Source organism: Corythoichthys intestinalis, chromosome 11, assembly GCF_030265065.1.
Source record: "Corythoichthys intestinalis isolate RoL2023-P3 chromosome 11, ASM3026506v1, whole genome shotgun sequence".
In the NCBI taxonomy this organism is placed as follows: Eukaryota; Metazoa; Chordata; class Actinopteri; order Syngnathiformes; family Syngnathidae; genus Corythoichthys; species Corythoichthys intestinalis.
This window is the reverse complement of record NC_080405.1, coordinates 12629139-12773317: the sequence shown is the minus strand read 5'-3', so window position 1 is coordinate 12773317 and position 144179 is coordinate 12629139. Positions and strand designations below refer to the sequence as shown.

Sequence of the window (144179 nt, the reverse complement as noted above, 5' to 3'; positions counted from 1 at the left end):
TTGCATGCTCTCTCGGTGCCTGCGTGGGTTTTCTCTGGCTACTCTGGTTTTCTCCCACATCTCAAAAAGTGCACGGTAGGCTGATTGAACACTCCAAATCAGGGGTCCACAAACATTTTCCTGTGAGGGCCACATAACTTTTCCCTTCTCTGATGAGGGGCCGGGGTCAGTTTGTAACAGAAAAAGTGTGACGATTGCAGGAGTGTCTAAATGTAAAAATTTATTGTTTTTCAGAAAGCCACAGTCAAATAACCCTTTCTGGATTCTTCACGCAACAAAAGTAAATAAAATAATTAAAAAAAAATAATAATAATAATAATAATATAATATAATATAATATAATAATAACACTATTAATTAAATAGATAATAACTAGGGCTGTCAAACGATTAAAATTTTTAATCAAATTAATCACAGCTTAAAAATTAATTATTCGTAATTAATCGTAATTAATCGCAATTCAAACCATCTCTAAAATATGCCATATTTTTCTGTAAATTAATGGTGGAATGGAAAGATAAGACACAAGACGGATATATACATACAACATACTGTACATAAGTACTGTATTTGTTTATTGTAACAATAAATCCACAAATGGCATCATTAACATTCTTTCTTTTAAAGTGATACACGGATAGAAAGACTTGTAGTTCTCAAAAGATAAATGTTATGGTTACAAATTATAGTAATTTTATATTAAAATCCCTCTTCATGTTTTCATTTTAATAAAATTTGTAAAATTTTAAATCAAAAGTAGAGTTAATATAATAATAAGAATATAAAAAACAATAATAAGAATAGAGTGACCAAAGTCTGAGTACGTTTTACGTGCATTTTGCATAGCTATTTTGATATGGAATGCCAGTTCATTTTGCATTGTTGTTTAACTGTGTAAGAATAGGGCCTCAATACTATAGACTGAAGTGCTTTTCTTTTTGTGAACATTATTTTTTTTGAGAGATAGGAATATTATTTGTGTTGTGCTTTCACTAAACAATACTTATGTTTGTTGTGAAGGAGTTGCTGAAGCTTATGCGGTCCAAAGAACGCCTGTGTGCACTCGCCTTTATAAAATATATATATCTTTACATATCTTACCCAAAATACAACAAGAGAGACATAATTGCCACTAAAAGAAAGAAAACTTACCGAAATATGTGTGGAGCACAAATAGCAATTTGCATTGCATTGTGCATACAGCATAAACATCTCACAACTACTAATTCTCCCACGTTTAGAAGAAATCACATTAGTATGGAACGGTGCTGCCCCCAAGCGGCTGGTGGCATTCACTTCACTCTTAATGTCCATAAACGGCCTCATTGTAATCTGTTTGAGGCAATGTGCGAGCGGGTCATACAGTGCATGCGTTAATTGCGTCAAATATTTTAACGTGATTAATTAAAAAAGTTAATTAACGCCCGTTAACGCGAGAATTTTGACAGCCCTAATAATAACCAAATAACCCTCTCTGGGTTCTTCACAGAAAAAGCCAGAAAATAAATAACACAAGTAAATATATATATATATATATATATATATAAATAAATAAATAAATGTTCAGAGGGCCGGACCAAATGTGGAGGCGGGCCATATCCGGCCCGCGGGCCGTAGCTTGGGGACCCCTGCTCCAAATTGTCTGTAGGCATGAGTATGTGTGAATGGTTGTTTGTCTAATTTTTATCATCCTAATTCATTTTTAAAATGTTTTAATTTATTGAACAGAAATATTAAAAATGTGTATAATCTACAAGAAACACAGAATACAGTGGTATCTCTACATACGAACACAACCCCACAGTCTTAATAATGTTAATGGACTGAAGTGGAAAAAAAGTAATTACAGTTTGGGGAATGTAAGGATCGATCATTTAATTTGGAATATAGGATAAGTTTCCACAACAAAGTCCAGTGTGGTACTGTCCTGACTCAGTCTTGTTGCATGAACTGATGAAGTCTGCTTGGATGACAAGTGAAACGTCTTCCGTCACCACAACAGAACAATGATTGTGTAATTGATTACATTTACTCCGTTACATTTACTTGAGTAACTTTTTAAGAATTTGTACATTGGATAGTTTTACCACGCAGTACTTTTTACCTGAGTAGATTTTCGAAGAAGAAACATTACTCTTACTCCGTTACTTTGGGCTACACTACAGTCGTTACAATTTCCCCTTTTTATTTGACATATCAACTTTATTTATGCCAGGAATGCCGATAGTAGTTGTCAATGTTATGAACGGCAAGCCGTCAATGTGGATCCAAAACACAGACCAGGAGATCAGTAGAGTAAATGTTTGTATTTAATAAGTACAACAAAGGGAGCACGCTAACAAACGCGAGTTTAACAAGAACAACTAAGAGAGCACGCTAACAAACGCGAGTTTAACAAGAACAACTAAGAGAGCACGCTAACAAACGCGAGTTTAACAAGAACAACTAAGAGAGCACGTTAACAAACGCGAGTTTAACAAGTGCAACCAAGAGAGCACGCTAGAATGCATGAATATAACAGAGTACAAGAATCTAACTACAATGCCCAAAAGAGCACTAACGTAAAGATGACCAAACCAAAATACAACCGTAGAACGTCGGGAAACTCGAAGGCTGACGATGAACACACAGGCGGTAAGCAAGGCAAGTAGCAAGCAATAATCCGACACTTGCAGATGGTGACAGGCTTCCTTAAATATTGAGCCTTCCTAATGCAGCACAGGTGTGTCACGTTACCCCGCCCAGCTGGCTCAATCAGGTGCTGAATACAGAAAAATGAACTGAGAATACAAACAATCATGACAGAACCCCCCCCTCAACGGACGCCCCCTGGCGGACCACCTGGTTTCGTGGGGTGAAGGGAGTGGAAATCCCGCAGCAGCGACGGATCGAGGATCCAGGAGCGGGGGACCCATTGGCGTTCCTCTGGGCCATAACCTTCCCAATCGACCAGGTACTGCACCCCTCTACCCCGCCTCCTAGAATCAAGAATTGTACGCACCGTATACACCGGCCCACCGTCGACAACACGAGGAGCAGGAGGAGGCACTGGCGGAGGGTTCAAGGGACAGGTGGAGACCGGTTTCAGCAGGGAGACATGGAAAACAGGGTGGATCTTCATGGAGCATGGAAGTTTCAGTCTGACAGAGACCGGATTCACCACAGCGTCCACAGCGAACGGACCGATGTATCTAGGGCTCAGCTTCCTAGAAGTTCCAGCAAGGTGTAAATCCCGCGCTGATAGCCAGACCATCTGGCCCGGACGATAGACCGGAGCAGGCCTTCGGCGGCGGTCAGCAATCCGACGGTTGCGGGCTGCTGTGCGGACCAGTGCTGCCCTTGCGTCCCTCCAGACTTTATGGGCCCTCCGCAAGTGGACCTGGACAGACGGCACAACCACCTCGGCTTCCTGCGACGGGAACAACGGAGGCTGGAACCCGTATGCGGTCATGAATGGTGACCTCCCAGTTGCCGAGCAAACCAGGGTGTTGTGGGCATACTCCACCCAAGGTAGGTGTGATGACCAGGAGGCCGGATGCAGTTGGCACACACAGCGAAGGGCCGCCTCCAGTTCTTGATTGACGCGTTCCGTCTGCCCATTTGACTGCGGGTGGTAACCAGAAGACCGGCTGGATGTGGCCCCCAAGGCCTTGCAGAATGCCCCCCAAACACGTGAGATGAATTGTGGCCCTCTATCTGACACAAGGTCACTTGGAATGCCGTGAGTCCGAAATACATGAGTCACTAACAGGTCAGCAGTCTCTAGAGCTGAGGGCAATTTGGGGAGCGCGACAAAGTGCGCCATCTTGGAGAACCGATCCACCACAGTCAAGATGACAGAATGGCCCCTGGATCGTGGGAGACCAGTGATGAAGTCCAGCGCAACATGGGACCAGGGGCGAGACGGAACAGGCAGTGGGTGCAGCAATCCCGCAGGTGGACGATGAGCTGCCTTGCCTCGAGCGCAGACGTTGCAAGCAGAGACATAGTCCGTGACGTCCTTGCGCATGCCCGGCCACCAAAACCTCTGTGAAACTAGAAAAAACGTGCGGGACACGCCCGGGTGGCAGGCAAACTTTGAAGCGTGGCCCCACTTTAGCACTCCTGCGCGCTGTGCATCTGGGACAAACAATTTGCCAGCGGGGCAGCCTCCCGGCACCCTTACACCCCGCAAAGCCTCCTCCACAAGACGTTCGACCTCCCACCGCAGTGCACCAACAATCAGGTTGTCTGGTACCACCGGCTCCTCCGAAGGTCCCTCCTCCAATGGTTCATAGAGTCTCGACAGGGCGTCGGGCTTCCCGTTCTTCGACCCTGGACGGTAAGTAATCACAAAATTAAAGCGGGTCAGGAACAACGCCCAACGGGCCTGGCGGGAGTTGAGGCGCTTGGCAGCTCGAAGGTACTCCAAGTTTTTGTGGTCAGTGAGAATCTGGAACGGCTCTTCAGTTCCCTCCAACCAGTGCCTCCATTCTTGCAATGCCTGCACGATAGCGAGCAGCTCCCGATTGCCGACATCATAATTCGCTTCCGCCGGACTGAGGCGGCGGGAGTAGTATGCGCACGGGTGCAGTCTCTGGTCGACCGTAGACCTCTGGGACAGGATGGCCCCCACTCCGGAACTCGATGCGTCAACCTCGACCACAAAAGGAAGAGCAGAATCAGCGTGGACTAGGACAGGCGAACTTGTAAATGCCCGTTTTAAGCCTAAAAATGCAGCCTCTGCCGTCGGAGACCATGCAAAGGGCCGTTTGTTAGAAGTCAATCTAGTGAGTGGCTCGGCTCTCATACTGTAATTGCGAATAAAACGTCTGTAAAAGTTGGCGAACCCGAGAAACCTTTGTAAATGCTTACGTGACGTGGGAGTCGGCCACTCTGCCACCGCCTGGATCTTAGCAGGATCAGGCCTGAGCTTTCCTTTTTCCACAATAAAACCCAGGAACTGTATCGACCCACGGTGAAACTCGCACTTCTCGGCCTTGACAAATAATCTGTTCTCGAGAAGTCTTTGTAGAACCATGCGGACATGTTGGCGATGTTCCTGCTCGTTTCTTGAGAAAATTAAAATGTCATCCAAATATACAAAACAAAAAATGTTTAACATGTCACGCAATACATCATTTATGAGAGACTGGAATACGGCAGGTGCGTTTGTGAGACCGAAAGGCATGACAAGATACTCAAAATGCCCGAGCTGGGTTTTAAAGGCGGTTTTCCACTCATCACCCTCACGAATCCTGACCAAGTGGTAAGCACTGCGCAAATCTAATTTTGTGAATATGGTGGCTGATTTTAATGGAGCGAAAGCCGAATCCAACAACGGCAGCGGGTATTTATTTTTAATAGTAATCTCGTTGAGACCCTGGTAGTCGATGCACGGCCTAAGACCCCCATCTTTTTTGCCGACGAAGAAAAACCCCGCCCCCAAAGGGGAAGATGAAGGACGAATGAGGCCAGCAGCCAAGGAAGAGGAGATGTATTCCCTCATTGCCTCCTGCTCCGGTTTAGAGATTTTGTACAGTCTAGAGCTGGGTAGCGGGGCGTTAGGCAACAATTCAATTGCACAGTCGTAAGGACGGTGTGGTGGTAGAGTCTTAGCACGCTCTTCGCTAAAAACTTGTTGGAGGTCATGATATTCAACAGGAACGTTCACCAAATTAACCGGCTCGGTGGCCGTCTGCGCTTGAGTGGGAAGTAAACATGCAGAATGTAAGCAGTGCGCATAACAAAACGTACTCCATGTTACTATTTGTGTTTTGGTCCAGTCAATATTAGGGTTATGCACCTTTAACCAGGAAAGCCCCAGCACAACGGGGGCCGATTTACATGGCATAACCAGAAAACTGCGGACCTCAAAATGATTCCCTGACAGCTTAGTTTTAAGTGGCGGCGTAACAAACGTCACGTCCGCCAGGGGTCGCCCATCGAGATCTAAAACCCTTTTGGGCCTAGCGAGCTTTATTAATGGACATTTAAGTGCTTCGACAACACTCCGATCCATAAAACAATCGTCCGCCCCTGAATCAATCAGAGCAGTAATCCCAATATTTACCCCACCATGCGACATTTCCCCCTGTAACTGCAATCTCGTAATACCCCGGGGGGTTATTCGTTCTTTTAACTCCTCGCGAGGCGACTCACTTGATGGAACATTGTCATGCCCGAACTCCGTACCCCCTCGGGGAAGGGGAACCACAGGAAGAGCAGAACCAGGTCGGCGCGAGGTGATCGCGTCACAAGCGGTGAGACGGTGTCCCGGCAAGCCACAGTACAGACACACACCTGCTCTCATCCGTCTCCGTCGCTCCGCCGCAGAGAGACGCCCACCGCCGATTCGCATGGACTCCTCCCTCATCGAGCCAGGACTCCGTGACGGCGCCCGGACGACCGGCGAGCCAACGAAGCCGTCTGCACCGATGGCAGTCGGGCAGCTTCTCGGCGACGGCCACGGACATCCCTGGCGCTCCACGGCCCGTTCCCTCTCGCGTTCTTTCAGCCGACCATCCAGAGAGACGGACAAGGAAATCAGCTCCTCCAGACTCGAAGGCGTGTCCCGGGAAGCCAGCTCATCCTTGATCTCAGAAGACAGCCCGCGTCGAAAAATTCCACACAGCGCTGCGTCACCAAAACCACACTCCGCCGCCAAAATGCGGAACTGAATGGAATAGTCAGCCGCGGTCAGATCACCCTGAAAAAAATCCAGCAGGCGGCTGGCTGCCTCCTTGCCCCTAACCGGATGATCAAAAACTCTCACGAATTCCGTCTCGAAAGTTTCAAATGACTCACGAATCGCTGACCTTGTGTTGCTTACCGCCATGGCCCATGTAGCAGCTTTACCGGTGAGTAGACTCATTACGTATGCTACACGGGATCTGTCATTAGCAAACGTGTATGGCTGCTGATCAAAGATGAGGGAGCACTGGTGTAAAAATTGTCGGCATGCGCCAGGTTCGCCTTCGTAACGATGAGGGTGTGGCAACATAGGCTCCCGAAAAGATGCCGGCGGGTTGGATTGTTCCGACGCCGCGACCACATTAACGGTACCACCAGCTTGTACAGGGGATGTCATGTCTTCGATCCTTGTAGTTAAAGAACTGATCATCTCCACTAATTCGCGTAGCGATTGCTCATGTTGACTGATCATGCGGCCGTGACCAGCCAGAGCATAGCAAAACCCCTCCAAGTCTGTGGGATCCATGTGGTCGGATTATTCTGTTATGAACGGCAAGCCGTCAATGTGGATCCAAAACACAGACCAGGAGATCAGTAGAGTAAATGTTTGTATTTAATAAGTACAACAAAGGGAGCACGCTAACAAACGCGAGTTTAACAAGAACAACTAAGAGAGCACGCTAACAAACGCGAGTTTAACAAGAACAACTAAGAGAGCACGCTAACAAACGCGAGTTTAACAAGAACAACTAAGAGAGCACGTTAACAAACGCGAGTTTAACAAGTGCAACCAAGAGAGCACGCTAGAATGCATGAATATAACAGAGTACAAGAATCTAACTACAATGCCCAAAAGAGCACTAACGTAAAGATGACCAAACCAAAATACAACCGTAGAACGTCGGGAAACTCGAAGGCTGACGATGAACACACAGGCGGTAAGCAAGGCAAGTAGCAAGCAATAATCCGACACTTGCAGATGGTGACAGGCTTCCTTAAATATTGAGCCTTCCTAATGCAGCACAGGTGTGTCACGTTACCCCGCCCAGCTGGCTCAATCAGGTGCTGAATACAGAAAAATGAACTGAGAATACAAACAATCATGACAGTCAATTTCACCATTTAGACGTCGCAACAATGAACACATGACTCCGATCAGTTGTAACAATGTTTTATTATTTATATATATATATATATATATATATATATATATATATATATATATATATATATATATATATATATATATATATATATATATATATATATATATATATATGTACACAGTGGTACCGCTACATACAAAGTTGATTCGTTCCAGGAACTTGTTTGTAAGTCGAAATGGTCGTATGTCGAGCATGAGTTTCCCATAAGAATACATTATAATTCCATTAATTCATTGCCCAAAAACCTACGCTAAATCTTTAATAAATACTGCTGTTACTATTGCAAATAGCAATTATAAAGAGAAAAACAAATAAATTATGAACAAACATACAAAAATAAAAATAATATAATAATAGTAATTATAATAATAATAGCTGTAATAATGTAACGAATCAGGTTCTAATATGGCAGACTTTTTTTTCCGTACCTGAACGCACCGTGGGACTGTTGTGACAGTGAGCAAGAGAGCAAGGTTCTATTTTACACTCTGTTTTGATGCTGTCGTTAACAGCAGCGGACACTAGGCGGGTAGTGTTGCACAAGTTGATGAAATAAATAATTAGTTAATCAAGTCTGCCAAATTGGAATTGATGCAGCAATTAGGTCAGCAAAGAGTGAGAGAGGCAGCAATGGAGCTGTACATTAGCCTAAATGCCTAGCTTGGCTTTAAGGGAGGAGTCGGGCTTGACCACAGTCATTAAAATATATGGGAAAATAGAATAGGCCGGAGATTGCTCGGTTTTCTTTCTGTGCGCCAAATGAGTAGTATTTCAATATTGCTTACTTGACCAAGAGTCAGGGAAAATTGAAAATGTGTGAGTGTCATGCTCACACAGTAGGTTTATGCAAGCGTCCTACTACCAATCCATATAAACTTAGAATATAACACTAAAAAATGATTATTTATGTCTGTTATGTGTGTCCTCTTTTTGGAAATCAAAATATGATCACCCTAGAATGACGTTGCACCAGCATGTGTCATTTGTTTTGATGCTTCTGCGCATGCGTGTCAGTTTTCTCAGCGCGTGTTGAACTGCGAGTGAGTGCACATTGCATGGGTAATACATGAACAAGCTCAATGGAAAAAAAATAGTCTGAACACGCACGCCAAAAAACAGATATGAAGAATAATTGGAATTGTGGATCAAGACCGGCGATCTAAACCGACAGTGGTATGAAATTTATCAGAACCTTTTGGAATTTCTCACATTTCTGCATAAAATCACTGTCAAATATGATCTGATCTTTGTCAAAATCACACAGATGTAAAAACAGTGTCTGCTTGACTAAAACCACCCAAACATTTATAGGTTTTCATATTTTAATGAGGATAGCATGCAAACAATGACAGAAGGGGGTAGAAGGGGAGTAAGTGAACCCTCTGCCTAAGGAGACTTAAAGATCAATTGAAACCAATTTTTTACCATTTTAAGTCAGGTGTGTGCCCAATCACTGATGAGTGGTTTCAATCTGCCCTGCCCACTATAAAACACACACCGGGTAAGAATTGTCTTGATGAGAAGCACTGTCTGATGTGCATCATGGTTCGGTCAAAAGAGCTGTCTGAAGACATGCGATCAAGGATTATTGATTTGTATAAAGCTGGGAAACGATACAAAACCATCTCTAAAAGTCTGAATGTTCATCAATCGACAGTCAGAGGAGTTGTCTACAATGGAGAGAGTTTGGCACTGTTGCTTCTCTCCCAAGGAGTAGCCATCCACCAAAGATGACGCCAAGAGTTTAGCGCAGAATACTAAGGTAAAAAAGAACTCTAGAGTGTCTGCTAAAGACTTACAGAAATCAATGACACAGTCCAATGTCTCTGTGCACACATCAATTATGTGTAAAACAATGTCCAAGAATGGTGTTCATGGGAGGACTCCAACATTGTTGCCCGTTTAATGTTCGCAAAAAGGCCTTTTGACACGCCACAGAAGTTTTGGAAAATATTTTGTGAACTGATGAAACCAAAGTTGATTTGTTTGGGAGTAACACACAACATCATGTGTGGAGGAAAAATGAAACAGCTCACCAACATCAACACCTCATCCCTATCGTGAAGCATGGTGGAGCATCATGATTTGGGGCATGTTTTGCTGCCTCAGGGCCTGGAGAACTTGCAATCATTAATGGAAGAATGAATTCAAAAGTTTATCAGGATGTTTTGCAGGAAATCCTGAGGCCGTTTGTCAGACAGTTGAAGCTAAAAATAGGATGGATGCTACAACAAGACAATGATCCAAAACACAGAAGTAAATCAACTTCAGAATGGTTTCAGAAGAACAAAATATACGTTTTAGAGTGGCCAAGCCAAAGTCCAGACTTGAACCCCATTGAGATGCTGTGGCATGACCTAAAGACAGCGATTCATGCCAGACATCCCAGGAATCTGACTGAACTACAGCAGTTTTGTTGAGAAGAATGGGCGATGATTAGTCCTGATCGATGTGCTAGACTGATCTGCAGCTACAGGAAGAGTCTGGTTTAAGTTATTGCTGCCAAAAAAAAAGGGGGGGGGGCACCACAAAATATTAAATGTGATTTTTCACTTACTTATTCTTCCCCCATCTGTCATTGTTTGCATATTATCCTCATTAAATATGAAAACCTGTAAATGTTTGGGTGGTTTTAGTTAAAGCAGACACTGTTTTTTTATCTGTGTGATGCAGAAATGTGAGAAAGGTTGATATACTTTTTGATATACTTTTTTTATCCAACTGTAGATTAAGTTGGCATGGGCTAAACCCAGGGATATGTAACATATTGTAAGCGGGTCATTCATATACAGTAAGTCTTTTTAATTTTAATGACATGTAAATGAGAGGTAAGGACTGCAGTTAGCCAGTATGGGGACAACTGTCCTTACTCATCGTCCAATTTATGTTTCGGCCATTTGATAAATGTAACATCAAAGTCATGTCCTCTGATTAAGGGGACACCGTGTGTGAAGGGGATACTGAGAAATCTAAAGCAAGGAAGTAAAGGACGATAGGAAAGTTAAAACTCAGTTGTTGTTTTTTTTTTTTTTTTTTTTTTTTTTTTTCCTGATTACTTACTGTCCTTAGTAAATATTTGGAAGATGATTTTTACCCCATTCATATTAGTCAAAACAGTTATTCCCAACCAGTGCCCAATGGAAAAATATTAAGCTGTAACATATCATCAGGTGTTCCACAGAACACTTTAATACCCGAACGGGCGACTGGTGTGGAGGTTCGGGCAGACCAGCCGTGACAGGAGCAGGTGAGAGGGCTGTGGCAACTGGCAAGCTGATAGAAGGAGACGCAAGGAGGAGGCAGACAACACGTAACATGAATGAGCAATTACAAATGGTCAAATGGATGCCGTTTTATCAGGAAATAGGAGAGTGGTTCATGCCGATTGCACCTCATAAGCCTCAGCTCCTCTTTTATAATGAATTCTGATTCACAAAACATGCATGTCAGAGTGAAATATAATTGGCCTCTATTAAAATATCTTAAATACATGTAATACATGTTGGAACATTTTTACACATTTTTTAGTGTCTGAGGCGCAATATTGCCACTATGACAACAATGAGTCACATTACTCAATGGCGCAACGTACATATATTGTGACAACTTGCCCTGTTTTTGCTCCAGACAACAAAACTAGCTTGAAAGCAGCCGCGGGCTCAAATCAACAACTGGCCTTTTCCTACCTGCATTTAAATAGTAGACACGCAAAACAATCCCATTTTATTTTACTTGAAATCTGACCCCTCAACCCTCCCTGAACTGTAATGGAATACAAATTTTATTGTATCCTGATTATGTAATTCTGCCAAGACACACAAATTGTAGTATTCTAATAAAAACAAAATAAAATGCTATAGGCCTATTCTTAAGTAACTATATTTTTAATGTAAATGTTGACCACAAATCGATGACACACAACACCTCACCCGTCTCCACTGAAACACAGGTACACTTTGTAGATGATCGGCTCTTGTGTCATTTTAGGGTGAATACGTGCTCAGAACCTCACCCGCAGTGCGGCTGACGCATGTAAGTGCATGTGTGTAAAAGAATGAATGAAAGAATATGGGTGCATCAGTTGTCATGAAAAAGCATGAACTTTGCGGGTAATTTCCCAGAAGCCTTACAGCAATCGTAATCTTTTGCATTAATGAATTCATGTAATAGACGGTTGCTCGAAGAATCTCAATAAGCAAATCACATATTTCTTAGAACAATGATAACGGAGAAAACACTCCTAAGTGCAGACACTTTTTCGAAGAATTTGACGTCAAATACTGCCAAGCTCTATCAACCAAGATGTCAGAAGGCCAGAAAAGGCTGCTGTCTGATGAATTTAGGGCATTGGGGTACATTAAAATGGCAAATTATGTCCCTTAAATGATATGTTTTTTCCTGAAATTAGGTATTGGATGCTACAGTTTGCGCAAAGCTGACCATCAGACTTAAGCCTGAGTTATATTCCTGCATTGCAGTGACGGTGAAGTGATTACGGCGTCAATGAGCATTCGATAGTTCTGCGGTGAGGGAACGCGTTGCTCTGTAGTTCACCGCCAAGTCACTAGAGGGGTGTGGCGTTATGTTTGTACGGTTTTGGGACATGCTTGTTAACTTCTGCTAGTCTAGTTTAACGGAGAAAAAAATAAACAATGCCAAATGGAACGCTCGAATGTAAATCTTCTGCTCATCAACACTGAATAAATGTTGATCATATAAATGTTGAGGGGTAGGCGACGCAGAAGACGGTTTCGAAGCGGTCTGGCTGACTTTTGATGCTGCACAGAGAGTTCTAGACTCAGGTGGAGACAGCTAGCTGTGGCGGCTAGCTTCAAACTGCCGTCGAGCACTGCGTCCAAAGTCTGCAAAGCCCTCCAGCCCATTTTCTTTGCCGTGTCCTACAACCAGCCAGTGGGAAGTCATTGCAGATTTCTGGCGTCTATGGAACTTCCCAAACTGCGTTGGGAGCCTTGATTTTAACGTTATCATAAAAAGTACCGAGGCACTGATATATCGTGTGTGAACTGTCTGTTATTGAAAATTAAAGATCAAAACAACTCTTTTGACACCAAACCTGTGCTTTATTCTTCATATACTTGAAGTGTGACACGTAAATAAGTCACAGACTCACAGTAAACATATGTACACAATAAATAATGAAGTGCACCAACCAAAAATAGTACATAAAGTGATAAAAAGTTTTGGCCGACTGGATCACTGCTTCGTGTGGCCACTCGATTCCGAACACACACGTCTCAGTGGTTCTTCCATTTTTATTTTTTTTCAATCGCTGACCTTGCCATTTGGCAATCATAATAATGTCTTGACGAGACTTGCTTTTCGATTATACTCCCGTCGGCTTGGTCCATTTTTGCGTGTAGAAAAATAATGTTTTATAATGGCGGTGATTTCGGAAACAATAGTCTGAGCGAACCAATCACAGTCCATTTCCACCACGTCATATGCGTTGAAGTGACACTAGGCTGACGCTAGGGTTTGAAAAATCAATAGGACCGCGTCAGGCTACGGCGCAGGGTCGTAAATCGGGTCTTCCTTGACGGCACAGGTCTGACGCGGAAGTATAACTCGGCCTTTAGTGTCTTCACTGCTAGAAAAATAAGCAGAAGCGACCAAAATTAATTTGGGGACAAAGCGTTTAAAATACTTACTGTACTGTACATACTCATATTACACGCTGTTACATATTAATAATCATAGCCAAATATTGTTTATATTTGTGCACAGTGTTAGCAAAGTTAGCAGGCACTTGGCGTACAGCACGTAAACGCTGAATATAATAGCGTTACTTTAAAATAATATTCCTCAAGTAGTAGTAAAAGTAGTCATCCAAAAAATGTACTCAAGTACAAGTAAAATAGTATCCAGTGAAAAGACTACTCAAGTAATGAGTAACATGCGAGTAACTGCTTTTTTTCTTCTTCTAACAATGATATTGAATGATAATGATTTTTTTTTCTCAGCACAAACGTATCTATATGAACTGTTGTTGTAATGATACTTTATAATAAGCATTACAGAAATACAAACAAATAAATACTTTTTTTTTTTTTTTTTTTTTTTTTTTTAATTACTGAATTCCGGCAAGAAGAAAAAAAAAAAGACAGAAATTGAACACTATTCGTCCAAAGAGCATGAGTGCCCTCTAGTGGAGAAAATAGTTCCTAGCTTGAATAGTGAATAATTCCTTCATAGTTACTCTTCATAGTTCATAGTTAAATAAAAAGGATCATATCCCATTATATAGGATTTTACGTTGCTTAGAGCTACTCTTGGTATCGCTGGCAAAAAAATAAATAAATCTAATAAGAGTAATAAATAAAGAGGAAACATGTAACGACTCTTGTCTTGCCTAAAGTAGACTCTTGTGTAGCCCAAAGTAGCGGAGTAAGAGTAGTGTTTTTTCTTCACAAATCTACTCAAGTGAAAGTAAAAAGTATAGCTCAGTCAAATTCTAAGAAGTACGACTCTTAGAAGTAAATTTTTCTGAAAAAGTTACTCAAGTAAATGTAACGGAGTACATGTAACCCGTTACTACCCACCTCTGCTTTCTGGTACAGCTAAAAGCTGAACATTTTGGTGTATTGATACAGCCATCTCTTTTTCTTTGTCATTTTTCCGAGTGAAGTACGTGTATGAAACGATTATACACTACATTACTGTAGCACAGCTACAAAGCAGCAGACTGTAATCAGCAGATAGCCCCACCAAAGTATGGCAAGCTAGACTAACCTACAACAACATAGGTAGGACAAAGTACACAACATTCTCCTTTCATACATTATTTTTGACTGAGCAAAATCAGTGTGTATTCTAATATAGAAGTGATGACATGTACAGTGGGGCAAAGTATATAGTCAACCACTAATTGTGCAAGTTCTCCCACTTGAAAATATTAGAGAGGCCTGTAATTGTCAACATGGGTAAACCTCAACCATGAGAGACAGAATGTGAAAAAAAAAAAACAGAAAATCACATTGTTTGATTTTTAAATAATTCATTTGCAAATCATGGTGCAAAATAAGTATTTGGTCAATACCAAAAGTTAATCTCAATACTTTGTTATGTACCCTTTGTTGGCAATAACGGAGGCCTGTAACTCTTCACAAGCTTTTTACACACTGTTGCTGGTATTTTGGCCCATTCCTCCATGCGATCTCCTCTTGAGCACTGATGTTTTGGGGCTGTCGTTGGCCAACACGGACTTTCAACTCTCTCCACTCCAGGGCCTTGAAATGCTTCTCACGAAGCCACTCCTTTGTTGCCCTGGCTGTGTGTTTGGGATCATTGTCATGCTGAAAGACCCAGCCACGTCTCATCTTCATTGCCCTTGCTGATGGAAGGAGATTTTCACTCAAAATCTCTCGATACATGGCCCCATTCTTTCCTTTACAAAGATCAGTCGTCCTGGTCCCTTTGCAGAAAAACAGCCCCAAAGCATGATGTTTCCACCCCCATGCTTCACAGTGGGTATGGTGTTCTTCAGATGCAATTCAGTATTGTTTGTCCTCCAAACACGAGAACCTGTGTTTCTACCAAAAAGTTCTATTTTGGTTTCATCTGACCATAACACATTCTCCCAGTCCTCTTCTGGATCATCCAAATGCTCTCTAACGAACCGCAGACGGGCCTGGACATGTACTGGCTTCAGCAGGGGGACACGTCTGGCAGTGCAGGATTTGAGTCCCTGGCGGAGCTGTGGGACAGCTACTGTGGTCCCAGCTCTCTGTAGGTCATTCACTCGGTCCCCCCATGAGGTTCTGGGATTTTTGCTCACCGTTCTTGTTATCATTTTGATGCCACGGGGTGAGATCTTGCATGGAGCCCCAGATCGAGGGAGATTATCAGTGGTCTTGTATGTCTTCCATTTTCTAATAATTGCTCCCACAGTTGATTTCTTTACACCAATCGTTTTACCTATTGCAGATTCAGTCTTCGCAGCCTGGTGCAGGTCTACAATTTTGTCTCTGGTGTCCTTCGACAGCTCTTTGGTCTAGGCCAAAGTGGAGTTTGGAGTGTGACTGAATGAGGTTGTGGACAGGTGTCTTTCATACAGATGCAGGTAACGAGTGGAGCCTCGTTAGAACTCGTTAGACCAAGTTAGAAGTTAGACCTCTTTGACAGCCAGAAAATATTGCTTATTTGTAGGTGATCAAATACTTATTTTCCACTCTAATTTGGAAATAAATTCTTTAAAAATCAAACAATGTTTTTTTTTTTTTTTTTCCCACATTCTGTCTCGCATGGTTGAGGTTTGCCCATGTTGACAATTACAGGCCTCTCTAATCTTTTCAAGTAGGAGAACTTGCACAATTGGTGGTTGACTAAATACTTATTTGCCTCACTGTATGTAAACAACATTGCCATCACGACATTTTTTTTATGTTTAGCCTTGGAAATGTTGGCTGCATCTAATGTAACGAGCAATGGCAGACGATCTGAAATACTTGCATTTGATGGGCCAAAACAATTTTGTCATGTAAAAATACCAGCTCATGGGAATTTTGCCTACTTCCTGGAAATGTTGGCCTTTATTGACATTTTTCTCTACTATTTCACAGAGGAAAAATGAAATAATGTTATTCTTAAACATGATTCTTTGTTTTGGGATGCACTTCATAAAACAATTACAATTCATTTAACTCTATATCGAGGAAAGGTCAAAGCCAGCATTACTTGATCACCGTCCATTGATTTACTTACACACACACACCTACAAATACACACCACAACACTAACTATAGAGTGCTGGCAACTCAACATTGTGCATCGGGTAGACTAGACAGTAGATAGCACATTCTCAAGGAATGAAAAGCAGGTAATTAGCAGAGAAAATTTTATGATAATGTAGTGAGAAAAAAATAACTTTAACTCTTCAGCACAGAAAGGGAAATATAAATAAGATGATTCCTAAACTTAAGCTTAAGTGGAGAAGTGTTTCATTTGAAATCAAGGAGTTTAGACTGGAAAACAGATGGTGGGATGGTTTGACAGTTGGAAACAAGTGATGTGATTTAAGAAAATACTAAGGGAATGAAAACAATTTGGAGTTAATTTAATATACTGAAGATACATTTAACCACAGTGCGCATATGCCATCTATACAAAGAAGACACAATAAAGCAATTCTATTTAGGATGTTTTAAAATTTAGGCTCCTTTTCCTATGTATGGATATTAACAGACAGATTGGTAATGGTCCAACATTGAGCAAACAAGCTGGAGCCAACACCTGTGAAAAGGCTGTGTTAAGCAATTGTCCAAATGTGCTTTGTGTGCACGTTTTAGTCCTGGCAAGCTCAAACAATGAAATGGAAAGCATCCAAACAGAGATGTGCTAATTTTGCTCCCTATCCACTTGTTTCAGAACAGTAGTTCACTTTACATATACTAATGGAAAATTGAGTGCCATTGTCACAGTGGCAAGCTGTAACTGCTTTAGGAGACAGAAGGGTGTCTCACATTAGTTCCATCTGTTTTAGCCTCAGTGATGGCCAACTCACTAGTGGGATATTTTAGACTTTACTTTATGTTTGCATCTTCACTTGCTATGAGCATCAATTAAAACTGAACAAATTACTGCTAAGCTATGTGGAGGAGTGGTTGATTGCTTGCCATTATTGACAATCCTTCTCCTCCTCCACATGACACTCCAGGATCCATAATGAGATGTATCAGAGCTGTAGTGTCATTTACAGCATATGACATTGATAACCCCAAATCAGCTATTGATTATTGAACATGTAGATTTGATGATTTACAGCAGTGGCGGAACAAACCTGTTTAGGTTGAGGAAGACCGGGGCCCTCGGGGTGGGATGGAGGGGGGGGGCAATGTACATACAGGATTTTTAGCCCCTCACCCACCCAAGTCCCCTTTACGCCTGCAAACTGTGCCCCCTAGAGGCATGAACTATGTACATATCCATCACGTTAAACATGAAGCTCAAATTAACTAATCATGAAGTCCAATGAAATGTCTGCACACCTCTGAAACAGAGGTCTGCAGAGGCTCTTTGTGATAACTTGCTTAATAAGGCATCCTCAGTCACAGACGCAGAGTACAGTCCACTGGTCATTAGGTTGGCAGGTTTACGGACTGAAAAAACAAAGAAAACTGACTTGTTTTTTCCCAAAATCTAAAAACACTTCAAATAATCAGCGGACGACATGCGTGCATGGAGTCATCTATATCAGTGGTCTCCAACCCGGTCCTCAAAGACCAACTGTGGGTGCAGGATTTCATTCCAACCAAACAAATGAAAACACTTTTTCACCAATCTGGTGTTTTACAAGTGCAATCAGTTGATTGCAGTCAAGTGCTGCTTGTTTTAGCAGAAGCCTCACTGGTTCAGCTATCTGTGCTTGATCAACAGGAAACAAAAACCACGACCCACAGCGGGCCTTTGAGGACCGGGTTGGACACCAATGATCTAAATGGACCATGGCTCAAAGACGATGCCTGCCCAAGTGGGGGTGGTACAGTTCCATACGACAGCTGAAACTCACCCACAATTGAAACTGCAATTTGGCTAATTGGCAGGCATCAATGTCAATGGACCTATCGCAAAACCACGCCCCCAAATCAGAAAACTTGGACACTAACCGTCGGGTTGCTTAGGAATGTACGGTGTGGTTATGACTTAAAGTATTTTTAACCAACTTTAATAGTGTAAAAACCCAATGGTTAAAGGCTGTGTGTAGGGAACCTGTAATTCCGACACCAGGTACCCTGAAAGATTGAGGGGAGGATTTTTTTGTGTGCCTTTTTCAAAGACTAAAAGAAACCTCACCCAATGCAAGCTATGGATAAGGCTGTGTTGTCGACCACATAGACAAGTGAACATCAAGACAATAACCACAGACTTATGTTTGCTCAAAAGTAAATTAATGATCACTTTGTAAAAAGAAATAATATTTGATAGCATGTATTAGAAACGTAGATTTAACTACTGTATTAATGCTATTTTGCAAACATTTGACTGCCAACATGTTTACTAGCCTGTCACTACACAAATAGAATAATGTATAACTAATGTAAGCTGTCAAATCCCCAGCACTGGAAATCCAAAGTAAAAACCACAAACTTTCTATCATAGACTTCACTATCAGTTGACAAGACAGCTCCCCACAAACATTGCGCCATGCCTTCCCGTAGAGGCTGACTCAGGCAGAGCTAAGTTTCACTGGGTTTCACTGTGATAAACTCAAACACATGCTGCGTTCAAACGCCGGATTTAGGTGGAAACAGGACGAATATTTAACGATTACAAGTAGTTAAGTGATTGGATTCAAGTTAATTAATATATAAAAGAGACCCATGCATGCACTTTCAACTTAAAAAGCTCTTTGTTTTGTGACGGCCGCCACATTGGACTACCCAATAACGTAATTTTAGCTCGAAATTTTTTCGTAAAATGAATGATAACTGCCCGTTTTCATGTAATCATTTCTTTACAAGAATTTTCAATTTAAAAAGCTCATCGTTTTGTGAGGGCCGCCATGTTGTATTCATACACAATAGTATTTACATTCAAATGATCAGGTAATTTTTGGCCAACTGCCCATTTTTTGGGGCAAAAAAGTAATTTAGACATTCAACGTCTACACTAACTATTATGTGCTATCGTCAGCTGGATGTATTTCCGGTTGACATCACGTGGGGGGGCCTGTTTACCAGGGAAAGAAGGTGTGGGGGGGACTATAAGCTAAGTGATTGGGAGGGGTAGAGTGTACACAAATCAGCACTGTGATCTAGAACCCAGTAATCGTGTGAATCCCTTGTGAGTGTAAGCCCGTTGGCAACTGACCAGGAACCCCCACCCGAGTGTGCCCGATCACAACCAGCCGCACGCGAGCCCAACCAAACACGCGACAGAGTAAAATTAAGATGATTCTGCATGCTCTCCCAAGTATTCATTTTCTGATGTGAAAATTGAGTGACTAATTGGCTGTTGAAAAGTAAATAAAAAAGACAAGTTGCTATTTTGGGCAAAAACTTGTATGATATGTTAAATATTGCTATTGATCATGAAAATATCAGTGGTTATCTCTGCGATTTGGTGATTTTTGTGCATCTGGCGTAAAATTTGAGAATTTTATAGCCATTTTAAGCTTTGTTGTACTTGTACAAAAAAATAATTAATCGGGATTTTATTAGGGAACGACTTAGAATTTTTTTATCTCGCTGCTCATGGAGACTCATATATGCCTAAGGGAGATGCCTTTTTTGGTTTTAGGTTGCTATCGGCTCTACCACCTACGGATTGGCCCCGAGCCCCGTCAACTGATAGTGAAGTCTATGTTTCTATAAAGAACGGAATATGTACTTACGTTTCGTCTTGGATGCAGACGAAGGAAAATTCTATCATGTGGCTTCGGTCAACTTGACTACACGCCACTCTCTCACCTTTGGTCTTAAGCATTTATTTACGCCTTATTCATATGGCTCATGTACAGTATGTTTATAATGTACAGTTGTGGTCAAAAGTTTACATACACTTGTGAAGAACATAATGTCATGGCTCTCTTGAGTTTCCAGTTATTACTACAACTCTGATTTTTCTCCGATAGAGTGATTGGAACAGATACTTCTTTGTCACAAAAAACATTCATGAAGTTTTGTTCTTTTATGAGTTTATTATGGGTTAACAGAAAAAGTGATCAAATCTGCTGGGTCAAAAATATACATACAGCAACACATACATTCAGCATGGATCTGAAAAAGCGAATCATTGACTTGAACAAGTCAGGGAAGTCACTTGGAGCCATTTCAAAGCAGCTGCAGGTCCCAAGAGCAACAGTGCAAACAATTGTTTGTAAGTATAAAGTGCATGGCACTGTTTTGTCACTGCCACGATCAGGAAGAAAATGCAAGCTATCACCTGCTGCTGAGAGAAAATTGGTCAGGAGGGTGAAGATTCAAACGATAATTACCAAAAAGCAGATCTGCCAAGAATTAGAAGCTGCTGGAACACAGGTGTCAGTGTCCACAGTCAAGCGTGTTTTGCATCTCTATGGACTGAGAGGCTGTCGTGCAAGAAGGAAGCCCTTGCTCCAAAAGCGGCACCTTAAGGCTCGACTGAAGTTTGCTGCTGATCACATGGACAAAGATAAGACCTTCTGGAGGAAAGTTCTGTGGTCAGACGAAGCAAAAATCGAGCTATTTGGCCACAATGCCCAGCAATATGTTTGGAGGAGAAAAGGTGAGGCCTTTAACCCCAAGTGCACCATGCCTACCGTCAAGCACGGTGGTGGTAGTATTATGCTGTGGGGCTGTTTTGCTTCCAATGGAACTGGTGCTTTACAGAGAGTAAATGGGATAACGAAGAAGAAGGATTACCTTCAAATTCTTCAAGATAACCTAAAGTCATCAGCCTGACGATTGGGTCTTGGGCGCAGTTGGGTGTTCCAACAGGACAATGACCCCAAACACACATCAAAAGTGGTAATGGAATGGCTAAATCAGGCTAAATTTAAGGTTTTCGAATGGCCTTCCCAAAGTCCTGACTTAAACCCCATTGAGAACTTGTGGACAATGCTGAAGAAACAGGTCCATGTCAGAAAGCCATCAAATTTAACTGAACTGCACCAATTCTGTCAAGAGGAGTGGTCAAAGATTCAACCAGAAGCTTGTGGATGGCTACCAAAAGCGCCTAATTGAAGTGAAAATGGCCAAGGCAGATGTTACCAAGTATTAGCGCTGCTGTATGTATATTTTTGACCCAGCAGATTTGATCACTTTTTTCTGTTCACCCATCATAAAGTCATAAAAGAACAAAACTTCATGAATGTTTTTTATGACAAAGAAGTATCTGTTCCAATCACTCTATCAGAGAAAAATCAGAGTTGTAGAAATAACTGGAAACTCATGAGAGCCATGACATTATTTTCTTCACAAGTGTATGTAAACTTTTGACCCCAACTGTAAGTTGTTTATTTAGCACCTCTGGATAATATTGAGAATCCAACTTTACGTAAAACCTGGCTTATTCATCGTCACAAAAGCTTCAGGAGAAAAATCTAACAGAACACATGACATTACTTAGTAGATGACAGTAAAGCTATATATACACCTAGATAAGCTAGATAAAAAAATTAACTAAATAAACCATTGCCAGCTGTAGGGTTTACCCCACTTCCCTACCAATGTGCGCTTGAATAGCCTCCAGCATATAAGTGATCCAGGTGAGGAAAAGCAGCACAGTAAATTGAGTGGATGGATTGATTTTGCTTCATTTACACCTTTATTTATATCTGTGGATAAGCAATTGATACAAGGATTCTTCGCCTTTTGGCGCCTGTCAGCATTCATAACAAAATTACATGTCTGTTTCCTTTACAAATCTAAATCCATGAGGGTGTTGCCAGCTTGAGTATAAAACATATATTATTAAATGACATGATTACATTTATTCCTCACTCTTTCCCTCACTTGGTATTCTTAAAGCTACTTCAGTCAAGGAAATCTTACAGACAAATAATGTATGTCACGCCGTAAAATGCTGATCCCAGATAAAACTGTGGATAACTGATTTTTCCTTTGTATTGAATTGATTATGCGTAGGAATTCAGTCGCCTAATTTGAGACAGATATTCAGGGACTGTATATATTCCTTGTTTTGTTTAGTTAGTTGCTTTCGCATGTTTGCTAGTAGCCATTGTTCTTAATCCATAAAAGTAGGCAAGTAACCACTAATGCGGTTGTTCTTGTCATCAGCTGTTTTTTATTCATGTTACATCGGCCTAGATAACAGATCATTTATCTTTAGTTATAAAATTTGGTCCTGCGTTTTACTTTGTGTGCCTGTCTCTTTCCCTTTGTGCCTGTCTGCTCGTCATTTCTTTTTCTCCAATGGGTCCCGTCAGTTCTACTCCCCTTCTCCAGCCTCTTCTTTCATCCAGGGGTTTGTTGTCTCGTCAGTCTGTAAATATTTAATTTCCAGGTTTCTTGTACTTTGTTGCTGATCATTGATGCACAGTATGCCACATGCCCAGTCACCGTGTATGGTTGTGTGTCAGCCCCTTGTGTGTCACAACATTGTTTGTTGCATTTGGACTAGATTATGCTATTTGATCTTTTGTTTGCCTTTCACACACATTTTTTTTACTTTCGTGCGACACTTGCCTTCTGTCTGTACTCAACAAAGACAAACACTCCAACACCAAATGATCAGAGCAAACCAAGACCCTGGGGAAAGCACATTACGTCAGCTCAAACACCATCGCGTCATTTGCTGCCACTGTAAGATTCACGACCAAGCAATACCTCTTCTACAGTCAGATCTCTTGTTCTGTTCAGTTTCTCTCATTTTTTTGGAAAGCAATTCAGTTCCCTAATTGACATTGTGCTACACTGAGATTTTGTTGTTCTTGTTTTCTAATGTGCGTTAATATCATCACTTTTGTTTTTTGTGTTTTTTTAAATATTTCGTTTGTCTAAAACACATATGTAACTGTGTGTAATTGTTTAGTACTCAGAAATTTGAATTGGATGTCTATTCAAGTTTCTTCGCTTCCAAGTCTCCAGGTTATCCAGACCTGAATCCCTGCAGCTGCATTGCACATATAACACACAAAATAGCGGCCCCCTACCATCATCAAACTATTACAATGATTTGAGTTTTTTTAATGGTAGAATATTAACTAAGATCGTACTGCCAGGCACTTGGAATTTGTGCTCCCTGAATCCATGTGACCCGATTAATTTAGGCTATTCACTGTACCATGCTGAACGTCCAGGGATAAAACTTTTAATATTTAGCATGTTTTTTTTTACAGGTAGACAATCTTACAAGGATCATCACATTGAATGTTGATGATAATCCGTGAAGTTATTATGTTGTTGCTGTCGCTGTTTTTAATCATACTGTACGCAAGTAAGCAGTGGAAATGTTTTTTGTGTGTGTATGTTTGTTTTTTTTGTTTGTTTGTTTGTTTGGTTTTCTCCAAACATAGTTGGGGAGCTAGATCGATTTAGGAATTTAGTCATTTGGGAGGACATTGTGTATGTACATATGGACATTTTCTTCAGATGCCTTCAGATGCCTTCTGTTGGAGCATTCTGGGCATACCTTACCAGGCTTTAGAATAAAATGTTGAAACACTGGAGGGACCAGTGTCCCTTAGCTGGCCTGGGAATGCCTCAAACCCCTTTAAGATTTATATTCAGGAAAATTCCCATGTAAGGAGACACGAGATTTAGCAGTATCATGGCTTTCACACATAGGGAAATGTCACGGGCATAAACCGGGTTATATGTGTGAAAGTGGTTGGATTTATCCCGGGTTGGCGTCTCGGTGCTCTTTGTGCGTGGAGGGCGGCTGGAGCAATTTTGTAACCCAGACATTACGTCACATTCTGTTGGTCAGATCGTGTTTTGTTACAAAGGCAGTGGTGGAAGCGTTCCCAGCGTTGTGCATTCAGCCAATTCAAGCTCATAAAGGCTGTATGCAAGCCCAGACGATCCAAGAGAAGGGTGCCGAGATATTAACTTGCTGGGCGCCATTAGACACCTTGTACTTTCGAATTTCATGCATTTGCTAGCTTGTTCTTCTGCCACCCTTGTTTTGAAATCCCGGGAATCAAACGCGCGCTTTCACACATGCCTCGTCCCGAGAATATAATACTAAGACGCGACCCGTTAAATGTCCGCATAATCTCCGTGTCAGTCGACCTGGGAAATTGCTTTCACACACAAGGGCTGCCTGTATAAATCACAGATTTTAACGGTGTTCAGGTACATGTTAAAGGGGCTTTAGTGTGTAACCCCAGTAAGACTGGGGGAGGGGACCTGTTAAATCTGGTGTTTTCTGCTTACTGTTTTTACATTATTAACTGGACTATATTTTTTGTACTGCTCGACTGTTTGTACTTTTGCTTACTATATTACAGTGGTCCTCAACCTTTTTTCTGCCACAGACCAGTTTGATGTTAGTTGATAATGTTTTCATGGACTGCCCTTTATGGTGTGGTAGATAAATACATCCATATTAAATGATACGACCTGTTGTGTATTTTTCTGAAGCATGTTGGTGTTTGTTGAAGACTCTCCAACTGGTCCCCAAGGAGGGTGATGCAGAAATGAAAAGAAAGTACACGATTGTGCTGGTTGAACAAGTGGAAGCTTTATTTGCACCGATATCTCCTGTCTTCTAATAAAACAGCTGTACTTCTCAAGGGAGTCCGGAGGAGAAGAGAGTGCGTCACCCACCCAATTTAACTTATACGAGGGGCATTCAAAAAGTAATGCACTCAAGTGCATTGCTCGTACAGGATTTTACCAATCTTGTTTATAATTGGCACAAACATGATAGGACACACCTTTTTGCGATGTTTATATGTGTTTTTCTTATTATCTGATTTTTAAAGCTTAAACTAGCTTCCAAAATGGCTGGCCATCTTGAAGCTCGTCAGAAACAAAGAGCTGTAATCGAATTCCTTGTTGCAGAGGGAGAAACCCCTCTGAGGATTCACAACCGGCTGGGAAATGTCTACAAGGATGATACCGTAGACTACTGTACTGTAAAAAGATGGGTACAGCGATTTAAAAACAGTACTGAAGACCATGAAGAGGTGGGTAAAGCCAGCATAGCCGATAAGCCCCTTCGTGGTCGTCCATTCACCTCTGACGAGCTTTAAGAGGAGCAGCCATTTTGGAAGCTAGTTTAAGCTTTAAAAATCTAAAAATAAGAAAAACACATATAACAATCGCAAAAAGGTGTGTCCTATCATATTTGTCCCTTACTTTTTGAATGCCCCTCATATAATCCTTTTAGTGTCTTTGTTCTGGAAACCTGGCCAACAGAACAGAGGGTGGAACCCACATCCCAAGAGGTGAGGGTGCCCCTGCTGTGCAGCCTCAGAGCGCCACCGGCTGGCTGCCCCTGCAGTGTCTCTATTCGTGAAGTTTTTTTCAAATATACGTATGTAAAGAAAATTAAGCTTGTTTTAACAACTTACTAAAGATGTGCAATACTAATTGCCAAATAACGCTCTTCAGATACCACATATGGTGACAGACCAACAAATAAGCCGTGATGTATTTTTTTGGGATTGTCAGCGTGATTGGTTGTCTATATTTGCCTTGTGATTGGCTGACAAACAGTTAGGGTGTACCCTACCTCTGTGACATAGTTAGCTGGGATAGGCTCCAGTACCTCCATGACCCATGTAAGGATAAGAGGCTTATAAGATGAATGGATGGTATATTGTTGTTAAAGATGAATACAACATCACATACCCACAGGTGGATTCCAAGGAGAATGGCCCTTCCTCATTACGCAATTGTGAACTCCCCACAATTGCCTCCAAGACGTCCATTTACAATGTAGGCGTGGTCGGGCAATGCACAGCCAATACCGCAACCTAGGCCCCAAACTAGGTGGGAGGTAAACATATGCTTTTAAGTAAATGGCAGATGTAGAGGAAAGTCTTAGGGTGAGATTTAGCTATTGATATTAAAGGTAGCCGCTCGAATTTCCAAGGTACCCCAGAGTACTGGAGCCTTATTAGAGAATGCTCTCAAACATGTGGATACCTTTTTTGCTCTCGGGGTCATCAAGAGACACGCATCTAGCGAACGTCAGTTTCAAGAGGGAATGATTAATAAAATTCATATTTTTTAATTGCTGAACCTGCGTGTGGAAGTTGGGATGATTGGACTATAAATGTTTGTTTTGTTCATGCCACTGCACTGCAATTTCAAAGTAGGTGCAACACCTTCTCACTGTGTTGTTCTGATTTTTTTTCTTTTTCTCCAAGAAAGAAGGTTAAAAATTCAACTATGGTGTAAAAGTGTTTATCACCAAATTTAACACTACCGCTGTTCTGAAATCCCTTCTACACGGCGAGACGTCTACACAATACTCAGTGCACTTGCGCAATCATTTGCACACATTCACACATCAGTATTTTTGTTTTTATTATTATGTCATTTCCCTCTCATACTTTTAACCATTCTGTTTTCTTGAGGTAGCTTTAAAGCAGTGTTGATCTGTTGACCATATTAGTCACGTAGCGTATTTAAATAGTCCTTATTTGATATAACTACATTTATTTTCTTAAGGCATTTTTCAGTACATTCTGCCTGTGTGCATCTAAACAAAACAAGATGAAAGCAATCAGTAGTACTTTGGGTGTCAAATTCACCTCTTGTAGGACGTTTCGCCGATGTAGCAAACCTATTAAGTCTCCCGATTTGGTTGGGAATTTCCCGATTATTTACAAATTTTGCCGCCTCCCGATTTACCAGTAAAATCTCACGATTCCCTCCCCTCAAAAAATTACTGTATTTCTCAACTTAATCTGTCAATTTTTTGGGCGAAGATTATTTTCACAAACCGTAAAAATTGTGTCTGAGAGTGAAAGATCTGCTCGCGAGACATGCATGCTCCCACGTGACTTCATTTATTGCGGAAGTAGCAGACGAGCAAGATGGCTGATGAGAAGCAATGCAAAAAGAAGAGAAAATCAAAATATCAAGCAGCTTGGCAAAGTAAAGTAAAAGAGAGAGGAGTGACATTTGCTTTTTGCTCACTGAGCTGTGTACATATATTGGTTAGTAGTGGAGGAAAAAAACGATGTGACGTAGCACGCAAAAACATCACAGCACATGGATAGTACAAGAGTTCGGTCAGCAAATAAAAGTATTGTAGGTAAGTACCAGCTTCCGATCAGATCTGTCAAATGAAACTGTCTGTGCTCTACTGGCCACAAAGTTCAACAAAGAACGTGACTGTTATAATTAAAAAATTTCTTGTGAGTTGGCTCAGAAGGCAAAGACAGCCACATGGAACTACTAGTATGTTAAAGAACATGACAAGTTAGAAAGATGTAAGATTATATAAGAACGACTATGTTAAAGAACGTAACTAGTAAGAAAGATTATGTAAGAACGATTGTGATACATGATTAAAAAACTTTTTTAATCATTTACCGTTCTCATTGTATTCTTATGAAGGTTCAATACACAATAAAATGTAAAATTAGATTCCGATATGCATGTTTTATCTTTGTCGCGCACACAAAGTCGGGTGCGGAAAAAAAATCTCCTTATTTTGACTTTCCACAACTTGATGGGTATGATGTAGGACATATTGGCAGAAACCCCGGTCCATAACTACTTTTCGTGTGAAAGTAGGGTTTAATTTCTAGTAAGAAGATAAACATCACATATTTCTACTACAGTACTGCTATTACTGGTACCCTTTGTGGTATCATCTCAAAAAACAAAAAAAGCAATAACAGTGAATGCTTAAGAAATTTGCCAGAAAAGTTTTGAGATTTATGGAATAAGGCTTTCAAACTACGTATTTGAGTTCCATGATTTGAGTTATTTACTTTGGAGCCACAGTGGATACCAGTTTGTGCCATATTCTGCTTGCGTTGCACATATTTTAGTCCTGAAAGAACTTTTCAAGAACAGTAATAAATGCATTTCATGAATAAATTTTACTTTTCCTTTCTTCATTACTTCTGTCACATTTTCTGATTATTACTTCCATTTGTCATTATTCCCCTTTCATCTGAAAAATTGTCTTGCATGTGGCAATGGAGCATGCCTTCACAGAGATAACTATATTGAAGTAATACTTTATGAAACAAGTCAGTAAAAATTAAAAAACCTAAAAAGTAGTGATGTAAAGTCACAAGTGCATTTTATTATGTAGCTGCAGGGCTGAGTTACACAAAGTCAGATTTCTTAAATGATGGTGTTTATTAATTCAGTGGCACCATCCTTTTCTTTTTCATGCATCTATCCACAGCTACCTTTTACCACAGGGGTCTCCAAACAACGGCCCGCGGGCCCTCCACATTTGGTCCGGCCCCCTGAACAATACCAGAGAGCATTTTGATTCTTTTTTTTTTTTTTTTCCAATAGTGTTATTTATTTCCTGGCTTTTTTCTGTGAAGAACCCAGAGAGAGTTATTTCGTTATTATCTATTTAATTAATACTTTTATTATATTATATTATATTATATTATATTATATTATATTATATTATATTATATTATATTATATTATATTATATTATATTATCCATCCATCCATTATCTTCCGCTTGCTGCGGTGTCGGGTCGCGGGGGCAGCAGCTTTAACAGGGAAGCCCAGACTTCCTTCTCCCCAGCCACTTCAAACAGCTCCTCCGGCGGAATCCCAAGGCATTCCCAGGCCAGCCGAGAGACATAGTCTCTCTAGCGTGTCCTGGGTCATCTCCGGGGCCTCCCGCCGGTGGAACATGCCCGGAACACCTCACCGGGGAAGCGTCCAGGAGGCATATATCATATCATATCATATCATATCATATCATATCATATCATATCATCATATCATATCATATCATATCATATCATATCATATCATATCATATCATATCATATCATATCATATCATATCAACTTTTGTTCCATGAAGAATCCAGAAAGGGTTATTTGATTGTGGCTTTCTGAAAAACAATACATTTTTACATTTAGGCACTCCTGCAATCGTCACACTTTTCCTGTTACAAACTGACCCCAGCCCCTCAACAGAGAAGGGAAAAGTTATGTGGCCCTCATAGGAAAAAGTTTGGGGACCCCTGTTTTACCACATTGGATTGTGTTGACTGTGTCAGTATATTTTTGTCATTTCATTGGTTTCTTCAGTTCCCCACTTTCCCTTGACTTTTTAGCTGATTTGTTGATGACGATGGGCTTTTTACGTAGAACCATTCCAAAGGCTGTCATTTATAAAGGAGGAGTAAAATTATGCCTTAAAGGACACTTGGTTAAGAATAGTACAATGTATGCACATGTATTGCTGTTAAATAGCCAACAGGGATACTTAGCTATTCAGTAATTCTGAGTCACTTTGAGTGATTAAAGTCCATTGAAAAAAATACATGGATAGACTTATACTATGACACAACTTGCCTCAGGACCCCCACCACCATTCCTCTTCTGCACACACATTCCGATGGTTGAATGAACCAACAGTATTGTGCAATGGCAAGTAGAGGTCGAGTAAATTACTAATTTCATCCCGATACGGTATTGATTTTTTTTTTTTGTCTTTTGTTTGTTTTAGAGCTGAAACGAATACTCGAGCAACTCGAGTAACTCGAGTTTAAAAACTTACTGCAGCCGACAGCCGCTACAAACGACGCTGACGTTGCTAAATACTAGCCCGCACAATGATACGTTGGTAGCAGGTAGCGTCTGATGAGTCTCATAGAGATCACATGTATGTTGAACTAGATGCGAAATGACAGACTCGGCTGCGTCTGGGCAGCGTTAGTAAACGGCGGCCATCTTAAAGCAGTAGAGCTCTAAGCGCTAATAAAGAGCGCTAAGCGCTAATAAATAAGATGAACGTTACTGTCATTAGCTCACGTAACGTTAGCCCTGCGGAGGGCTAGGTTTCTATTAATTATGACCACTGTCGATGCGTGGCTAACGTGTCTTACATACAGGCTTTAACATAACATAGCGATGTGGAGTGATGAGGGTGTAAAATAAAAACTCAATAATGCTAACCATCAATTTTAGCTCAGTAGTCATTGCTGGATAAAACACCAAGTAGCACTGGTTCCTAATGTGCTCCAATACAGCCTGTATCATACATTTATTTTGAACACTGCAAAAACTCAAAATCCTATCAGGACTTACAGTTTAGACTAACTTAAAACTTAACTACAACTTAAAAATGGCTTGACACAAATAGAAATTCAATTGCACGTGGGAAAAAATCCTAACTTTTAAGTGATGTGTGTTATCAAGCAAAACGGCATTTTTAGGTATATATGTTTTTTTAATAAAATCTAAAGGTTTTTTGAGTGAAAGCAGTGAATTAGTCTTTTTTTTTATTCTAGTTACATCTGAGATGCAATTGTTGGCTGTTTTCAACAATGTACATCGAAAATAAATACAATGATTGACTGAAAATGGTTCAAGATTAGATGAAATGTCTTTTTTTCTCATGTATATTTATAATTGCTCTTCACCTAAAAATATATTTGTTTTATCTGATTGCTCGATTAATCGATAGAATTTTCAGTCGATTACTCGATTACTAAAATATTCGATAGCTGCAGCCCTAGTTTGTTAACTTTTTTTATTAACCTGTCATCTTCAGATTCTTAGACATGGAGAATGGGAATTTGAATATATTTATAGGCTGAACAGTTTTATTTTGCCGCATGGGAGTTTGGTGTTTTCTCACTGTGGTCGTTTATATTTTCTTGTTTATTCAGAGAAAGCAAATGGACAGAACAGGGCTTGGGGGGGACAGAGAGAAAGGAAAAACACAGTAGAAGAGAGGGAATAGTGATTAAAAAAAAACATCATTAAATATATATGCTACCTGAAACAAGTAGTGTTGTTTTCTCTATGTCTACTCTTACGTTGTAAATGAAGGGAATGAAGAGAGGAGATAGGTCAGATGAAAGTGTGATTCTAACCCGTTTGTGTTAATCATGTGGAGAATAAAGAGTGCTGCGCGAGAGCCGACGGGCAAGCTCGACATGCCGCACGGTCATAGCCAATGGAGCACTGTCCGCCTCCCAGGACTCAAGGGTGGTCCCGTGGCCCCTCTGAGTCACCCCCAACCAACCTTTGGGAATTGGGCGATGGAGCGCAATCCGCACCCCCGACGTCGAACATACCCTACTTGGGGACTCCCAAGGCCCGGAGTGGGACAGAGCACAACTACGAAGAGCAAGAAACACCCACCTGCTCAGCAAAGGGCAGCCGGGGCCCATGCAGGACACTGGGACAGAGTTAAAAATATGGGAGAAAGAGAAAAAGAGGAGGCCACCATTGGATGGTCGGTGGGCAGGAACTCTTTAACTTCATGTAGAAAATAATGCTTTCTCTTAGCTCAGTGGTTCTTAACTGGGGTTCGGTGAGTAAGCCCCAGGGGTTTGGTGAAAGTTAAGAAACGCAGAGCCCTATTTTGTACGCTGACTAAATCTAGGCAATGTGGCGATTTAGACCAGGTTTTGGACTGGTTTGCCCTCAATTTATGTTTTTTATTCAATTTCTTTAAAAGGCTAGCCCGCTGATTGGAGGTGAAATTGGTTTGTTCAGTGGAAGGTTGACTGGCACTTAGTATGAGGAAGTATAACAGACCTACAGACAGCGTAGATAATTTAAAAAAAAAAAAAAAAGTGTAATTTTCGCCAAGAAAATAGTATGCAATAAGATGCAAGGATGCGACAATAAAATGAGAATGTAGACATGAAAACAAAAGAAAGGAAGTGTAAAATGAAATGAGTTTAATTTCATTTACCAACGTGAAAATGAAAAGACAAAGGTAAAATTATTTGTAGTAAATTACAAATCTGGAAGAAATTTGAACAGGAATTCACTAAGATGTTAGCTTGCTAGGTTTTGAATTTGTAGAAATTCCAAAGGGTTCGGTGAATGCACCTGTAAACCTCGTGGGGTTCTGTACCTTTAACAAGGTTAAGAAACATTGTCTTAACTCCTTAATCTCTGCTTGCAGAATTCCTAAAGCCAGCGACAGTTTTCTGTCAATTAAGACCAAACAGACACTTTGAAACTCTCGTGAGTTGATGTTGTTCGAGTCAACAGAGCCTTTTTTTCCTCTTTGCTTGGAGTTTGCCAAAATGGCTGGATGTGTTCCTAGTCATTCCCTCAATGTGTGTAAATAAAACAAAAAAAGAAGTACGAAGTTACAGAGAAAAAAGTGGGGTGGATCAATGTCTTTCCGGCAGAATAGTTTGTGTCACGACCAGAAGTGGGTAGAGTAGCCAAACATTTTACTCAAGTAAGAGTAGCGTTACTTCAAAATAATATTACAAAAGTAAAAGCAGTTGTCCAAAAAAATGTACTCAAGTAAAAGTAAACAAGTATTTGGTGAAAATAATACTCAAGTAATGAGTAACATTGTGATTAACTGGTTATATTTTTGTTGGATTTTTTTTTTTTTTTTTTTTAAACATTGGTATTTTTTATACCATAGAGTAGCTTTTTCAATTTTGTTGTTTGCTCGGCTTGCAATGACAATAAAGGAATTGAATTGATCTTTTTCTGAGCAACAAAATTATCTATATGACCTGCTGTTATGATACTGTACAATAACCCATTACATAACCAAATTAAGCTAAAGAAATACACACAAAAAAAAACAAAACAAAAAAACGACGGGAGCAAAAAATTAATTACACGAATGAAGCATTATCCGTCCAGAGAGCATGAGTGCCCTCTGGTGGGGAAGATAGTTCCTAGTTTGAATAGTGAATTCTTCCTTCATAATTACTATTTTGAAATTAAAACGATCATATCTCCGGTTTTCTGTAGTCAATCGGTGCCAATTAAAAACTAGTTGAGAGGTTAAAATCTGCGCTTTAGAGTCATGATGAGACCAGCACTCTATATTAAATACTTCTTTTTTTTTGTTGTTTTTTTTTTTTTTGTTTTAATGGCTTGAAGACAGTCAGCAAAGGTGTTTTACCCATCTTAACAATTCAATATGATTGAAGTGTCCACCTTAAAAAAAAAATCACCATCATACCCGACAATGACCTTACTCGTAGTTTAATCTTTGAAGTGTATGAATGGCTAAACCACCCAAGACTTTTGTAACACATCTCCACCAATCTAAGAAGAGGAAAATGACAAGATTGCTCTGAGAAAGCGGACAGCTGAGAATCTAAAATTCGAACATAAAACCTTAATACCGTGCCTGTGAAATGCCCTTCCAGAGAGCCTGTGGGTGTCCCAGTCTGTTTTTTTTTTTTTTTTTTTTTTTTTTTTTTTTTTTTTTTTTTTTTTTTTTTTTTTTTTTTTTAAAGGAGAGCAATTCAATATACATTTTAATCTTTAAATTATATCTTGGTTCATCATGCTTTGTTGAGCTGATTTGTCTGTTTTAACTATTTTTAATTATCTAACTAACTATCTAGTGCCATTATGTTATTGCACTTTGAGATCTGTCTGTAATATAATTGCTTTTATCATAAAATAATTGATTAATTTTATTATTACTAATGATGATAACATGTTTTTGCAGGAGGCAGCACTAGATGATTACAATGACATCCATAGCTTCGCTTACATTTGTAGGGACAGGATAGTTCCAGTTGATTTAGAACAACAGATCATCAGTCAACAACTGGCACATAGCCATGATTCACACAGCCAGCCACAAATCAGGATTTGGTCATATTTATCTTGCATCCATCTTTACTTTAAACTGCAGACATCCGTAAAGTGTATGCTTTAACAAAAGGAATGATGTTTCAGTAAACAGTGAAGGCAAGTTTAAGGCAGTTATGTTGTTTTCTTACATCTTTTTGTTTATAGCATCGCCAGCACATACTATAATTCAGCTGCTGTCAATAACCTTGCAACCCACACCGATGGGTCAAGTAGAAAGCGCTGACAACAGATCCAATCAGGTCACTGCAAATGAACTGAGCAACAAATCATATTTGTCAGATATGTGCACAAAGCCAAAATGACTGACAGCCATTCATACATAAATCCAATTTAGTATTTTTAGGTAATCAAACAAACATTTTCAGTCCATGGTAGAATAAGAAAGAAACAAAAATCTTTCTCAAAATGTACACTCAGAGGCAACCAAAATGAGTCTTAAACATTCACGACTGTCCCATTTTGATGTGAAGAAACTGATCACTATGCCACAACACTGCTGAGTGTCAGTGGTACGAAATTATTTGAGATTATTTGAACAATTCACAGATAAAGTCACACAAATCTGGATATTTACATTCATTGCCCAATGACTGTTTATCTCTAACAACAGTGAATTCAGTGCAGACTCTTTTGAACACATTATGGATGAAATAAACTGAGCAAAAAAGCATATTTACAAGCTACAGTCATGTTAAAAAATTAGGACACCCTATGGAAGCCTGTGTGTTTTCTAACATATTTGGTCATATGGATATTTACCGTATCGTGCCGTTACAACTTAAAAACGAGAAACCCCACAGGCCGAATAGCTAGCTTATCGAGCTATATCTAGCTTTACTGTTAGCTACTTAGTACCGGCAATATAAATTTTAACAATCTTGAGAGATTCAAGTAATAAAACTACCGGTAAACAATAAAAACTGATTTATTTTTTATTTTTTATTTTTATAAGTTTCTGTATAATATAATTTTCAACAAACGCAATTTCTGTTGAGGAATAAATTAGGACACCACCACATTCACTCCCACTTAAAATGGTTAAAATCACACACAGGATTATCACATCAGGTGCACATGATAAGAACATTATTAGTGTTTTGAAGGAGGCTTGCCTTGTTTCAACCTCACATTTAGTTTGGTGTGCCCCTGACTGTTGAAGTGAGAAAAAACACCATGGTGAGATCAAAGGAGCAGTCTGAGGCCTTTAGAAAGAAGACTGTAGACCCTTATGAGGCTGGTAAGAGATTTTAAAAGATCTCAAAAGAATATAAAATCAGCTATTCCACTGTCCGGAAAATAGTCTACAAGTGGAGGACATTCAAAACAACTGCCAACATGCCCAGGTCTTGCAATCCAAGCAAGTTCACCCCGAGAGCAGACCGCAAGATGCTAAAAGAAGTCTCCAAAAACCAGTGTTGTTAATAACGGCGTTAGAATATAACGGCGTTACTAACGGCATTATTTTCTTCAGTAGTGAGTTGGCTAATTAATTACTTTTCTTGGCAACGCCATTACCGTTACTGAGGCGGGAAAGGCGTGCGTTACTATGCGTTACTATGTTGGTTGACTGATGCCAGAAAAGTCTGAGAAAGACGGACTCACAGAGATGAGAGAGCAGAGCAGGTGCAAGGAGGAGGCAAGGGCGTGTGACGCCGCTGCAAACGCGATGCTACTATGCTAGGTGGCTCCAATAATACCTGACTGTAGCCGATAGCCTACAAACTACGGCCACATGATGCTTTAGTAGATATCACATCTATACAGAGCTAGACGCCAATGACAGACACAGCAGCATTAGCAACATGTACTGTGGGGCAAATAAGTATTTAGTCAACAACTAATTGTGCAAGTTCTCCCACTTGAAAATATTAGAGAGGCCTGTAATTGTCAACATGGGTAAACCTCAACCATGAGAGAGACAGAATGAGGAAAAAAAAAAACTGAAAATCACATTGTTTGATTTTTAAAGAATTTATTAGCAAATCATGGTGAAAAATAAGTATTTGGTCAATACCAAAAGTTAATTTCAATACTTTGTTATAACGGAGGCCAAACGTTTTCTGTAACTCTTCACAAGCTTTTCACACACTGTTGCTGGTATTTTGGCGCATTCCTCCATGCAGATCTGCTCTAGAGCAATGATTTTTTGGGGGCTGTCGTTGGGCAACACGGACTTTCAACTCCCTCCACAGATCTGGAGGCTAGGCCACTCCAGGACCTTGAAATACTTCTTATGAAGCCACTCCTTTGTTGCCCTGGCTTTGTGTTTGGGATCATTGTCATGCTGAAAGACCCAGCCACGTCTCATCTTCAATGCCCTTGCTGATGGAAGTAGATTTTCACTCAAAATCTCTCGATAAATGGCCCCATTCATTCATTCCTTTACACAGATCAGTCGTCCTGGTCGCTTTGCTGAAAAAAACAGCCCCAAAGCATGATGTTTCCACCCCCATGGTTCACTTGTATGTCTTCCATTTTCTAATAATTGCTCCCACAGTTGATTTGTTTACACCAAGCGTTTTACCTATTGCAGATTCATTCTTCCCAGCCAGGTGCAGGTCTACAATTTTGTCTCTGGTGTCCTTCGACAGCTCTTTGGGCTTGGCCATAGTGGAGTTTGGCGTGTGACTGACTGACTGACTGACATTGTGGACACATGTCTTTTATACCGATAATGAGTTAAAACAGGTGCCATTAATACAGGTAACGAGTGGAGCCTCGTTAGACCTCGTTAGAAGAAGTTAGACCTCTTTGACAGCCAGAAATCTTGCTTGTTTGTAGGTGACCAAATATTTATATTTATTTTCCACTCTAATTTGGAAATAAATTCTTTAAAAATCAAACAATGTGATTTTCTTTTTTTTTTTTTTTTTTTTTTTCCACATTCTGTCTCTCATGGTTGAGGTTTACCCATGTTGACAATTACAGGCCTCTCTAATCTTTTCAAGTAGGAGAACTTGCACAATTGGTGGTTGACTAAATACTTACCTGCCCAATTGTATAATAAAGAACTAGATGCGTTAGTAAACAGCCGCCATCTTAAAGCAGTAGACTTCTCAGGAAGGCTCTGTTGCAGAGAACCTTCCTAGTGAATCTAAGTAACTTTTTTATCTAAAATGCTCCTAAATTGGCAAAACTTAAATCTATCTTTAAATGATGAAACAGTTTTAAAAGTTAAACATGTCGAAAATAGACGGTTGATTCACAACATAAAATGACGTCCACACTTAGCAAAGGTTACTATCTAGTTATAGCAATATCCACAATACCCCTGTGTCTAGTTAAGTTTAGGGTAAATAATTGGGCTAGGGCCAATTGTCCCAAAAACCCTTTAAACTTCATATTGTGTGACCTGTGTTTATTTTTTTATTATTATTTTTTTTTTAATGAAAATTATCACCAGTTACTTTGCCAAGTAACTAATTATTCTTATATTCAGGTGACTGAGTTACTGACACAATTACTATTTGGGAGAGGTAATTTGAAACTGTAATTAACTACTTTTTTAAAGTAAGATTAACAACACTGCCAAAAACCCTGAAATGTCATCTTGGGACCTACGGCAGGCTCTTGCTACTGTTGATGTGAAAGTGCATGCCTCTACTATTGGAAAGAGACTTCACAGGTTTAACCTTTATTTGAGGTGTGCAAGGAGGAAACCTTTGCACTCCAAGAATAACATGAAGGCCAAACTGAAGTTTGCCAGAGTCAATGTATACAAAGACCAGGACTTCTGGAATAATGTAATTTGGACAGATGAATTAAACATTTGAATTATTTGGACACCAGAACAGAGAGCATGTTTGGTGTAAACCCAATACAGCATTCCAGGAAAGGAAGCACATACCAACTATGAAGCATAGAGGTGGAAGTGTAATGGTTTGGGGATGATTTGCTATAGCAGGAATTGGCTAGCTCACCATCATAGAATCCACCATATTTATGTCGTGCATCAGAGGGTGCTTGAGGAACATGTGAGATCATCTGTGAAAAAATTAAAGCTGAAGCAAAGCAGGACCCTGCAAAATGACATACCCAAAACATACCAGTAAATCCACCAAGGAGTGGCTGAAAAGAAATGGAGAGTACTGGAATGGCCGAGTCAAGGCCTAGATCTTAATCCCATTGTGATGCTGTGGGGTGACTTGAAACGGGCTGTACATGCAAGAAACCCCTCAAACATCTCAAAGCTGAAAAAGAGGAGTGAAATGGAGGAGTGAAACTTTCTTCAGACCAATGTCAGAGACTGGTATTTTGGTATAAAAAGCGTCTCACTAAAGTTATTTTAGCCAAAAGGGGTAACACTAGTTATTAGGTGGCAGAGTGCCCTAACTTTTTCCTCAGTTAGAATATGCATTATTGTTGATATATTTGGTTTAATGAGTAATGCATTATTGTTAATATATTTGGTTTAATGGGTAAAACAATATAAATTTTTGTTGTTTACCTGCAATTAAATCACTTTCTTTTCCAGAGATAATGAAAAACAAGATCAGACATTGATACGTGAGCATTTCTTGATAAAGAACTGAATATTTATTGGGGTGCCCTAATTTTTTCACATGAATATGTGTACAAACTCAACATAACTGACAGCATAGAGACAATTTTTAGGCAATTATTGTGAACATTGTGGATCCGTTCATTTTCTATCCTATCCTATCCTATCCTCACGAGAGTCGTGGGGAGTCTATCTCAGCTGACTTTGGATGAGAGATCGCTAGTCCAGCTAATTAGTGTCCAATTGTCAAGGGAATCTCTCTCTCTCTCTCTCTCTCTCTCTCTCTCTCTCTCTCTCTCTCTCTCTCTCTCTCTCTCTCTCTCTCTCTCTCTCTCTCTCTCTCTCTCTCTCTCTCTCTCTCTATATATATATATATATATATATATATAATTGACCTGGCTGTCAGTACAACACTGATTTAGGTCTTCAGAATCTTATGGCCCATAAGATTCTGCTAAGGACAAAATGTGTGTTGTGAGGCCCTCAAGGCGTTGGCAAAGCTTTGGCATTTGTTGCTCACACAAACACTGCAAATTTCTTAAAATAGAGGAGAGTGGATGGGGTGGTGAAAGGGGGTCGATGAGTGTTGAACCGAGTCTGATCGATTCTGTTTGCTTTTTTTCACCCTATTCCTCCTCCGTCTCTGCCTCCACTTTCCTTCTTCCAGTACATTGTAATGTCTTTCTTCTCTCCCACTCTTTAATTGATTCTTCTCTCTTTACAGTCTCCTGTTACAGGATGTGTCTACTGGTCAAGCTCCTTCAACACTGAGACAAACCTAAAATTGGAGGCAGAGAGAAACCTGATCTAAGCAGTTGCATACAGTAGAAGCAGGGCCTAATTTGTACCGATACTTCTATGGAGCTATTCATTGTATTCAGTGTTTTTTGTTGCCGCATGTTAATAAAGCCAGTGAAACAAACAGTCACTCTTTTCCTTCTGTGCAGTCTCACAATGGCATTAAAATACTATGCTGTTATATTCTATGCAGTGTTGCTGTCTGCGTGAGCTTTTGTTCACTTAAAGTAAAGAGTAAAGACACCCATCTCAGGGCAGGTTCTGCACAATTCCGATTTTTCGTCATATCGTTTTTTTTTTTTGGCGTGCCCCTGCAGACTGCCGTTTTCCATTGAGCCGGTTAAAGTATTACACATGCGCACTAATTCACGTGCTAGGCAAACTGACCACATGCTCCGAAGCATCATAACAAATGACTACACGTGCTGACTGTACGTCTTTATAGGGTGATCATATTTTGATTTCCAAAATATAGAACACAAATAACACTAATCCCTGTTTAGTCCTATATTCAAAGTTATTATGGATTGAAAGAATGCATGCACGCACTGTGTGTGCATGACGCTCACACATAAAGTGGGGGGGGGGGAGTATTTGATACACTGCCGATTTTACTGGTTTTCCCACTTGCAAGCCATGTAGAGGTCTGTAATTTGTATCATAAGTTCTCTTCAACTGTGAGGGACGGAATCTAATACAAAAATCCAGAAAATCACATTGTATAATTTTTAAATAATACATTTGTATTTAACTGCATGAACTAAGTATTTGATACATTACCAACTAGTAAATATTTCGGCTCTTAGTTCTTTTTTAAGAACCCCTCCTGTTCTCCACTCATTACCGGAAGTAACTGCACCTGTTTGAACTTGTTACCTGTATAAAAGACACCTTCACTTGCTCAAACAAACAAACTCCAACCTCTCCACAATGGCCAAGACCAAAGAGCTATGTAAGGACATCAGGGATAAAATAACAGACCTGCACAAGGCTGGGATGGGCTACAGGAAAATAAGCAAGCAGCTTGGTGAGAAGGTAACAACTGTTGGAGCGATTATTAGAAAATGGAAGAAGTTCAAGTTGACGGTCAATCTGCCTCGTTCTGGGGCTCCATGCAGGATCTCACCTCGTGGGGCATCACTGATCATGAGGAAGGTGAGGGATCAGCCCAGAACTACATGGCAGGACCTGGTCAATGACCTGAAGAGAGCTGGAACCACAGTCTCGAAGAAAACCATCGGAAACACATTACGCCGTCATGGATTAAAATCCTACAGCGCACGCAAGGTCCCGCTGCTGAAGCCAGTGCATGTCCAGACACGTCTGTCAAGTTTGCCACTGACCATCTGGATGGTCCAGATGAGCAATGGGATAAGGTCATGTGGTCGGATGAGACCAAAATTTAACTTTTTGATCTAAACTCGGCTCGTCGTGTTTGGAGGAAAAAGAAGGATGAGTACAACCCCAAGGACAACATCCCAACCGTGAAACATGGAGGAGGAAACATCATTTTTTGGGGCTGCTTCTCTGCCAAGGGTACAGGACGACTGCACCGTATTGAGGGGAGGATGGATGGGGCTATGTATCGCCAGATCTTGGCTGACAACCTCCTTCCTTCAGTGAGAGCCCTGAAGATGGACCGTGGCTGGGTCTTCCAGCATGACAACGACCCAAAGCACACAGCCAAGGCAACTAAAGAGTGGGTCCGTAAGAAGTATCTTAAGGTCCTGGAGTGGCCTAGCCAGTCACCAGATCTGAACCCGATAGAAAATCTATGGAGGGAGCTGAAAGTCTGTGTTGCCCGGCAGCAGCCCCGAAACCTGAAGGCTCTGGAGAAGATCTGCATGGAGTAGTGGGCCAAAATCCCTGCTGCAGTGTGTGCAAACCTTGTCAAGGACTACAGGAAACGTTTGGTATCTGTAATAGCAAACAAAGGTTTCTGTACCAAATATTAAGTTCGAATTTTGTGATTTATCAAATACTTATTTCATGCAATTAAATGCAAATTTATTATTTAAAAATCATACAACGTGATCTTTTTTTTTTTTTTTTTGTATTAGATTCCGTCCCTCACAGTTGAAGAGAACTTATGATACAAATAACAGACCTCTACATGCTTTGCAAGTGGGAAAACCAGCAAAATCGGCAGTGTATCAAATACTTGTTCTCCCCACTGTAGGGTAATTTTGCCAAGACTTTGCCCTTTAAGCAATATTGAAATATTGCTCATTTAGCGCACAGAAAGAAAACCGAGCATTCTCAGGCTTATCCTTTTTTTCCCCCTATTTTATTTTTTCAATGACTGTGTTCAAGCCCTCCTCCTTTCCAAAAGCTGAGTTCAAGCTAGGGGCTAACACTAATGCACTAATCCATCGCTGATGCCTCCTTGCCTCTCTTGCTCTTTGCTGACGTAATTGCTGGATGAATTCCGATTTGGGAGACTTTAAGTTCAGCCCGCAGCCACATTCTTAAAAAATGTAGCCCAGATCAGATTTTAACCACATATGAAAGTGACCTAAATCGCATTTGAAATGGTCCAGTTCTTTGCAACTTGTCCCATTTAGACCATCGAGTTAATGCCTCACTCGAGTCAGAAAAGCATGAAAAAATCGGATTTGACCTTAACTCTTGCGGTCTGAACCTAGCCAAAGTCTCTAAATGAGAAATTCTTCACACAAGTAGCCTACGAGTCCAATGTGCCAAAACCTTTGTTTATTTACGCTATCTCACAATTTTAGGTTTTTTTTAATGTTTTTTTTTTTTTTCCCGCTTTTCATTAACATTTCCATGGATACCTTAAATTTAGGCTAGTAAGTCCCTCATCATAGCAAGTGGGCATTTGCATGTTGAATTTCAGCCCAATCAGTATCTATTCCGGGACTTGTGTCAGACTTAAATTCCTCAGCTGTCAAATCGTGTCCCGGCACTTTATTACACTGAAAAAAATATACATTAAAAAAATGTTTGCTCCCATTTTTTTATGAGTTAACCTCAAATAGCTAAAAATATTTTCCACGTACACAAAATAACAATATTGGTTACAAATCTGCCATATCAAAATGCCATATCGTGATGCTGATTAGACAGCATGATTATTGCACAGGTGGACCTTACTGTAGACCGACCACAATAGAAAGCCACTCTGAAATGAGCCGTTTTGTTTTTTTGGTTGTCTCAGGAAACTCAGAAAACCCGAGGCAAATTTGTGAATAATATTTACGGGAAATGTTTTTTTTTTTGTTTGTTTTTTTTTTCCCCAAGAAACATTTGTTGGATCTTTGAGTCAATATCATTTAGAAAATGAGTTGCATTTATATTTTTGTTCAATATACAGTATTTACAAATTAAGCACTGGGTATAAGTATATTCTACGTGGGAGCCGTGTAAAGGTTCACATACACCTAATGGGAAAATTAAGCATAACTGATTGAAAAAAATAATAATAATAAATTGTGTAGAAAAATATAAAAAGTGCACCATTGGCGAAAAAGCGTTGGTAATGTTGAAATTGTAGCAGCACAATGGTGTTCAATGTGTTTGGTATTCATTTATATTAAATGGGCGCATTTCATTAGATGTTATAATTACATATGAATGATATCAAAATTGCATTTAGTAAATGTTTTGGGAATGTAGACACATGCACTGTAAATCATTCAATCATCTTCTGTACCGCAAATCATCATGAAGGTCACAGGGATGCTGGAGCCTATCCCAGGTAGCCATGGGCAGGAGGTGAGGTACCCCAGTGAACTGGTCGTCAGCCAATAGCAAGACACACAAATACAATCAATCACTCACACCTATGGAGGATTTAGAATGTTCATTTAGTATATCATGCATGTTTTTCGGATGAGAATACCCACGTATGCGCATGAGAACCTGCAAACTCCACACATGAAGGCCCAAGCCTGCATGGGATTCAACCCTTTATCGTAGAACAGTGAAGAGGAGGTACTAAACAATCTTCCAGCATGCCATTTTTTTAAAGGTATTTTTTTTGTCTTCATTTAATTTCTTGTTTGCGTTTTGAATAAGCAACACTATATCGTTACAGTGTATCACAAAAGTGAGTACACCCCACACAAGAAAGCCCGCGAACAGTTTGCTAAAGACATGTCAAAAAAGCACATGGATTGCTGAAACCATGTCCTATGGTCTGATGAGACGGGCAGGCTTTCTTGTGTACCGTCTTCAGAAGAGGCTTCCTCCTGGGTTGACAGCCATGCACACCAATTTGATGTAGAGTGCGGCGTATGGTCTGAGTACTAACAGGCTAAACGTGTTAGTTTGCCGACAGCACTCATGTAACGAGTTACATGACATTTTGGAGAGAAAATGACAAGCAGTACTCAATTTGGACATTTAGGGATGTATGTATTTACTAACGGGTTCACTCACTTTTGTTGCCAGCGGTTTAGATATGAATTGCTATATTTTGAGTTATTTTGAGGGGAAAATAAATTAAGTCTATTATATAAGCTGCACACAGACTACTTTTCATTGTGTCAAAGTGTCATTTTGTCACTGTTGTCCCGTGAAAAGATGCTTAAATATCTGCATAAATGTGAGGGGTGTACTCACTTTTGTGATACACCGTAGGTGTATGTATAAGTCAACACTTTCAGAAATTAGATGTGGTGTCCTTCAAGGATCAGTTCTAGGATTGTCAAATCTCTGCTCTCAATGTGTATATTTCCATTTCAATGTCTGGGTGAGCTTGTTGTTAGGGGCCATAGCACCGCACCCATGACTTGTGACAATCATCTTTTTAAAGACTTGGGTTGCTGACAGGGGATGTCGGAGTATTCCCTTGCTTATGCTGTACTTGTGGGTCCTATACTTCAAATTACGTTCTTTCATTCCATACCTATGCTGCTGATATTTACTTGCATGTGTTTATTGTTCCTAACTGTTGTTCCTACCCTTTACAGTAAGTCAGTTTTTGTTGCCTTTATGTTACACATAGATCATTCGCCGTGGTACTGCATACCACCTCTTTTTTGACACCAACTTTTTTCTTCTGTTGCCTTATGTCTCTCATTATCCTTGTGTTTTCTGTGTTCTTTGTTTGTTGTACCACATTATTGTGGCCTTTCATTTATTAAACTGTGATATGGGACTTTTGGTCCCTGAGTCCATACACATGGCTGAGCTGTATTTAATAGGGACCTACATTATTTATTATGTACATAAATGCTTTATGCACTGTTTCCAGTAGTTTTAATTGTCTTGTTTTTTATAATGAGACTTATGTTTTCTGTCCTATGAGTTGTTTATGGATGGTTAGAGAAGATCAAGATGTGGGTAGATGCAAAGTAAATCAACTCATGATGCTTAAATGTGCTTGAGACTGAGTACAGATTTTAATTGTTTCCAATCATTCACATATTTTCACCATATGTGTGCAGGCCCCTTATCCTGCTAATTGTAGCGGTCTAGCGTACATGTTATCAATGTGACCGAAAATGCTTAACTTGGCAAATCAATTAACTCCTTTACAGTGTACAGTCGTATCTCTACATGAGAATTTAATTCGTTCCAGGACCTTGTTTGTAAGTGGAAATGGTCATATGTCGAGCAGGGTTTTCCCATAAGAATACATTATAATTCCATTAATTCTACACTAAATCCTTAATAAATACTGCTGTTACAATTGCAAATAACAATTACATAGAGCAAAACAAATATGGATGACAATCATAAAATAATGATATAATAAGAGTAATAATAATCATAATAATACCTATAAAAATGTAATGAATTGGGGTATAATGTGGCGGATATTTTATGCGTGGTGTACTTGAACGCACCACGTGGCTGACGTACCAGAGTGAGAGAGGACCTTTTACTTTCACTTTTCATAGCTGCGGCGGACAGTAGCCATGCTGTGTTGCACAAGTTGAAATAAATGATTAAAAACCAGACAAAGCAGGCGATTTTTGGGCATTGAATAATAATTGTCACCTTAATTTATAAAGACTGGCGAACGGAGGTAGGAGGTTGACCGTCAAAATTGTCGACATTCTACGGCCGCCGTATTGTCAAGCCAGTTCACGAACGTGCCCACCATGCTCGTATTTTTCTATCCTTTTCATCTTCATTTAAATGGTAAGCAGTGGCGCCTCCAGAAAGTTTTCAGAGGGGTGGCCAGATGGGGCCACTTAAAATCTTGGGGTGGCCAAAACTAAAAGCCATAATTTCAGGTTTTCATTCTATTATTGCAGTAAAAAGGTCAGGGGAAAACTATCAGAAAGACGTAAGGACACGGCTACTGATATACTTTGGTGTATTGTGTAATATTTGATGTTACTAATGATTTAATGTGCATAGTCCATAACTGTCCAGTCAACATTTTGAGTTCCACAACAATTCTGTTTTATTGTGTTATGTATATATTAGGCAAAAGGTGTACATTTAACTAGGGCAGTCAAACGATTAAAATTTTTAATCGAGTTAATCACAGCTTAAAAATGAATTAATCGTAATTAATCGCAATTCAAACCATCTCTAAAATATGCCATATTTTTCTGTAAATTATTGTTGGAATGGAAAGATAAGACAAGACGGATATATACATTCAAAATACTGTGCATAAGTACTGTATTTGATTATTATAACAATAAATCCACAAGATGGCATTAACTTTATTAACATTCTTTCTGTGAAAGGGATCCACGGATAGAAAGACTTGTAATTCTTAAAGGATAAATGTGAGTTTGTATATTGTGACTAAATATTGTCATCTAGTGTATTTGTTGAGCTTTCAGTAAATGATACTGTAGCGACCTAACTGTTCTGCCCAAATGTATGACGGGAAGTGGTGCAACCATGACTGTGTGTGGTGGCTGGAAATGCTACATCTTCTCTGCGTTGGGTACTCTACAGGGTGTAAAGAAAAAGATCAACTCCTGTCATTCTTCCCCACCTCGCTCCCCACAATATTTACAGTTGCTGTGGGAGAGATGACAAAGTTTTTGCCAATTAAAAGCACGGCACCAATGAATGCTTGTATCTACTCCACTCTGCCTCTTATCTCTATATAAGTAAAACGGCGCCATTGTAGGCTGTTTGTGGCAATGCATGAATGAGTCGTACCACGAATGCGTTCATTACGTTATTTTCACGTGATTAATTTAAAAAAATTAATTAGCGCCCGTTAACGTGATAAATTTGACAGCCCTACATTTAACTAAACAAAATAAATGCATTTATTTGGGAAGAAATGCATAACTGATGCTACAACAATCTAACGATATACTGGCAAGCGGGGTGGCCAGTGGGGTGGCCAACCAATTTATAGGGGTGGCCGTGGCCACCCCATGGTGGCGCCACTGATGGTAAGCCTCACCTTTTACCTTTTTTTTACCACTTGCACTAACATTCTTGGAACCCCTGTTGATTTCTCTCGCAAGAAAATCTGCTGTGCGTCCGTCTTGCAGGAAAACAAAGAAACTGTGGCGTTGTCATAAATCGACGTAATTCGAGCATGTCGTCAGATGAAGAAACAAACGGCGGGTCAAATTGTACGTAGGATGTCGAAAAGATGGTGTGTCGAAGTCATCCTATGTAGAGGTACCATTGTATTCACAATGTAATTTTCTGTCATATACATAAACCTTGAAGTAATTCATCCTGACACTCCATCCTAGATGATTGGTGACCATTGAATTATTACCTTTAATCATGGATCTTCTCCACCCTATAACACTTGTCTTATTTGCATCTTGGGGGCCACGCTGGTCTTGTCCCCACCAAATTACAGGGCTCAGACAAACATGTATTCATACTTACATTTACTACTACGGTCAATTTAGCGTCTGCATTAACGAAACATGCATCTTTTGAGAATGCAGAAGAAAGCTGGGAAGCAAAACATATATGAACATTAGAAGCATTTAGAGATGTTGTGTATATAAACATGTACAGTATAATACTGTATTAATGAACTTGGATGATATGTACATAGGGAATGGCTGTCATACATTCCTCCAAGCACTTCCTCCGACACGCAGTATTTTTGCAATTGGAATGTATCCAGCGTTGAATCAGACATGAGTACAGGTTCACTGTCTCTACCTAATAGAGTAGATTGATAGGGAAAAGAACCTTGAAACCCAGTGAGCGTGTCTCCTGCTGAAAGCTTTTAATCTATGAAATGTCTGCACAGTTATTGAATCTCTGGCATGCTGACATGGTTTTATTGTACGGTTCAACAACTTACATTTTATGATAAATGATCCATCTTATGCTTTGGTTATATCACGAGAAAAGGAAATTAACACTTGTACACAGTCTCATTGTAAAAGTCATGTGCTTCAATGTGATTCCTATTTATGTAATCTCAAGGTATCAGCAACAAAGCTACAAGTACTATACCGTCACCCACAATAAGATGACTGTATTTTTTTTTCCCCACCCCATTGCACAGGGGTTTACACAGCCATCAGCACATGAAGCTTGGGTAGCATTTTTATAACTGAAGGCAGACAGCTCCTCTTGCATTGACAAATCAAAAAAATATAGCACTAGCTAAAAAATAGTAAATATGTCAGTTTGGCAATGTTTTTTGTGCTACAAAGGGAAATAAAATTTATTACGTGGTATTAATATTTAAAAGTAACAAAACAATAGAATGCATCTGCTATAAGAAAGTTGAGGCTGTTTCTTTAGGGTTAAAAAATGGCCATGAATTCAGTGGACATTCGACCAATCACAAGAACTCAAGTCTATCCTTTAGGGCTAGGACAGGAGTAGGTCTCTGACCCAGCACGCTGCTTAGACTCCTCTGTCAGGAACGTAGGGCAATAAATTGTTGGCTTTGAATATGTTGTTGTTATTGGAGTCCTTTTACGAAAACGATCATGCATGGAACCTTGAGGGTTAAAGAGTTAAGGAGTAACTTAAAACACTGGTTCCTTTAGCTACTTAATGCAATCTAAGGTCTTACTGTAAGACTTCCAAACAAAATGCAATGTGCTGAACATATTGTACATATGATCAGTTTAATTTGAGTTCTGTATACAATTCAATAAAATGTGCTACTAAATGATTAACCGTCAAGTACTCTTTTGTAATCAAGTCACTGAGCTAAATTGTTAATCCTTTTCAAAACAATACTGAATTGAATTGGCTTCACAAACTTTCATTGACACATTCATTTTGTACATTGTCGTTCTTCATAGTATTTGATGATGCATCTTCATTGAACCAAGGTAGTCAGTTAGCTCTCTCGCGGCTTTTTCCCCCTCAACCTTCAATATACCCTCACCTATTTTGTGATCTTCAAACACATTCCACAGGAATACTAAAAATATATATTTTTCAAAATATTATCTTTTATCTAAATTATGATGAATTTGGTGTCAACTATACATATTTTTGTTGTTGTATTGGTTGTACAACAGAACAGTTGGTGCATGATGTTGCAATCTGGGTTTGGCCACTTTCTAGTTCGATTGATGGGATTATAATGGTTTTACTGCGCTATCTGTACAGTCTCTCATCATGGGTCTTGCAGATAACAAGTTAAAATTTTGGTATTTGTATGTGACAATTCACACAAATGCTATTTTGGGTCCGAATGTGCATTTCTTATCATTTGTATGTTGCTAGTTTCCAGAGCCATTCAAGAAAGCTAGTTCAAAATTAACTACGACCTCCCGGCTCCCTCTATTGGCTAACTCAGAACCTACAGGCAACAAGTCCGGAATTAATGAACGTAATCAATCAGCTCTGAGGCTGAAAAAAAATACATTCAAAATTCAGCTCTAAGGATCGATAAGTATACATCTTAAGAATATACTGACCAAATTTCATTCTGATCCATTCATGAATAACGCAGGAGTTTTGAATTTTAATTCTGCAATTAATTAATATAATTATTCATCCCTGAGACAAAATGTTTTTTTTTTAATTGGGCTCCAAGGATCGATGATTATACGGACTTGGAATATAACTACCAAATTTCCTTCTGATTCATCCACAAATAATGAAGGATGGGCAATTGTTCTGACCTCCCGAAGAACAAGAAGAAAGTAAGTGAATTAAAAAAGAAAAATTAATAACGCACTCAGGCGGTGTAAAATCTAACTAATGTCTGAGTTACTCATACCCAAGAATTGATCAGCATTGATGTAAGATCTACACAACTACGCATCTAGTCCAGTTGTCCTATTATGCAGTATATATGTAATACTGTATTGGCCCGAATATAAGACGGCCCTGATTATAAGAGGACCCCCTCTTTTTCAAGACTCAAGTTTGAAAAAAAAACATTTTTGAACACCAAATTCATTTTTATACAGAAAATAATTACAGTACATCTAAAACATGATTATAACAATATATTTGAGGGAAAAAGCATGTTATTTTGCCTCATTCAAATCTTAATATCTAAACATTTAAATATGTAAACTACAGTGCAATCACATTCGTAAATGAATGGCTTCTGGCTTTTGAAATGTAAATAAACCAATCTATTGTGATAAAACAACAAAATTGCAATAACTGCATTAGCCATCAAAATGAAATCTAACTGCAAATGTAGTCTTGAAACAAATCTGAATAACGAAAAATGTTGCAATAAAATAATGCAAACTGGTTAAACTTGAGAGTAGCTGAGATCTGTCATGACAGAACATCGCTTCAATGATATCTGGCGCCATCTAGCGTCGTGAATGGGTATAATGTCTAGACCGCGAATATAAGACGACCCCCACTTTTTCAGTCTTATTTCAATGCAAAAAACACCGTCTTATATTTGGGCCAATACGGTATTAACAATGGATCTTACCTACCCACGTTAAATTTTAAAAATCACACTCTGAGAATCCTGGCCATGAAAGTCACATCCTTGTAAATATATACAATATATACAGTATATATATTTTAAGATGATAAAAAAGCAGATGAATCTTACAATTAAAGTTGAAAATAGACTTTTAAAATACAATATCCTGGTCAAAGCCTCTGCAATGTATTTGCATAGTATCTAGCATTGTAGTATATTCATTGTTTTCTACAAAGCACATAAATCTTACTGGTAAGCGGAGTTTATATCAGCTGACTTTTGTCAATGGGTGGGGTCAATCTTTTTACAAATCATTTATAGAGCTGTGGTCCCAACCTTTTTTGCACCACGGACTGGTATAATGTGGGCCGTTCTTTCATGGACCAGCGATGTGTGGCAGAAAATTAAAATAAATATAAGATAACACAACGGGGCTAAAACCATGGGTGAAAGTGTGCCGGAACGCGCCGGATCGGCGTTCTGCCATGAAATACGATGGCGGAACACCGTTCCGGCATACGGTGCTTTGATCCCAAAAATATGACGGCAACTGTCAAAACCCCATGTTTAAAAAAAAAACCTGCCACGCTGCCACACACACATCTCCAATAAGAACAATCTACTAACGCCAGATTTACATACACAAGTGTTAACAACAAGCCTAATAAAGAGCTTGTTTAGCGCCATCCGTTTCCACTGATATGTATTATTCATTTATTCTACGTAGTTCTTCCCAGCGTCTCTATCTGAGTCGCGTCGCCTTGCGCACACACAGTGAGTGCACATACACTGCAGGGCACGCAGAAAAAAAAAAAAAAAAAAAAAAACTGGACTCTGCTGTCTGTTCAATTGGCTGGCATACTGATATGTGATCAGCATGGCTAGTTAGCTGTTGTTGGTTCAAATGCACCTTTTTTTTGGAACAACAAATAGAGGAGGGAAAAGCTTGTTGAATTAAAGGGGCAATGCAATGGAAAATTGATCAAATATTTAAGAGAAAGGAAAGAGTTGAATGAGGTCCATTTTATTTTATTTTATTTTATTTTATTTTATTTTATTTGGGTGGTTCAGAACATCTTACATGTTAATGTGCACTTTGAACTTATTTTTGTTCATTTATGTAAGGTTTTTTTATTTCCTTATAATTAAAAAAAAAAAAGAAAATATGTTACGTGTATGTTATGTGTATGTTACTTATATCATTATTTAAAAAAACAGTTAGTGCTTATACTATCTTCAATTTTAAGGTACAGCCTATGTGCTTGAATAATTAAAATTGAGGTTTTGCTTTTAGATTTGAGGAAACATAAAAAATAGAATTATAGAAATAGAAATATTAATCGAAATCAGTTTCTCATTTATGCCTTGTTCCAGTGTAATGTAGCAGCCTAATGCATATGTGAACCCTACAAATTCATTCATTCATTTTTTTGAGCCGCTTATCCTCACGAAGGCCACAGGGGCGCTGGAGTCAATCCCAGCTAACTATGGGCAGTATACGGGGTACACCCTGAATCGGTTGCCAACCAATCGCAGTGCACAAGGAGGCACACACACGCAGTCATACCTAGGGACAATTTAGTGTTTGATCAATCAGCCTACATGCATGTTTTTGGGAGTACCAGGAGAAAACTCACGCAGGCATGGTGAGAACATGCAAACTCCACACTGGAAGGCCGGAGCCCGGGATTGAACCCTTGATCTCAGAACTGTGAACGGAACGTGCTAAACACTGTGAAACCTGTTCTGTTTTATTGTGTGTTATATTTATAACTGTGTCAAAAGCAGTTTTAGCATTTTGTTGGTTTTTGGAGGTTTAAGGTTAAGGTTCATTTCATTTGGCATTCTGAAAAAAAAGGGTGGCAAATCTTTATTTTGAAAATCAATAATGTCCCTCTCACAAAAGTTGCACAGAGATCAAAAAGCAGTACAAGTTTTACAGCAGCCCTCCAATGCTAGTAAGAAAGAATACTGTTTGGTGTTCGTGGGGGAATTTGCAGTCACCATGTATAACAGTTGGTTGGCTGGACACGGCATGATTGCATAGTGACATCTCCCAGGCATATGCTGGATATTTATCGCTACAGTTCAGTTGCTAGCCACCTGGCGGGGCTTGCGTTCCTGAAACTCTTTCACTGCCAGTGACTTGTATACTCCACAATTAGAATCCGAACAATTACTTCCACCTGACGAGTACAATTGAACAGGGAAGTTAGTGGAGAATCAGAGGCTGTTTCGCTGTGAATTTCAAGCTTCACTGAATAACTCACTCAATCTACAGCTACTACGCACCATTTCAGATTTGAGACCAGCCCAATTTGTGAGTCCACATGAGGGGTTTCTAGGAGAAATGGCTACATTTTCTGAAACAGACCTATCCACGCCTGATTTTTAAAGAATGGAAGAGTGGAATGGAACTTTATTTTCCTGGTGAAAGAATAGGGTCTATTCAGTAAATAAGCGGAGTTAATGTATATATACGTAATTCTAGAATAGTGTACTTATTAAGTCTTGAAAATTCAGTGAAAATGCTTTAAAATATCTGTCAGTATGGGATTGGCTGCTCTGTGAATGGCTGCCAACGAATAAATGAATTTGTAACCTTCCAAAAGCAGTATGTTGTTCATGTTTTCGGTCTGGCTCCCATGGAATATTGATAAAACGTGTCACACTCTCTGCACATTATATGAGAGTGCAACTTCTTTAAGTACTGTATAGACTAGTGTACATTTCATAATTGTACTTCAAAAACATGAAGTTGTCATTTCTTTTCCAGAAACATTTTTTTCCACTAGATGAAGAAAATATAGTACTCACAGAGGAATGATGTGACCCTCAGGCAAGTCTGGGCGAGACTGTGAGTTCACTGTTTGTGTTATGAATTAAAGATGATTGGTTGCCCAAAAGCTTATCCAAATCTGACCGAGGGTGTACAAGCATGACTAATTTATGCAGTGTAATCAGGTAAACAGAGTGATAACAAAATGATGATTTCAGCAGCAAATGTTCAGTCTGTGTTATATATGATCACGAGAAACTTTGGTGATCTTTGACCTTAATGGTCGTTCATACAGAACGGGACACTTGAGCCTGTTATTGACTTATATTCAAGCAATACATCTAACCTGTAAACGAATACATTACATCCCAGCCTCTGGCCTGTGTATGTCATGGGTAGTGATATGCTTGTGACAGCATGTCAAGCTAATTTGAAACAGCAGGTTCATCTCAAGTCTCTTAAATACAACATTCTCCACTCCTCAAAATATTGAAGGCGACTGGGAAGTTGTTCTCACTCCGCCAAATTAAGACATGTTTCAAATCTCTTAAATGCACATTGAGGAGCAAAGATCAAGGAGCTTCCACATTCTAGCTTAAATCTAGTGACCTCTGATGTATTCTTTGTGGAAGTTTTATAGCCCCTCGATGGTGATGTCAACCAATCACGATCCTGAAAAATTGTGTAGAGTTACTGTGTTAATTATGTTTGACTTCAATGTAATCCCACTTGAAATATAATGTATTAAGTGATTATTTGTGGTTACAGCAATGATTCCGCCACACAGACAATTGACTTGTGACATGCTTCAATGACCTAACGTCAGCTGTAGTTGCCGTCGCCATAAAATAACATCATCGAGGAATGATTACAACTCTGTTCCTTGAATAATTGTCCTTCCTCCCATCTGACTCATCTTTCAATATCCTCGTGTCATCCATAAATTTCTGATCGGACAGGCTTGCATGTGAACAAACAAGTGAGGACTTAGAAAGTTACAATCAGAGACATTAGATGAACCCAGTATCACTTGAACTCGACTGCCAGTACAGAATAACAAAAACAACAAGCATCAAGCATACAAGGCATCCAAACCTCTCTCGAGCACTTCTATCTGAGCCAAAAGCAATAAGAAATGCCAATTCTCTTTTTGTAATGTAATAATAAAACGTGTAGAGATGTAGATTACACGTTATATTAATCCTTCTAATCACAACTAGCATAAAAGAATGTAAATCTTAGGAACTTGCATGCTGCAAGAACTATGACAAGGGCAGCCAAATTTCTATTTGACCTTTCACATATTGCTAACCGCCTTTTCTGCCTGTTTTTCTCACGTAGGTAGTATATAAGTATGCACATTAATTCCTTCTGACATATAAATAGCTTCTTCCGTGCCCCCCCATTGCATGGCTCCCTCTGTTTTTGTCAAAGGGATTGGGAAGAAAGCCATACAAAGACCATCAAAGTTCTAAACCCTTATAGAGTGGTACCTATACATTCGAATTTATTTCATTCCTGGACCTTTGTTTGTAAGCCGAAATGGTCATATGTCGAGTGGGATTTTCCCATAAGGATACATTACAATTTGATTTTTCATTGCATAGCCCAAAATCTTACACTAAATCCTTCATAAATACTGCAGGTACAATTAAAAATAACAATTACACAGAGCAAAACAAGTAAATTATCAATATAAATCAGATTTTTTTTTAATTATCACCTTAACTTTCAGAGACTGACAAACGGAGGTCGGAGGAGACGGCAGGTGGAGGTAGAAGAAGGTATATCTGCTTGAGGACCGTCGAGATTGTAGACATATTCCAGTCGTATTATATATGTATATATATATATATATATATATATATATATATAGTGGTACCTCGACATATGATCGCTTCGACACACCATCTTTTCAACATCTGGCATAAAATTTGACTTGCCATTTGTTTCTACATCCTACGACATGCTCGAATTACGACGACATGACAGCACCGCAGACGGACGCACAGCGGATTTTCTTGTGAGAGAAATCAACACAGGTTCCAAAAAGGTTAAAAGGTGACACTTACCATTGAAATGTAGATGGAAATGAAAGAAACATTTGAGCGTGGAGTGCGCATCCGTGAACTGGCTCAACAATGCGGCCATAGAATGTCGACGATCTCCACAGTCCTCCTTCAACCTCAATTCGCCAGTCTTAAGTTAAGGTGACAATTATTATTGTAGTAATATCACCAAAGAAGTTGCCAGCTTCAGCAGGTTTCTAATCATTTATTCCATCAACTTGTGCAACACAACACACCTACTGTCCGCCACAGTTGACGCCAGCAACAAAACATTAAAAGAGAAAGTACGGGTACAGCAAAAAATTTCCACCACATTAGAAGCCGATTTATTACGTTCGTTTAGTGTAGGTTTTTCGGGCTGTAGAACAAATTAATGGAATTACAATGTATGCTTAAGGTCCTGCTCAACATATGACCATTTCGACTTACAAACATGGTCCTGGAATGAATTAACTCTGGATGTAGAGGTACCACTGCATTAGTTGTACATATTGTACATATTTGTGCAACTACATCAAAAGTGTGTGTGTTGGGGGTTACCAAATGATGTGAATTCACTGCAAAAAACGTATAACATAGTTTTTTATTTGAGACTGACTAAATGGTTTTTAAAAATTATATATGTTGGTCCACATCTTTTTAATCACAAAACCCTGGCATTTGAAATGGGTTGTGTAGACTTTGGAATAATTTTTCAAATTGTTTGATAAAATTATATCCAATGTAATGCAGATGTGCCACAATTCATAACAATGAGAACGCAATTATTAAAAATATATATTGCTGATTATTAATAGACAATAGCAAGTTCTACCCATAAAATAGATTCTGTTTTGAAAAATCTAACTGTTAGAAGTACCTAGGAAAAAGTGATATCTATGCAGGTACATGCTCATCAGTCCTGAGAGGGAAATCAATGGGGGCAGTCAGTTACGAAAAATGATTAAAATTGTAGGTGATAAAATCATCTTTCACACACGTAAACAATAACCAACACAATTATGTACCGAAAGAAAAATGGCAACATACGGTCATATCCACTGAAAAGAATGTGAAAATGGCCTCTATAAATCAACTCAAAGCAACAGCCCCCATGCTTCATGACAACAGCCCTTATGTTTCAAAGTCATCTATAAATCGCTTAGCCACAAAATGAGCCACTCAACAAGCATACCTATTTAAGTTCTCTATCATATCACCCTGAGTGAGAGAGAAAGAGAGAGGCAAAGAGAGATATGGAGGGTGAGAGTAAAAGAAAGCATATTAGAAACTGCATTCCTATTTATCCACTTTAATCAGGCCTGAGAGCAGCGGTGAGGATAGAGCTGCAATGATACTGTCAGTCACACATGAACAGTATGAATATATGAACACATCCTCACCCGCTCAATCACTCATTCATTCACTCATACACTCATACGGTGAAGTCCCAGACTTCAAGATAAGAGAAGGGAGTGTTCTGCTGGAGAAAGCCTCCTCATTGGTGTGCAATGCTGCACGTTTCTAAGCCTCCCATATATCCCCTGTGTGTGCGCGCGTGCATGCATGTGTGTCTTAAAGAGAGAGGGGTTTTTTTCTCCCCTTCCTTCACTGCCACTAAAAAGACACAGAGGAGCAATTGTGCCCAAGGAAGGAAAATCACTCCATTTTCAGGGAAGAGGAATGAACGACACACTTTCCTCGCTCTCTCTCTCTTTCTGTTCATTTTTCCTAACCTCTCTCCTTCACACTCCCGCTCTCTCTTTCTTCTCCTTCCCATTCACTAAGCAGCTGAAATGGCAATGCTTGTTAAAAAAAGAGGGAAAAAAAAGAAGAAGACCACATGACAGCATTCACAGCTTTTCCTGCCGCAGCATCTCCTCTGCACGCCGGGTGCTCCTGTACCAGAAACCACAAATGAAAGCAATTCTGCATAAAAAGTTAAACACTCGTGGGCCACAAGTGAGAGCAGAGATGTTCAAAAGAATAGAGCGTATAGGTAGAATAACCGTCTGGGTTCAGAGGAAAATAAAATATTGCATGCAGCAGCAAGATTAATCTCAGCATTAGAGGAGATTGCTTTTTCAGCTTGCTCCTTCTAGAACAACAAGGTTGTGCAAAACTCTGCTTACAAAGAGAAACTGTGATACCTTGCTGGTTTATTGAAACAACCCATTAATCATTGCCTACTATTGGGGATTCATTACTCTCAGCCTGATAGAAGTCCGGGATTGCTTGAAATTTATGACATTTGTAGAAAACATAGAGGATTTAGCTTATTTCGTGTATAATGTATCTGATTTTTTTGGGCCCCGATACTGATACCAATGCAGATACCAATACCATACTGATAGCACCCCGTTTATATAAATACAGTATATACAGTGCCCTCCATAATTACTGGCACCCCTGAAAAAGATGTTTTTTTTAGCTTCTAATATATATATTTTTAATTCAAATAATATGGGACCTTTATGGAAAAAAAGAGAAAAATCCAGCCTTCAATACAAGTGCATTCATTCAGTGGGGAAAAAATCCCACATAAAGGAAAGATTATTTGACATCAAATAATGTGTGTCACAATTATTAGCACCCCTGGTGTTAATACTTTGTACAACCCCCTTTTGCAAACAAAACAAGGTCTGGGGACTGAGATGGCTATGGCAGGAGCTTGATTTTGCGTCTGGTGAACCATTTCTGTGTAGATTTGGCCATATGTTTAGGGTCATTGTCTTGCTGAAAGACCCAGTGACGACCCATCTTCAGCTTTCGGGCAGAGGGCAACAAATTTTGATTTAAAATGTCCTGGTATTTCAAAGCATTCATGATGCCATGCACCCTAACAAGATTCCCAGGGCCTTTGGAAGCGAAACAGCGCCACAGATCCCATATATATATATATATATATATATATATATATATATATATATATATATATATATATATATATATATATATATATATATATATATAATTTTATTATTATTATTATTATTATTTTATTATATTATTATTATTTTTTTTTTATCCCAAAGAGCTACATACTTGGATGTGAAATCATTGCTAACAAGGCTTTGTTAGGCTGCTGTCCCTTATTTCTATTTCTGAAAGGTGGCAACCCTACTTTGGAAACAGGTCCCAAATTACTGCTGCATGTCTTTGAGTAAAAGACAATAAAAGTAAAGTAGACGTGGTAAACTCACAAGAGATTGTTGCTCCGGTGTTCGGCCATTCCTTTACTATGTGGCGAAACCTGCTATACAATGCTCAGAGCGCTTGTGCAACCATCCGCACGCATGCGCACATCGGTTACAAGCGGCGAGTACTCACTATTTTTGTTTTTATTTAGTTTTTTAGTACCTTTTCATTGTCTCAAAAATACTTTTTTGCATGTATTACCCTAGCATACATTTAACCATTGTGGGGTTTTTTTGTTTTTTGTGTTAGCTTTGAAGCAGTTGACCACATTAGTCACGTAGCGTATTTACACCGTCCTTATTTGATATAAGTACATTTAAGTATTTTCTTGCTGCATTTATTAGTATGTTCTGCCTGTATGCATCTAATCAAAACAAGTTTAGAGTGCACGGTAGTACTTTGGGTGTCAAATTCGACTCATGTAGACATTTCACCGATGTAGCAGATTTTGGCAGAACACCGGTCTCGCCCTTCCTCTAGTTAGCAGTCCTCCTCTTGCAGACTCAAACTCTTTGTGGTCGTTCACGTTTCTTCTTCAAATGTTTTATCAGGTTTGACGTATTGAAACTGGCTGATTGAACTCCTCCATCTCGAAACTTTCACGCTGCAAATCTTGCATGCAACCATTGATTGTAATCGACAGGATTTCTATGCTGAAATATTTCCCGACTGCCGCCATTTTTCCTGGTTTGTTTTCCGTCCATATGAAAAAGCGTCCCTGCCATTGGTCAAGAGTGGCTTTTGGCCCGCTCTCATTGGTCTGGAGCAGGCCAATAGCGATAGCTGCTTGGTGTTCTTGTGTTGTCACACAACACAGAGTGTAGTGAGCGCCAGGAGGAAAAAAAAAAGGCTGGGGTCAAATGTTATAATACTGGACCGGTAAATGGTATCGGTACCATCTTTGTTAGTACTTGCCGAAACTGATACCACCATTTCGGGCCAGATCGACGCCCCCTGCCGATACTAGTATCGTTATCGGTGCGTCTTTATTTGAAACTAATGGAAATCATTATGGAAATATTATTTATATCATAAATATTATTTATCAACATTACAATCAAATATATACTGTATATGTGGTGGAAAACACAGACGAAACTGAAAAAGCAGTTTCTGCTCTTGCACCCCTCTTTAAAATAAACGGCTGTATTTTCAGTCAAAAGAACTGTTGTGTTTGATAGAACAAAATGTCTATATGCTGCCATAGCAGATTCATCGCGCATTAAGCCCCCAAATTTTAATTTGTCCATTTTACCCTGGAGACCCCCGTTTACAGACGTTGCACAACCACTTTTGTTTCAACCTAGCCATGAAAAGAAGGTAAGTAATTATATTTATTATTGGAAATGTCTTTCATTTTTAGCTTAAAATCATTACTTGATGTCTAATATTTAAAAAACGGCTTTAAAAATTATTCACTCGCATATTTAAAACTTAATTAAATTATTACTATTACTAATTAACTTATTTAAAACAAATTACTTCACATTGAAAAATGTTAGTGTCTGTAAATAAGTCACGGATATGTACCTCATAGCTATCACTTAATTTTTTGTTGTTGTTGTTACTATCGCATTTCCCCAATATTTTAGATGCTAAATAATCGATCCGAACAAAGAAAAATTGAAAAAAATGTTTAAAAGGGTAAATAAATAAAAATGAAAATCTCGACCACTCCTTGATGCCTGCTATTTCTGCATCGCGATCCTTGTTGTATTACCATGCTTCAGCCATAAAATCCCCCAAAAATCCGGCTGTGTCCATTCACAGCGGTGTCTTGACACACGGTGATACATGCTCCATTGAGTTTTTGGATCGAAAAGAGGTAAGTATGCGATGATATCTTGTTAAATTCATGCTCTCTCATGCTCTCACCTCCAGTTAGGGTCAGTTAGGGTTTTGGTGTTTAAAAAATTTTTTTTTTTTTTTTTCAAAATTTTTTTTTTCCATATTTGTCTTCCCCTAGAAAATGAGGATTTTAAGCTGTCCAATGATGTATCACATATTCATTGGGGGTACCAGAGCGCAACTTCAAGTCATATATATATACATATATATATATATATACGTATATATGTATGTGTGTGTGTATAATATACAGTGAGGAGCAGAACTATTTGCACCCCTTGTGATATTGCAAGTTCACCCACTTAGATTTTTCACATTTCAATCATAGATGCATTTCCACTTATAGAGACATAATCTAAAAAAAACAGTTATCACATTGTAGGATTTTTTAAATAATTTATTTGCAATTTACTGGGGTTCATAAGTATTTGTACCCATGAGAGTCAGCAATAATTATGACACTCAAAGAGTTGTCATTCTACTTTAAAAAAAAAAAAAAAGTCCACCTTTACCCCATGAGCAACAACACACTCACCACCCGTTTGAGCTCACTATCACCTGTGCACCCCAGTCAGTCATAATCCAACTGCCGCCATGGGCAAGACCAAAGAACTGTCCAAAGACACCAAAGACAGAATTGTTGACCTCTGCAATGCTGGACATGGTTACAGGGCAGTTCCCAAGCTGCTTGGTGATATAAGATCCACCACTGAAGCAATTATTAGAAAATGGATTAATCTAAACAAGACTGTCAATCTTTATCCAACTGTAGCTCCATTCAAGATCTATCTCATAGGGTCTCAACAACCTTTAGAATGGTGAGTAATTAGCGAAGAACTACACAGGACGAGCTGGTCAATGACCTGAAAGGAGGTGGGACCACCATTTCCAAATTTATTTTTGGTAATACACAAAGACGTCATGGTTTAAAATCATGCATGGTACGCAAGGTTCCCCTGCTTAAATCAGCACATGTCCAGGCCTGCTTTAAGTTTGCCAATGACCAATGTTCCCTCTAAGCTCCGCTCGTGCACAATTGCTCAACGCTTGCACAAAGTCGCACATGAAAATCGTTGCAGCGCACAAAATAAAATTAAACAAAAACATATTGCAGTGTTACTAGGACTACTGTCGGCGCCGCAGCACAACATGTGTTCGATATGGCAATGAGACACTCCCATTGGTGGGTTACTACAACACAATTCTATAGAGTTGTTAGGTGCATTACCTGGGTGGTTGCGGAGAAAAATAAAGAGTGAAAAGTGAGCTAGACTCCTGTGCTGATTTAGCAACGTAACTCAATGAGCAACAGGTTTCTAGCCAATAATGTGACACAGTTCAGTTCACTTACGCTACGCAGCCCATAAGTGCCTTGCAGGTTAGCTAGCCAACAACAGTGCAGCTGAGTTGAGACGCAAATGCTAACCCCTTATCATGGCGAAAGGAATGGGCAGCGATACTACACTCATCACACCAAAGTAAAAAAGAAATGTGGTTCTTTGAGATGGAATGGCTCGCAGAGTAGCTAAAATATGTACAAATAGAGGAACAAGCGGTGGAACTGAGTGAGATTTTTTCTTTTTTATTTTTTTTAACCTGTCCTGTATAGCTGCTTAGACAAAGAGAATAGGAATCTTGAGTGTCCTTATTGTCTGAACAGTTTTAATGTGGGAGTTCGATATACTCCCATTGTGGTTGTTCATTATGCTTTATTTATTAACTCATCTATGCCACAATTGGACCTTTTCCAGGCCAAATCAGGACTCTTCCCATGGTTATAGGAGGACTCTCACATATGACATAGGTCACATCTCATTAACAATGAGACCTTTGTCTTTTTCATTTTAAGTGGGCCAAATCAATTATATTAAAAGTAAACTAATGCAAATTGCTGCTGTATTTTCATTCTTTTAATAAGCCATGTAACTTGCTATGATTCAAGGTTTTGAACAGGGGTAATACTGGTGTGTGGCCATAGCCATAGTACACATCTGATGTTGCTCACAGTTGCCATCAGTTTGCTCAGGGAGCTTATGTGTCTGCTCAGACGCATGAAAAATTAGACGGAACATTGGCAATGACCATTTGGATGATCCAGAGGCGTCATGTGAGAAAGTCATGTTGTCATATGAGATCAAAATGGAACTTTTTGGTCTTAATTCCACTCATAGTGTTTGGAAGAAGAAGAATGATGAGTACCATCCCAAGAGCAACGTCCCTGCTGTGAAGCATGGGGATGGTAGCATCATGCTTTGGGTGTGTTTTTCTGCATTTGGGACTAGACGACTGCACTGTATTAAGGAGAGGATGACCAGGGCCATGTATTGTGAGATTTTTGGGAACAACCTCCTTCCCCTCAGTTAGAGCGATGAAAATGGGTCGTTACTGGGTCTTCCAACATGACAATGGCCCGATGCAGACAGCCAGAATAACCAAGGATTGGCTTCGTAGAAAAGCATATTAAGGTTCTGGAGTGGCCTAGCCAGTATCCAGACCTCAATCGAATAGAAAATCTTTGGATAGAGCAAAACATCAGGTTTCTCAATGAAAGCCCCGAACCCTGACATATCTAGAGAAGATTTGTGTGGAGGAATGGGCCAAAATACTTGTCTCCATATGTGAAAACCTGGTGAAGAACTACAGAAACATACTTATGTACCCCAGTAAGTTACAAATACATTTTTGAAAAATCAAGCAATTTGAGTTCCGGATCATTATTATTATTATTATTATTTTTTTTTTTTTTTTTTTTTTTTTTATAGATTATCGCTTTAAGAGGAAATGCATCTATGATTGACATTTCAGACCCCTACCTATTTTCTAAGTGGTTGAACTTTATAAAATATTTTCATAACATTTGTGATAATATGTTGACTGACAACAAGTTGAATGAGACCCTTTTTTTATATCTTGAGAGGATCTCTATCACTTTCTTTCTGCTCCTCAACCTATGTATATGGAAGAAAACACAGACACGGCTGAAAAAGCAGTTTCTGCTCTTGCACCCCTCTTTAAAATAAACTGCTGTATCTTAAGCCAAAAGAACTGTTGTGTTTGATAGAACAATATGTCTATATGCTGCCACACCAGATTAATGGCGCATTGAGTCCCCGAACTCTTTTTGTCTGTTTTACCCTGGAAAACCCCGTTTCCAGACGTCGCAACCTCTTTTGTTTCAACCTAGCCATAAAGAGAAGGTAAGTAATTATATTTTTTAGTCGAAATGTCTGTCATTTTTAGCTTAGAATCATTAATTGATGTCTAATATTTGGTTGAAAAAAATAAAAATAAAAAAATAAATGACCTTAAAAATTATTCACTCGCATATTTTAAACTTTTAAACAAATTACGTCGCAATGGAAAAAATTGGAGTCTGTAAATAAGTCACGAGTATTTACCTCGTAACTATTGCTTCATTGTATTTTTTTTTTCTGTTACTGTCGTATTTTCCCTGATATGTTAGATGATAAATAATCATTCCAAACAAAGAGAAATCACAGGTTAATTATATGAAAAAGAAAATCTCAACCACTCCTTGTTGTCTGCGATTTCTGCATCGCAACTCTTGTTATATTATTATGTTTCACCCATATAATTCCAAAAAATCCGGCTGTAGCCATTCACATCTGTGTCTTGGCACTCGGTGATATATGCTACATGGAGTTTTTGGATCAGAAAGAGCTAAGTACGTATAATATCTCGTTAAAATCGTGGTATCTTTAATTCTGCTCTCTCATGCTCTCACCTCCAGTTAGGGTTTCGCTGTTTAATTATTATTATTATTTTTTTTTTTTTTAAATACCCCTCTGTTCAAAATTTTATCCCCCAGAAAATTGAGATTTTAAGCTTTCCAATGATGTATCACACATGCATATAGGACAATTTTAAATTTAGCCATTCTGTAAAATATATTTGTAATCAAATTAAAGCATGTTATATGTATTCATACTTCACTCCAGAGAATACTAGATTTATAACACATTTCTTTTTGTCATTATAACTGTCTTTTCAACTGATGTTGGACAATTTCCCAGCGCTGAATCAAAAAATTACATTAGTGTCTTGTTCAGTTGATGCTTTTCTTCTGGGTTTACTTTTAAACATGATTTCCCCACTTTATTTCTCTCCGCCATTTACTGTAGTGTATTTCAATTCTTACAAGGAGGGTCTCACACACCTATGTGGGGTGAGCACTACTGATATAATGAGAAGATACAATCACATGAAAAAAAGAAAAGTATATTAATAAGAAAAAAACAAATACATGTGGCCATCGTTTATAAAATTGACCTGAATGTGAAATTCCTATGTGATATTTTGATTGAAAATGAACAATCTTATGTGATCTTGTATATCACATCTTTTTTTGTTGATAGGGGTTCTGAACGAAATAAGTGTTTCCATAATAATCGGTAAGCAACACAGCACTCCTGCCGTCTGCATTGACTCTTCAACACTGTCATAACTAAAACTGGCCAACAGTAGAAAACTAAGATAAGTGGAGTCTAAAAATAGCAATTTAGCCGGTATTCCAAAAATATCAAAATGATTAAATAACAATGACAGCAAAGCACGTTAGGGCACCACTGATTCCTCTGTGTGCAATATTATTGTAGCATGTAACAACAACAACAAAAGGACTTAATCTCAGAACATCAACTTGGTTATATGAGCATTCTCTCTCACAGTTCCCCAATGCTTAGCCAGAGTTATTTTCGGCCAATATTTGCATCAGAGACTCTTATGCACACCTTAAGACCCAAATCATGACATTTTTTATGCTACCTGAATCCTCTAAGACATGAACCCTTATTCGCCTGACAACCATAGGGTTTGAATTTGGCTCAGGCGTCAGATTGGTGTGTGGCCCTGTTGCACAACATCGCAGCACCTTGGACAGATGCACAATGGACAGCAAAGATCCAACAGGGAGAATTAAAAATGCGAGGACAAAAGACACAGGAGATGGACGGGGGGGTGAGTTTGTGGTGGAAAACATCAGGGGTGGGATTAGATTTGAAGGCCATTGACAGAGTAAGAAGAGCACATGCAGGGAGATGGTTAATCCATGTCACATTAGACGACAGCAAGCTTAAAATCAATCACATCGGGATGATTTTCACACTTGCACAAAGTAATATTTTAACACCCTCATGTGGAGAACATATTTTATGACAGATTCCGAAGTAAGATATCTTTGTGCTGCATTTTAGTCCTCACCCAATGTTAATTTACTTCTCAGCCTAAGAGAAAAATGGCTCCCGGGTAAAATTGCATAAATAGGATTTTTGCACTTTCAGTAGCTATTAATCTTATCAAATATATTCTATCTTTGATATATGATACACTTAGTTCCCCAAAACATTGAATAAGGCTTAAAAGGGGGGAAATTGATTGAACTAAGAAGAAAGTGTCATTTAATTTCACTGGAGAGAAGCATGCGCTGCAAGCAAGCTCTATTTTCACTTTCTCTCCCGCCCACCACACTCACACACACAAACATCTTCACAAACACGCTCATTAGTGCAAGTCACAGCACGTGCCGCATACAAAAATAATCATGCACAGTCTAAACAAAATGCACCTCAAGCTCAGGGTCTCTACAAAGTGCGCCAGTGAAAATTTAATGTCACAACTGTACTTTGTATTGCTCCTTATAGCATACAATGTTTGTTGAAAAGTTGTACATTGCCAAAGATCATACTGAATCAAAATTCATTTGTCCCCGTCAAAAGTTATAGAGATGTCACACCCATTTTCAAGTACATTTATCTTCACTTTTTTTTTCTTAACTGACAAATATATTTTTTTCAAATTTACATAAAGATTTGAGTCATTAAAATACATTTTCCAGATAAAATCAATCTGTAGAGAGCATCAATAACAAAACAAATGAGTGCAAAGGCACTTCATGGAGTAAATGCAGTGAGAGTTTGCTCAATACATTTCAGGAGGTTATTTTTGATTATTTTCTCGACTCACCATTAATATGTGCAGTCTATGTATATACAGGAATGTCATTCTGTTTCTTTTCCCCAGTCTGCAAAGACACATCGTTTTTTTTTTTTTTTCTTTTCCAGCTTCATCTCATCTCGTTATCTCATGAAAAATAAAATTTCGTTTTATAAAAGAAACACGCAATTCTATATTTCTACACAGTCTTGCCATCATTCGAGTCTTGCAGGATTTTCTTTTGGGAAGCAGTTGTAATAATTTATACTTTCGGGGGGGGGGGGTAAACCTGCATTATAATATACTTTGTATAGTCTTTATACATATTCAAAAGAAAATAAAAGACATGTAAGAGACTATAAAGGTTTGTTCTCTGTCATTCATCTGAGCTTCACCGCAGAGATAAGATACTGTGGCTATTATAACAGTTACTGATTGACACTTTGTAATCATCATGAATGCTGCAAAGGACCTTGGGAGCATATAGGGGTCGGGATTGCAAGAATAATAGATCATCGGTATCTTACAGCTGGCTCATAGCAGTCTGTTTCTCCAGTACTTCCAAATAGTCTGGTTCTGTTTTTAGCTTGCCATGGAGAAGAAATTGGTGCTCACTGCTTTTGGGCTCCACCCCAAAACATTTCCTGGGGGTTCCATACAGCGCGGTTTTGTTCAACCTGTCCTGGTTGGTGACTTGTCGTGGGGCCGTGGCAGCCTCGTACGGGGGCACGATGCAAGGTCTCTTGGGTAAAGTGCAAAAATTGTAACTGAAAGGAGAGGGGCCAGCAGCTGTCGGGAGCTCCTTGTTTGGCCTCTCCCCTACATTTTGATATAACATCTCAGGAGGCAATGTTGGCGATTTATCCATTAAATCCACTGCACTAATGGTATAAGCTCCCGGGCTACGTGTGAGAATATCATCCTTCTTTGCATTCAGCGGCCCCAAGCTTAACTCCTTGAGGTTTCGATAATATGCCACCTGCTCGCCACCTTTTTGTATGTAAATTGGATTCTGGCACATGGAACCCACAGGTGGGGGGATGTAATTATATACATGACTTTCAGAATGTTTATCTTGAGTCGGTTCAGGATTGTAGGAGCCGTACTGCACTTGGAACGAGTGAAGATCTATGTTGTTAGAGCCTGTCGGGACATGTTCCACCCCCTTGCGTCGTTTAAGAACAAAAACAAAGAGCCCTGCACCGAAACAGACAGACAAAATGAAAACAATGAGAAGTCCAAGAATTAGAACTGAAAGCGGGACTTCTGGATGTAACTCTGGGGCTTCGATTCGTGATTCAGTGGGGCTGACTGAGCTGAAAAAAGAGGAGAAAGAGGGTGTTGGTGACTCAGTGCTAGGACTCACTAATGTAGGGGCTTTGGTAGGGGGGGCATATTGAGGCGGGGGCTCTTCACTTGGCTCGGGACAGATGGCCTCATTGCGCAGTGAGCGCAGCAGGCGGCCAGCATGCTTAGAGGGTGAGTCACAAGTGATTTCATTAACCACTACACTGGTACTGGACAGTTCCATCCAGTTTTTGAGTGCTACAATATGACAGGTGCAGTCCCAGGGGTTTTCTTGGAGGTCAATCTGAATGAACGCAGATAACTGGTCAAGCACACCCTTAACGGGGAGATAGGAGAAATGATTATTCCGTAAATTGAGTCTTGTTAACATGGTACCCCCGAAAACATTGTCAGGCAGTGATCTTAGCAGGTTATTGTTGAGGAAAAGCAGCTGAAGGTTATGCAAAGCATTGAATGTCTGAGGTAAAATGTCTTTGATGACATTATATTCCAAATAGAGATACTGGAGGGACTGCAGGCCAGCAAAAAGTGATTGTGAAAGTGACTCGATGTAATTCCCATTCAGATAGAGACGCCTCAGATTGGTCAGATTCTCAAATGCGCCTTCCTGAATGACTCCAATCCTGTTATTTCCTAAATGTAGCAGCTCCAGAAGACTGTACTCCGTTAGATCAGTTCTGTATATCACTTGAAGGTAGTTACCGGTCAGGTGCAGTTTCTTTGGGTAGGAGGGCTTAGGGTTCAACTCACTTATGTTCTGCAACTTCCGCTCTTGACAGTTGATGTTAAGTCCACTGTCTGGATTTTGTGATGTGCACACACACACACCAGGACACAAAATAGGCACAGGGGAGCGTGTCTGGTAAACCATTATAGGCCCAAAGACATGTTTGTCCTTTCCGATGCGAGGGGTGGGCCTGTATCGCATTTTAGGTGGCCGTGAGGCTTTAGGGATGCGGGTGGGGGATACCATGCCGGGAAGGTAGGTTGCGGGCATTGCCCCTTGAAAGTGAGAGTCAGGTGCAGGGTGAGCACGCTCACCAGCATTTCTGCGGGGACACAAGTCCTGTTTTATAAGTTGGCCGATGTCTTTCCCGTGGAGCCTGAACGGCGTCTCACACACGATGTCCCCGACAAACACCGAAATGGTGTCTAACCAGGACTTTAATGGTATCAAATCGCAAGTACAATTCCATGGGTTTTCCTCCAGCTGGATCTCCATGATTCCACCAATGTGCTCTAGTACCCCAGCAAAGGGCAAAGTCTTGAGCCTGTTACCACGTAAATCCAAATGGGTAAGGAGCACAAAGCGGAAAATGTTTGGAGGCAAAGATAGCAGGAGGTTGTCATTGAGGATCAACACTTTAAGCTTGTTCAGTTTACTGAAAGCACCCGGTTCAATGGTGCTGATATAATTATAATCTGCCTGTAAATACTCCATACTCTCAAGTCCCGCAAATGTGTCGTCCTTTATCCCCTCCAGGTTGTTGTTGTTCAAGTGCAGCCTTTTCAAGGAGCGCAGCCCCTGAAAAGCGTTCTTTCTGATCTCCTGTAATCCGTTATTCCCCAGATGCAGAGAGGTGACATTGCCATAATTGACAAACTCATTTGCACTGATACGAGACAGGAAGTTCCCATTTAGAAAAAGCTGAGAGATCTTATTTGGGGGTGCCTGGAACTGGCTGACAGTAGTAAATCCCTTATTCTCACAGTTAATATTCAAAATGTTCTCTCTCTCCTCACAAGCGCAGCCGATCCTGCAGATATCTTTGGAGGCTGAAGTTTTGCGGCTCTCCGTCTCAGATGGCGACAGGCTGGTGACCGTGAGGACGCTCAGTAAGAGGACACCGCTCAGCATTTTTACAGCCAAAAGTGGTTGTTAACATATGGATCCAGCATTTAAGTATGCTTTGTGAGCCTTGGTTTGAATGAAAAAGTCGAGGAGAGAGTTGACATATTAGAAAATTAACTCAAGACATGAGATGTCAAGCACATTGGTACAAACAAGCCAACAAAATCAAGGGCATTTAGCTTATTTAGTATGATGATGAGATCATAGCACAATAGATATTGACTGACCTCCACTTTGGAAGCGAAAACAATTCCGAAATTCCTCAGCCCCAAAAAAGGACAATCCTTCACATGAACTGGATCCTGCGCGGAAGATGGATTTTCAGTATTGTCAAAAGCAGAATCATTGTAAGAAATTCCATTCGCTGCCTCCCCTTTTTGCTCAGAAGGACCACATATTCAGAGGGTTCTTGGCGAGCAGCTCACCAGCAGCTGCAGCAAATATTCAGAGGGTGACACAAATGGCCATTCGCTCCCTCTCTCTCCTCATGTCAAAACCAAATAAAGCTTGTCATTTCAGTCAATAAAAGCCATCTTCAAAAGTCCCAGGAGGGAAAATACTGCAGTTATTGCACACTGACGCAAGACTGGATTTCCTTGTCTAGAAAAACGAAGGAGGGGAATAAAAATGAACTCTTGGGGAGGGAAGCAGCAAGAAGCGGTACACGAGAGAGAAAGAGTCGAGAGAGAGAGAGCGAGCCATGGGAGAGCTATCTTCCCTGAGATGAAACATAACTGGAGCCTATGCTCCTGCTACTCCTGCTGCGTTCCACACAATGAGAGCAGTACTGAGTGTCTGCTTCTGCTGACTGTGTGTGTGTGTGGGGGGGGGGGGGCAAGCGTGCACTTGCATGTTCGTGCGTGAGGGAGAGAGAGAGTGGGAGACAAAGAGAGCTAGTGAGGCGAACCCATGGGTTATCTCGTCAGTGAGTGTGACACATTATATAGATTCTCTATCACTCACAAACACAGCTAATATGATTACCATATAGCAACAGTAACAGTGGAAGGAAATATAATAATGTACTAATTATTACACAATTAAAATATAAAATACAAATTCAAAAACAGATAGTCGTTAGCATGCTGTAGTTTAAAAATATTTTTAGGAAAAACATCCTTCAGTCTTTCCTTGTGCAATTCTTTTCTCTCATGGGAGACCCTTGCAGCTACAGATGATCGAGACATCAACATGTAAATGACAGAAAACACTCAGGTAACTTGAAGTTCTGCTCTGAGACCCCCTATTTGGCCAACTTTCAAAATTGTCCGATATGCATGTGTGATACATCACTGGAAAGCTTAAAATCTAAATCTTCTGGAGGAAGAAAAATTTTGAACAGGACGCTTTATATATATATATATATATATATATATATATATATATATATATATATATATATATATATATATATATATATATATATATATATATATATATATATATATATATATATATATATATATATATATTTAATCAGCAAAACTATCTGGAGGTGAGAGCAAGAAAGAGCTGATTTAAAGATGCCATGACTTTAACGAGATATTTTCGCGTACTTACCTTGTTTCGATCCAAAAACTGCGTGTCAAGACACAGCTGTGAATGGCCACAGCTGGATTTTTGGGGGGATTTTATGGGTGAAACATGGTGATATAACAAGGGTCGCGATGCAGAAATCACAGATATCAAGGGGTGGTCGAGATTATCTTTTTCATATATTTACCCTTTTAAACGCTTTTTTTCAATGTACTTTGTTTGGATCGATTATTTATCATCTAAGATATCGGAGAAAATGCGACAGTAACAAAAAAAATACAATTAAGCGATAGTTATGAGGTAGATACCGGTGATTTTTTTACAGACACCATTTTTTTCATTCTGACGTAATTTGTTTAAAAGTTTAAAATATGTGAGTGAATAATATTTTAAATACTTTTTTTTTTTTTTTCAAACGAAATATTAGACATTGATTAACGATTCTAAGCTAAACATGATAGACATTTTATATAATAAATATAATTACCTTCTTTTTATGGATGTGTTGAAACAAAAGTGGTTGTGTGACGTCTGTAAACGGGGGTTTCCAGGGTAAAACGGAAAAATTAAAACTAGTTTGGGGGCTTAATGCGCCATGAATCTGCTATGGTAGCATATAGACATATTGTTCTATCAAACAGAGCAGTTATTTTGGCTTAAAATACAGCAGTTTATTTTAAAGAGGAGTGCAAGAGCAGAAACTGATTTTTCAGTCTTGTCCGTGTTTTCTGCCATATGCAATGTACAGTAAGTGGTGAAATTATTCCCTTTATTGATTAATCCACAGGATAAACACCAGACTTTGGAAACAAGGAATGGCTTGATAAAGAAAAATGTGTAATGGTTCTCCGCCGAGTGGTACACACAGATGACACACTCATAAACCCACAAAGCATGTGTCCCCAAAGCGTGCTGCACTACTCCCATCCAGGCTGTCTTATGTCCCCTATTGTGCCATGTTTTGTCTAACAATTTGTCTCACTCAGGATTTGTCTCTGTCAGGATTTCTCAACTCCAGTAATGAATCACATATTACAGTTGATGACCAAACAAAGACCACAGCGTTCCCGAATGTCTTTAAAACAACAATAAAGATTATTCAGCCTTGGCATTAATCTGTTTCCAAACATATAGAACATATAGACAAACATATAGTGTAGATATGTTCTCAAAACATATTTATCTTGACTTTAATGTTTGGGGTTACAAGGTTACTTCTACGACAGGTCGAATATTCATAATCACATCATGTTAAAAAAAAAAAAAAAATCTAATATTGGGCTAATTGCATATAAGAAGAATTTAATCCACAGCTATTCAAAAGTGGAGACTAAAGACCTCTAAACATTTATGGAGCAAGTGACTATTTAAGTAAATAAATATGTATATACAGTGAGGAACAGAAGTATTTGCACACCTTGTAATTTTGCAAGTTCACCCACTTAGAAAATAGGTAGAGATCTGAAATTTCATTCATAGATGCGGTTCCACTTATAGAGACATAATCTAAAAAAAAATCCGGAACTCACATTGTATGATTTTTCAATAATTTATTTGTAATTCACTGGGATTCATAACTATTTGCACCTCTGAGAAAATCAGTGCTAATATTTAGTGCAGAAACCTTTGTTTGCAATTGTAGAGGTCAGACACTTTCTGTTGTTCTGTACCAGGTTTTTACATATGGAAACAATGATTTTGACCCATTCTTCACACAAATATTCTCTAGATATGTCAGGTTTCAGCGCATTGAGAAACAAAGATGTTCTATTGGACTGAGGTCTGGAGAGTGGCTAAGTAACTCCAGAACCTTGATATGCTTTTTATGCAGCCACTCCTTGGTCAGCTTGGTTGTGTGCTTCATTCAGATCATTGTCATGTTGGAAGATCCAGCCACGACTCATCTTCAAGTCTCTGACTGAGGGAATGAGGTTGTGGCTCAAAATCTGATGATACATTCCACCATTCATCCTCTGCTTTATACAGTGCAGTCGCCTTGTCCCCTTTGCCGAAAAGCAGCCCCAAAGCTTGCCGTTTCCACCCCCATACTGCACAGTGGGGATGGTGTTCTTGGGATTGTACTCATCCTTCTTTTTCCTCCAAAAACGAAGAGTAAAGTTTGCACCAAAAAGTTCTACTTTGGTCTCATCTGACCATATGACTTTCTCCCATGACCCCTCTGCATCATTCAGATGGTCCCTGCAAACTTCAGACAGGCCTTCACATGTACTGGCTTCAACAGGGGAACCTTCTGAGCAATGCATGATTTTAAACCATTGCACCGTAGTGTTTTATTGACAGTACCCTTTGAAACTGTGCGTCCAGCTCTCTTCAGGTCATTGACCAGTTCCTGCCATGTAGTTCTAGGCTGAACACTGACTTTTCTCATCATGAGTGATGCCCCACGAGGGGAGATTTTACATGGAGCCCCAGTCCGGAGTAGATTATCAGTCATGTTTAGCCTTTTCCATTTTCTAACAATTTCTTTAACTGTTGATTGATTCTCACCAAGCTGCTTTCCAATTGTCCCATAGCCTTTACCAGGTTTGTGGAGCGCAACAATTTTTTCTCTGGTGTCTTTCAAAAGCTTTCTAGTGTTGCCCATGGTAGCAGTTTGACTGTGGGGTGCACAGGGTGTGTGGTTACTCATGGGGTAAGGGTGGACTTTTTTTTTTTTTTTTTTTTTGAGGTCAGTGTCATATTTATTGCTGATTCCCAGGGGTAAAAAAACTTTTGAACCCCAGTAAACTATAAATAAATTATTTTTTAAAAATCATACAATGTGAGTTTCGGATTTTTTTAGATTATGTCTCTATAAGTAGAAATGCATCTATGATTGAAATTTCAGACCTCTACCTACTTTCTTAGATGTGAACTTGCAAAATCACAAGGGGCGCAAATACTTTTGCTCCTCACTGTATATATATATATATATATATATATATATATATATCATCAATCATTATTGTATTTTTTATAAATATTATTATAAATGGATTGGATGTCTAACGGAATCAGGGCAGTCAATGAGTTCAATGAGTGCCCTGCAAGGGTTAAAAAAATAACTACAAAACTCATAATTCAGCCATGAAGAGGGTTAATGTCTGTTTCATAGGGATGCACTGCACAAAGCAATGATATTGAAAACATAAAGGATAATTTAATATATCATTGAGTGGATTCTCAATCAAGGGCTATGGTCATTTAAGCAATTTGAGCAATGCTTTGTCTGGCCTAAAGATTAAATGGGCTGGGTAGGTCAAAACAAAAGACAATTACGATACTCAATCGGGTAAGAAAAACCTTGCAAATTATTATTGTTGACCAAATTTATAAATAAATCTTATGCACCTCAGATATCAATTGTATTAATGCCTTTCACCACATTGAGGTGTGACTGCCTAATTACAAACTAAATTTTATTATCAATAAAATTCAACTATTTTTGTTTTAACCACCAGGAGGCAGAAAAGCCTGTTTGTAGAGTGGCTCTAATTTACCCAATTCAGTTTCATGTTTCAACTCCCGCTTAATCGCCATCACTTTCAAGATGTGAAATCAGAAATCAATAGGATATCCAGTATATAGACTACAAAATAAGATTAATTTTTGTTGTCAAAAAATTGTATGAATTAAATTACACACATTCAGTATTCTAAAGGGGTTTTATCATATTTTTGTATTACACTAGGATGAAAGGAAGTCTAAAAGCAAAGGCCATGTTGGTCACCACAGTGAATCACTCAGGATACCCTTCATGACATAAATCACGTTTTTTTCCCCCCTAGGCTTGGGACTGGCAGTAGTTGCGAGTTGAACATGTACAAATGACAGTAACTTGTACCGCTACAATACCATTGTTACCTGAAGTGCCATATGTGATTTGATCTACTTACCGTAAGGGTACCTACAAGAGCTGGGCGGTTTATCAAAAATTTACCGTTACCGAGATGGTTCACTTTGACCCATGTAACTTTGACCATGTCGGTAAATTTGCTTTTTTAATGAAAAGGAAAAAAAAGTCTTTTTAGCCCGCTTTGACTGTGTTGTTCAGCTATGCTCATTCCCCTTTAAGAAAAAAAGCCAGTGTGCTTACGTGTGAAGTCATTTAACGCTGCAAGTGAATGTGATCGAGTCGGAAAATAGTGAAACGGCTACCGGTAGCCAGGCCACAGGCATTTGAGTAAAGCATTAGTCGATGCTCATAGTGTGCTCTTGGTGCCAAGGAAGAACTCGACTTACGTTGTATTTTGGATTCGAGAAGGACGGCTAACTATGGAGCCCTACATCAGTTTGATGGTCCATTTCATAGACAACAAGTAGGAGCTGTGCACTGCGGGTGCTGGATACAGCCTATTTCTCGGACGAACACACGGGTGAAATGATTGCTCAGGCCCGAAAATGAATGCTCTCTGCATGGGACGTGAAGTCGCCATCACCACTGACATCGGCTCTAACGTTGTCGAAGCGGCTGAACTCAATGAGTTATTGCGCGAGCTGTGCTTTGGGCATGTGTAACTGGTCTGCATGGAGCCGCACCATCCCCTGGTCCAGGTCAGGACTCGCACCCGCACTGCATGGTGTGTCCAGCACGCCAGGTGAGCGCACTAAGCTTTAGCTGCCAGCATTGAAGGCATTGAGTCGGAGGTTTCTATGCACCGCACACAACGGACCCGCGTGCACCCGTTACACAAGGACTGCATTTAGCAATCAGTATGTTGCGTTATTTTGTATCTCTGCGTCTGTGTGTGACTGCTCTGATGGCTTTTATGATGGTACAATTTACAATGGATCAGGTAAGCATTCAGCATAAAGTATAATCCAAGAGTGTAGCCTTTGAAATGCTTGTTTTATTCTATGTCATTACTTCCATCATAAAATCTTTAATGTTTCATTGGCATAAGAGAGCAGCATAGCTTAATGCGTGTGTTTGTGTGCGTGCATCACAGAATCTGCTCTGAAAAAAAACTTACCGGAAATGGTTCACATGCTCGTTTTCGCAGTAGGAACTTGAAGTAAACACTTGTGTTGAGTGATCATGTCACAGCAGCTATTAACAATAACTTGTCTGATACTCAGTACTCGAAACCACCTCTTGCTGTAAGTCGTTTGTGGCCATAGTAATATTTACAATGTTGTACATCGTTCAAGTCATACAAGCCATTTTAAATGTTTATGCTTGAATGTATATTGTTTACAAGAGATTTTTATAAACTTAAGGTTTACACCGAATGCACAATTGTTAAATATGTTAAATTGAAAGCTGCCAAATAAATCAATGAGAAATGGTTAATTTGTATTTCATGCATTCATTCTGATTTTCAAAATTTATAACAGTTCGTGTGGGTGAATTTATCGTAATTTATCGTTATTAGGGTAAATCCTGCTCAATTTACCTTGACAATTATATATATCATATCGCCCAGCCCTAGTAATAATGCGTACTCTGTTACATTTAGTTGGGTAACCTTTTGAGAAAAATATTTGTAAGCATAGTTTTACTTTTACTTGAGTGGAAGAAAAAATGATACTCCGCTACTTTGGGCTACAAAAGAGTCGTTACTTTTTCCTCTTTATTCTGCATAATAGATGTATTATTTTTTTCCAGTGATGCAAAGAGAAGCACTACCTATTTCACAAATGAGACGTCGCAACAATAATCTCATGACTGCATCACACCAATCCAAAGCAAGCTTGCCATTCTATGATCACGCCAGCCTGTTCAATCACGTGGCATCTTTAAAGCACCGTAAAAAATGAAGTACTGTATTTGACATAGAGCACTGCCCTCAATATGACTTGAAATCGCAGATTTTAACCTCTCTCCCAGTCTTTATTTGGCACTGATTGACCACGGAAAACCGGAGATATGATCCTTTTAATTTCATAATAGTAACCATGAAGAAACTACAGTATTCACTATGCAAACTAGGAATTTTTATCTCCACTAGAGGGTACTCATGCTCTTTGGACAAATAATGCTTCTTTTCTATCATTTTTTTTCTTTCTCGCCGTAATTGAATGATTTTTTTTTTTTTTTGTATTTCTGGCTTAATATGGTTATGTAATGGGTTATTGTACAGTATCATTGTAACAACAGTTCATATTGATAACTGTGCTGAAAAAGATTACCATTATTTTTAAAAAATCCCCCCAAAAATTTAAGCGGTTATTCACAATGTTACTAATTATTTGAGTATTATTTTCCACAAAAATGTTTTTTTACTTTTACTTGAGTACATTTTTTGGATGACTACTTTTACTTGCATAATAGTTTGAAGTTACTCTTACTTGAGTACAATTTTTGGCTAGTCTACCCACCTCTGCCTACTACAGTACAGTCTATTGCAGGGGTGTCCAAACCGGTCCTCAAGGGCCGCTCTGGGTCCTGGTTTTGTTTCCTACTCCTCGAGCTCAGAGAGTTTAACCAATAAGTTTCTCCTAAAACAAGCAGCACCTGACTCAACTGATTACACATATAAGACATCAGATTGCTGAAAACGTTATTTGTTTTGTTGGAATGAAATCCAGCACCCACTGCGGCCCTATGTGGAATAGTTTGGACACCCCTTGTCAATTGTGTGCAATGTACTTAATGCCATATTCACAGGGAGTGGATGGAGCATATGGTGCATCATGCTTGAAAGCTGATGTATGCAAACTCCCCCGTTAGTCCTTGCCGCTGGCTAACCTTGATGGATGAATAAATAGGGCCTTGAGTGTGGTAGGTTGCTGGTTTGACCACTAGTTGGATTATATTTGAGGTGACTGCAATTAGACCTGAAACATGGGCAATAAATGGACAAAGCTGAGGTAAGCAGCCAGGCTGCCTCCAAAACCATCGGCTTGACTCAAAAACAACATTGGATGCCAAGCATAAAGTCAATGATGTCTTGCGTTCCAACCCTCATTCCACCTTCTCATGTCCCATTAAAAAAACATCAGCACAAAGACCCAGAAACAGCTCAGCCCAATAGAAAATGAGCGGTGGCTGGAAGAAGCCCAAAATATCCAGGACAAATTTGAATGCTGTATTGAAGCAGGGAGGTGAATTGGCCCTAGTTACTGTAATAGTCAACCTTTTTCAGGCGGCAGCAGCACGCCAATTCCACCAATAAAGTGTTTTGTGGTAAGACAGAGAGAGTGTGGGACTTGTGTGGCTCTCTCTACAGGTCGCTGCATGCGAAGGGAAATACTCAGCGTGTTCATGCTAATTTAGTTAATGAATATTATTGATCAATCAAATGTTGTTTGTGCATCGACATGTTTGACACATTGATCCTGTAAACTGCAAACGTGCAGAGTGCATTGAGATGGGCTTTAGAGGTCGCCTTCCGAGACTGACCTTTTTGGCGAGAACGCTCGTTAAGATCCTTTCACACTAGCGCCAGCAGCATGCAGTTTGTAGTATGTGGGGGAGAGTGTTCCCGACGACAGTGAAAATGAACTGTGTGTAAGAATTAGATTTTGTGTCATAAAAAGATTCAAACAAAACTTCGTAAATTGCAAGCAAAAAAATCGACTTTAAGCAAATTAATTTAAATTAAGCAAAGACATGCATCTGAAAAGTAAAACTAAACACTTACAGTGTTTGAAATACTCTCTTTTTCATTCTCGCTGCCCAGACTTTTGCTCTCGATGTCAAACTTTCTCGCTTGCGCCGCTTATTTTTTTGGTTGCGAAACAGGTTTCTCTCACACCCCTTTCACTTTTCTCTCTTGCTCCCTGTTTTTGTGGTTCTGATTTTTGACACAAAGATAACAAGTTGGCGGGCAGAATGTGAAGTGCATTCCCATTGGTTAAGAACATTTCCAGTGCCCCCGGAAGTTATTACGGTAACTACTGCTTTGAATTGTCCGCCATAACTGTTCAGTGCCACCTTTTGTTCACCCAATATGGAATCCTCTGATGCCACACAAGTCGACCACAGCGAACTAAATTCAGTTAACAAATATTGTCAGTCTTTTGTCACTCTAATGATAAATGAGTCTGTTTTGAATGAAAGCATCAGCGATTGTATCAACGACTGCTGTCACGTGACTGATGACAATTCTAAAGGAGAGATGCTTCCTTAAATCATTAAATCAGACATTTCCCTTCTTGCACGACATCTGCAGTCTTAGCTTTCAAGCAGTTTCAAAGTTGGAAATTTATAAACTTTGTATTTTGAGGAGAGTCTATGTGTGGTACAAATCAAAATAGCCAACAAATTACAGATACACATGCATAAAAGAATACAAGCCCATTCATGAGCCACCAGTCATTTTTCTTGACAGCACACACGAAACTAAAATAATAATAATAATATATTTTTTTTTCGATTATTGTTTTGAGTGTATTTATAGAGTACATTTTAACACAACAAAGTTCACGAAAGTAAGTAAGAGAAAATCCAGTTAAACAAGTAGTAGTAGTAGTAGTAGTTGAACGTGTTAATGCAAAAATAAATCATTAAAATAAAATAAATCTGAACAACAACATTAACTAATTCATCCACTCTAAAGTCTTGAGTACGGAAGTTTTTATGTCTTTGACTAATATTACCAAAACAAAAGAAATCACATAATTATAATTAAAAAAAAAAAAAAAAAAAAAAACAGCAATCAAAACATATCAGTAGATAAAAAATAAAGTAACTTACACATTGTATTAAACATCAAAAAGAGAATCCTGCAAACACATTAAACATTAAATGTGCACATGGCCAGAAAACATACACCAAATATGCTGTACTTCTCCAGTTCAGCTCGATGCTGATCAGTAGCACTTTAACAAAATAAAACTAAACAAAACAAAACTAAACCCATGGATGGCAGGAAACATTGAGATGCATATGTGTGCTATCTTTGAACCATTATCTACTGCATATTGAGCAGCTCTGGCCTCAAAAAACCTCAGGGCCATTTTTACAGACTGCAGGTACGTTTTGCAGTACAATGTGTGCAGTGTTATTAATAACGGCATTATAGAACAACAGCGTTATTTTTGTCAGTAGTTAGTGATCTAATTAATTACTTTTCCCATCTTTGCAACGCTGTTACCGTTACTGAGGTTGTGAAGGTGTGCGTTACTACAATTTAGTTGAATGACACGGGAGCAGCTCGGGAGGAGGGAGGTGGCCTGTGACGTCGTTGCAAACGCGATGCTAGGTGGCTCGGAGTGGTTGCATAGCATTCGCGATCTCGCTCGCATTAGCATTTAGCGTGGCGAGTGTCATCTTAACAGTGTTGGGAATAACGCCGTTATAAATAACGCCGTTACATAACAGCCTTATTTTTTTTGCAGTAACGGGGTAATCTAACTAATTATTTTTTCCACCATTACAACACTGTTACCGTTACGGACGGTCAAAAGCGGTGCGTTACTTACTTTTTATAAATTGAAGAAACTACCAGCCGTAGCGAGTCTACTCTGCTCTGTTTATTTGTCATCCAAGACTTGGAGTGCGTTCAGGTTCATGGTAGTGATGGGATATGTCGTTCACTTGAGGAAACAAATCCATCCCAGTTCATTCAGTAAAAAGACTCGAACGAATCTTCAAAGACCGCTCAGCAATATAACTGAACAGGAAGTGACATTGCTTGGTCCCTCCCCCTCTTGCACACAGGCTCCTATTGGCCGCTCGTTGTAGATTCAGAAGTGAGTGACAGACTATATCATTCTGTTTTCGCAGCCTCGTCTCTACCCCGCCGTTGCAATAGCGAGGGAGAACTTCCGCGTCGTTTGTCGTATTTCTATCGGATCAAAGTCATGGCTCGTGCTTGCATTTTGATTTAGGACAATGTTTAAACATTTTCCTTTTGTGGATTTGGGCTCGGGGGCGCACGGACTTTCTCTAGCATGATCTTGATTACATGTACAATATTGCCGCTACCAGCCTACGTGACACGCTTGCTGTCACGCAAATAAAAAGACAAATCGAAAGTTTAATTTCTAAATATGGAACAATCAACACATTATATTTACCTCACGCTCTGTTGTGTACTACGGAGCCCCCCGGGTGTCAGGGTAGAAATTTTTTTTTAAAAATCATAGCTAATCTGTACCCACAGATTACTAATCTGTACCCACAGTTTACTAAACTGTACCCACAGATTACTAAACTGTACCCACAGTTTACTAAACTGTACCCACAGATTACTAAACTGTACCGACAGATTAGCAATGACCCGGAAACTGTAGTCACCAATGTTTGGCGGGGACTTCAAACGCCGAGGGACCGACCGAGCAAGCACCTGCACCTTTTGCCGTCGGCGAACAAAGGGGTTTTAAAAGGTAACTATTGCACATTTTCTTTGGTAGCCGTCTACATTTTCAGGTGTCATCAATCAATATGGCATGTTGTGTGTTAGTAGCCGCTAATGCGGCTACTAAAAATAGCCAACTGACAAATGAACACTACTTGAATTAAGCACGCACGGACACGACAGCAGCACAGAAAATGTGCAAACATAACATGCCATATTGATTGATGACACCTGAAAGACGCCTACCAAAGAAAACGTGCAATAGTTACCTTTTAAAACCCCTTTGTTCGCCGAGGGCAAATGGTGCAGATGCTTGCTCTGTCGGTCCCTCGGTGTTTGGACTTGGAGTCCCCGCCAAACATTAGTGACTACCGTTTCTGGGTCATTGCTAAACTGTGGGTACAGATTAGTAAACTGTGGGCACAGTTTAGTAATCTGTGGGTACAGTTTAGTAAACTGTGAGTACAGATTCGTAAATTGTGGGTACAGTTTAGTAAACTGTGGCTACAGTTTAGTAATCTGTGGGTACAGTTTAGTAATCTGTGGGTACAGTTTAGTAAACTGTGGGTACAGATTACTAAACTGTACCCACAGATTAGTAAACTGTGGGTACAGATTAGCTATGATTCACTATTATTTTTGGTAACTATCGTTAAAACTAAAGCGGTTGTCAAATGTATTGCTCTGAAATGAAAACAATACTACATTATGATACAAAACAGTGTCATTGCAAATCATTATTAAGATGATTGTATTGAAATATCATTTTTGCACTGGTATTAATAAATAAATAATCCAGTCAGCTCCCCGTCGTCCCCTCATCTCAGATTGTCAAATGCTGACGAGAAATAATTTAAAGAATTGCCACATGTCTACTCAGCGAGCTACGAGACTCAACAACATCATCCGCTACAGTTTGCTCTTTACAATGTCGCCTTTCCACTCTCATTAGTCTGTTGAGAAAAATGTAGACATATTGCTACATATTCCGTGCCCGCGTGTGTTGTTTTTGGGCGCTTGAGTAGCATATGATGGACGGATGGACATTAATTTGTCAAACCAACCAACACCCGACACGCTCTGACCCAAAAAAAAATAAATAAAAACACTCGGGAAAAAATTGACATGTACTGTAGATACTGTTTCATTGCAAATCAGTATTATGGTGATCATACAAAATATTCATTTTCCTGTGCACATATGTGGTAAATATCGCTGCCATGAAGCCTCCAATCAGTGACAGTTCTACCCCCCCCCCCCCCCCCCCGCACTGCCGTCACGCGACCGTAGCTCACCTTTTGCTTGCCTCGTAGCTAGTTCATGGCAATTAAAAATAGTAAAACTCACATAGCCTACCTTTGCATTAATGATGGAGTTGCCGTTTGATACGGTCATACTGTGCAGGTCCTGCACCCATCCACAGCAAAACTGTTCATAGCTTTGTAGCGATTTGTAAATTCGGAATCGCTGATGAGTTTAGTAACATACCAAACAATAAATACAGCAGAATGTCCATTTCGCGTAATTGTGGAAGCCCGTCGACATCTTTACTCCATTTGTCTTCGGCTTGCTCGTAAGGGTCAACATTGTTCACACCCTTAAGTTTGATCACATATCTGTTCTTTGCCTTAGTCACGAGTTTGTCTCTTTAGCAAACTGGCAAGTTAAAGTTTAATGTCCCGCGAGCCAGACTTGCTTCCAATATGGCTGCGTTGTTGTCAAATCTCACGTGATCCCCCATTCTGTGACGTAAACGCTCGAGCCTAATAGCGCACGTACTTCAGAGCCGGTGTTTTCACACACAAACCGGAACAGCGCGTGCGGCAAAAACACACACGCAAAACAGAATCAGAGGGATATGATGGCAGAGCATTCAGAGGAAAATGTGTCCTTTACGAGGTGGAGATATAAACACTATTTCAAGTTGGTCGAAATTAAAGGAAAGAACGTGCATGTAAAGTGTAATTTATGTCCCCGGGCAAAGCTTTTGTCGACATCTGTGGTAAGCAGTTCAAATCTGTTTATTTTTGTTGCACTTCAAATGTAGGATAAATCTGTTGCTGGTGAGGTGCAAAAAATAATACAAGGGTCTATAACACAACTACCTGTCTGTTCTCCATTCAACTGACTCGAATACTGCTCAGAAAATTTCAAATTCTTTGACATACAACGACTTCTTTGTAAAGTAACGGAAATAGTTGCTTTCCCTGGTAACTAGTTACTTGTACTATAGAGTAATTCAGTTACTAACTCAGTTACTTCTTGGATGGAGTAATGATGAACTGTAACTAATTACTTTTTTAAAGTAACGTGCCCAACACTGCATCTTAAACACTCAGGCAACTTATTGGGGTTTTTTTACATACAGTTCGTGGCATTCAGGTGGGTACAATTTTAATTGAAAATAATGGACTGTTTCCTCTTGAGTATGCATTATCATCACCAAGTGGGCATTGTCCTCGTATATTCTACAATATGATAGTAATGTTTTTTCTTTGGTTTTTTTACTACCAAATATAGTCACTTGCCATCAACTTTTCTTGAATGACGTAGCCATTAACCTTGTGTGATTTGTTTACAATCAAAACAACAAGAGCAAAGATAGGAAAGGGAAGAGATGCAGAGCCTCACATGCATATTGAAAAACATATCAATATACAGTATATTGGAGGTGTGACTGTACAAACATCACGGTTCAGTACATACCTTGGTATGTGGGTTCGGTGCGGGTTCAGTACAACAGGAAAAGTAAAAAGTTTTTTTTTTCCACAGCATTTGAAAGTTAAAGTTTGTATACCATTACACTCATTTATGTGAAATTCAAAAAAATAATAAAATGTGTGACCTATGTTTTTTTGAATGAAAAAGACAGTTCAATTCAATCAGTCAATATAAACATATTTGATGTGAAAGACGTTATAGAATGGATCATGTAATAACATGCAGAACATGTAACTAATGAACTCTTACACTGAGGTAGCTGAGTTACTAACGCAATTACTTTTTGGGAGTAGTAATTTGTAACTGTAACTAATTACTTTTTTACAGTAAGTTTAACAATACTGAACATGTGTAACGAGTGTATGTATATTCTTGCCACCGCTTCCCAAATCGCATGTGTTTTGAAATTTGGTAGACTATTAGTTTGCCCAGTGACAATTTCATGTAAGAAAGGCCCGTTTTTACTATACTACCATAAGAGAAGGTTTAAGTTCAGGCTCAAGGTAGACCGCTGGAGTTAAGCATGAGCGTACCAGGCACAGGCTGACAGATATGGACCTCCGCTGTTATGTGACGTGGATGTCAAACTGCTACAATAATAAATACCTGGACAGAATTATTCTACCCATCTTAATCATTGTGGAAAACAATTTATTTATATTTATCTGATCATTTTTATAATTCTAATATCATGCCACTGGCTGTGGCACAGTTGGAGCCGGTGTATTGGGGTGGGTATATGAGGCATTGGAAAGAAAGGTGGTCTCCAAGTGCCCATTTGATTATGCGGATTTCCCCAGCCAAATCATGTCACCTGCCCCGTTCCTGCTCATACCAAGTGCCTGCTCATACCAAGTGTTAGTCAACTTTTGACTGACTATACCAGTTTCTTCTCCCATCAATAATAGAGAATGACATACGTCAACAAACATGCCCATGTTAAAACGAATGGAAAGAGGACTCCTTACATACCTTTGTTTAGCGAAATTCATTCCCTTCAATCTCAATATGCAAAATTGGCCAAATAAATTTATGAAACAGCTCCAATACAGATACATCCTTGTCAGGAGGAAAAGTGAAGGATTTGTGCTTGTGAAGGGGTTTTGCCACAAGAGGTTGTAAATATGTAATTCCCTAAAATGGTGTTGTTGTAAACTGCATCAAGCAATTCTAAGTTTCTAATCAGGTTAAAACACATTTGGCAAAGGGATGAAATAAATAACTTGAAGCAGGCAACAGAGAATTCTCTTGCAAGGGATGTCCAGCCCTAACGCTTTTACGCCCAGATATCAATTTACACTACCGTATTTTTCGGACTATAAGTCACATTTTTTTTCATAGCTTGGCTGGGGGTGCGATTTATACTCTGGAGTGACTTATGTGTGAAATTATAAACGCATTATTATATCATTTCACATGTTATTTTGGTGTTTTGGAGTGACACTGATGGTTTGGTAAACGTGTTAGCATGTTCTTTATGCTATAGTTATCTGAATAACTCTCAATAGCTATATTACGTTAACATACTGGCCACGTTTGCATTTCGTTGTTCATGCATCATGTAATATTATCATACTGTACCCTTATTCAGCATGTTGTTTTCTATTGTATTTTTATTTTAAATTGCCTTTCAAAATGACATATCTGTTCAAAGTGTTGGATTGTATTAAGTAAATTTCCCCCAAAAATGCGACTTATACTTCGGTGCGACTTATACGTTTTTTATCTCTTCATTGCGCATTTTTGGGCTAGTGCAACTTATACTCAGGTGCAACTTATAGTCTAAAAATACGGTCAGTGTGTGTATATATATATACATACATATATATATATTAAGAGAGAGAGATCTAAACAAACATACACACGGACACACACGCAGACAAAGTTCTATTTATATATAAGTATAGATATCGATACCCTTTTAAATGTATTTTTGTATTACAATTGGTTAGAAAAGTTGCATTGCTTTAAGATGCCAACATTAAAGTATATAGCTGTTTGTGCTACTATGAAAGACTTTTCATATTATCCCAAATTATTTGAGGAGCACAATATGCTGCAGGTTTCTTCAGCTTAGGAGTCCCCCTAAAATATTTCAGGCTCCCTACACCAGCAAGCTTGGCAGGTTGAGTAAAAGCAGAGAAATAAATCTGTCCCATCCATCAAATATTGATTTCATAGCCAGCGTTACGGGGAGTCCTAAATTATAAGAAGGTTGCCACATTGATCTGTGACCAAGCATCATACTTTTTTATTTCTCTTTAGTCTAGTGAGAAAACCTCTTAACACATGTAAAAAAGTGAGCAAAGTATGAATTAGTGTTAAATGACAAGAAAATTCAGTATAACATTAAAACTATATTATGATAAGTATGCTAATATTATTGTAAGTATTTACTATGGTTGAACATTTTATTTTTAGAAGTAACATTGTTAACTCTGTAGTTTTTCAAGTTTTTCAAAACTGACCTCCCTCACCAACAGGTCTACAAGCTGCCGCTGGCCAAACATCACTACAAGTAAAAGTGTTTTCTTCCAAAACTTATTCTTGAATCTTACCGGAGGACAGGTGTTGATCTTAGACTGAAAAGCTTTACAAAACAACTTTTATTTTGTTATATACAAACTTTTTGAAAGCTGTTTTTAGCAATGCATAGTCCCATTGAAGATCATTCATCAGTCATAGAAAGCGATGAAGAATAATTACTACTATTTTGCGTTTTATTTTCATCATTTAATGCCTATGTGTATTCCAGTACATTTTTGTAGTTTTTCTTTATTTCATGTGGAAATCTGCCAATTTGATGGTAAAACAGGCAACTTAAAGCTACAAGCAGTCAGTGTTTTGTTTCTCATTTGACATGCTGTTTCGTGAATGGTTATACTCCATCTTTTTGCACAATAGACTAAAATATTTTTCCCCGTGGCCTGACCCCAGTGGTTTTCCTAGCCTGCATGGTGCCCTGTGGGGCAAGACGCTGTCAGGGATGTTCACTTTTGAACACCAAGGCAAGTATCAACAAGTAGCTCAAATACTAGTAAAAGAACAGAACTAAGCCTCAGACTAAGCCATGGATTGCCAGCTTCAAAGACTTTATCAACAAGATATCTTGGGTACAAATGATGATCCAGACAAGAGCTGTGATCTCGCAAAAGTACAATGAGACAATACAAGACAAGTCTCTATATACTGTTGAAAGGGCGTTGCCTAAACTTACTATGAAACGAAACTTACTATGAAAACAGAAGTGAAACTTATTACAGCCCAACCTGGGGATTTTCCACTGAAAAACATCTTGAGCTGGGACCTTGGGAGCTGGTCCTAGCTGGTATGAGAGTGAATCATACCTGATAAGGCGGTCAACAGACACCCATTGTGAATGTTTAAAGGAATATTTGGAGCACACGAACATTGCCATGCCATGCTATGATACAGTCTCACAAGCAAGCATAACAAACACATATAATTTCACCGCAGCTAATGATTGTGTTTTATTAGCACAAATAAAATATTATTTTCTTCTTTCACAGATTGTGTTTAAAAGCACAAAAAAAAATTCCAGTAATCCATGTGCTTTGTTGACATGTCATCAGCAAACTGTTTGCGGGCTTTCTTGTGTACCGTCTTCAGAAGAGGCTTCCTCCTGGGGTGACAGCCATGCACATCAATTTGATGTAGAGTGTGGCGTATGGTCTGAGCAGTAACAGGCTGACCCCCCCACCTCTTCAATCTCCGCAGCAATGCTGACAGCACTCCTGTAATGAGTCACATGACATTTTGGAAGTGAAAATGAAAAGCAGTACTCAATTTGGAGTTTTAGAGATGTGGATATTTACTCAGGGGTGTACTCACTTTTGTTGCCAACTCTATTATTTAAGCTGCACACAGTCTACTTTTCATTGTGTCAAAGTGTAATGTTGTCAGTGTTGTCCCATGAAAATATATACTTTTTATTTATTTTTATTTTTTATTTTTTTAATGGTACTTTTTAATGGGTACTGAGTTATAGATCACAGAACTGATTTGTGTACACTCTACCCCTTTCAATCACTTAGCTCATAGACACCCCCAACCCCGTCCCCCTCTTTGACTGGTCAACAGGTCCCCACATGGTGTTAACCGGAAATACATCTAGCTAAAGATAGCACCAATATAGTATTAGTAGCTAGTCTAGACGTTCAATGTATTTCTTGTTGTTGTTTGTGTTTCTTTTCTTTCTTCTCTTGTGTTTCTTTTCTTCTGTCCCCCCATAACCCCTTCCTGTTCGCTGCTTTGTCATAATAAACGAGGTATTTTGAATGATCACAATGGGAGTATGTCAGACTCTCAATGTGAAACATTAAAACTGTTCAGACTATCTGGGCACTTAGACTTCCATTCTCTGTGTTAAACAGCTGAACAGGACAGGTTAAAAAAAAAAAATATATATATATATATATATATATATATATATATATATATATATATATATATATATATATATATATATATAATTCATTCATTCATTCATTATATATATATATATATATTATTCATTCATTCATTCATTCATTCATTCATTCATTCATTTTCCATGCCGCTTTTTCCTCACGAGGGTCGCGGAGGTGCCGGAGCCTATCCCAGCTAACTCGGGGCAGTAGGCAGGGGACACCCTGAACTGGTTGCCAGCCAATTGCAGGGCACAAGGAGACATACAACCATTTACGCACACACTCATACCTACGGACAATTTAGAGTGTTCAATCAGCCTACCATGCATGTTTTTGGGATGTGGGAGGAAACCGGAGTTCCCGGAGGAAACCCACGCAGGCACGGGGAGAACATGCAAACTCCACACAGGAAGGCCGAAGCCCGGGATTGAATCCTTGATCTTAGAACTGTGAGGCAGACGTGCTAACCACTCAGCCACCGTGCCGCCATATATATATATATATATATATATATATATATATATATATATATATATATATATATATATATATATATATATATATATATATATATATATATATATATATATATGTATACTTAAATATCTGCAGAAATGCGAGGGGTGTACTCACTTTTGTGGTACACTGTATCTCCCTTTAAACCACTACATTCATTGATCAAATTATTTTGACATGATGTTAACAGTCGTAGCTGATAAGAAAAAAAAAAAGCTAACAACAACGAAATTACGAGCGTGAATGATTAAAAAGAAAAAAAAAAAAACGACACAAAAACACATTTAACACAACTTTCCCTCCACCTAACATTCTGAGGGATGTTCACGATCTATGTGCAGCACCTTTAATTCACTTTACAAAGCATACTCAGGTGACTTAAAGTTCTGCTCTGAGACCCCCAATTTGGCCTAATTTCAGAATTGTCCTATATGCATGTGTGATACATCATTGGAAAGCTTAAAATCTCAATTTTCTTGGGGAAGACACATTTTGAACAGGAGGGTAGAAAAAAAAAAAAAAAAAATTAACAGCATACCCTATCTGGAGGTGGGACCACGCGAGAAATAATTATGATTAGATTACAATTAACGAGAGACAAGATATTATCGCGTACTTACCTTGTTTCGATCCAAAAACTCCATGTAGCATGTATCACTGCGTGTCAAGACACAGCTGTGAATGGCTACATTTGGATTTGGGGGGGATTTTATGGGTAAAACCTGGTAATATAACAAGGGTCACGATGCAGAAATCGCAGACTTCAAGGAGTGGTCGAGATTTTATTTTTCATGTCCCTTTTAAACGCTTTTTTTTTTTTCCCCAAATTTTCTTTGGATCGATTATTTATCATCTAACATTACAGAGAAAATGTGACAGTAACAAAAAAAAACTACAATTAAGCAATAGTTAGGAGGTAGATATCTGTGACTTTTTTACAGATGACATTGTTTTCATTGTAACACAATTTGTTTAAAAGTTTAAAATATGTGTGTGAATAATTTTTTTAAGTCGTTTTTTTTTTTTTTTTTAAACGAAATATGAGACAACAATTAATGGCTCTAAGCTAAAAAAAAAATTTGACATTTTGAATAATAAATATAATTAATTACCTTCATTTTATAGCTGGGTTAAAACAAAAGCGGTTGTGCGATGTCTGTAAACGGGGGTTTCCAGGGTAAAACGAGCAAATAAAAAATAGTTCAGGGGCTTAATGCGCCATGAATCTGCTATTGCAGTGTATAGACATATTGTTCTATCAAACACAACAGTTGTTTTGGCTTAAAATACAGCAGTTTCTTTTAAAGAGGAGTGCAAGAGCAGAAACTGCTTTTTCAGTCTAGTCTGTCTTTTCCGTCATATACAATATACAACTACGTCAAAAATTGAAGGGGGAAAAAAAATGTTCTTTGCACATTAAAAGTCGAAGTGAACCCTAGATGAGTGATACTGTTAACTGATCCAAACCCCTATCCTGCCACCTTCTGCTTTTGGGGTTGCGTGCAGACAGTAACTGCTGTCTGCAGGGGGCGTCATTGCAATGCCAGGGGCAATGTTCCCTCTAAGTGCACGCGTGCGTGAAAATTTGAAAAGTGAGTTTGACTCCTCTGCTTTGAAGCAACATTCCGCTGCCAATCTTTGCAAGCACTACAGTATTATGTATATCTAATTTTAGGACTAATCTCATTAATTAGACCAAAAAATAGTTTTCTGTTCCATTTTGCAACGTAACTCAATGAGCAACAGGTGTCTAGAAAAATGCTTTCAAATACTGTCTTGATATCTATTCTTGAATTAACAACGTTTCTGACCTTTCAATGCTTTCTAAAGATTAAATATACTGATTTATTGCTTAAAATATGTCTTTTAAGCTAATCTTCTGCTAGCTATTTTTCTTATCTTAAGAAAAAGAAAAATTTCCCTGAAGCACTGGCAGATAATTTAACATATTTCTTTTTAGATTTACACTGTAAACGAGGGAATTTAACTAGTTTTAAGGAGGTGTGTTTTTGCAGTGCAGCCGCTCAGACACAGAGAACAGGAATCTTGAGTGTCCTTATTGTCTGAACAATTATAATGTGGGAGTGATATAGTGTGATACATTGTGGTTGTTGTAATTTCACTCTTTTAATAAGCCATGTAACTTGCTATGATCCAAGGTTTTGTATTGGCGTGATACTGGTGTGTGGCCTTCATGTACACAGCTGATGTTGCTCACTGTGGTCCGCAGCGTGCTTAGAGAGCTTGTGTGTCGGCTCAGACACATGAAAAATGAGAAGGAACATTGGCCAGTGGTGCCAGTTTAATAGTAGGCAATCACTCACGTGCATGCGCCCCTAGCAATTTGACGCCCCGGGTGAACGCCCAACCTGTTTTTTGTTTATTTATTTATTTTTTTGTTCTAATTTATTCTAATGTTCTAATTTGAAGTATTCTAAGTGTGAGTTCCATTATTGCTGTGATTTGGCTTTGATTTTGTTAATTGTTTTGATCTTTAAAGTTGATTGAATTGTCGCTACAGGTTTCACAAAGTCAATTTTGGTTTGTGTGAAGCTATGAGTGAATTTAATCCTAATCAAACAATGATTGGTTCATTTTCCAAAATTTCATTACATATAAAATCAAAATAAAATGGGATTCAACGAGTGAACTCAAACATTTTAAATTCTTTAAAAAAAAAAAACAAAAAACAAAAAAAAACAAAAAAAAAAACAAGACAGATGTAATACAACAAAAAAATATTATTTAAGCAAAATATGATGTGGCCTTTTTTTTATTTTTTTTTTATTTATTTATTTATTTTTTTAGTTGTTGTGGTTGATGGTTGTCTTGTTATTGCATTGTACACTGTTCGTAGTGTACTGCTGGCTTTATGTTTAAATAACTCTAACTCTGGTACGTTATTTTTGAGTCACCACTCTTTGAATCTCGAACTAGTCCAGTAATAGTTGCCCTGCCTCTATTTGTCACATCCAGTGCAATCAGCCTTTGCTACCATTCGTAAATTTTCTCATTGAACCAAGTACCACCAGACAATAGATCAACCTTTAAATGCTTCCCCTGTGGCACCCAGCTAAAGCTTTGTTAATTGCTATTGAGGACATAATAGCAGGAAAGGAGTCTGTCTGAGCTATTCAATGATCTGAACAGCTGTTTGCTTAGCAAAGTGCTCTAAGTTTCAACATTGTCTTACATAGAAAGTTCAGTAATTTGTCATGTTAATGATTTGATAATCACTTTTAAGTAGCCCTGCAATTTTGACAAAGGCTAAGTATACACGGCCCATTTTTAAAGAACTCAACAAATGTTCATTTAATAAACATTTAAGCTTTTTGCAAGCTGCATGAATTTATTTCAAAATTAGATCACAAATTTGCTTTCTTTTCTTCTTTCAAAATTATTGTGTCACAATGATCAATAAGAAGAACCGCAACTACAGTAGCAACAACAAGAACTTTTGCATAGCTTTATGTAGTTTGATTGTGTTTACAGAGACGTGCAATGTTTATGTTGAGACAATACCAGTTAGGCCAGTGACTGGCGCTGTAGGAGTGTGTACGTATAATGCGGAGAAGAAGAGCTGAGACCGTCTGGCTAGGATGCTTTGTGATGTGATGCTATGTTTTCACTGCTACGAGTTCATTAAAAAAGTAATCGAATACTTCAAATGGCTTTCTAAATAAGCAACACAACAGATTCCAAAACAAAAATCCTTTTGATACTGTTGATCTTAACGGAGGCAGCTACTGCTTTAAGATGGCAGCTGTTTACTAATGCCAGCGAGTCTGTCATTTCGCATCTAGTTCTCTTGAGTATGTTCTAACGCCGCCAAGTCTGTATCTCGCATCTAGTTCTATATACATGTGATATCGACCATAGCCCGACGTAATAATACGATTTATTCTCATACTATTCCATCAATCCACCATCTACTGCTTAATCCGGGGTCGGGTCGCTGGGACAGCAGAAGACATATGTAATGTATTGTTTTACTTGCCTGGTTCTGCCGGCGCAGCGTGTCAACCAGTGCTTAATATGTAAATCATAAGGTGCCGGAACGCAAAGAACATATGACAGCGCAGGGTTGACGAGACGGATACATGTCCCGGAATATAAGCAGAAATGGTGCTGAAACAACATGCAAATGCCCACTTGCCGTGCTTTGGGACTTATGAGCCTCAATTTCAGATAATAATAATAATAATAATAATTCACTGTATTTCTACAGCGCTTTTCAAGCCACACAAAGACGCTTCACAAGAGAGATGGAATCATAGTACCAGCAAAACAATCATAAAAAAGTTAAAAGCATAATATCCATGGAATTAATGTTATGACAACAATTTACAATTATCAGTTATGACTTACAGTCAGCAATTAGTTTCTCAACAGGTCTAACTTATAAAACATAAAAACAGATTGGCACGGCGGCCTATTTAGCTTACCATATTTAGTTGTCCAAAACATTCCTTGTTGTAATTGTTGCTTTTCTGACTCGTTTGTCTGTCATTTAGGCATGTTGAAATACCGTTTGATCCTAAAGTTTTTTTCTAATTTATGTCAGGGGCTGATTTGTTGGTGCAGCTTTTGAGTGTATCAACAAATCTCTGACTCTTTCAAATGACGTAACATTTTTATGAACAACATTGTTACCAGCATCTCAAAGGGCCGCTGTCCCGTTTCAATGTGACCGGCATTGCCAATTTGGCATAGAAGAAGAAGTTGGTGAGCGTATGGGGGAGAGAAAGGATGCGCGGTGTTGACTTTTACTATGGTTCGGAGTTGAAAGCACCACTAACCAAAAGTGCAGATTGGAAACAACATGCAATTCTTGTGATATGTTCTGTAAATGTATCTATGCATCTTATTATTTTATCCCCGTGACCCGACCCCGGAGCAAGCGGAAGATGATGGATGGATGGATGGACGGACATTTTTAAAAAAATTTTTATATTGGAGCATCACCGGGGCTGTCACCGGCACAGTAATTTGTGCGTCAACGAGGGGCTCCTATTGGTGCGCCAGCGCGACACTCTGATTGGTGGACTGCATAGCCGTCCGCCAGTGACTTGTTGTTTGTTTTGCGTAAGGGCTGGGTGGCGGAAAGAAGAATAAAATGAGGGGGTAAAAAGCGTCAAGGTTCCTGTGTTATTTTCGCTGCCAAGCTTTACTTAGCAAGTGTTACACTTTAAAGCGACTGTTTTCTGTTCATCCCAAATGCTTGATGAAAAGTTTGGGCAACCATGACTTAGAGTGGTGGTTTCCAGTATTATTCAATGTGTGATCCTTTCTTTTAAACACAGTGGATCGTGACATTATTTATAGTAGAGGGCGCTAGCGTAGCAAGTGATGATAATGAGTTCATCGGAATCATTGCCTCACATTCTCCTCTATATCGCTCGGTACTCTATCATCATTAATATTAATACACAAGAGGTGCCGGATCGGACTAAATAAGTCCTGGAACACGTGGAATCCAAAATCAAGAGGTGCAGGAACATGTTCCGGCATGTTCCGGCTCAAATTAACCCCTGGTGTCAACTGCATAGCACTCACCTAGCTATGCACTTGTCACTTGCATTCCATGAAGCCGGTCGTGCATAAATGGTCGTGCAGCCACCTTTGAATGATTATAGTTGTGTTGCAAATGTTGCACTGAGCTGACTGGTCTATTTTTTTTTTTTTTTTTTTGTAAAGTTAAGCCAAACGTTTGAGCGCCGTCGCACCATGTCTATGGTTGTAATCAAGTTGCAATGTACAAACATGCGCTTCTTGTGGCTACTGGGTTTTCGACAACATTTTTTTTTTTTCATCCAAACATGGAATAGAAAAATTAAAAATTCAAACGGTTCCGGGAGAACCAGAGTGTTACAACCGGGTCCCATCAAAGCTCGATGTTCGATGCTCAATCCTATTCAAAACGGCTTTTTCTCCATTGGAGGGCAAGGTAAAAGTGACATTATGACATTTAGAGATCTTTTAAAATTTTTAAAGGACATCATGTAATGTGTTTGCCAACACTTATTGAGCCAAGCCACCGATTTTGCACAAACCAATGGTAAAGAAAACAGGTATTAATAATAATAATAATAATAATAGTAATAAAAACCTTGAAAGGATCGTTTGATATTTTTTTGATTTTTTTTTTTTTTTTTTAATTCTGCCTTTCATGTGACAGTGATGTATGAACAAATATATTTATTTGATGAATAATTATTTAAAGGGAAATGATATAGGATAATTTCTGATGGCACTCGTGTTGATCTTTGATGTTGATGTCAAACAAGTTTGCAACTGCACCCTGGTTACATTGAAAAACAAAACAAGCGGTAATCCAGGTGTCTTAAATTTTCTGTGTATCGCCTCTGCTGCACGGAGGCACCTGACTTCAAATTTATTGCCAATGTGTGTCCCACAATACTGGACAGCCTCATAAAAGCTTAATGCTTTAAAGACGGTGGTTCAATGACACAGCTCTCGAAGGATAAAACAACCTGCCGCCTCTGTAACCTCAGCTGGGCCTTTCATCACGTTCACACTTGAGCCCCTCCTGAGCTGTTTCACTCTAATAACTCCCACATCCCAATGCAATCTGTGCGGAACGTGCTTGACAGCAGTGTGTGACTGAGAAATTTGATGTAAACACTGCAGGTAATGTATTTTGCTTTGCTTATGACTGTTAAAACAAATAATCTTCCATCCGAAATACATTCAGTTATTTTAATACATTCATAAACACAGACCTATGCATACACGCACACCGCACAGACCCACAATCCTGAGTACACTTCCGTTCTGTAGTACACTGGCCACTAGAGATGATAAATTGTGAGACACACTTGCTTGCCTCCAAATACTTTGTAAGTCAGTGGCTGTAGCTATGAGATTTAGAGGAGGAGTCTGCTTGGTTGATGGATAGCAGCCAGGCTTCCGTGTGTGCGCGTGCCCCTGTGTGTTTCAGCTCTATAACTTGTGAGGTCGTCACGGTATTCCTAGAGTGAGGTGATGTACAGTCAAGAGGTTACCAATCTGAAAAGTGCTGAGGTTCACAGCATGGTGCGCGTGTTGGAGAAAGCCATATACCACTACAAGAAGCTGGCAACATGAATGATAGAAATAAATCCTTGGTTAAATCAATCAATCTCTCTCTCTCTCTCTCTCTCTCTCTCTCTCTCTCTCTCTCTCTCTCTCTCTCTCTCTCTCTCTCGCTCCTTGCCATACATATATACACGTGTGTGAATACAGTATATATTTATATATACAGTGGGGCAAATAAGTATTTAGTCAACCACCAATTGTGCAAGTTCTCCTACTTGAAAAGATTAGAGAGCCCTGTAATTGTCAACATGGGTAAACCTCAACCATGAGAGACAGAATCTGGAACAAAAAAAAAGACAACCAGAAAATCACATTGTTTGATTTTTAAAGAATTTATTTCCAAATTAGAGTGGAAAATAAGTATTTGCTCACCAGTGTTGTTAATCTTACTTTAAAAAAGTAATTAATTATAGTTACAAATTACTTCTCCCAAAAAGTAATTGCGTTAGTAACTCATTTACCTGAATGTAAGAGTAATTAGTTACTTGGCACAGTAATTGGTGATAATTTTCATATTTTGTTTTTTTTTTCCTCCAACAAAAAAAAAAAAAAAAACTACTTAGGTCACACTATGTGAAGCGTAGAAGTACCCTAATTTACCCTTTACCCTGATTCAACCGTTAAAAATGGATAAAATTGCTCCCATTATTGCATTAGTTCCCTTCTGTCTACTTTTGACATGTGGAAGTTTTAAAACTGTTTCATCATTTAAAGATAGATTCAAGTCAAGATTTTGCCGATTTAGGAGTATTTTAGATAAAAAGTTACTTAGGTTCGCTAGGAAGGTTCTCTACAACAGAGCCTTCTGAAGAAGTCTACTGCTTCAAGATGGCGGCTGTTTACTAACGCATCTATTTCCTATACTGCACATGTTGCTAACGCCCCCGTGTCTGTCATTTCGCATCTAGTTCTATATATATGTGATATCTACCATGTCTACCATATCTACCATATCATGTGGGTGTAGTTGGTAGGCTATCGGCTACAGTCAGGTATTATTGGAGCCACCTAGCATTGCGTTAACTCGGCGTCACAACTTTTTTTCCTCCTCCCCACTCCTGCTCTGCTCTGTCGTCTCGGTGAGTCCGTCTCCCTCAGACTTTTATCGTGTCATTCAACCAATATAGCAATGCATAGTAACGCACACCTTTCCATCCTCAGTAACGGTAACGGTGTTGCCAAGATGAGAAAAGTAATTAATTAGATAGCTCACTACTGGAAAAAAATAACGCCGTTAGTAACGCCGTTATATTCTAACGCCGTTATTAACAACACTGTTGGTCACCTACAGACAAGCAAGATTTCTGGCTGTCAAAAAGGTCTAACTTCTTCAAACAAGGTTTAAAGAGGCTCCACTCGTTACCTGTATTAATGGCACCTGTTTAACTCATTATCGGTATAAGAGACACCTGTCCACAATGTCTGTCAGTCACACTCCAAACTCCACTATGGCCAAGACCAAAGAGCTGTCGAAGGACACCAGAGACAAAATATTAGACCTGCACCAGCCTGGGAAGACTGAATCTGCAATAGGTAAAACACTTGGTGTAAAGAAATCAACTGTGGGAACAATTATTAGAAAATGAAAGACATACAAGACCATTGATAATCTCCCTCGATCTGAGGCTCCATGCAAGATCTCACCCCGTGGCGTCAAAATGATAACAAGAACGGTGAGCAAAAATCCATCCAAAAATCATTCATCCATCTATTGAATGACACACAGAGAGCTGGGACCACAGTAACAAAGGCTACTATCAGTAACACAATGCGCCGCCAGGGCAGACATCGGACGTGTCCCCCTGCTGAAGAAAGTACACGTCCAGGCCCGTCTGTGGTTCACTAGAGAGCATTTCGATGATCCAGAAGAGGACTGGGAGAATGTGTTATGGTCAGATGAAAACAAAATAGAACTTTTGTGAAGAAACACAGGTTCTCGTGTTAGGAGGAGAAAGAATACTGAATTGATCCGAAGAACACCATACCCACTGTGAAGCATGGGGGTGGAAACATGGTAAATGGTGTTATACTTATATAGCGCTTTTCCACCTTTCAAGGCGCTCAAAGCGCTTTACACTATCTCACTATTCACCTACTGGTGACGCAGCACCAGGAGCAACATGGGGTTCAGTATCTTGCTCAAGGATACTTAGGCGAGTTCATCAGGGCGAAGAACCGAACCCACAACTTCTGGGTTGGGGGACAACTACTCTACCACTGAGCCACGCCAACATCATGCTTTGGGGCTGTTTTTCTGCAAAGGGACCAGGACGACTGATCTGTGTAAAGGAAAGAATGAATGGGGCCATGTATTGAGAGATTTTGAGTAAAAATCTTCCATCAGCAAGGGCATTGAAGATGAGACGTGGCTGGGTCTTTCAGCAGGACAATGATCCCAAACACACAGCAAGGGCAACAAAGGAGTGGCTTCCTAAGAAGCATTTCAAGGTCCTGGAGTGGCCTAGCCAGTCTCCAGATCTCAACCCAATAGAAAATCTGTGGAGGGAGTTGAAAGTCCGTGTTGCCCAACGACAGCCACAAAACATCAATGCTCTAGAGGAGATCTGCATGGAGGAATGGGCCAACATACCAGCAACAGTGTGTGAAAAGCTTGTGAAGAGTTACAGAAAATGTTTGGCCTCTGTTATTGCCTACAAAGGGTACATTATAAAGTTTTGAGATGAACTTTTGGTATTGACCAAATACTTATTTTCCACCATGATTAGCAAATAAATTCTTTAAAAATCAAACAATGTGAATTTCTGTTTTTTTTTTCCACATTCTGTCTCTCATGGTTGAGGTTTACCCATGTTGACAATTACAGGCCTCATTAATATTTTCAAGTGGGAGAACTTGCACAATTAGTGGTTGACGAAATATTTATTTGCCCCACTGTATATTGTAACAGTACACACAAGTCACGGTTCGGTACGAGTTCCGAAGTTCCGTACAACAGGGAGAACAAAATGGCTTTTTTCATCACATCAATTGAAAGTTTGTTCTATTGGCTAAAACTGAAAAGCTGCTCTTATTAAAGTGCAAAATAAATAGAAGAAAACAATCTTGTGAATGTGTTTTTTATTGTTCTAACATTCTTTAATTCACAGTTTATCTGCAAAAATAGACAACACACTCTTTTTTTGTAGGGATCAACCGAGGTAAGAGGTGAAGTCCGGTAGCACTTGCCAGCTGGCAACCTTTGTAACCTTTTTTTATAAAAATAAGATACCACCATTTTCAATGTTGGATTACACACCGTTAACTGTAAACCATTACCAGTGAACATACTCTCCCACATAAGATATATTTTAATATTGGCTAAAATATAATACAATGTGCCTGCGACAGCATTACATAAATCTTAAATAGCATTATTATGTGAATTACAATCATATTTTGAGACGATTCGACTATATACAACAATTAGGCAAAGTGCAGATGATGAGAAATTACTCATTATAGCGCTCTAGCGTCCTCAGCTGGAGGAGGACGTCGGCAAGGTCACAATTTCAGCTGCTTTAGAATTTAGCCCATTGAGAGGGAAGATTAAAAATTAGGAAAATACGACACAGAGCAGCAAAATGTCATCATTGTTTCAATCTCTCTACTCCAATATTTTTACAGGATATCCTTTTTATCTAAGTATTTTTCCCCAACTGCTAAAGAAATGGTATGGTCATGACAAATAACAGTCTTGTACTTAATGGAATATGAAATATTAAAAATGCATTTCTTCAGACAGTCAGCTGAAACTGCAGTTCATCTGCATGCCATAATGCAATGCTGTATTGTGAGATGCTGACCCGGGCGACGTCACATTCATATTCATTCTCAACCCGAGACTGGAGCCGGAAGTCACTCATTTTCATTGCGAGGGATTAAAAAAAATGAGTAAATAAAACGATCGCTTCCACACACATCCAAGCGGTCCATTTTATTCTGGAGATTAAAATACCACGTGAAATATTATATTAACATGCTTTTTGTTGTCATAGGCATTTTAGTAGTGGTAACATAATACAGTGAATTAAAAAATTATCCAATCACTTCTTTGACAGGGTTCTTTTAAGACAATATAAAACAGAGTTTTATGCTAATTCTAGGAAAAATTGTCCAATATTGGACAATATTTTTCCCAAAGCCCTGTTGTACAGTTTGAAAATATTTTGTGTCATAATATGTGTTTCTGTGTTGTATTTGCCAAAATGCCATATTAGGAAGGGATGTGACACTAATATGTTCACATAGCTTCCCTCCCACACCCCAGTTGCTATTAAGTGATATGTCAGATTGTTGTTATTGTCATATTTACTGTGGTCAAAAGAGCGTTAGGTACACAATTGGGGTACTTATCCTTGAAATTGAGTGACCCAATCGTTTAAAGACCCCATTATATGTTTTTTTTGCCCTATTTAACCGAAATATATAGAATTGTCGACCGAGGGCAGTCCTTTAGCAAGAAAAAAAACACACAAAGAAAATGGTCCAGTAATTTTGTTTCTAGATTTATTTCCCAAAACACAGTGTAAGCATTCAGGTCCAAAGGATGGTTAAACAGAAGCTACAGAATTAACTTTATAAAATAATATTGGCAAATAGCTCGGTTTAAATACTACAATCCTAACTTAAACATATACAGAATGTGTCTTGAATTATATTGTTATTTTATGTGTACTTTGCACTGTCGTAACAGTTTATGTATTTGTCATTGTTAAATTAGCGGCTTTTAAGTGCTGTACCATGTTTTTCTCTTATATATGTACAGTATCTTATTGCTTTTCATTTACATTGTGGCAAGGGGAATACAAATGAGAACTAGCCTTCAGGTTAATTCTGCCTTTTTAAACCATGTTGAATCATGTCTTTAATGAAACAGCATTGTCCGCTTTCAAATAAATTAAACTTCAAAGAGTGAAAATTGGGTTATATTTTGTTTTTGTTTGTTTTTTGTTTCTTTTTTTTTTTACTAGAACAGAGCACAACAATGAATTTGTTATTGCGTAGTGTCGTTTAATGTTCTCATCTATTCAGGGACATGTTGATGACAGCTCTGGGGTAGAGACTGTGAGTTCTTGACTGAATTGCCCTGAGAAAAGTAGTTTAAATACTTATTAGGTAGTAATCTAAGTGAGAGGAGTCTCTGATTATGCTGCAGGCTCTCCTAAAAGCAGGCAGTCTCTGGGTGGTGTTAATGACCCTCTGTAGTCACCAATAAGGTTGCCGTTGAATTCAACATCTACACTGTAGATTCTATAGTACAGTATATTGGCTAAAGCCTACAAGAAGTTTAGCTTGTGCGTAAAGACTCCATGTTTGTTTTTACCTCCTAACAGATTTTTTTCACTGTTGGAAAAAGGCACCAGCAAGTGAAATGAATGAATGAATAAATAAATAAAATTCCACTGGCAGAAAAAGGCACCAGCAGGTAGAAAAAAATCCACTCGCGGAAATGGGCTTCTTGTTTTGTTGAAAAAAAAACAACAACAACAACAGTTTTTATACTTTATTTATTTGTATTTTTTGTGGAGAATGGACTAACAACTAATTATTAATATATATATGGTGGAAAACATCGACAAGACTGAAAAAGCAGTTTCTGCTCTTGCACTCCTCTTTAAAAGAAACTGCTGTATTTTAAGCCAAAACAACTGTTGTGTTTGATAGAAAAATATTTCTATATGCTGCCATAGCAGATTCATGACGCATTAAGCCCCCGAACTATTTTTAATTTGTCTGTTTTACCCTGGAAACCCCCGTTTACAGACGTCGCGCAACCGCTTTTGTCTCAACCCAGCCATAAAAAGAAGCTCAGTAATTATATTTATCATTCAAAATGTCTGTCATTTTAGCTTAGAATCATTAATTGATGTCTAATACTTCGTTTAAAAAAAAACTTTAAAAAAATTATTCACTCGCATATTTTAAACTTTTAAACAAATGACGTCACAATGAAAAAAATGGTGTCTGTAAAAATGCCACGGATAGCTACTTCATAACTATCGCTTAATTGTATTTATTTTGTTGCCGTCGCATTTTCTCCAATATGTTAGATGATAAATAATCGATCCAAACAATGAAAAAAACAAAACAAAAAACAAGTTTAAAAGGGTAAAGTAAAGGTAAAAAAGGGGAAAAGGGTAAAAGAAAATCTCAACCACTCCTTGATGTCTGCGATTTCTGCATCGCGACCCTTGTTGTATTACCATGTTTCACCCATAAACGCCCCAAAAAATCCAGGAGTGGCAAATCACAGCTGTGTCCTGACACTCTGTGATACATGCTACATTGAGTTTTTGGATCGAAAAAAGGTAAGTACGCGATAATATCTCGTTAAAGTCATAGCGTCTGTAATTCTGCTCTCGCGTGCTCTCACCTCCAGATAAGGTTTTGTTGTTTATTTATTTATTTATTTATTTTAATTTCTTCCTGTTCAAATTTTTTCTTTCCCCAGAAAATGGAGATTTGAAGCTTTCCAATGATGTATAACACATGCATATCGGACAATTTTGAAAGTTGGCCAAATTAGGGGTCTCAGAGCGGAATTTTAAGTCACCTGAGTGTTTTCCTCCATATATATACGTCTAGTCCAGTACTACAGCGGCACGGTGGCTGAGTGGTTAGCACGTCCGCCTCAAAGTTCTGAGATCAAGGGTTCAATCCCGGGCTTCGGCCTTCCTGTGTGGAGTTTGCATGTTCTCCCCTTGCCTGCGTGGGTTTTCTCCGGGAACTCCGGTTTCCTCCCACATCCCAAAAACATGCACGGTAGGCTGATTGACCACTCTAAATTGTCCATAGGTATGAGTGGGTGCGTGAATGGTTGTATGTCTCCTTGTGCCCTGCTATTGGCTGGCAACCAGTTCAAGGTGTACCCTGCCTACTGCCCATAGTTAGCGGGGATAGGCTCCAGCACCTCCGTGACCCTTGTGAGGGAAAGCGACATGGAAAATGAATGAATAGTCCAGTGTTACATTTTTTTTTTTCAGTGTTAAAATATCAATTACAACATTAAGTACAGTACAACATGCTTGGCTTTGCAATGTGTACGTGTGTATTCATTGATCTTGTATTATCTATGTGAATATTATTTCTAAAAAAATTAACTTTTTTTTCCCTCATGAATTCAATCTTGATAAAATTTTGTAAGACCGAAACAATTTGGTGTGAAACATCTTGGCTGGTGAGCAAAAAATATTGTACTGCATGTGAACCCAATGGTTTTCACAGCAGTTTAGTGTCCCTTCCTGTTCCCATTCTTCAGCTTTCTTCTGCTTTCACGGGCTACACACAATACGCTCTATATTCTCCTGCCGAATGTCAGGTGAAGCGTTTGGCATTCCACTCTGCTTCTTGCAGAGCGCCTGCGGCTGAGACATCCTCTCTGATTGATTTGAGGATATCCAATTCCACGGATCAAATGTCAGGAAGTGAGCAAAAGCATATTCAACCTTAATCACACAATGTGCAAGTCTCCAAATAAAAACAAAGCAGTGGTACAAGTATGGATATACCTGTATGTGTATATATTAGTTCTGCGAATTTTGCATTATCTGCATTTTTCATATGTACCTCGTAGTTAACTTTAACCATTATTTTAAAAAAAATAATAATAAAAGTGTCGTCAAGCGATTAAAAGATTATCGCATGCAGTCCATCAAGGGTTCAAGCCCGGTTCCTGCATGGAGTTTCCTTTATTTTTTTTATTTTTTATTTTTTAATCTATAACACTTGTATATTGTTGTATATACTTTACATTTCTATATACATGTGTACTTTAATTCAGTGTGTCATTTTAACAATTATTTATGAAATAAGATAAAAGAATTGAACTCACTAAAACGCTTGTCTTATAAACCATTGACAGTGATCCCCCGGTTAATGGGGACCAGAACCCACAGCGATAAGTAAAAAAAACCACAAAGTAGTGCCCCCGCCCCCATTTTTTTTTTTTTTTTAAGTTTTAAATATGTTACTATACCACCAAATTATTTCAAAACAAGAATATTGTGAAAAAATGCTTGTCTTTATTAAATGCTTCATTGAGTGAGTCCACTCGAATCCGCTCATGATGCTCACTTACACACAATGAGTTGCCACAGCAAGTGTTTAACAAGCTAATCGATGATTGACACATGCAGCGCTAAGCATCTCTGGCAAGATCAAACCTTAAAATACCTTATGACAACAAGCATGTTAATTCATATTTCACGAGATATGAAATGGACCGCTTGGATGTGTGCGGAAGCGATCGATTTATATATTCAATTTTTTTAATCCCGTGCCATGAAAATGAGTGACTTCCTGGATTAAGGACGAATGCGAATCACCTGGGTCAGCATCTTACAATGCAGCATTGCTTTATAGCATGCAGATGGACTGCTGATTTTGCGGATTAATTAGTTTATTTTTCACATCACATCAGCTAAAAGTGCTGCAGGTTTTTTTTGCTGCACCAAGGAGAGGCGTGTGAGCCTTTTTTGGGTTTCAAAAAGTTCCCGTTCACTGCCGAGATTGGTCAAAACAAGTCGGACAACTGTGGGTCCATTGGCCTTACAAGGAAGTGAATAAACTATGTGTTTTGTATTATGTCAAATACTGGGATCATGGCACATATTTTAATAAGGAGTTGGTTTGCATTTTGTGGCTGAAGATGCTCCTTGTCCACCGAGAAGGTCACTTGGCCGACGACCGGCAGCTTGTCGCACACCCCCCTCGGTCCTCTTCGTGTGCCGCCGAATGCACTTTCGTCGGCTTATGCTCGCGCAGGCCCCCGCTCTCGTCTGCGGTTCTCCACATCGTCCAGGCTTCCAGCCCCCACTGCCCTCTTCGTGGGCCTGGGAATAGACCACTATCCTCAAGTTGGCCTCGTGCAGCTACGCGCTCCTCCGACGTCGGCAGGTTTGTCCGGCGGTCATTCTCCAGCTTCTTCCCCGGCAACGAGCACTCCTGCCTGCAGCAGGGGAACGACGAGCAGTAACTTGCTCGCCACTGGGGGGTTGCCGATCGGTGAAGACAATCGAAAACCCCACCGCCCTGTGAGAGCATCCGGGGTAGTTTTGTGCAATTTTTCGTTTTCGAAAGGCGAGAATAAGACATGGAAACACTGCTCGGTTCAGGTTAGCATGTCGGCTAGCTGTCACACCTCCTGTTATGTTTACGCTCTCTAAAGCTGGGGCAGGGAAATGACAAAAGCAAGACTAACTCCGGTGGCATAAAATATCGTTCGGGAGGTGCAAGAAGTCGACAGTTTTGTCCATTATGCAGTTATTTTGCCCTGTCTGAATAAATGCATTTTTAATATTTCATATTATTATATCATTAATGTTCATATTCCAAGGCTGTTATTTGTCATGACCATACCATTTATTTCACAATTGGGGGAAAATACTTAGATGAAAAGAGTATCCTGTAAAAATATTGGAGTAGAAAGATTTAAACAATGACATATTGCTGCTCTCGTCGCATTTTCCTCATTCTGAGTCTTACCCCTCAATGTGCTGAATTCTAAATCAGATGAAATCGTGACCTGCCGACATCATCCACCAGCTGGGGACGCTAGAGCGCTATAATGACAGGTGTGGCTAAGAAGGAGATAAAAAGACTAATTTCTCATCATCTACGCTTTGCCAAATTGTTGTATATAGTCGAATTGTCTCAAAATATGATTGTAATTCACATAATAATCCTATTTAAGATTTCTTTTATATTGTCACAGGCAGTTTAATATCTGTCAATCATCGTTAACCTTAATAAGCAACTCCAGTGCGGGAGAGAGAGACTACATGATCGGCTCGGGACAGCTCATCTGTAGTTATTTATTTCGGGTTTTTTTTTAATTAAAAAAAAAAAAATCTGCGATAGACTGAGGGCGCAAAGTTTGAAACGCAAAGTAGCGAGGGATCACTGTATATTATTTATCTGTGCATTTTAGGGGGTTTGCACCAGTCAATCCACCTCTGAGTGACACATTTTGGGTTCAAACGTCAAATTTACATTTTGCCTCAGAACGTGGATTTCACCCCAATCCTCTGTGTCCTTGTGCCCGAAAATGGTAAGCATTGGGCGAGAGGAATGGAAACTGCCTGGACCCTCAATGCTAGAGGTTCCTGTAGTGCTCGAAAACGTTCACATTCTTTCATTACACACTTTCATTCACATTGCAGTTCAATAAATGCCACAATCTGCCTCGGATTGCCCCATTTTGGACAAAAAAGCCAAAGTTACACTTCATCTGACACTGGGATTTCATCTCAATCTTCCGTGTGCTTTTGTCCACATACTGTATAGTGTGTCCTGGGCGGCCCGAGAGCTGCACATGACGCTAGGATCGTCATCGCTGTATTTTGATTTAAACATGCTCGAAAATTGACATAATGGATCACACCAAGTTGCCAGGCGGGTTCACACTCATCACGCCGCCTCAACGTGCCCCATTTTGGCCGTTAAGTCAAGTCAGCTTTATTGTCATCTTCTTTATATGCACAGGTCATATAAAGAAAACAAAATTGAGTTTCTTTCTCTATGCCTATGAGAGACAAATAACAGGACTAATAAAAGTGAGACATACATACATTGGAACACAAACATGATTGGTAACAGTAATAATATTTAAGTGATGTAGTGACAGGCAACAATTGAGACAGTCTATTGTTGTGTATTGCAACAACATTAAATCCAAAATCAAGTTTCGTCTGAAAACCAGTATTTCAGTCTGGCACAACTCTGGCAGTTCCTATAGAGAACCGGTTCCGTGTGTTTCAATTCCATGGAATTTGTGGCATATTATCTAACGATTCTCTTAGGTTACATTCATACCGCAGGTCTTAATGCACAAATCCGAATTTTTTGTCATATCATTTTTTTGGCGTGCCCGTTCAGACTGCCTTTGTCCATTGAGACCGTTCAAGTATTACGCATGCGCACTAATTCACAGTCCGACACATGCAGAGCAAGAAGACCCGCATGCGCAGAAGCATCAAAACAAATGACTACACATGCTGGCTGTCATCCGTCATTCTAGGGCGATCATATTTTGATTTCAAAAAAAAAAAAAAAAACACACAAATAACAGACTTAAATAATCCCCATTTAGGCTTATATTCAGTTTCTGTAGATCGATAACATGCACACAATGTCCGTGCATGTCACACACACATACAGGCAGTTTTCCCCAACTCTCAGCCGTGTACGCAATCTTGAAATATTGCTCATATAGAGCAGAAAGAAAACAGATCATTCTTAGGCTTATCCTCAATCCATTTTTATTTTTCTTATGACTGCTGCCAAGCCCGACCCTTCCCCATAAGCCGTGTTCAAGGCAAGGTAGGTGCTAAGGCACAGCTGCAACGCTACCGTAACGCGCCGCCTCTCTCACTCTTTGATGACGTAATTGCTGCATGAATTCCGATTTAGTAGACTTGCCAGTTTAGACCGCTGTGACGTTCTGGAAAAATGTGGCCCAGATTGGATTCAAACCACATACGAAAATGACCCAGATCGGATTTAAAATGGTCCACTTCTATGTGATTTGTCCCGTTCAGACAGTCGAGTCGGAAAAACACAAAAAAATCAGATTCATGCATTAACACCTGCAGTATAAACGTAGCCTTATAGATTCCAACTAGTAAGATTTACGTCACGTAACTTGTGCATGTTATACACGTTCGATTCTGCAAGTAAGACTACATGATTACTCTAAGAGGGACCACTCACCAAGAATAATCTAAAGATTCATCGGTGAGTGATTTTGCTTTGATTTTCACAGATCAGGTATTCATGAGACTACTTAAAGAAATGGAGATTTTTCCCAAAAAGTCAATTAATGGGTCTATCGTATTCCTCGTCGAATACTCTGTATGACAAATATAACATACATGCATCTAAAATAATCCTAAACGACTTTATTAGCAATTTTAATAGTCTGGTTAGAAAGGTTCCTTGGGTATGCGTTCGTTCCCATTGCAACCAGTCAATTACTTCCTGTTATTGTCCTACGTCACACGCGCTGCATTTCATGGACCGAGAATAGGCATAAGGTGCGCATTTCCGGCCACCTGTTAAGATGTGTGCGAGGAAGTGTTAATCTGTGTGCGTCCATGAACCAATATAAGTATTTCCTCTTCATGTCATACAGTTCTTATGATTAGTTAGAGGCATTATCAGTGCGACCGTTTTGTGTTAATACTGTTACGTCGGCTGGTTGCTCCCGCTTGGCCTCGCTGCGACGAGGAGAGCGTTGTTTACATTATATTCGCATTGCACATTTGTGTTAAGAGGGAATGTGTTTCCGGGTTGAGCGCACGCAGTCGCGCCACCTCACCTTTGTGTTCATTATACTTTGCGAGTCATGTATGTGTGTTATTGACTGCTTAACAGTCAATTTGCATTGTTTATTGCATCAGCACTAATATGATAATGTGGTAATTTTCCTTCCTTTCAGAATCACACACACACCCACACATTCCAGGCTTCTTCCACACACATACAAATGCATCAATATCTTTCCACGCATGCTCTCATCTGATCATTGAGTGATTCTCATATCAAGTGCCATTGCCTGTATATAGTTGTGCTTGTTGCCAAGTTGGATTAAAAGTGCCGAAGACCAACTCCAGTCTCCGAATGAACCGTAAAACATAGAATCGTTGAGAATGGAATCGTTAAGCAATATCGATAATGGAATCGGAATCCTAAAAATCGTATCAATTCCCATCCCTATAAATAAGACATTTTACTGGGCACTTTCAAAACAAATTGTCGTGCAAACCTGGTAGAATGGCACTGAAGGTTATAAAAAAACTAATGTGAACAAAACTGCATTTGGTCACCTTCAAAATTTCCTTTGTTTTCAGTTCAGTGAAAAATAAAGTATTACACTTTGTTTTTTATTCAGTGTGTTGAAAAAATATACAAAATGTCTTTTTAAGAATAAAATATGAACTTCTTATAAATATTAAAGCACGATCTAAATGTTATTGTATTCCATATTTTTATTTTCCATTCCATATTTATTATATTTTATTACTTGGTTTTTTGTCCTTGCAATGGAAACATAAAAAAGGTGTGTCAAATGTGAAGGTTATGTAATAACAGTGCACTGAAAGTTGCTCCTTTCATGACCTCGCTGCTGCTTTCAATTGTTAACATGAAATGGGATTTGAGTCTTAGAAATAGAATTTCACTTTCATGGACTTTCTGTAACTGACTGTCACTGTAGTTTATTCATGTCCCTTTAGACTTCTACGTATGTCCAGGCTGCTGTGCAGATGACAAGGGTCAGAGCCTGAGGCCAAAATATTCAATACGTGTGTCTTCAGTCAGCTAGCCTCATTTTGGGATTTTAAAACACCAGCTTTCGTTTTAACCCAGTATCATATAAGGGTTGCTTTAATACCCCTCTATGGTTGTAAACCAATTTCCCTGGTGAGCCACATATTACAACTGAGGTAAGGGCTTGTACTATTGGTTGCTGAAGTCACTTCAGACCTGTTGTTCTCTGCAGCAATCAAGCCACATCTGATTTACAAACTGTTGTCAAAGTATTTACATGATAATTCTGCATATCACTGTCCAGTTTTTGTGAATTATAAAACAGTTGTAAACAGTACCGAGTTGAATGCTCAAACTGAAACGCATTAGGCTATAAATGAAAGTTTGCCTATTAGGGGGTTAAAGTTTGCTAGAGGATAATCTTACTGAAAAAGTGTACAATTGTAAAATGCTTAATGGACCAAATCCTATGCATTCTACTCTCATCATGCTCCTATTGCATTTTGAGCACAAAACTGAGACCCCAAATTGTCTTCAAATGAAAAAGTTTGCCCCCAGTGACATGCATAATTTATCAACTTGCTCAAAGTTTCAAAATATGTTTACCGTGTCTCTGTGGGCACAATGGGTGGAGATGGTGGTACAAGCAAATGTTTTCAAACCCTGCAAGAGCTCTTCAGGATATTACACCTCTCTGTTGGGACCATCTCTTAGTACTTTTCCATACTTCACAACTCAGACATCATGTCTGCGTTTGCTGGGAGTTTCCCTCTTGGTTAGAATATCTCTGAAGTCAACAGAATAATGGGTTGATAATTTAAAAATAAACTACCTCTTGTCTCTGGGACCCAGATCTGGATGATAAGTGGGCCTCTTCTGTTTTAGGCATCAATGATAACATTTCATGTTCATATTTGAGATCCACATAGGTATAGAAAAGAAAGTGTTATATAAGATACTGTATTTGAATTTGGTTGTCAATACAGAGGTTGGTGCATTCCGGCTCTGCTTTTAAATCCTCAAATATTCCTTACATGATTTAAACAAATTTTCTTCCAGAAAATGCTGAAGTTCAAGTTTATTGTAATCAGTGTTGTTTTTGTCGACGATAACTGTAATAAAAATATTTAATAGTATTTCGTCAACGAACTATTTTTTCATGATGATGACGAAACGATGACAGGCTAAAAAAATGTCTCGGGAGACTAAAACCTAACGAGACGAATGCCAGTTTTCGTCTGACGAGACGAGAACAAGACGAAAATGTGCCATAGTTTCCGTCACGTGTTCATAATGTATCAAATTTTTTTGTGTATTTGGCCTACATTGCAGCATCGTAATCTGGTTGTGTCACTCATGTGATGTGCTAGCGATGCCCCCTCATTCACCAGTGTCCTCTCCAGTCTCCAGGCTTGCTTGTTTTGAAACACACACGGTAAAATTTGTTTTCTTACCTTTGCAAGAGCGTATATGCAGTGTTGCTTTAGCCTTTCAACATCTGTGCTGAGTGATCATCACACTAAATGTCACTCGTAACGTTAGCATAGCATTCACGTTCATGTTAGCATTAGGCTAATGCCAACAACGAGTGGCCTCTTAAACTCTCGTACAACTATTTTTACGTACAGATGGTGGTGTCCAGGTGGGTATAATCAACTGAAAATAATGTAATGTTTTCGCTGGTTTCGCATAAGCCTGAACGATATATCGTTTAAACATCGCCATCGCGATGTGCGCATGCGCAATAGTCCCATCACAAGGACGTGCGATAGTTTTTGTTTTTGTTTTTTTTTTATCCCACAAACTTCATGCGCTCGCAAAGCCTCCCTCTCTCCATCTCCCTGCTCTTTGTTCCTTAGGCACTGTGGCATTTGCTTATTAAAGTTAACGATGTGGACAGATGGTTGTCTTTGATCTTGCCAGAGAAGCCGACTTCACATGCGCCTCATACGTCAATCATTGTTTAACTTGTTAAATAGTTGCTGCACAAGGAAGCGCGCGCTGGAATGAATGTGTGTGTGTCGAGACGTTCAAGGCAGCTGGACATGTTATGTCGTGGCAATAAATGCTTGAAGTGGTGGTGGTGGTGTTATACTTATAAAGTGATCTTGAGGAGTTTGTAATTTCTACATGTCACTCCAGGAGTCACAACCAAGTTAGGTAAACAGAAGCATTTAATAAAGCCAAGCATTTTTCTACTTCAGTACTTTATTCTTGTTTAAAAATTGCTAAATCTGAATAAATACAATGAACACACACCAAAAAAAAAAAAAAAATGTTGTGGGTTTGTGCTACTTTGCAGTTTTTCACCTATCGCGGCAGGTTCTGGTCACCACTAACCGCGAAAAATGAGGGATCACTGTACACTGTGGTCACGGTGAATCATTCAGAGTCTTTCCAAACACCTATTCAAGTCATCTAGTGAACATTTCTTAAAAAAATATATATACATATATATATATATATATATATACTGTATATATAAATATACATATATATTATAATATCGCAATATATCGCAAACCACCCAAAAATCGTAACAGTAGTTTTTTCCAATATCATTCAGGCCTAGTTTCGTATGTTGTAGACATTACAATATGTGCTAGTCTGTCAATGTTCATTCGAAATTGTTATTTTTGGACTAAAACTTTTGAATTTTAGATACTGTAAGTAAAAATTTTGAGTAAACGTGGACTAAAACTGGACAAAATTAGTCTGAAATTTTATTAACAAAAACTAGACGAAGAAAAACACATTTTGAAATGACTAAAATATGACTAAGACCAATAAATATTGTAGTTCGAAAGACTAAGACTAAAATTTGCAGGGCTGCCAAAAACAACACTGATTGTCATACTGTTTGTACAGAAGAAACCATGTTTCCATGTGCAATGTAATGCTTCCTTTTCTAGCACTAATTATATAAAGGCAACAATGCAAGAAATAAGGAAGAAGACAATATGTACAATAATGTGTAATATTTAACATATCTATGGCTGAGATTCCAGTTTGCTGTTAAAGAGTCTGATGTATTTAAAACCGCTCACCCTTTCCACTTCAAGCTCCTGGATAGACAGTGGCTGATGAGGTCTCCTCCCCTTCCTCATTTCCACTATCATCTCCTTTGTCTTGTCAGTGTTGAAGGCGAGTTTGTTGTTCTCACACCAGGCGGGCCACCTCCCTCCTGTAGCCCACTTTGTCTCCGCCATTGATCTGTCCTCTAACTGCGGTGTCATCCGTGAACTTGTGGGAGGCGACACAGTCATAGGTGAACAGGGTGTAGAGAGGGTGGCTGAGGAGGCAGCCCTATGTTTGTTATGAACACAATGTTTGTCATAATGCTGGCTGTCCTGTCGCTGATCCTGACAGACTCTGTCGGGCCAGTCAGAAAGTCCAGGAGCCAGTCACAGAGGGTGGAGTTCAGTCCAAGAGTGGACACTGAGGCGACGTCTACACTAGGACGGATAATGGCCTTAAACGTGTAATTAGTTGGACTATAGGCCTATGGGATGTCGGCTACACTAGTATCCCTATTATCCTGATTAGTTGTTACACGGCTAATATAGGCGGCTAATATTACCCACTTAGACTAGTGTGTCCGTACAACATTCGGATACTATTGAAGTTACGTCATGCCATCGCCTCTTTAAATGTGGCATGACGGTATCGTAAACAATTGAGGCAGATGATCATGACGTGGCATTCCCGCTGCTCTTTTATTTTCCATTTTGCTTGAACCTTCAAACTACGCTGCAATAATATGTTTCAGTTCAGTACTATTTGTGGTCCTCCCATCGCAGATTTTAACAGAGCTCGTCTCCTCGCGTTGTTTCCGATCAGCCAGCTGCGGGGCTGGCCCACCCCAACTCAATGCCGACCGAACATGAGTATATAAAAATGCGTAGAGGAAAATTAAACCCCGAAAAACCTGCGTGGTACCCCCAGTCAAAGAGGCACGCGATCAGTTTTTTCATTACATTTCTTCCTGTCAAAACTGTTGCCTCTTCTAGGATCGCCATTGTTATGCACAAGCAGTCCTGGTTGCGGCTTCCAGGTAATATACACAGCGCCACACCATATGTTTGTATTTGTTATTTTCCAAGTGGAGAGAGCGCAACTGAGCATTGATTGTAACATCCCAAGTAACGTTGTCAGGGTCTCGTTGTTTTCTATGATTTATTTCAATCAAAACTCTAATGCTCTTAAAAGCCGAGCATGCTCTCCCTTTACTCTCGCTCCCGCGTGATGCGCTCAATTGCGTTCACGATAAAAACAGTGATCACAAAACGGAGTTCCCAACCCCTGGTCTAGAAGGGGTAGTAATTTCCTAATTTCCCGCTGGCGAGTAATGAGTTTCAGGTTCAGATGTAAACCACGCGGGCGATGACGTAACATATGAGACTGCTCCTTTCTACGCATGTGTAGTATGCGCAAATGCAGGCATACCTGGCAGAAGCGGGGGAGGGGGGGCATAAACGCACCTTAAACGTAACTGCAGACAGGTATAAAAATAGTCGGCAAAATATCCTTATCTGTCCTCGTGTAGACGTAGCCATAGTTTGCCCTGACTCTCAGCCATGTAAGCAATATTGCAATACAGTACTGCTCATTTACCACACAGAAAGTGCATTCTCATGCTTGTCCCCCTCCTTTTATTTTTTGTCTGACTGTTGTCAAGCTCGCCTCATACCAAAAAGCTGAGTTCAAGCTAGGCACTAACGCTACTGTACAGCTACATCTCTGCCGCCCCCCGTCACTCTCACTCTTTGCTGAAGTAATTGCTGCAGGAATTCCGATTTGGCAGACTTGACAGTTCAGAACGCAGCCCCATTCTAGAAAAATGTGTCCCAAATCGGATTTTAACCTCATACAAAAGTGACCCAGATCGGATTTGAAATGGTCCACTTTCATGTGATCTGTCCTGTTCAGACTGTCAAATTAATGCCTCATTCGAGTCGGAAAACACGAAAAAATCGGATTTGTGTATTAAGACCTGGGATATGAACCTAGCCTTAGTGGGTGAGTTTATGGGGGAGGACCGTGTTCTAAGCAGAGCTGTAGTCGACAAGGAGCATCCTGATGTAGGAATCATTGTTTTCCAGGTGGGAGAGGTAACACTGAAAGGTATCTGTGATGGTGTGTGACCAGGCGGACCTGTTGGGCCTGTAGGCAAACCGTAGGGGATCCTGGTCATCGACCGGTGTGCAGCTCTTGATGTGGGCCAGTAGCAGTCCCTTGAAACACTTCCCAAACACCAGTTGGCTTTCCATGTGCAAATGATCCAAATTGGGGCAACATAATTCGTCACCAGAATACGTCCATACGTCAACACGTAAACCATATCAGCGGAATCGAGTCCACCGGAAATGCAACGTAGAAGAAGACACGAAGAAGTAAGCCCACAACAACGATGGAGAAGCGTACGTCCAGCTGATTAGCCAGTGTTTGTATTTTTACATCAAAATGCAAGAACAACTCTTCCATTCTGCTTAAGGGTTGGATTTGTTATGAATTTATGCGTCTTTACCTTCAAAATAACCCTGCCTCACGCCCCTGCGCCGTCGATGAACCCGCCCCCTACCCCCTGACGTAGTTAGCCCTTCGCTGGCTCTCGTCCGGCCCAGCAATGAGTTGGTGCCTGCTGAACACCCATTTTCAGGGGCTAGTGCTCATGCTTGGGTGATCGAAACAGAAAGAGCCGGTGCTAACCCAAACACGCGCACGGATCGTGCACCAGTTCCACCTCTGTGGAAAAGGGGCCATAATGTTTGGAGTGATTGCTACTGGCCTATAGTCATTTAGGCAGGTGGGGATGCTCCTTTCTTGACCAAGTTCTTTTGTCAGATACTTGGTGTCGAATATAAAAATAATACTTTTTTTTGGAATTGCACAATTGTACAATGAAATTGAGGTGCTCTTTACAATGCATACAGTAAAAGTGCAAAGTAAGTGAGGTGTCATCTCTTCTCTTACCACAATCAGGCCAAATTTTTAATTTTTACAAAAAAAAAAAAATTCATAGAAATTGTTGCAAAATTACCAATAACTTAAATTACCAGGAGAGAAGGCACCCTGTTGGCTTTGGTGACAGATTAAACTTTCAGTTTGACAGTATTGCACAGTTGGTGGGCTGCATTTGAGACTTATGCATCTTATGCATGAAATAGTTCAAACTATCGGAAAATTATTGCCTCCTTTTACTCTCAAGCACACTTTTTTTTGCCAAGGAAAATAATTCATTTTCAGTGGTATGAATTAGTTAACAAGCACACACAAACACAAACGATAACAGACTATCTCAGCGGGTGTGAGTACCTTGTTAGCCCATGGCGAAGTGGGTGGGTAGACTATTTTCATGAAAGTTTGAACAGCTCAACCCAAGAGAATGAAAGAAAAACTTTAACAACAATTCTTTTGAACCTTCAGGTGGGATTAAAATACAAATATATATTCCCGCAGTGTTACATTTAAAATGACTAAATTGATAAAAGTTAAGTTTGTATTGCTCCCTATGGCTTAAAAAGAGGAATTAATACTTTATTTTGTCTCAGTCGAAATATAATTTGGACTGCTGTACAATTTAGAATACAAAATATTATTAATACAGTACATTTTACTTACAGTGGGGCAAATAGATATTCAGTCAACCACCAATTGTGCAAGTTCTCCTACTTGAAAAGATTAGAGAGGCCTGTAATTGTCAACATGGGTAAACCTCAACCATGAGAGACAGAAAGTGGGGAAAAAAAGAAAATCACTTTGTTTGATTTTTAAAGAATTTATTTCCAAATTAGAGTGGAAAACAAGTATTTGGTCACGTACAAACAAGCAATACAAAATTGTAGACATGCACCAGGCTGGGAAGACTGAATCTGCAATAGGTAAAACGCTTGGTGTAAAGAAATCAGCTGTGGGAGCAATTATTAGAAAATGGAAGACATACAAGACCACTGATAATCTCCCTCGATCTGGGGCTGCATGCAAGATCTCACCCCGTGGCTTCAAAATGATAACAAGAACGGTGAGCAAAAATCCCAGAACCACACGGGGGGCACCTAGTGAATGACCTACAGAGAGCTGAGACCACAGTAACAAAGGCTACTATCAGTAACACATTGCGCCGTCAGGGACTCAAGTCCTGCACTGCCAGACGTGTCCCCCTGCTGAAGCCAGTACACGTCCAGGCACGTCTGTGTTCGCTAGAGAGCATTTGGATGATCCAGAAGAGGACTGGGAGAATGTGTTATGGTCAGATGAAACCAAAATAGAACTTTTTGGTAGAAACACAGGTTCTCGTGTTTGGAGGAGAAAGAATACTGAATTGCATCCGAAGAACACCACACCCACTGTGAAGCATAGAGGTGGAAACATCATGCTTTGGGGCTGTTTTTCTGCAAAGGGACCAGGACGACTGATCTGTGTAAAGGAAAGAATGAATGGGGCCATGTATCGAGAGATTTTGAGTGAAAATCTCCTTCCATCAGAAAGGGCACTGAAGATGAGACCTGGCTGGGTCTTTCAGCATGACAACGATCCCAAACACACAGCCAAGGCAACAAAGGAGTGGCTTCGAAAGGAGCATTTCAAGGTCCTGGAGTGCCCTAGCCAGTCTCCAGATCTCAACCTCATAGAAAATCTGTGGAGGGAGTTGAAAGTCCGTGTTGCCCAACAACAGCCCCAAAACATCACTGCTCTAGAGGAGATCTGCATAGACGAATGGGCCAAAATACCAGCATTAGTGTGTGAAAAGCTTGTGAAGAGTTACAGAAAACGTTTGGCCTCCGTTATTGCCAACAAAGGGTACATAACAAAGTATTGAGATGAACTTTTGGTGTTGACCAAATACTTATTTTCCACTATGATTTGCAAATAAATTCTTTAAAAATCAAACAATGTGATTTCCTGGGGTTTTTTTCACATTCTGTCTCTCGTGGTTGAGGTTTACCCATGTTGACAATTACAGGCCTCTCTAATATTTTCAAGTGGGAGAACTTGCACAATTAGTAGTTGACTAAATACTTATTTGCCCCACTGTAAATTTGCCTTTCTGACACTCATGGACACAGTATTATCTTTCAGACAGCCAAACATGGAGATGTTTATCTCACAAAGTCAAAAACAACAACAACAACAAAAAAGATCTCACGACATGGAAGTTTCAATGGATATTTGAACAGGGGAACGGCAGTTGCTCATGAAAATGGATCCAAAATCAAACCTTGACATTCCTTATCTGTTGATAAAATAGAATACATTGTGGAGCCCTGTAAGGGTGTTCCCCAATTCACATTTTGTACGCACAGATCTGAGATTTCTGAGGTGGAGGTGAGCAAAAAAGAGGAAAAAGAATGGATGAGTAGATTGCATTTAGTTAAAATACTTGGGGGTGAATTAGAATAGTGACATAAGATGCCTGCAGGAATGTCGCCTGTGTATGACAGCTGAGACGACCAATCTCTGTCAAAGACACACCGAGAACATGACTGCAGTATTGCTACTTTGGTGCCTTTCCCCAATTGAGTATGGTCCATTGCTTAAGGGAAATGTTGAAAACAGCCCCCACAAACTACTTTTGAACACTATAAACTTTTCTTCCTCATGGAAGCGGGCCGATCTGAAACTGAAAAGAATAACTTAATTGTGTTCTTCATAGTACAGATTTTTTAAATAATGGATCAGTAAATTTCCATAATTTCTGATTAAATATGATTTCTAATTGGCTAAAAAAAAAGAGCTCATAATTTCCTTGAGTCTTCATCACCACAGATATCGGCATCTGGATCATACAAATCCTTGCCTGTATGGCTTAACTCCTGAAAATCTTCCAGGTGATGGCAAAGGATGAGGTTTTCAGGTTTTTTTATTCAGGTGCAGTGTTGTTGTCATCAAAAATGACTAGAGCGAAAATATTTCGTCGACGAACAATTATTTCAGGACGGTGACGTGAAGATGTTGAGCTAAAACGTGTCTTGGGAGACTAGAACATAACGAATGTCAATTTTCGTCTGACGAGACGACAAGACGAAAATGAGATATAGTTTGTGTCATATTTTCACAATGCGTGACATTTTCATATTGTACCTGGAGTACGTCAGCTTGCATCGTAGCAGTGTTTGTCTCGTCTCTCCCTCACTTTCCTCACCAGAGTTTGTTTCAAGTTAGCCTGGGTTCCATCTTGCATCTTGGTAAGATTTGTTCTCTTATCTTGGCAAAGGGGAATATGCAATGTTGCTTTGCTTGTTTTTTTTTTTATTTTTATTTTTTTTGCTTGGCGTACAAATTTAAGCTGCTCCAGGGCCTATTTTTTATGTCGAAATTACCAAATATTGGACCATATCGACTTCAGTTTGTCGTTATCTGTTTTGCGCCAATATGCATATAGCGTTGCTGTCATGTCCACTTATTGACTGCCTGTGTTTCTGGTGTTTTGACGCCATCTGGAGCATGCTGCTGCTGTAATTAGTTTTGAATCGTTCCATCCCTTGGCGCTGACATGATCGTATGTAGACATAAGCTCATTAGCGCCCCTGCAATTCTGTCAGCTAATGCTCAATTTCTCCCAGAAAATGAGTGCAATTACAAATGCTTTGGTAGTAATATCTTCATTTATTTTGCTTTCAATGAAAAAAAAAAAAAAAAAATCATGATAATTTTACACGAAACTCCAAAAATGGGCCGGACAAAAGTATTGCCATCCTCAGCCCAATACTTAGTAGCACAACCTTTAGACAAAATAACTGCAAACAGCCGCTTCCGGTAACCATCAATGAGTTTCTTACAATGCTCTGCTGGAATGTTAGACCATTCTTCTTTGGCCAACAGCTTCAGGCCTCTGAGATTTGAAGGGTGCCTCCTCCAAACTGCAATTTTCAGATCTCTCCACAGGTATTCTATGGGATTTAGGTCTGGACTCATTGCTGACCACTTTAGAAGTCTCCAGTGCTTTCTCTCAAACCATTTTCTAGTGCTTTTTGAAGTGTGTTTTGGGTCATTGTCCTGCTGAGAGACCCAGGACCTCTGTGGAAGACCCAGCTTTCTCACACTGGGCCCTACATTATGCTGCAAAATGTGTTGGAAGTCCAGACTTCATAATGCATTGCACACCTTCAAGCAGTCCAGTGCCAGAGGTAGCGAAGCAACCCCAAAACATCATGGAACCTCTGCCATGTTTGACCGTGGGGACCGTGTTCTTTTTTTTAAAGGCCTCGTTTTTTTCTTGTAAACTCTATGTTGATGCCTTTTCCCAAAAAGCTCTACTTTTGTCTCATCTGACCGGAGAACATTCTTCCAAAATGTTCATTATCTGTCTATTTGTGTACCCACACACATACCAAGGACAGAATAAGTGCCAATAAGGCACTTAATCCAAAAAACTGATGTTTGCACTATTTTGATTTCAACAATAAATATAGTGGTACAATTTAGGCACTTTTCCCATAACTTCAGTTGAAGTTGTTCTTTTTCACACAATGTTTATTGTATTTGGAAACATTGTTGCTACATTATAATAATAATAATAATAATACATTTTATTTCTAGAGCGCTTTTCAGATACACAAAGACGCTTCACAAGAGGCATGGAATTACAGTACGATAAAAAGGTATTAAAAGGATTAAAAACTTAAAAGCACAATAAAAAGAGGTAAAAAATATGACAGCTAGGGGTTATGGTGGGTAAGATAGAGTGAACAGGTGTGTTTTCAGTCGAGATTTGAAAAGTGATAGAGTAGATATGTTGCGGAGATCAGGGGGTAGGGAGTTCAGGAGCTGGGGGGCGCAATGACTAAAAGCTCTGGAACCAAAGGTGGAGAGGCGGACACGGGGGACGGAGAGGGGGGGAAAAGTGGTAGGGCGAAGTGAACGGGTTGGATTGTTTGGATGGAGAAGATCGCAAAGGTAAGGAGGGGCCAAGGCATGGAGTATTTTGAAGGTGATGATGAGGATTTTGTAATTGATTCTTTGTTTGACGGGAAGCCAGTGAAGTTGACGGAGGATGGGGGTAATGTGGTGTGTTGCGGGGGTTCGTGTGATGAGGCGTGCTGCTGAGTTCTGGAGGAGCTGCAGTTTCTGGAGGGACTTATTAGGGAGACCGAAGAGCAGTTAGTTACAATAATCGAGCCGGGTGGTTATTAGATTACAGACCAGGGTGGAAGCGATATGGCGGGTGAGAGAAGGGAGGAGGCGAGAAATGTTGCGAAAGTGGAGATAGGCTGATCTGGTGATGCTGTTGATATGTGACCGGAAGGAAAGTGTGCTGTCGAGGATGACACCCAGACTCTTAACCTGAGATGAAGGAGAGATCGGTAAATTGTTGATTGTAATAGAGAACTTATGGACATTAGAGAGTGTTGCGGTGGTACCAACCAAGAGGACTTCTGTTTTGGAGCTGTTAAGTAGGAGGAAGTTGGAGGAGAACCAGGAGTTAATGTCATCTAAGCAGAGGGTGAGGGAGGAAGGTGGGAGGGAGGCGGTTGGTTTTGAGGATATGTAGAGCTGGGTGTCATCCGCGTAACAGTGAAAGTGAATGTTGTGTTTGCGGAAAATGGAACCGAGGGGTAGAATGTAGATGATGAAGAGAACCGGCCCCAGGACCGAGCCCTGGGGCACGCCAGAGGAGACAGGGAGGGAACTGGATTGATGGGGGCCAAGTTTGACGAATTGTGTGCGGTTGGACAGGTAGGAAGTGAACCAGGAAAGGGGTGTGTGGGTGATACCAATGGAGGAGAGTCGGTCGAGAAGGATTGTATGGGAAATTGTGTCGAAGGCGGCAGTGAGGTCGAGGAAGACGAGAATTGATAATATTAACATAATAGATTATGAAAGCATCCAGTGGGGCATCACAATACAATTAGCCATAATAAGTCCACGACCCCATACATCGGTCTCGGTTTGATATTGGAATCAGAATTTTTTTTGTTGGAAAATATCGGGATATCGGTTAAAAAGTTATTATCAGACAACTCTAGTCGAAATGGTCGTATGTCGAGATGGATTTCCCCATAAAAATATATTATAATTCGATTAATTTGTTCATCAGCCCAAAAACCTCCGATAAACCCTTAATAAATACTGCAATTACAATTACAAATAGCAATTACACATAGCAAAACAAATAAATTATAAATAGATTTATAATAGAGAATAATGAAGTTATTGATAATTTCTTTCTTATCTTCTGATGAGTTCGGATGGGGTGAGGGGATTAGCCACTCTAAGCCACAGGTTGCCAACTGTCATATGCTATTTTTTAGCCACAATTGGATTCATTACCATACTATTATTCATCCTTCACACAGCCGCTAGAAACAGAAATGTTATTTAATCCTTCTGCAGGCGACCGGGAGATTAATTTTTGATTGATTGATGATTTTGAGACACTGCGGGTGTGCGCTGGGAAGTGAGTGTCCTCATGGGAAGTGCAGCCCTGGTCCTTATGGGAAACGCAGTCTTCCTTAAGGCAAAACATTTCCGCTTTTATCCACCGGCGTCGCTAAAATCGACCAAAACTGAAAAGTTACAAAGTGTTGCTTGAAGGTTTTCTAAGCACTTTGACACCATTTCCTCATTCACCTACTGATGATGCAGTTTCAGGAGCAACGTGTGGTTTATTATCTTGCTCAAGGATACGTCAACATGGTCACCAGAGCGGGGGAAACAAACCCACAACCTCTGGGTTAGGGAACAAGTACTCCATCACTGATGCATGCTGCCCTATAAGAGGTTCAGTATCCCTGAACTATTCTGTTCCTTTTCGTTCTGCTCCTTAGCGGTCTGATTAGAGGCATCAGACTCAGAGAAATTGAGAACAAAAGTAGATCGTTGCCTGAGAAAAGGAGTAAGAAAGGGTGGCCCCCTTTTCAGAATGACGCAACCTGAGAGAAGGCAAGTGCTGGACCCTATAAAAGGCTGTAAATGAATGAGGAGCTTGAAGAGATCTGACTTGAAAGAAAGAGAAATAGTGTGAATAAGAAAAAAGGGAGGCTCTCTTTGACAAAACCTTATAAAATACCTTGGTAAATGGTGTCTGTCCTGCAGTATTGCAGAAAGCTCCTCTCCACTTTAAACAGGGCCTGGTGATCAGCCCTCTGTTTGGATTGAGAAACAGTTTTGTTTTTCTTTGTGGATGATGTTGACCAGCAGCAATACTTAAAATTCAAATGCTTTAAGAAGCAATGATAAATTTGGTGGCTGGATGAGGAAACAAATCATGTAAATATGGACGAATGGATTTTTTTTTTTTTTTGACAATCTTTCTAGTCTAGTGTCTTTAACTAAAACAATGAGATGACCGGGAAAAGCAACTTTAACTGAAAATTACTATTGCAGAACAAAAACACGAAATATACGAATTACGTTTTACACTTTCTCCATCTAAAACAACAGTGGAGTTGGAGTAACATTACTGAATCGAAATAAAAAAAGACACGGAAATACCACATCCATCTGCCATCATCACGACATGGGAGGACAACAGTTCATGAAGGCAGATGTGGAACCAAGCCAGTGCCACCACAAAGACTGGGTGTTTATGTAGCCATGTTGCCGCTGGTGTTATGGAAGGTTTGTTCTTCCTATCCCTATATTTGTGTGCGTCCGGTGCTTAAAAAATACTAAAGGTAAAATCTTGTGTATCAAACAATTGGTTGTCTTTGATATTGTTATTATAATGATGATTGTAATTATGACGATGTTTAATATTATTTAATACAGCTACTGTACTGCTGTGGCTGCAACACATGCTACCTGCTGCTAGCCTGTGGCTAATCAGTACGTGTAGGATGGCACAATTATGTAAAGGAATAAATGCAAGTGCTACAAGGTTTTTGTTCCTTTGTTTACTGGAAAACGCTGTTAGGCAAAGGAAGACAAATTGATGTGCCTCAAAACAACACTAACTGTACGTCAATCGACATAAATCAAGACTACGTGCATTGTACTTTGATGATGAAAGACTCGACTTATGCACCACCTTCGTTAATATTTTTCTGATAATTTTTATAAATTGTGATTTATTGACCTGTTTTGCACATGTACCAATCATTTTAAATAACACAAGAAATTGAGTCATGTTGTCCAAATGTTTTATTGCGATTAAAATCTGCAATAAAAAAGAACGACATCCTATTTTTGTTTATATGTACATACCTTAAGTTGTAGTATTTCTTTGTAACAACAAAATCCGGTCAGCCTCATTTTGGTCACTCAAGTGGCCGACGTATCACTCCACACCTCACGTCAACAGAACGAAGTGATGATAACAAACATACAGTCTATCCGGCCCGCGGTCACATTTGGTCCGGCCCCCTGAACAAAAAAAAAATATATATATTTTTTCCATTAGTGTTATTTATTTCCTGGCTTTTTTCTGTGAAGAGCCCAGAGAGGGTTATTTGGTTATTATAAATTTAATTAATATTGTTATTATTATATTATATTATATTATATTATATTATATTATATTATATTATATTATATTATATTATATTATATTATATTATATTATATTATATACTTTTGTTCCGTGAAGAATCCAGAAAGTGTTATTTGATTCTGGCTTTCTGAAAAACAATACATTTTTACATTTAGGCACTCCTGCAATCGTCACACCTTTTCTGTTACAAACTGACCACGGCCCCTCATCAGAGAAGGGAAAAGTTATGTGGCCCTCACAGGAAAAAGTTTGGGGACCCCTGATGTAGATCCTTAGTTTTAAAGCACATCCTTAACTTATTGTCTGCAGCTGGTTTCTATTTAATGCGGATGGCGAGGTAGATTCACACTAGTGCTTTGAAGCTGGATGCTGTTCAAAACATGCCACTTCCAACCATATATATTGGCGTTTCCAGGAGTTCACGCACAGCACAGAAAGTCTTGGAGTCTCATCATGCTCAATCCATTTATGGAGATTCTGTGGGTTCCTCCGTGGCCAATACTACAAAGCTGGTTTTCTGGCTTAGCAGGGTAAGAGGAGAGAGTAACTTCATCACGTGCAGCGTATCTTCCCGGCTAACCGAGACTACGAAAGGTGGATCACCCCTGTGCTCCAGGCCCTTCACTGGCTTCCAGTCGAGTTTAGAATTAAATTTAAAACCCTCCTTCTTACATTTAAGACCATTTATGGGTTGGGGCCATCTCATCTCACAGATGCTCTGGTTCCATACCGCCCCAACAGAACACTCCGCTCTCAGAATGCAGGTCTACTGTTAGTTCCCAGGGTTTCTAAAAGTACTCTCGGAGCTAGAGCGTTTAGCCACCAAGCCCCTGTTTTATGGAATCAGCTTCCAGCTAATATTAAAGAAGCCGAGACAGCCTGCACATTTAAGATTAGATTAAAAACGTTCCTATTCAGCAAAGCTTATGTTCAGGCTAGTTGAAGTCGGAGTAGACTCAAAGTTTAGTCTAAGCTGCACTAGAAGCTATAAAGCTGGGGGAAGTACAGCCACTGAGTTCTATCTCCTTTTTCTCACTCTACCTACCACTTATCTTGCTTTATTTCTATTTTCCAATGTTAATATCTAGTTGTCTAGTCTCTTCATCACTAGTCACCCGGTGTCCCCATTCCCCCCTCCCCTCTGGGGAGGGGCTATTTTTCAGCTGCAACCTCCTGACTGTCCGGACCCCTGGCTGGATGGACGTCCTCGCTGCTACCCCCGTCTCATCTGGCTAGATGGACCGCTTCTTGTTCCTTTACTCCACTGCATCTTTACGGACTGTAACTTCGACTGCTAATTCCTATTAGCGGTCCTGGGGCTTCCTGTCTATCCGTCCTGGGAGTGGATCTCTCCTGACTGTGGTACTCCCCAAGGTTTCTCATTTTTCTCCTGAAGACTCGAAGTTTTTGGAGTTTTTCCTTGCCGACATGGAGGGTCTAAGGATGGGGGAAACCCAGGATTTGAATTTATTTATTCATCTTTGTTGCTTCATATGCTGTTTCTGATTGTGTATCATATTGCCTCTGCAAAGCGCTTTGAGACAACGTTGTTTTGATCCAGGGCTATACAAATAGAATTGAATTGAATATGTTGGAACCGAGGAATGTTGTCATGGCAACACACGCCACATGTCAAACCTGGTCGTCTCAGAGTTAAGTCTTGCTTAACCCCAGGATTCCAATTAACCACGGTCTATTTCAGGGGTAGCCAACGTCGGTCCTCGAGGGCCTCGATCCAGCTTGTTTTCCATGTCTCCCTCCTCCAACACACCTGACTCAAATAATCAGGATCGCTATCAGGCTCCTGCAGAGCTTACTGATGAGCTGATCATTTTATTCAGCTGTTTTAAAGGAGGGAGACATGAAAAACAAGCTGAATAGGGGCCCTCGAGGACCGGAGTTGGCTACCCCTGCTCTATTTAAACAGCACTCCTCCACTAATGTGTCCTCTTGACAATGACAGCGCACCTGGACAACCCATACGACATTGGTGCGCGGATTGTGAGGGGCTCTCTTTAGAGGGCACAGGTTTTTAGAGACCACCAGAATCCGCTGGCGTACCCGAACGATGTCCTCCATGAAAGATATAGATTTTCAGTTGAGGGAATTCGTTACCTGTGCCAGCTGATTGAGCCGGACGTCTCTAACGTAACCCACCAAGTCAGGCCCTCACAATCGATCGAAATGTGTGCCTGATCTTGGGCTGTTTCGCCAGCGGACAATATTTGTATTCCATTGGTGATGCTGAATATCTGAGTAAGAACACTGTATGCCGTGCGATTCGGAAAGTCAAATTGAGTGTTGAAAATGCTATACAGAAACCTGTGTCGGCTTCGCTGAATGTAAACGAATGTGGAGCTTTGCTCTCATACAAGAAATGTATTTAACGAACTTTTCCAGTTTTGTTTCGTTGTGTAAAGGCATTTATGAGAATCATAAAAATATGTAGACTATTTCAACATTTTTTCTGCCAACTCGAAGAGATTAAAATAAATGTCAAATCCACTATCCGTTTGATAAAAAAAAACACACAAATAAAATGATATAAATGTTTATTGAATATGCATCTTATTAGAAAAGACAGGCTTTAATTTATTATCATTAAGCACAGGCATCGTCACAAATATGATCACACAAAACGGAACCACACATCACATCCCCGCATTTCCTTCATCTCCTGAGTCTTCACAAATATAACATAACATTTCGGGGGGGGTTTCAGGCCTGCAAATCAAGTTAATTGATCGGACATGGGCCAGGTCAGGCTGGATTCTTTTTAGGCCCGATCTAACCTCTACTCTGAAGATGTTCAAAGGACATACATATTTATACAGTCAATAGGACTAAATATACAATCATCCTGTTTCATGTGGTGATGCACATACGATAAATTATTTCTTACAGTTAACGTACCAAATCTTATTTTATTGTCCTGACAGCAGGCTCTATTTCTTTTCGTGGACAGAAGTAAACTGGCATATTGACGCATTCACACGATCTGTAATTCACTGCCAACAGACCAGTCGCGCTCTACTTGTTGAAGCGGTGTTGGATTACGCGGTGAGGGTGGATTTTAATTCCTCATAACTCCGCATGATTATCGCGCATTCCTCCTCCGTGAGGTAAGGTGCCCGTGCCATCATCACAAGTAGTGTTTGACTCTGGTCTCTGCCCCCTTTTACTGTATGTGAACGCGCAGTAACTCTGATTGTGTTGACACAGGTTCCACTAATCAACCTCATAATCAGCGTCGTAGCACCGATTGAACCCAAACTAGATAACCAGGTTTTGTCAACTCCGGTTACACCCTGGTAAGCAGGATTATTTCTGGTGAGGTTGAACTCCGTTCGTAGTACAATAGCCTATATTACGGTATCGGAGTTGGCAGTAAAAAAATGCAAGTTTTCTCAATGTTTGAATAGTCTACATATTTTTATGATTATTATAAATGCCACAATACCACAAAATAACGCTGGAAAAGTTTGTTAAATAATATTTCTCGTATGGGAGCAAAGCTCCACGTTCGTTTACATTCAGGGAAGCCGACACAGGTTTCTGTATAGCATTTTCAACAATCAATTTGACTTTCCGAATCGCACGGCATACAGTGTTCTTACTCAGATATTCAGCATCACCGATGTAATACATATATTGTCCGCTGGCGAAAGAGTGCAAGGACAGGCACACAATCTGCACGGTTGTGAGGGCCTGACTTGGCGGGTTACATTAGTGATGTCCGCCTCGACCAGCGGGCACAGGGAACAAATTCCCTCTGCTGAAAATCTATATCTTTCATGGAGAACATCGTTCGGCTACGTCAGAAATTCTGGCAGTCTCCAAAAACCCGTGCCCTCTAAAGAGAGCCCCTCACAATCCGCGTGCCAACGTCGTACGGGTCGTCCAGGTACGCTGTCATTGTCAAGAGGACACGTCCGCGGTGGAGTGCTGTTTAAATAGAGCGTGGTTAATCGGAATCCTGGGGTTAAGCAAGATCTAACTCTGAGACGACCAGGTTTGACGGGTGGTGTGTGTTGCCATAGCAACGCTCCCCGGTTCCAACATATCCACCTTTCATAGTCTCGCTCAGCTGGAAAGATAGGCTGCACGTGATGAAGTTACTCTCAAAGTTACCCTGATAAGCCAGAAAACTGGTTTCATAGTATAGGCCACAGGATACGTTTGATTTAGTAGTTTTAAGTTTGTCAACACACTGCTTACCTCAACCGCATTTCATGTTGTTCTGTCTAAACCGGACATTCGGAGCAGAAATTATCAAAGATGGTGCCGCACATGTTTTCGCCCTGGAAACTTCACGCGGCTCCAGAGACAATTTAGGACTGTCCATATATATGAAACATAAAACTCCAGCCTGCTTAAAGTTCCACAATAAAAAAACAAAAACAAAAAAAACATGCGCAATTGTTTGCAGCAGCTATTGTTAGAAATAAATGTAGAAATGCATGAGAAATGCAATGCAGTAAAGTATAATACAGTAGGAAGCGCTCCTGAGGCCTACTGGACTTGAGGCATGCAAAATCAAATTAAAATAAAAACGTACATAGAGTTACATTAATTAAGTTAAGCCACTGTGAATATTTAATCCTTTGTGATCATTATTATGCTGGTTTGGTTAGATATATAGTCAATACAATTACAGCACTAGGAGTTCTTGACCTCTTAATCACAAGCCAGAAAGCCTTCTCGTGCCTGGTTGTGGTTAATGTTTACCTGTGGTCGGTCATTAACATTTCAGACATAAGATTTTATATTTCAACATTATATAAATCGATATGTATATACTAGTATACATTTACTGTATATACACCTGAGTTTAAATCGCTGGCTCGGCCAAAGTATGAAAAAAAGTGTGATTTATCGTCCAGAAAATACGGTACACATTTCTTTGAGTACACACGAAAAAGTAAACATAACTGACCTTTTCAAAGTCAAAAGAAGTCCATGAAGATCATAAAGTCTTTCTTTATGTGGATACATTAAGTATGAATGTTCACGCAATGATTAATCGAGAAAAAACAGAGGGGTATGAGGGGACTCAAATTCTGATGTCTTGGTGTCGTGCTGTGTAGCTGAGTGGATGTGACAAAGATAGAAAAACTCACTGAGCTGGAAAAGTTCTGACAATAAACAACCCTCAATGATGGGAACATCCCACAATTGGTATCCAGGGACCCATTTGAAGAATGTCCTGAAAACATTCAGTGTGTCTTTTCTGAGTTGATCTTGAGAATCGTTTCTATACTTGCTAATGAATTGGGGTTGCAATGTTTTGTTTTTTTCTGACTTCTCACATCATTTGGCTTGAAGAGGTTGCACAATGATTCATTAACATTTGAATATTTCCTTTACTGAATTCTTTTGATATTAATGACAGTGAAATTGGGGAGAAAATAAAAAACACAAAGATGTCAATCAAAAAGGCTACGTGGAGACGAATATGGAGAGAATTGACAAAGAGTTACTTGCAACTCAATGCTTGTAATGCAGCTGGGCTACAAAATTCCACCTTTTCCTTAAGTGTCGATTGAAGAAAGTGGACGCAGTTGCTACATAAATAGAATTCATGGTTCAAGCAACACAAAAAAAAATGTATTGCAACGATTATGACTGAAAAGCAAGATGTGCTGTTAAAATAATGTTTTCTTTTTTTTTTTTTTGTTCAGACTAATGATCCTATCCAGACTCGATCCTGACTGTGAGTTTGCATATTTGGATCTTAATGAGGTTTTTAAGTAGAGCTACAATATGAAAAAGCCAGAAGGGGGAGTGTGACAAAAAACACTTTGATAAAGTAATTCTTTGAAAACAACAATTAAGCTGAAATAGGCTCTTCATTAGCTGATCAAAAGTTAAAGACAATCCTAAAGAGAGAAAAAAAAAAAAACTCTGAACCCGAACATATCGTTTGTAGATGTAATTACATGCATTTATGTTTACACAATTATATTTGATTCAGTAATCCTCAAAGATGTATTTTATTTTTTAAAAAACATTATTGTGAGAAATTGTACAGTGCAATTAAAATGTGATTAAAAAAGATTATTTAAAAATGAAGTCGCTACTTAATTTGATTCATTTTGATCGAATCCTAGCACTAAAATACACACATTAAAGTCATTGGTTTTGGTTGGATGGGCTCACATGCTTGAAAATGCAACAGTATTAAGAACATAGAACTACTGTTTGTCACCTTAATTGATTGGGGCAAAATAAATACATGTAGTAGACCAAAGTGGCTGACAAAGTAGAGCAAGGATGACCTTCTTACCCCATTAGCCTTAATTTTTCGATCAATACTTTGAAGTTTGGGGAATAAGGGACATACTTTTATTCTTCGTGAGCGGGAGCGGCACTAGGAGCAGCGTCTGAATTGAAGTCTCTGCAAATTGTTTTGGGAATAATAAAAGGTCTGGTTGGAGCAGGTCTTTGGAGAGAATGTTTAAAAGGGTAAGATCGTGCCAGAAAAAAAGGGAAGCAAAAAGCACCAGCAATTCTCTCCTCTATCCTGAAAACCTCTTCTAATAACATGTTCTAACTTCTAACTAATTTTGAATATGAGTAAATATGAAAACATTCATTCATTTTCCATGCCACTTTTCCTCACGAGGAAGTCTTTATTGCTTATATTAGTTACTAATCTGAAGTGTTGGATCAGAAGGTATAAATATATATGTATATATGTATATGTATATATGTGTGTGTGTGTGTGTGTGTGTGTGTGTGTGTGTGTGTGTGTGTGTGTGTGTGTGTGTGTGTGTGTGTGTGTGTGTATATATATATATATATTAGGGCTGTCAAACGATTAAAATTTTCAATCGAGTTAATCAAAGTTTAAAAATTAATTAATCAAAATTAATCGTAATTAATCGCAATTCAAACCATCTCTAAAGTATGCCGTATTTTTCTGTAAATTATTGTTGGAATGGAAAGATAAGACACAAGACTGATACATACATAAACATTCTGTACATAAGTGCTGTATTTGTTTATTATAACAATAAATCCACAAATGGAATTATTAACATTCTTTCTGTTTAAGTGATCCATGGATAGTAAGACTTGTAGTTCACAAAAGATAAATGTTATAGTTACAAGTTATAGTAATTTTATATTAAAACCCCTCTTCATATTTTCGTTTTAATAAAATTTGTACAATTTTCAATCAAAAGTAGAGTTAATATAATAATAAGAAGATTATAAATAACAATAATAAGAATTGAGTGACCAAACTCTGAGTAATGCCAGTTCACTTTGCATTGTTGTTTAGCTGTGTGAGAATAGGGCCTCATTACTACAGACTGAAGTGCTTTTCTTTTTGTGAACATTATTTTTTTTGAGAGATAGCAATATTATTTTGTGCTTTGTTATTGTGTTATGTGTTATGTTGTGCTTTCACTAAATGATACTGTTTGTTGTGAAGGAGTTGCAGAAGCTTATGCCAATAAACGGCGCAGCCCAAAGAACGCCTGTGTCCACTCGCCTTTATAACAGATATACTGTATAACTGTGCATATCTTACCCAAAATACAACAAGAGACACATAATTGCCACTAAAAGAAAGCAAACTTACCGAAATATATGTGGAGCACAAAGCAACAGCATAAACGTCTCACAACTACTAATTCTCCCACTATTAGAAGGAATAACATTAGTATGGAATGGCGCTGCGCTGCCCCCAAGCGGCCGGTGGCATTCTCTTCACTCTTAATGTCCATAAACGGCGTCATTGAAATCTGTTTGAGGCAATGCGAGAGCGGCTCATTCAGTGCATGCGTTAATTGCGTCAAATATTTTAACGTGATTAATTTTAAAAATTAATTAACGCCCGTTAACGCGATCATTTTGACAGCCCTAATATGTATATGTATTAAAAGAAACCGCTGTATTTTAAGCCAAAACAACTGTTGTGTTTGATAGAACAATATGTCTACATGCTGCCATAGCAGATTCATGGCGCATTAAGTCCCCGAGCTATTTTTAATTTGTCTGTTTTACCCTGAAAACCCCCGTTTACAGACGTTTACAGACGTTAAATGAAATGAAAAATGTCATCATTTAACGCAAAACTCCAAAAATGGGCCGGACAAAAGTATTGGCACCCTCAGCCTAATACTTGGTAACACAACCTTTAGACAAAATAACTGCGAACAACCGCTTCCAGTATCCATCAGTGAGTTTCTTACAATGCTTTGCTGGAATTTTAGACCATTCTTCTTTGGCCAACTGCTCCAGGTTGCTGAGATTTGAAGGGTGCCTTCTTCAAACTGCTATTTTCAGATCTCTGCACAGGTGTTCTATGGGATTCAGGTGCTGACTCATTGCTGGCCACTTTAGAAGTCTCCAGTTTTTTCTGTCAAACCATTTTCTAGTGCTTTCTGAAGTGTGTTTTGGGTCATTGTCCTGCTGGAAGACCTATGACCTCTGAGGGAGACCCAGCTTTCTCACATTACGCTCTACATTATGCTGCAAAATTTGTTGGTAGTCTTCAGACTTCATAATGCCATGCACACGGTCAAGCAGCCCAGTTCCAGAGGCAGCAAAGCAACCCTAAACCATCAGGGAACCTCTGTCATGTTTAACTGTGTGGACTGTGTTCTTTTCTTTGAAGGCCTCGTTTTTTTCTGTTTATGCCTTTTCCCAAAAAGCTCTACTTTTGTCTCATCTGACCAGAGAACATTCTTCCAAAACATTTTTGGCTTTCTCAGATAAGTTTTAACAAACTGAAGCCTGGCTTCTTTGTTTTGTGTAAAATGGTAATGATATTTTTTTCTCCATTTTCTTTTGTGTATTTTCATTGCAAGCAAAATAAATGAATATTTTACCACCAAAGTATTTGTATGTGCATTTCTGGGAGATATTAAGCCTTATCTGACAGAATTGCAGGGGTGCCAATACTTTTGGCCAGCACTGTATACAAAGAATCTTTAAAATGTACTTAACTAACTAAATGGCCTGAAGTTGGCACCTGCTGAAAATACAGCATTCCTTATCTAATCAGATGTACAGTAACCTATGTATGAACTTCTTTCTCAAATTTCCTTCAAAATAACAAATAACAAAATAATCATTAAAAAAAAAAAAAAAAAAAAAACTGCTGCAGGGACTTGGAGGTCATGCAATTCCACTTTCATCTTGAATTTGTTTTGAATTTCAACGTTAATTGTGAGTTGCTGGCAACCACTTCAGGGTGTACCCCACTTCCTGCTCATAGCCAGCTAGCATACACTCTAGCATCCGTGCAACCCTTGAGAGGGTACTATATGTACAGAAAATGACAGGTCTGATTACGGAAAGCTAATTGCAAGTGATAAGTGGTGTGCAAGGCTGCCATACCTTGCAGATATTTTTCAGCATCTCAATAAACTGAAAACACAAATGCAAGGCCGAAATGAAAACCTTCTTACAAGTACAGATAATATAAATGGATTCTGTTCAAAGGTGCAACTCTGGCCGGAATATATAAAAAGCGGCAATCTTCCTACTCACCAATAAATGGCAAGGTGTTATTACTGCTGCACTGTGTGAGATAATAGTTAAACAAGTGAGAACTCTTGAGGTGTAACTCATTTTATTTTTCTTCAGCCTCCACAGAGTGCCTTGAGTAGGTTAGGCACCCATTCAACTCATCATCAGCTGTTGGGAAGAAGGTGACTTTACAGGCACAGGAGGAGCTAATTGAACTGAGACAAGATCGTGGTCTCAAACTATGTCTTTCATTGGCAGCTGGCAAGTTTATTTTAAATTTTACAGTATTTTGACATTGCTCCCATTTTCCACAACATGTCTGTGCGAGGTGAGTTTTTTAAGCCTGACTGCTATAATAACTAAAACCAGAAAGACTAAGAGCTGTAGAGGAAGAGCTTCGTGTGTGTCTTTCATCGATTCCTGCCAGGATATCAGCTCTCCAAATGGGCCCAGGTTTCACACTGAGTGAATATACTAGTATATGAAAGAATAAAAAATACTTGTTTCTTTGTGTTTGATTCCTATTCAAGATGTTATAAATATAACATAATTCTTCAATATTAAAAAAAATGCTTATATTTGATGGTAGATTTGCATGTAATGCAAATGCAACCATCTCTTGTTCTTTTTTTTTTTTTTTTTTTAATTTTATTTTAACTGTGCTTTTTGTTTTTTGTGTGTTTTGTTTTACTGTATTTTAACTGCGCCCCGCACAGCCCAAACCGTTTGGCGCATGAACACCATTCGAATACCAAAATGACCGATATTCTCGTGCAACGCAGGGAATATTTCGAATGACCCCCCCAAAAATTAGTTTACACCAAAACGCGGGTTTTTTGGGGGGGGAAAAAAAAAAAAACTAAATGTATTTTTTATCCAATTCACGTGAATCATATAGGAAGGTAAAGAGCATAAAAGTCGGATACTAAATTTACCAAAAACCTACGGTTCCCCCAAAATTCGCCAAAAAGTCTCCCATTCGTTTCTATTGGGATGCCATCGCCATGTCCATCGTTCCATTCATTCCGAAATTTTCCCTTCATTTTTTCAAAGGCAGAAAAACATGGTTGGTTGTGATTTTTTACAAAAATCTTACCATTACAACCCACTGATATTCAACTGGCGTCCAAGTAAGTCCATGCCATTGACAGCCATGCACGTCCATACCATTGACAGCCATGTACGTCTTTGCCAATGAAGCACATGTATATCAATGCCATCGACAGCCATGTATCTCGATTCTATTGATGCCAACATACATGGGACAGCCATGTATGTCCACGCCATTGACACCAAATGTTGAGATATTTATTAAATGTTTGCTTGATTGGTTGATTGAATATTTGCTTATGCTCATATATACCATAAATAATACATATTGCCATATTCTTCTTACTTCTAGATTTGCTTATGCTCATATATACCATAAATAATACATATTGCTTACGTATATAACCAGTAAATGATTATTGCTTGCTATACCAGATTGTAGTATAATGCTTAAGTGTTACAAAGTGTAGAAGAGGGTTGGGGTGGCTTCATGGCCGCGTCGTTGCGTAACTAGACCTTCCAGGCATCCTCAGCACCTGGGGTTTGGACTTTCGCCTAGCCCTTCGAGGACAATTTTCCATCCGAGGACATCTTCCAGGGCCACAGCGGTGCATAACTGGAAGTGTTTGGACTATTTTGCTGATTGTTTAACGTTGCATAACTAAAAGTGTCTGCATTATTTTGACTGTTTATATATTATTTTGACTGTTTATATGATTGTTTTGATTGTTTACATAAGCTCTTGCTCCACACACGTGTATCACTTAATTCCACCTACATGCACACACATATCCAATCAAAAACCACATGGGTGTCGCCAGCTTGCTTTCCCTTCCCTCAGGACGACATCCATCTTGTTTAGGGAAAACCCCTAAATAAAATACCAAGGAGGTTTTTTGTCCTTTAGATCAATCTTGGTGGCTCACGAGTCACATGTTTGACCTCCTTGGCCAAGAAAACTGAGTGTCTTCTCTCCTTATTTTTGGGTAATTTTACAATGTCTACCTAAGGATCTATTTTTGAACTTGACACCAAAGTACGTCCATGCCATTGACAGCCGTGTATGTCCTTGCCATTGACGGCTATATACGTCCATGACATTGATGTCAATTCTACTGATGCAAATGTACTTGAATTCCATTGATGCATATGTAAGTCGATGCCATTGACGGCCATGAATATCAAAATATCAACGGAAAATTACCCTGAATTGTCTACAAATCAACATGAAGTGCGTCTGAAATGTCCCCAAATGAACAGGAGGTGACCTGAAATCAGCAGGACGTGACCCTAAGGGGTTTACCTGCAAAATTACATTATCTACAATATTACACTAATATTTTTTTCTTTCAACTTTTCACCTGGTGGTGTACGTAGGATTCTTTCAATGAAAGAAATGTGCCTTGAGTTGCTATGTGTTGACAAATTGAGGACAGCGCCTGATGCTGCTGATGAATGATTGACAAAACATTGCACCAATCAGATCAAATTAATGCAAAAGATAACGATAAAGCAGACTTGACTTGACATTATAATAGGGTCGCACAACCTGCGAGGCGTTTTGGAGACACACTATTAAAGCCACCGCCCAATGGCCCTAGCCCATCGCCATTTAGCGTCACCGCCGGCTTGGCCTATTCTCCTCGGCCACAGCGTTGCTTATTCACTGTTCGCTCATTAAAAAAGTTGAATGAGGCGGTCAGGACCCAGGGAAAAGAAAGAGACACAAAAAAAAGATTCAACCAATCAGAAAAAAGTGACTGTGGCCAAAGTTCAACATGTCTATTCGGGGGTAAAGAGTGGGTACGGGGATATGGGTGGAGGGAGGGAAGACAGGACCTTGAAGTCGAAGTTGCATCGGCCTTTAAAAGCTGAAGTAAATATCTATATTAGGAGAGGGAACCTCTTGGTACCTCACGATACGATACGATTTGCGATACAAAGCTCACGATAATGATGATCTGACGATATAGCGATACAACAATTATCGATACATTGGTCAGGAAATCATTCTAGGATATTGTCCAAAAAACTAATAAACAGAAAAACAAGCTTCTGCTGTGAATTGGAATGAGTTTATCACTAGTAGACGCCCAATCCATTTGAACTGGGAGGGTGGCAGCGAATGAATATTCATTCATTCGCTGCCACCCTCCCACTTCAAACAGATTGAACGTCTATGGCCATCAGTGGCAGCCAATGCCAGGCAATGAGTAATTTTGGGCCATTTAACCCTTTAACATCGAACGTGTCGGCAGCGACGCGTTTACGCATATCATCTTTGAAGCCTCATCCCGCTGTAATTACATCACCTACGTGAGGCTCGTTGCTCGTGCAGAAATTGATGTCCACACCATTTTTATTTGAAGTCAATCGACCAAGTAAAACGGGAGAAAATGTCTTTTGAGTTTTATAGTTTTATTGCACTCATAAGTAAGCATTAAAACTCTGCATTGACCATGTGTTTATCTCATTTCCATCATTTCTTGTCCTTTTTCAAAACCGAAAACAGCGCTAAAGACTACATATCCCAGGAACCATTGTGAGGTCAAGAAAGACGAACCTAATGTGAACATTTTTAATAAATTGCTGAGAGAGGCGTCATCTAGCGAAAGGGAGGCACGCGAAGCGAGCAACTGCCGGTTCGATTGAGCGAGCGACTTCGAAGCGTGCGAATTAATTATTTCATTAACTCAAGGAAGAGGATTGTCTTTGTTTTCCTCGGATGAGTCTGTGTCTCGGCGAGTAGTAGTGCCAGCAGCGCGCAAACGGCGGAAGAAAAGGCTGTGTGACGTTGTGTATGACGTAGCTCCGTGACCTGTTCAAGAGGAAACTTTATTGAGTCGCAAAAAAAAAAAAAAAAAAACAACTTTATTGAGTCGCATGCCTGGAAAAATTGAACTGAACTACTTGTCAATATTTTTGAAAATACTTTTTTTCAATGTTATATTTCATTTTTTTTTTCTTCACTATTAATCTTTTCAATTTGTATATACAGTAGATGTGTGTTCGAGAAGCTTAATTGCATGTACATATACTGTATACTGTTGATAAGGTGATGGGTACAATACTCAAAAATCTTCCATCATCTTCATCATCTTCCAAACCTTTTTTTTTTTTTTTGGTTAGGTTAAATATCACTATTTTGCACAACGCCTATGACCATACCTGCTGTTTGTGTTGAATCGTCAAACATAAAACTATTCAATCTTATTTTTTTCTATTGAAAGTTTATCCTAACAACAATATTATCAAGTTTCAAAACGGTTGGTCGAGCACGTTTGGTTGTCAATGGGACATCGACATTGCAAATTTTGAAAAAAGATTTTGGAATTTTTTTGTGTTTTTGGGTCCAAAATGTTGATTATAATTGGTCAGTGAAGAAAACAACAGTTTGGACATGAACTTCAAGGTGTCCTAAAAAAGGGACCCAACCTGGCCATTGTGAACAATTTTTTCTTTGAAATAAAAAGGCAACATCAAAGGCATGCAAATTAGGCCAAAGTAGGCTTAGGTGTTAAAGGGTTAAGGTCATTTACCTGTAGCTTTTCAGTTACTTCCTGTTGATTTTGGAGTATTTTATGGGTCACTTGCTGTTTATTTTGCGTTACAGAACAGGAAGTGACCTGAGAATCACCCAAATGAATTGGCAGTGACTCAAACTCAACAGGAAATGACCTGTAAATGCCCTAAAATGATTTTTTTTTTCTTTTTTTATTAAATTGATACCTTTTTAGAACGAGATCTCGATTCTTGATAGGAGCATATCGATAACCTTTTGGGAATAAAAGTATCACGATATATCACCATTTCGATATTTTGCCCCACCCCTAATGTATATAAGCATTGTATTGGTATCTAATATTTAGTATATTGTTGAAATTTGTGTGAACATTTCCCTGGCTTAAATTATGTCATTAAATCCTTACTTTAGAAGTGATGGAAAGACTGTGACTTTTCAATACAGTATACTGTACAAGTACCCGCATCACATACAAAGCATTATCCACGGGTCGGGTGTGGGGCAAAGAGGGGCGGGGGGATTGCGGAGGGCAAATGCGGCCTGGATGGCTGAAATGCTCCCTGCCTGAAATTCTGTCCCAGCATTTCCCAGCAGCTCTGTATCCAACTTAATAATCAATTTAAAAAATACAGTATATACTGTATATAGCTATCTTTAAAATCACTAAAAGCGGATATGTTTATTTGGAAGGTCTATAATACTCCAATTGTCAAGCAGACAAAGATTAGGAGAGTGTAATCCTGCATTTCCAAAATGAGGAGTTTCGTTTTCACTTGTAACCAGAGCTTCTGTATTGGTGCAGACATATCTCGACATAGCCAAAAAGCATGAAAATATGCGTCTGACACAGTTGAGTGCCTTCTCTGTGTTTACAAAGATTGACTGATTCAGGGAACTCCAATGGACCCCACGGAAACACTGGGGGTTGTTAGCTTTCTGTGAAAAGAAGCATAAACAGACGGTTCTTTAAAAATACACACTATAAATACAGTGTTCTTTATGAATACACACACACAAAAAAAACTTTATTAAGTCGTATGCCTGAAAAAACTTGAACTACTTGTCAATATTTTTGATAATACTTTTTTTCAATGTTATATTTCATTTTTTTTTTCTTCACTATCAATCTTTTCAATTTGTATGTACGGTAGATGTGTGTTTGAGAAGCTTGATTGCATTTACGTACTGTACAGTGCCTTGCAAAAGTATTCGGCCCCCTTGAATCTTGCAACCTTTCGCCACATTTCAGGCTTCAAACATAAAGATATGAAATTTAATTTTTTTGTCAAGAATCAACAACAAGTGGGACACAATCGTGAAGTGGAACAACATTTATTGGATAATTTAAACTTTTTTAACAAATAAAAAACTGAAAAGTGGGGCGTGCAATATTATTCGGCCCCTTTACTTTCAGTGCAGCAAACTCACTCCAGAAGTTCAGTAAGGATCTCTGAATGATCCAATGTTGTCCTAAATGACCAATGATGATAAATAGAATCCACCTGTGTGTAAACAAGTCTCCGTATAAATGCACCTGCTCTGTGATAGTCTCAGGGATCTGTTTAAAGTGCAGAGAGCATTATGAAAACCCATGAACACACCAGGCAGGTCCGAGATACTGTTGTGGAGAAGTTTAAAGCCGGATTTGGATACAAAAAGATTTCCCAGGCTTTAAACATCTCAAGGAGCACTGTGCAAGCCATCATATTGAAATGGAAGGAGCATCACACCACTGCAAATCTACCAAGACCCGGCCGTCCTTCCAAACTTTCTTCTCAAACAAGGAGAAAACTGATCAGAGATGCAGCCAAGAGGCCCATGATCACTCTGGATGAACTGCAGAGATCTACAGCTGAGGTGGGAAAGTCTGTCCATAGGACAACAATCAGTCGTACACTGCACAAATCTGGCCTTTATGGAAGAGTGGCAAGAAGAAAGCCATTTCTCAAAGATATCCATAAAAAGTCTCGTTTAAAGTTTGCCACAAGCCACCTGGGAGACACACCAAACATGTGGAAGAAGGTGCTCTGGTCAGATGAAACCAAAATTGAACTTTTTGGCCACAATGCAAAACGATATGTTTGGCGTAAAAGCAACACAGCTCATCACCCTGAACACACCATCCCCACTGTCAAACATGGTGGTGGCAGCATCATGGTTTGGGCCTGCTTTTCTTCAGCAGGGACAGGGAAGATGGTTAAAATTGACGGGAAGATGGATGCAGCCAAATACAGGAACATTCTGGAAGAAAACCTGTTGGTTTCTGCACAAGACCTGAGACTGGGATGGAGATTTATCTTCCAACAGGACAATGATCCAAAACATAAAGCCAAATCTACAATGGAATGGTTAAAAAATAAACGTATCCAGGTGTTAGAATGGCCAAGTCAAAGTCCAGACCTGAATCCAATCGAGAATCTGTGGAAAGAGCTGAAGAATGCTGTTCACAAACACTCTCCATCCAACCTCACTGAGCTCGAGCTGTTTTGCAAGGAAGAATGGGCAAGAATGTCAGTCTCTCGATGTGCAAAACTGATAGAAATATACCCCAAGCGACTTGCAGCTGTAATTGGAGCAAAAGGTGGCGCTACAAAGTATTAACGCAAAGGGGCCGAATAATATTGCACGCCCCACTTTTCAGTTTTTTATTTGTTAAAAAAGTTTAAATTATCCAATAAATTTTGTTCCACTTCACGATTGTGTCCCACTTGTTGTTTATTCTTGACAAAAAATTTAAATTTTATATCTTTATGTTTGAAGCCTGAAATGTGGCGAAAGGTTGCAAGGTTCAAGGGGGCCGAATACTTTTGCAAGGCACTGTATATACTGTTGATAAGGTGATAAGTACAATACTCCAAAATCTTCCATCACCCACCCCTTGGGTCAATGTAACTCACTGGATATTGCAGGCTTCCAGCATCACGCTGTGGCTATCATCAGAATGTTGCAGGATTTTTAAAATATGTTTGTCCATTTTGCCTGAAGCCACTTTTAGTGTAGTTTTGAATTTACATGGGCGTCAAAGGGATTTTTTATTTTTTTAAAAGTATTTATACAATAATGAATACATTTTAACGCCCCTCCTCCAATCCCTTAAAATCTAAAAAACATCATGTATTCCCTGAACACCACAAACCTGCAATTAACCACAGCTCTTCACTGGATCTCATAGGAATAGAATCAAAGCCATCTTGTTTTTACTCTTTATGTCTCTTCATTTTCTTTTTTTAATCGGATGAATTCTGCTGCCATTGAACTCACAACAATTTTTCTTTTAAGAATTAAAAAACTAAAACCTTGTCCTTCTGTCAAAGTTACTTGCTTCTGGGAGAATTTAAAAGTGACACTGCAGACACTTGAGTTTTGCCACTTTTTTCTGCACTGCTCAACTGAACTATTAAAATAAGCAGAGTCATGTAAATACACTCCTTGCATATATGAAAAAGTAATGGCTTTTAACATCACAAACCTCAGGAGGAATTAATCCCAATTGTCAGTCTGTTCAGCACTGTTGCCATCATGGCCCTTAGGCTCCTGGTGTGCCATGTTTCACTCTTTGATCGCTTGTTTTAAGTCTTTCCTCTTTTCCTTCCTCCCAGATGTGAAGCATAAAATCAGGTAATTCAGCAACACAAGAGTCTTTGAAATGTAAATTGTGGGTTTGTGAGGGCGAGCGTGTTAGAATCTTTGGTTTGGGAGTCAGGGAGTGAAGGAACTAAAGGCTGCTCTTATTATTTATCATATTCCTTGAGAGCATAGGTTAGTGTAATTAATTTACATGTTCATAATATTGTTGCCAGATGGGGCTATTTTAAGACTCGGGCCAAATTTTGGCGATTACAGTATGTATCGTTTTGATTAGATTTAACAGTTAAACTTGTATATCTACACCTTGAAGTTCAGCTACATGCTCTAAGTACTGAGACTACTGAACTGGGATTTTATTATCTTGCAAGTGCATGAGCTATAAACTGGATATAATTTCTGGTTTGTTGTTACACTGGCAAATTTAAAAATAATAATAACTTGAAAAATGACATATTATGGAGTAATCTATGATTTTAAAAAATTAAAATATTTATTAGTAGTTTTGACTGGTGCACTTTTGGTAGCGGGCCAAAAACAACAGCTGATGTTATGTTGTTTCGTTTACAAAGTCATTGTCATCAGCTCTTCATTAAAAACACTTCTTTAGTCACTTGGTTAAACAAGTCTTCAGTAAGATGTTTTGATGAAACAACAGAATACTCCCTTTGTCCACTCCACTTTCTTGATAAGCTCAATGCACTCAGCTTTCTACGCTTAGTGGGACGGGAATTCATAGGGGCATATCTCCGCAGTGTTCGTGTGTTTCCTACACAACACGTATTAGCCATTGTTTCAATAAAAACAATTAAATTGCTCGGGAAAAAAACCTAAAATGTTGGCCGCAACAATAATGACAATACACAGATGAGGTTGCAATCCACAAAAAAGACCCCCTTCTTGCATGTCACTTCCGGTTACTGACTCTGGTGTCACCGGCCAACAGCGGGAGATTTAAACTGGCATTAAAACTGCATGTGGTGCTTTTTTGGTTTATTTTACAAACTAAACGACAATGGATTTTTGCTCATTGAAGTCCAATCTAATTCAGTGAAGTATCTCCTGAGGTAAGAATTAGACTTCGAAAGTTCACAGTGTAACACCTCTTTATAAGACTAGAAGTGATGGTCAAAGACTGCTGTTTTAAATTACTTTGTGAACAAAAAGTACAGATGCTACAGCACAAAATGTAAACCATTAATTTGCAAGAAAAATAGATAGTCCTGGTATAAAACTTGTTGCCATGTACAGATATACAGTAGAGTAAGCACTAAAGATTTTGGGACAGTGCACACTCACTGGGCTGAAATGATTCAATAAGGCTGAAATGATGTTCAAATGACATTTTCTTGGAGTGATTTGAAAATTTAAAAACTAGAGTGAGGTAAAACAAGCAGATTTGGAAAAGTCATGAAAGTGCGACACTGTAAATTGAACAGGCACCGAGATTTTTTTCCCGGGTGTTTGGTCACTTGACCCAGCCCCATGGTCTTGGTAGTTGGGGAATGTAAGGATCTGATCATTTAATTTGGAATACCCTAAAGGATGAGTATCACACAGGTGCCCATACAGGTCTCGTAGTTTGTGAAGTTTCTTTCCATGATGATCATTTCCATGACAATGATGGTGATGATTTTTCCATTCCTGATCATTTCTTCCTGCCATCACGGCCTCCGCCTCCGGTTTATGACAAAATGTGCCGACAAGTCTAATGATTTGATTGTACAAAGCCTTTTGGGAGGTTATTTCTGATAATGCTTTTGTCGCAAATATTGAATAAAAAATAGGGAAATGTTAAGACAATCATTAAAGGTTTATTAAATATTTGCTTTTGCCAATGAATGCTTACAATCAAGTCTAAGTGTTGATGATTGATTGCTAGAATAGGAAACTTCATGGTTGACTGCCATAATAAGATAATATTGTGTTTGATTACCTCAGACATGTTTAACTCATGATGACACCATCTTGTCACTCCGACCGGTTCAAACCGGCCTAGGTTCCACTGGTCAACTTCCAGGACAAGCCACAGACATTAAGAAACTAAACTGTCTGGGACATCAAAGAAATCATATTGTTATGGTTATTGCATTTTATTAATTGCCAAATGCCATTGCTTCATGAAATGTATCAGCATACATGTATATAATTCCACCTACATGCACACACATAGCCAAACAAACACAAGGGGTGTCGCCAGCTTGCTTTCCTTTCCCTTTTAGGGCAAGACACCCGTCTGTTGCTAGGGCCAACACCCAAATAAAAAGAAAGGGCACGGGAAGGGTAGGTTAGAGCGAATTTGGTGACTGCATAGTGTAATTTAGAATTCCACTGTTTAGTTCCTCCCGCTCTCCTTGCGCAAGTTCACAAAAACTGAGTTCCTTTTCTCCTTATTTTGGGTAATATAAATGTCTACCTAAGGATTATTGTTTGAACTTGACAATAGGATAAGTTTCCACAACAAAGTCCAGTGTGATACTGTCCTGACGTAGTCTTGTTGCATGAACTGATGAAGCCTGCTTGGATGACAAGTGAAACGTCTTCCGTCACCATAACAGTATAATGTTGGTGTAATTGATTCATGAACAAAGGTGCGTAGTAACACATTACATTTACTCCGTTACATTTAATTGAGTAACTTTTTGAGACAAATGTACTTAGAGTAGTTTTACCACACAATACTTTTTACTTTACTTGAGTAGATTTGTGAAGAAGAAACACTACTCTTACTCCGTTACTTTGGGCTACACTACCGTCGTTACATGTTCCCCTTTTTATTCAACGTATTGACTTAATTTTTGCCAGAGATGCCGACAGTAGTTGTCTGTTTCAACAATGAGACGTCGCAACAATAACCACGACTCCAATCAGAGGTAACAATGTTTTTTTCTCCACTAGTGGGCACTCATGCTCTTTGGATGGGTGATGTTTAATTTTTCTCGTTTGAACTCCATGATGTTGGTGTATTTCTTTGGCCTAATATTGTCATGTAATAGGTACAGTATAATAATAACAGTTCATATAGATGGAGTTGTCCTGAGAAAAAAATATATATCATTATTAAATAAAAATCACACTTTGGAAGCAGTTAGTCTCAATGTTACTCATTGCTTGAGTATTATTTTTAATTAATACTTTTTTACTTGTACTAGAGTAAATTTTTGGATGACTACTTTTACTTAAGTAACATTTTTAGAAAC

General features: G+C 39.2%; 1 protein-coding gene and 1 long non-coding RNA gene across 2 annotated transcripts; both read right to left on the bottom strand.

Moving 5' to 3' along the window:
• Positions 1 to 62775: 62775 nt before the first annotated feature.
• On the bottom strand, positions 62776 to 69855 carry slitrk2 (SLIT and NTRK-like family, member 2). Its single transcript, XM_057851248.1, has 2 exons — positions 69321 to 69855; positions 62776 to 69159 (listed from the first exon to the last, which is right to left on the bottom strand). Exon 2 carries the CDS (start codon positions 69097 to 69099, stop codon positions 66457 to 66459), a length of 2643 nt encoding a protein of 880 aa, XP_057707231.1. The 5' UTR covers positions 69100 to 69159; positions 69321 to 69855; the 3' UTR covers positions 62776 to 66456.
• A 17208-nt stretch (positions 69856 to 87063) lies between these two features.
• Positions 87064 to 112145, bottom strand: LOC130924577 (uncharacterized). The gene is made up of 2 exons (XR_009064904.1): positions 111955 to 112145; positions 87064 to 87352 (listed from the first exon to the last, which is right to left on the bottom strand). It is a non-coding gene; the product is annotated as an uncharacterized LOC130924577 (long non-coding RNA).
• Positions 112146 to 144179: the final 32034 nt, after the last annotated feature.

Coding starts and splice junctions, on each gene's coding strand:
- slitrk2 (XM_057851248.1), bottom strand. CDS start 69,099: ATGCTGAGCGGTGTCCTCTTACTGAGCGTCCTCACGGTCACCAGCCTG.